Source organism: Capricornis sumatraensis, chromosome 1 (genome assembly GCF_032405125.1).
Source record: "Capricornis sumatraensis isolate serow.1 chromosome 1, serow.2, whole genome shotgun sequence".
Taxonomy (NCBI): Eukaryota; Metazoa; Chordata; class Mammalia; order Artiodactyla; family Bovidae; genus Capricornis; species Capricornis sumatraensis.
The window spans coordinates 92,983,084-93,108,092 of record NC_091069.1 but is presented as its reverse complement, the minus strand read 5'-3'; the positions used below and the strand labels follow the sequence as shown (position 1 = coordinate 93,108,092).

At 37.7% G+C, this 125,009-nt stretch overlaps 1 protein-coding gene and 1 pseudogene across 2 annotated transcripts; both read right to left on the bottom strand.

Annotated features, from left to right (window-relative positions):
- Positions 1 to 4,821: 4,821 nt before the first annotated feature.
- On the bottom strand, positions 4,822 to 5,299 carry LOC138097178 (large ribosomal subunit protein eL21-like; annotated as a pseudogene).
- A 6,062-nt stretch (positions 5,300 to 11,361) lies between these two features.
- ZNF638 (zinc finger protein 638) lies at positions 11,362 to 83,653 on the bottom strand. 2 transcript variants are annotated; one of them, XM_068968487.1, is made up of 27 exons: positions 82,340 to 83,653; positions 77,841 to 77,902; positions 71,008 to 71,046; positions 69,989 to 70,281; positions 68,618 to 68,895; positions 67,230 to 67,376; positions 66,194 to 66,316; positions 47,738 to 47,796; positions 47,467 to 47,519; positions 42,934 to 42,984; positions 41,190 to 41,261; positions 40,316 to 40,402; positions 39,819 to 39,887; positions 39,239 to 39,276; positions 37,291 to 37,422; positions 35,309 to 35,437; positions 34,089 to 34,130; positions 33,448 to 33,582; positions 30,784 to 30,909; positions 28,244 to 28,281; positions 21,623 to 22,835; positions 20,973 to 21,038; positions 18,158 to 19,112; positions 17,249 to 17,351; positions 13,933 to 14,033; positions 13,086 to 13,204; positions 11,362 to 11,651 (listed from the first exon to the last, which is right to left on the bottom strand). In XM_068968487.1, the coding sequence occupies exons 1-27, from the start codon at positions 83,651 to 83,653 to the stop codon at positions 11,586 to 11,588; spliced, it is 5,910 nt and encodes a 1,969-aa protein (XP_068824588.1). In that variant the 3' UTR covers positions 11,362 to 11,585. The 2 variants fall into 2 exon arrangements, with proteins under 2 accessions (XP_068824588.1, XP_068824652.1); XM_068968551.1 differs by having other exon boundaries at positions 13,086 to 13,141.
- Positions 83,654 to 125,009: the final 41,356 nt, after the last annotated feature.

The window sequence follows — 125,009 nt, the reverse complement described above, 5'->3', positions numbered from 1 at the left end:
CACTGTTGGGGGGAATGTAAATTGGTACAGCCACTATAGAGAACAGCATGGAGGTCCCTTAAAAAACGAAAACTAGAGATAACATACAACCCTGCAATCCTACTCCTGGGCATAGCACTGGAGGAAAAAAAATGATATGAAAGGATACAGGCACCCCAATGTTCACTGCAGCGCTGTTTACAACAGACAAGACATGAAAACACCCTCAATGTACATCAACAGAGGAAGGGATAAAGACGTGGTACATATACACCGTGGAATATTCATCATTAAAAAGAATGGAATAATGCCATTTGCAGCCACATGGATTGACACATGGATGTCAACTGAGTGAAGTCAGGCAGAGAAGGAAAAATATATGACATCCCTTATATGTGAAGTCTAAAAACAAACGATACAGATGAACTCACTTACAAAACAGAAAAAGACTCTCAGACTTAGCAAATTAAATTATGGTTGCTGGTAGGGAAGGGATAGTTACGGAGTTTGAGAAGGTCAAGTACACACTGCTATATTCAAAATGAATAACCAACAAGGACCTACTGTATAGCACATGGAAGTCTACTCAACATTATGTGCCAGCCTGGATGGTAGAGGGGGTTGGGGGAGAATGGGTACATGTCTATGTATGGCTGAGTCCCTTTGCTGTTCACTTGAAACTACCATGTTGTTAATTGGCTATACCCCAATACAACTAAGTTTAAAGTTTGAAAAGAAAAAAAGAAATAGCATACTGATATTAGGGTAACTTGAGGAAGATTTAATAAAGGTGTGGAGGCTCTGGGGGAACAATGGGTAGTTCAGCACCTTAGGATGAGTATCAGCAGTTACTAGCTACTGGAACCTAAATGGAGATTCCTATAAAGAACACACAGCCTTGATAAAAAAAATATTGATCTATGGTTGAAGTACAAAGCCAGTCTAAGGTGATCCTGCAGGGAGGGAGGGAGCCAGAAGAAATACTCCTCATTCTATTCAATCTCTTGCCCTGGCTCCTCGTTATTCAAAGCCTCTAAGAAGTGGACAAGCAAGGGGTGCAGTTCACATAGGTTAGCCTCCTAGGCAGACAGCAGGGTGAGAAAGGGTAGAGTGGACCTGGAAGGCCAAAAAAAATATCTTAACAGTTCCTAACCTGAAGGACTTCTCTCTTGGATTATGTCAAGGTTTATAACACCTGAATTCTAAAGAGAGGATTATAATAACTGTATCTAAAACTGGAACTGTCCACAGTGGGAGCACCCAGGCCCTAGAAAATACTCCTTCAATGGACAGATACTCTGCCAGAAATGCCATGGAGAATTTCAAGCTTCTGAGGAATGCTCTTGGTGACCTATGACAGCCCTCCCAGAACTGAGATTCCACTGTCAAGACAACTACAACAAACAGCCTGAAAAGTATGGAAACTAGTCAGTGTGGAGGTCCTAACCACTGGCATGAGGACTCAGGTGGGAGTCGGAGGAAGCGGACTGGGGTTATCCACAGGACATGACAGTTACTGTGTGTGTGGATGCTTGAAGCAAGGCTCAGAAGATGAAAGAGATAAGAGACTAGTGGACATCAGCCAGATGAGCAAGGAAAGCAGTAATATTACATTACAGAAAATATGGGGAAAAAAAGCCTTTCCCTTACATCAGTGTCAGAGCAGGTAGCATGTAAAAATCACTGTGTAAATGTAATTTTCCTAAATATGGGATTTCCTCTCAAAACTCTGAAAATTTTCCCTTGACGACGGGATGAAGTTCAAATTCCTTACCTTTACATCTAAAGCTATGAGTCTGAGAGAATGCTGACAAAACCTAAGAAAATGTGTTAGTTCTCAGAACTGAAAACCCAGAGGTAGGGTGGCTTCCACATTGGTCCCCAGTGGCAGGACTACCTAGAAGGGAAGAAATGAGTGCTTCACAAGGAAGCGTCAGTAACCACATATATACAAGCCCTCCTAAGTACCTTTCATTCCCACCTCTAAACCTCACTTCCCCACCACATCAACCCTTCTCTCTCAGGTCACAGAGCTACCGTATATGTTCCTTTAATTGACATGCTGGACAGATAAGATTGGAAGTCTGAAACACTTAGGTGCTAAGCTCTTCTACTGGAGAAGGCAATGGCACCCCTCTAGTACTCTTGCCTAGAAAATCCCATGGGCGGAGGAACCTGGTAGGCTGCAGTCCATGGGGTCGCGAAGAGTCGGACATGACTAAGCGACTTCACTTTCACTTTTCACTTTCATGCATTGGAGAAGGAAATGGCAACCCACTCCAGTGTTCTTGCCTGGAGAATCCCAGGGACAGGGAGCCTGGTGGGCTGCCATTTATGGGGTCGCACAGAGTCGGACACGACTGAAGCGACTTAGCAGCAGTAGCAGCAAGCTCTTCTACTCAAGGAGAAAGGCACCCTGGGTGAACACAAGGCGGCATGATTTTTGCCTTCCTTCAAACTGTAGGTCACAGGTATGATTCCAAGTTTAATGACACAATGTATTTAAGTAAGAAAGTCCTGAAGTACAAGCTAATTACTTAATCAAGGGCTCAAAGAAAGAAAAGAACAGAGATTCAACATTGTTCTGTTGAATTCCATTTCCTTTTGTCTAAGTGTTCCTCAGTTTTCTAACATAATATAGCTTTAAATATTCTGCATTAGACGAACTTGGTTTGGTCACACTAAACAAGAGCCCCAGCAGCTCACAGTGAAGTATGGCGCCACTTCTATAACCGCAGAGTAGTTGTATTTCAATGCAAAAGTTTGAACCTCACCTTTGCAACATCCCTGAGGTGTCTTGACTCCCTCCTTCCCTGGCTGTGACAGCTGACCACAGGGGTTTGCCACGGGAAGGTGGTGGCAACAGGTCTGTTGGAGTCGCTGCTGTTGCTGCTGCTAAGTCACTTCAGTCGTGTCCGACTCTGTGTGACCCCATAGACGGCAGCCCACCAGGCTCCCCTGTCCCTGAGATTCTCCAGGCAAGAACACTGGAGTGGGTTGCCATCTCCTTCTCCAATGCATGAAAGTGAAAATTGTAAGTGAAGTCGCTCCGTCATGTCTGACTCTTAGCGACCCCATGGACTGCAGCCTACCAGGCTCCTCTGTCCATGGGATTTTCCAGGCAGGAGTACTGCAGTGGGGTGCCATTGCCTTCTCCGCTGTTGGGAGCTAGAGGACTGAAAATTAGAAACTGTTTCAGACAACAGGGCCATAACAGGATAGATAACACTTGAGTGCAGGTCCCAGTCAGTCCCTGCAGTGTCTGTTACAAGCCAGGCATCTTTTCTCTGGTCCTTAAATCATGACTAGCACCACCTCTGGGGCCTACGCACACCTGGAGTCAAGAGGCTGTCCTCGCTGCAACCAAGCCTAGTAAGAGGTGGTACATGAATTACACTTCCACTCAAACCTATGGCTAATCTTTTCAAAAAGTCACCAACAAACTCCAGGTGCCCCTCCTGCCCAAAAGGAAGCTTTTCTTGGCAAGTGAGGAGAGGCTCAGAGGCTGCAGCTGTTCTACAGGCTGCAGGAGTCCCCCTAGATGCAGCAGGGCCGCCCCTGCTAGGGGGATGCAGCCCACTAGCAGGAGTGTACAAAGGCAGAGCAATGGGCACAGTCTATTCCATAAGGGCCCAGCTGGGAAAGGGGCAGTCTGCAAAATACTTAAAAATAATAAAACCTGAGTATGACTGCTTTTTATCATCATCATTTACTTCAGGCAACTCTATACAATATTAGTGATAAAATACCCTACCCTACCAGAGACCACTCCTACCAGTGAGCTACCAAGATTTTCCACCTTATTCACTAATGCTTTTGCAAGTAAACAAAATACTCCATCCCTATGCAAGGAAGGCCATCCTCTTTCCTTATCTTGACTCCATCACTATGTTTATCTATCAATTTCTCTTCCTCATGACCCCAAGGAGTTTAATCAGCTGACCAGAACTCTGAAGGGTAAAAAAAGCATGGGGCTCTAGGATAATGGTTTTCAATCCCAGTGCTATCACTTGCTAGATGTAGTCACCATCTCTTTAAGCTTGCTTCTTCATTAAGTAGAATGGGAATTATTATAGCATCTATTTCCTAGGATTATTTCGAAGATTAACTGAGAATGCTGCAAAACATTTAGAATTCTGGTATATAGATAAGATTCATATTCCACATACTCCCAGATTATGAGAATTAAATACTACAAGTCCACACTCTACCAGACAATTTTTTTTTTTCACTCACTCTTGACTCTAGTTCCAACGTCTAGTTTGATAAATTAGCTCATCTTACATAAGAAAGAATTTTCATACGAATTATACGTCTAGTCACTGGAGTTGTTTCCTCACAGGTTTTACTTTCTCTGTATGAAAACTTAAAATTTAAGAAAAGTAAAATCTTCATCTACAAGTTTAGTGCCCACTACAAGAAGCTGGTCAAGTGAGGATGTGCCAATCACTTAGTTTCAGTTCATGTCAGTTCAACTGAAATGCACAGTTGACATTTCATATAATTACTGATATACATAGGGTCCAAATCTATCATCTTTCTGTAAGTTTTCAAATAGAAAACTTAACCCTTTATTTGCCCTTTCCCTTTTTTTTTGGGGGGGGGGTTAGATTATTTTTTAGTAATCATTTATCTTCTCTGTTGACTTTTTATTTTTTTTTACTTTATAAATAATATCTGGCAGTTTATTAATAAATGGAGCATACCAAACAACAAACTATCTTACACCTTTCAGGAAGAAAAAACACTAAATTTGAAAAGACATTACCCACTGAATGTGGACACACCTCTACTCAACTAAGAGAAATATATTTACAGTCCAGGTCTTTATTTTTACACCCATCAGGCCATGAATTCATACGGGATGGGCTCCAACAGTTCGAGTTCCCTTCCACTGGTCCTCACAAAGTATGCTTCTCTGAGTGGAGCAGGGTGGCGCTTCAGCTGAACCCAAGTCCCTTTCTCTTTGGCTTCCTTCTTTTTCTGATCATTTTCCTTCACACGTTTCAGGAAGCTATCTCGGCTCTTAGAGTGCTTAATATGCTCGATACGCACATTAATTCTCTTGGCAAGAATCTTGCCCTTGTTTGTTTACAATGATGCCAACAGCATGCTGGGTAACACTGTAGACTCTCCCAGTTTTGCCATGGTAACATTTGTGGGGTATTCCTTTTTGAACAGTACCCATTCCCTTGATATCTACGATATCACCCTTCCTGTAGATTCGCATGTATGTGGCCAAAGGAACAACTCCATCTTTTCTGAAAGGCCTGGAGAACATGTAGCGGGTGCCCTGCCTCTTCCCCTTTGTGTTGGTCATCTTGGCGAATCACTGGAAGATGGCGGTTCCGGCCGAAAAAAAGCTCTGTTGACTTTCTAAACCTATCAGTTTTGTTTTTTTTTTTTGGTTTGGTGGTAGATGGTTAATTTATCACCACCTATCTGGAGTTATTATACCACTTCACAAGTAACATAAAAATTTACAACAGTATAATTCCATTTTACTAACCTTCCTCCTCTTTGTTGTAGTTTTTCTTTTCCATGTTACTTCCATATTTTACTTTTCCATATGTTCCAACTCTCAACACCTATACCTCTCAGCATTTAGCATAGGTGAAGCTGTCAACTATCTTTTTATGCTTTTGTTACCATATAACCCTTTGAAAAAGACAGGAACATGATTTATATACAATATATACACATACACCCTTTTTTTTTTAAAGTTCAGCAAATACCTCAGAAGCCTGTAATGTTTTGCTGAAGATTCATAGATGTCAGGGCAGAACAAAATGGTAGAGAGTCAATCACAGAACCCTATCTCCCTTTTTTTCATGGATTCTGTAGCATAGAATACATTTTCCATTTCCCACTCTCTCCTTTCAATTTTCTAAAGATCTTATTATAAAAACCACTCCTTTAAGAAAAAAATACTAAAGTTTTATTAAAAGATGTACTTCAGCTCATGGAACATGTAATTTTAACTTCAGCACTTTTATAATATATGAAAGATTCAGCATCTGGCAAATCCCCTCCTCTTATGTTTATAAAGGGTTCAGATATTCCCAGCTTCTCCTCCACCTTCAACCTCTGTTTTTATTGTCACTGGATCCCCATCAAGGTTGGGCTTCCCAGGTGGCACAGTGGTAAAGAATCCACCTGCCAAGGCCAAAGACCCAAGAGACATGGGTTTGATCCCTGGGTCAGCAAGATACTTTGGTGCAGGAAATGGCAATTCACTCCAGCATTTTTGCCTGAAAATCCTACAGAGAGAAGAGCCTAGTGGGCTACAGTCCACAGGGTCACAAGAGTCAGACATGACTGAGCACACAGGCATGCACAAGATCTCCTTTTAGGTTAGCAATCAACGGCACAAGGCTACTGGATTACCCCATGGGTACGAGTCTGCATATATACATAAAAACATATTACGAAATTAACAAAGAAAGGTTACTTGTATCAGAAAGAAAACCAAGAGAACAGAGATAGAAGCTAGGCTTCTTTTTAAGTGTGACTTTAAGTGAAGTGAAGTCGCTTTAGAACGATGTAAAATGTTTTATGTAACACAAAATTAAATTGAAAAGGTAACCCTTAGAAATAAAAAATGAAATTAAACAACCCTCAATGTTAATCTAGATGGCAGCATAACTGTTAACTATTGGAGGTGACCTGAAAGCCCTATACTTTGAAGACAAAGTGAAAGGAAAGTAGAAAAAAATTTTAACTTTTATTGGAGTACAGTTAATTTACAATGTTGCGTTAGTTTCAGGTATACAGCAAAGTGAATCAGTTATACAAATACATATTTCTGTTTTGTGGATACGTTCATTTGTAACATTTTTTAGATTCCACTTATAAGCAATACCATGTATTTGTCTTTCTGTGTCTTACTTCACTTTTGAAACAATCTCTAGGTCCATTCATGTTGCTGCAAATCAGGTCATTTCATTCTTTTTTTTACGGCTAATTAATATTCCACTGTAGATAGGTACCACATCTTTTATCCATTCCTCTGTCGAACAACATTTAGATTGTGTCTATGTCCTGGCTATTGTAGATAATGCTGCAATGAACACTGGGCTGCATGTATTTTTTTGAATTATGATTTTCTCTAGATACATGCCCAGGATTGGGATTGCTGAATGATATGGTAGCTCTATTTTTAGGTTTTTGAGGAACCGCCATACAGTTCTCCAAAGTGGCTATACCAATTTACCTTCCCAACAGTGTAGGTTTCCCTTTTCTTCACACCCTCCTCAGCATTTACTGTTAGTATTAATAGATTTTTGGATGGTGGCCATTCTGACTGGTGTGAGGTGATACCTCACTGTAGTTTTGATTTGCATTTTTCTAATAATTAATGGTGCTGAGGATCTTTTCATGTCCTTTTTTGGCCATGTGTATGTCTCTCTGGAAATATGTCTATTTAAATTTTTCACCCATTTTTTTGTTGGGTTGTTTCTTTTGATATTGAATCGCATGAGCTGTTTGTGTATTGGTTTGGCCCAGAAGTTCGTTCTGGTTGGAAAAACCTGAAAGAAACTTTTGGCCAGCCCAATTATTTTGGAGATTAATCTTGTTGGTTGCTTTGTTTGCAAATATTTTCTCCCATTCTGAAGATCATCTTTTCATTCTGTTTATGGTTTCTATTGATATGGAAAAGCTTTTTTTAAGTTTAAAATTTTGTTTTCAATAATCACATTGTTGGTTGTGCTCTTCGTATTGTTAATTCTAACTGATGTCCTTAAGAATCAGAATTTCTAACATAGGAGAAAGAAAGATTTAGATTTATGACAGAAGAGATTAAATACATCTGGTGTTAGTTGTGGCATGTGGGATATAGTTCCCTGACCAGGGACTGAAGTTGGGTCACCTGCATTGGGAGCGCAGAGTCTTAGCCACTGGACCACCAGGGAAGTCTCCATGATGCATTTTACTTAAAAACCAAAACATATAATTCCAAGTTCCATCTACTAAAGAGCAATAACCAAATACAAGCAATGAACACCCTAAATAGCCACTGGTCTTTAAGAAATGGCTGACTTCAGATCTAGGGCAGAGGTATACAAAGCAAGTCTGCAAAACCTTCACATACGAATAGCAAGGGACCTATGAAAATTACTTGTGTCCTGTTAAAAAGAATTAAAAGTCAAATAAAAAAGGCCAAAAATTAAACAATTTGAATATCAGCAGGCTAATATTGCAAAGGTTTTGCAACAAATATACTAAGATTTATGAATTCAAATACTTAAAATTTGCTTCTCAAACTATGTGATGGATCAGTTTAGTTTTTACCCCTATTTTTCAATCTATCACAGACTAATATTTCTACAATTTTTCTAATCAAATAAAAAACACAAAAAATACAAGCCCAATTTTAAAGATTATTAGATCCAAGAGACAGAGTCTCTGTCAAACTGTGATAAATTTTCTCAACACTTTCTGTACTAATACCAGTTTGTGGACTGGCCCTAGATCCAAAGACCAAATTCTGAGTAGCATGGCTTTACAGAATTGAATATCTCATTTCTTCATTAAATAAAATACCAGAAGAGAGTCTATATATTAAAAATAATTTAAAAGGCCTATGAACACCAACAATATATGGATCTAACTTTGATCTTGATTCAAACAGTGAAAGAAAAATCATTTATGAAAGAGTAGAAAATCTGAACTTGATTTTTATTTAAGAAATATTTTTAATCTTATTGGTTATGTTAAGAATCCTTATCTTTTAGAAATACATAACGAAACATTTATGGGTAAAATGACATGGTGAAATTTATTTTACAATAATATGAGAAGTGAAACTAGGTAATTAGGTAATGTATAAGAAACTAGGTAACTAGGTAATGTATAGATAAATTACTGCATTCTTTTTAAAATGCTTGGTATTTTCTACAATCATATAATAAAACATTAAAATAAAAATTTTAAGTTTTAAAACCTGACTCATACATTTTTTAAAAAAAGCACTCAAAAGGAGCCATTTTGGAGAGGCAAACTTCCACCACATTCTGTGCAAGAAAGGGTAAAAAAATCTAAAAGCTTTTATAGAGGTGTTGAACACAACCTTTTCTTGCTCTGGTGTCTAGATAAATGATACAAACTATGATGAAATGATAAAAGTTGCAATCCAATTATATCCCTTAACTAACTAGTAAGCAGAAACTACTATGCAAATAACAGTCCATGTGTGTAGTGTGAATAAAGGGAGGGAGATATTTCCAAGCTTTTCTGGAAAAGTATAGAATACTTCTAAGATTATATGCAAAGAATATATGCTTATTGGCGGGGGTGGGGGGTGGGGGGAAGGGAATATAAATAAATAAAAATCTTTCGTATTTGGAGCCCTAAAACTTCCCAGTCTTAAATACAGAGAGCAGCAGAGAGGACACTGGTTACTACATATAGTGAAAACATCAACATCTGTTACTAGGATGAAACAAACACATAAATCCTCTCTACTATACTTTCACACCTTAACAGCTCCTTTTAATTTAGAATCTCAATGTCCCGATAACTAATTTAAAGGAAATAAATGTTTCACATTTAAACTCTTATGATTAGGGAATTCCCAGGTGATCTAGTGGTTAGGACTATGCTTTCACTGCCATGCCCTGGGTTCAGTCCCTGGTTGGGTAACTGACATCCTGAAAGCCACAGTTCAGTTAAGTTCAATTGCTCAGTTGTGTCCAACTCTTTGTGACCCTATGGACTCCAGCACACCAGGATTCCCTGTCCATTACTATCTCCCAGAGTTCACTCAAACTCATGTTCATCGAGTCGGTGATGCCATCCAACCATCTCATCCTCTGTCATCCCCTTCTCCTACCTTCAATCTTTGCCAGCATCGGGGTCTTTTCAAATGAGTCAGTTCTTTGCATTAGGTGGCCAAAGTATTGGAGTTTCAGCTTCCAATGAATATTCAGGACTATTTTCATTAGGATTGACTGATTTGATCTCTTTGCAGTCCAAGGGACTCTCAAGAGTCTTCTCCAGCACCACAGTTCAAAAGCATCAATTCTTCGGTGCTCAGCTTTCTTTACAGTCTAACTCTCACATCCATACATGACTACTGGAAAAACTATAGCTTTGACTAGATGGACCTTTGCTGGCAAAGGCACAGCCAAAAATAGAAGTTCCAGACCAGGGAGTGAATGAATGCAAGCCTTGGCAGTAAAAGTGCCTGCCAGTACCTTATACTCCAATCTTTTAACAGTTCTTCTCTCTCTTGTCACCTCATTCATCTATATGGTTTTAATAATTATAATAGACTCTTGGCATTCACAAGCCATCCCTCTCCACACACCATTCCTTATTTTGTGACATGTGGTAAAATATGCCATTTTGCTCAGGCTATGGTTAAGTGTGAACTGAGTGTGCACTTAGTGTGATGAGCAACAACAGAAAAATGCTGTCTTGTGTTCTTCATTTCTCTCTTGCTGACTGTGAGGTAATGCGCGCTGTTATGGGAGTAACAAATCTAAACAAATAGTTGTTTCTTGTTTCCTTCCATTCACCCTCTTTGTTAACTGGTGCATTCTAATAAAAAGAGGGGCTTCCCTGCTGGCTCACTGGGAAAGAAACTGCTTGCCAATGCAGGAGACACAGGTTTGATCCCTGGGTTGGGAGAAGGAAATGGGTACCCATTCCAATATGCTTGCCTGAAAAATTTCACGGATGGAGGGCCCTGGCAGGCTACAGTTAACAGGGTCACAAAAGAGGTGGATATGACTTAGCAACTCAAACAACAGCAATATTAAGAGATAGAAGGATCAGATATTAAAAATTCAAAGTCAGTAGGCTTATGTCTGAAACACGGTTTCATCTACAACTTCACAGTACAGGACTCTGTCCAGCACCTAACAATTTCAGTGAGTTCCTTTTTTGCGCCTTTACAACTCCCTACGAACATATTCAATAGTAATTCAAATGGTTTACAAAGCAATTCCTGTGGTCTACAGGAAGTAAAAGCTGTTCTGTCTTCACAGTTTCAAGGTACTATTAAATGACTCGCTAGGAATCACCCTAAATGGGTCCTGGCAAAAACAGCTGTTACCAGAAGCAGAAAAAGTATCTTTCTAATCCATTAAAAGAGTCAAGCAAAGTTTTACTCAAACCTACCTGGGCTAAGCATGCCATAATTAAATTTTATCCAGAAAAACTGAAAATTTTAAGAATTCTTTGACCTGTACAAGGAGAGCTGAAGCAAAGCCAAACACTGTCATGCCTTGATTCCTAGTAATGGTAGAAGAATCCCCAAGCACCCCAAGTCACAGTGGTTGTAGTGAAGTCTGTCTGCAACCAGAGGCAAGCAAGTCTTTAATAAATCAGCCACAAACACAACATGATTATTTTAAATATACAGTAGGAACATTTATTTTAACACTTCTAAAAGATATTTCTCCATGCCTGATGATTTGATATAAAAATCAAACCCATCATACTTTCCCCATCAGTCTCTCTACATCAAGGGCAATCAGAAATTTGTACAACATGAATATTTGCTTCTGAAACAAAAATTACAAATTAGGTGATAACAAAAATACACAAATCAACTGGACCCTAAACAAATTTCTAATGAATTCTTCCCCCCACCCCCTCAATCACCTAGAGCTTCTTTCTTCAGCCTCATTCTGCTCCTTTTCCTTTCTTTGCTTGGCCATGAACTTCTGTTAAAAGCAATTAATAATATGTTTATTAGATGCTGCTTTGCTGTGTTACAATTATACCTAACACATTTCATTGTATTTACAAGTTAATAAGCTTGATTCTACAAAATAAAGATTAAAGAAACATAGTGCCTTAGATTAACATTCCTTCTTTTCATCAATCATCTGGTATTTATGATATACTATGCATTATATTGATGCTTGGGGACTCAGTGGCCAACAAGATAGGTAAGACCCTTCACCTCATGGAGCTCACATTCTAGTGGGGAAAGAGAAATAATAAACAATTAAGATAATTTCGGGGGTGGCAGTAAGTATTATAAGGGAAAGAAAGACAGTATAGTAAGTGAGACTGATTCTTTTTTAGGTGGGAGGAGTTCTCTATTTTAGCTAGGTCTTTTTTCTGTCAAAGGCCTTTCAGGGACACTGTTGTTTGAGCTAGGATTTAAAAGATGATGAAGAACCAGTTAGACAAAAGGGGTCACGAAAGGGTAAAAGAAGAGCAATATAAAAGTGCAAAGGGACCTTTAATATAGGAAAAATAAAACAGAGACAAAAAAAGCTGGAACACAGTGAGCAATAATAGGAGGTCAGAGAAGCAGAAAAGAATCAGATCATATAGGGCCTTAAAGACCCACAATAAGAAGTTTGGATATTATTCTAAGGGTAATATGAAGCCAGTGGAAGATTTCGAGTGGAAAAGTGACATGTTAACTTAAGAGCACAGGTAGCACAGCACAATGTTTAAGGGCACAAGCCTAGAGTAAAACAAAAGTAGGTTCAAATCCTAAATCTGCCCCTAACTAGCTATGTGATCTTGGGGATTAGATCCTTGGGTTTACGTACTTGTTAAGTTGACTGGGGGATTGAATAAGCTTCCAGCAAATAAATAACAGCTCAAATAATGTTAGGTGAGTGTCTGTGGCACAAATTAAATATAGAGGATACATAAAGCAACTCTCAAACATTCAGGAGGAAATGAGGACCACTGTTTCAACTATGGCTAATGATGATCCTCTGGGGTTGTAATCTAAATGCTTCCCAAAGATATATACGACTTTAAAAGGGGGTAGTGGTAGTAAGGAAATGGTTTAAATAAAGTTAAGTGGATTCTTTGGCTAGACAAGTCCAAAACAACTATGTGTCCATGACTCTGCAAGAGGGCATCAGATTATATAGTTTCCCACATTTTAATGGAGTGTCACATGGGACTAGTAATACACAAAATCTATTCTGGCAAATGTTACAAGAAAATAAGGAATAAAAACTAGAAGTTAGTGGCAAGATACAGTGAAGGACACAAATAAACTGGCACAAACCTTAAAAAGTTGTTTTAAAGGGGAAAGAATGTACATTTTATAAGGACACTTCAGTACTTTGACTGTAGTAACAACACCTGAAGATTCTATGAAGAGTAAAGAATAAAAAACTTACCTCTGTATTTTGCTTATGACGTGTACTCTTGCAGTGATTTGTCATTGCTTTTTCATCTGAGTAGAAGAGGGAACAAATTGGACAGAAGAATCCAGCCTTCGGTACAAGGAAGTCTAAATCTTGAAAATTCAGAAAGAGAGAAGGGGAAGAGGAAAGAAAAAAAAATCAATGATATTTTTTTCTATAGCTGTGTTAATAAATTTATCTAAACATGACAAACATACTAAGCACAGCATATACTTATATATATATACACAAACATAGCGATCAAGAGCAATTAAATCTCTATTCATGAAACTGAGGTCTTTATTTTTAAATGAATTCTACAGTATTCCAGAGCTTCCAGGATGCCAGGGCACTGGGAAAGAATCTGGCAGTCTTTGAAATAAATCTCTTAAGCATCCACTGTGTGTTTTGTTTTGTTTTTTTAAAAAAAGAAACGGTATAACGGTACGAAGAGGAAAAATGACAGGCAACCGAATGCTTGAGGAATATATTAGGTAAACAAAGAAGGTGCCCCCCACCTCATCTGAGCTGGCCATGAACAAAGTTTGCTAGCTAAGCTTTTCCAGCATGTCCTAATACTCAACTGTAATTTCTGTCTGGGAAAGTATAACTCAATTTTTATCAGAGCAACAAAGAGAGTACATATCCCAAACTTCAAGAGTGCAATAAAACTATTTTTGCCAGGTAAAAACACAGAAATGCTAGTGTGCAAAACTTGTTAATTTCCTCTCTAATCATCTATGCAAGTCTGCCACATTTCTTACCTAAACAACAGAATACTTATTATGATACTGAATTTTTATTTCATGTGGATAAGGAAAAAATGTCATTTTTACTTTACCTTCAGGGACATCAGGTGCCACTGGTTTCCCTGAAGAGTCCTCAGTCTTCTTGCGTTTCTGTTCTGGTTCTGAATCCTCTAATCCAGATTCTTCACCAACCAAAGTCATTAAATTTTTCAAAGAAAAAAAGTTACTCAAAATAGATTTACAGATCTGTCTTTTAATTTTTACGAAGTTGTGTTGGTTTCTGCTACACAATAATGCTAATCAGTCATAACATGCCCTCCCTCCTGAGCTTCCCCCCTCCCCTCCCCCTATTCCACCCCTCTAGGTCATCACATAGCACCAGACTGGGGCCCTGTGTTATACAGCAATTTCTTACCAACTATCCACTTCACACACAATAGTGTATATATGTTGATACTACTTTCTCCATTCATCCCACTCACTCCCTCAACTGTGTGTACAAAGTCCATTCTTTACATCTGCATCTCCATTCCTTCACTGCAAATGGGTCCATTTCTAGAGTTTGTGAGGCTAACGTCAGATAATCTCTGCCTACAAAGATTAATTTATGGATCATCTCTCTAAGTAAACCTTTTTCACCCAACTATTTTTCCAAGAGTCTTTATATAAGGAATAAGTGGGTAAATCGATTCAACCTTATTAAATGGACTTAAGGATATGGGACTGAAGTTTAACAGCATATTTATGCATGATTCCAGAAAAAATTCAAAGGTTAATGGGGAAGTTCAAGTTCCACATTGCAGGTAACAGTTAGCATGTGTATGCGAAGGTGCTGGACTGGGAGAAGAGTGCAGAGCAAAGGGAAAAGCACACGAGCAGAGAGTGACTCTGACGGCCTCTACAGAAGGCATTCCAACCAAGAGAAACAGAGTCTACACTGATGGACTAAGAGCCTTGTTAGACTGAATCACAAGTAAAATTACAAACGTTCAAATCCAGCAAAGTGAACTAACATCTAAGAAAGCACTCAATGTTATCAGCAGACTGCATAATATGATCTTGGGGGAGGACAAAACCAAAAACTGGTTCCAGGCAATTCTAGTTACCCTTAGTAGGTGAAATACCTAACTGTAATATAGCACTTGACAAATCTTTTATATATATATATCCCATTTGGCTTTTAACACATGTGAGATAGGAAGGTCAAATCATTATTATGCGTATTTCTTCACAATGGAGAAAGCAAAACCAAGAGGTAAGAAACTGATTTTGTTCAAGGTTGCATAGCCAGCAAGTGATGGGAGATTTGTGACTTCAAGTTCAGTGCTCTCCCCGTGTAACTGGGCCACTGTTTACCACATCTGACGGGATGGCTAGAAACTATTTAATTCATTATACTCTTCTTTTATTCCTTTAACAGTCATCAAGTCCCAAAGAGCTGATTGAAAAGACTGTCTCCCTTTTCTTGACTTGATGGTTAAAACAGCCTGCAGTCTTTTGCTGTAAGAAATTATTCCCTTACCAGAGTAACAAGCTTTCTCAAACACACTTGCTCCTACCATTCCAAAGGCACCTTTATCTAATAATAAAAACAACAATACCACGTATTATTAATATATATAGTTAGATAATAATTAAAAGATTAAAACAAATATTTTAAATTGAAAATTGTTTTAAGAAATGACTTTCTTAAGCTATGTTCTTCATCAAACATACTGTCCAATAATGAAAATAAATGGTTACAGAAGCAGTGAAGAAGTGCTCCTTTATTTTTCTGTGGACATGAGGCAGTACTAAGCAAGCTAATAGCTGAAGCTGCCACGTCACAAGAGAAATCCTGAGGGGGGAAAGCTCTGATGAAGTCATGCTAGAAGCATTTTTCAGTTAGTAAAACCACTGATGGGCTTCCGGGGTGGCTCAGTGGTAAAGAACCTGCCTGCAGTGCAGGAGACACAGTTTAACCCCTGGGTTGGGAAGAAGGAAATGGCAACTCACTCCAGTAACCTGGCCTGAGAAATCCTGTGGACAGAGGCGCCTGGCAGACTACAGTCTGAGGGGTCACAAGAGTTGGACACAACTGAACAACTAAACAACAACAAAACCACTGACTATGGCTTGGTATCAAGGAGAGGTTAACGGAGAAGAACAGACAAAGGAGGAGTACCCACTTAGCTGAGAGAGAGCATCAAGAAAGAGCACATGATCAACAGTAACAAATGATACACAGAAGTCAAGTAAGACTAAAAAGAAAAAAATTTTATCCAGCTTGACAAAAAGCAGAAGGGTTTCAAGTTTTTATTACACCTGGTTAGGAAATGGGAAAGGAAGGAGGCCTAAATAAACTGTGGAACAGCACTAAGGACCCAGTTGAGAGCTAGGTCAATGAGCTTGGACTGCATCACAGTTGGTCATTTTTCCTTAAAGAACATGGAATACAAAAGCAAGAGGGCAATGAGGATGCTGCAAAGAGAATGGTACAAGGAATTTAGCATTTTGCTATGACTATAACAGACATTGGAGAAGCGCATGGCAACCCACTCTAGTGTTCTTGCCTGGAGAATCCATGGACAGAGAAGCCTGGCAGGCTTCTCTGGGGTCCATGGGGTCACAGAGTCAGACAGACTGAAGTGCCTAACACACATAACATAAATAGTAACAACTACTTGTTAAGTAACTGGAGTATTCTAGATACGGTTTCTTATTTGTTTCAACATAAATTATGTTAATGTTATTAAGACATCTTATTTAATTCACTGGCTGGCTACTTGCCAGCATCCACAAAGCAAGGAACCTGGCCCACAAGTAAGAGTTAGCTAGTAAACAATCCCTACTTGATGCTGCAGCATGGTCAGAATACCTTTCATGATCATTTCCATGAAAATTAGTAACAAATTACAACAGGATCACCTATTAGTCTATTGTCCCACTCCAATAATCTCTATAATGGCAATAATAAAAACCTTTCAGTTCGGTTCAGTTCAGTCGCTCAGTAGTGTCCGACTCTTTGTGACCCCATGAATCACAGCACGCCAGGCCTCCCTGTCCATCACCAACTCCCAGAGTTCACTCAGACTCATGTCCATCGAGTCAGTGATGCCATCCAGCCATCTCATCCTCTGTCATCCCCTTCTCCTCCTGCCCCCAATCCCTCCCAGCATCAGAGTCTTTTCCAATGAGTCAACTCTTCGCATTAGGTGGCCAAAGTACTGGAGTTTCAGCTTTAGCATCATTCCTTCCAAAGAAATCTTTACCCAGATCTAATTATTAATAGGCTGCCTCCCCTCACTCCCATCCCTTGCCCTGTTCAATCTTTTTTGACACTTTTCTTAGTAGATCTCTGGAACTTTAACCACCACCACCTCATGTGGTGTTACTCTCTCTCCCACTTCAATTAATCTTACTTTACCTTCACTAATTTGGAAGGCCTCTTCATCTTTCACTGGTTCCACTGTAACAACTTTTTCTGATGGTGGCATTTTTCCAATTCTAACTCTCTTGGTTGGCACTGTAGCTTTAAAGAGAAAGTCTAATTTATTACAACAGTAACAGTGTTTAAGTTAGTTTTAATTCTGAATAACAACTTTAATACTTCTTTACAAAAAATACAGTATTATACAAATTTGGAAAGGAAACCTATTTCTAATAAAAAAAAACAGGAGAATCCTATTTTAAAACATTCAGCATTAGTCTAAGCATTCTTCTTTCATTTTCCCATTTATCTTGACCAAAACTATACCTCCCTACCTGCTTTTCTTAAAAGAATCTACACACATTTTTTTCTATTTTGTTCCACAAGTCTGTGAGATCTTTCTAGTATTTTTTACTCTCAGTATGGCTAAATCACTCAAGATTTCTGTATTGGAAATTATCTTGCTCTCTCTAAAGTACTAAAAGTGAACTGTCCTATCATTGTATACCATCAAAATATTACTTAGAAGTGAAATGGAACCTTCACAAACTTTCCTAAATTCTATGTCTAAGCAAAAACTAGGAGGCAGTCTGATATAAATAGCCTTCTACTTATCAAAAGCTGTATTATTCTCAGTAATACAAATATAACATTGTCATTCCAATTCTAATCTGGGTACCCTAGTTTGCCTTCTGTTTTTGTTATTTTTTTCTTGATACAGTAACTTAGGCCTAAGATCTGAACTAAGACAACTTTGAGAATCTTGAACATATTTCTTTGGAAAATATCACTTGGCCACAACTATCTGTTGGCTACAATGACATTATCAGTAATACTATAAAATATATTTTAAAAAATTTAAATGTAGTCCTCTCATAAAACAAAAATTAACACTTCTAAGTATCTACCTGCTGAACGTCTTTCAATCATGGTTTTCGGATTTACTTCCATAACATTCTCATTTACTGGGCCCACTTGAGACAAAGCTTCAAGTTTTGTCTTCTTTTTGTCCACAGTTCTCTTTTTTCTATCACCTCTCTTATCAGTGGGATGGTGATTTTTCCTCTGTGTTAACTCAATTTTTAAATCATTGTCTCCATCTTCTTCCTCTCCAACTTCATCAACAGTAACAAAATTAAGCTCTTCTTTAAGGTTGTTAAAATCTGCCAGAGAGTCTTCATCCTCTTCAGTTACTTCATCTAAAGTCACTAAATGCAGATCACTGCTGTCATCCTGTATTTCGTCTACAGTAACTAAAATAGAGGGGTCTTCAGGCATCTGAGAAGAAATGAATCCAATAGAATCCCTTCCAGTATTTCCCTCATCTCCTTTAGTATTTAAAGCAGCAAAACTGATATCTGTTGACTCATTTAAAGGTAGCTCTTCTACTTCCCCAATTTCATCCACAGTTACCAAGCGTTCTTGTTTGAGAAGATCTTGCTCTTCAGCCACAGACAGCACAGTAACATCTTTAGTTTCACTGTGAGAAATGCAGTCATCTTGATCAATTAACTCATCTAATGTAAGAAGTGAGTTTGAATTTTTAACCATGTCTTCCACATTTATGTCATCTTCATCAATCACTTCATCCACAGTGACTAGAGCCTGTGCTAGCTGTGCAGCTGCGTCTTCCTCTTCCCCAATCTCATCCAATGTTACAAAAGACAACTCTCCCTCAACCACACGAGGAGCAGACATCTTTCCCTTCTTCTTCTTCAAGGTCAGTTCAGAGGAAGGGGTATTTTTGAGAGCTTCTTTCCTTTTTCCCTTCAGTGGATTCTGCTTGACTTGAAAAGGATTTACTTCTTCTATAACCTCATCCACAGTAACAAATTCATCCAAATTAAATGGAAATAAAGGTTCCTGTTTGGAACAACAACAACAAAAAAATCACAACTGTGAACAACTACTGATAACTGGCTAGGTCCCAAATAGTTTCAATAAATGTGCATGATGTATCTATCATTTGTGAAAATTTCAAGAGACAGTATGAGAATTTCAGCAGAGATGTTTCCTAAAGCTGAAATTATTTTTCAAAGCCCCAAAAAGCCAAAGAGTAAACAATGCCAAAGGTAAATCCTAACAATATCAATCCAATTTCAGTAAGATTACAATTATTTCCTAAATGATATATGAGTTTTAAAATATGACGCACAAAAATACTGCATTTAAAGCACTTATCAAACAATACAATGTAAAAGCTTATAGCTTCCATATGTTAAATGATATCTACCGAGAGTTTTGAAAAATTCACAGACTACTAAAAGCACTTCAAATGAAACTAGAAAGTTAACAGTTAACTAGATTGTTCCAGTGATGAATTTACACATATAATACATATTTTAAGATATGCAATATTAAGATACAGGCATACTTTGCTTTACTGTACTTTGCAGATACATTTTTTACAAATTGAAGATTTGTGAAAACCCTGTGATAAGCAAGTCTACTGGCTCCACTTTTTCAACAGCATCTGCTAACTGCATGTCTCTGTCACATTTCACTAATTCTCACATTATTCAAACTTTTTCATCATTATTATATTTGTTATGATGATCCCTAGTTAGTGATCTTTGATGCTTCTATTTACAGAAGTTACTAAGTTACTTAAGGCTCAGATGATAGCATTTTTTGGCAATAAGGAATTTTAAAATTAAGGTATGTACATTTCCTGAAGACACAATGCAACTGCACATTTAACAGAGTACAGTATAGTACAAACATAACTTACATGCACTGGGAAACCAAAAAACTCATGTGACTCACTTTTCTTGTGATATTCACTTTACTATGGCAGTCTGGAAGCAAACTTGTAATATCTCTAAGGTATGCCTATGTAAGGTTTATGTTTTGAGGAAGTTACATGGAAAACTTATTACTAAGACTTAATGACAAATATAACTACAATAAAAAAAAATTTAAAAGAAACAGTTATCTGTGATTTGAAAAATGGTGCTAATACTAAAGAAAATAAATTCCTGGCAGGCCTCCTACACATTTAGTATGCTATCAATGGTCAATTACTAGCAAACATAATAATGGCATTAGAATACATACCCCACTAATTTGGGGGCAGGAGGGGGAATCTGTACACAACTGTACGATCAATTTATTAAGCCATGAAACCAACCATAATCCTTACTTCTGGGTTTTTAAGCTAGTAACATTTCTCCTTGCTCTAATAAAATAGGCTCAAATTTATCCCCTACCAGAAGAAAAAAGTAAAATAACTGAAAAAATAATCTATGAGTAACAGAAACCTAAAATACTAAACAGCCAAATAAAAATTATAGTATGTTTATTTGGCAGTAGATGTCAGTAACCAGAAAGTAAATCTTAGAACCCATCTAGTTAGGGTAAATTGAACCATACCAAAAGGACCACAAATTGGAGAGGACTCCAGTCAAAAGTCAATCTCCTTTACACACAAGACTTTATTCTGTATTACAACCTATTCTTACTGAGAAGAGACTGGAGGTGTCTCCCTTTCTAATTCCCTTTCCATCCCTGTATAACTTTTTGCCCCACACTAAGAACACAAACTATTTAGCTTAGCTCAAGGTCAGAAAACAAACTGGTAGTAAGGTCAAAAATAAAATATTTCATTCCTGTCCCTTGCTCTATATCAAGCTAATTATTATAAGAGAGACACAAGTTACAAGGTAGACGAACTCTTACGGAATGAAGGAACAGATGGGTCCATATTGGTGGACTGTTTCTTACCTCTTTGGATTTTGAACTTCTACCAGTGGTGTTTTTAGGATTCTTAGTGTTTTGTGCTGTCAAAGTCTGAAATATTAAATAAGAAACACAGAAAAACAGAATTTACAACTAGATTATTAATGTCCTTTGAAACAAACAAAAAACAGTGCAGAAAGCAAATATTACCCAAACACATTCAATGACACAAATATTTAATAGATATTCCAAGTGAAGTCAACAATCATCTCCATAAACTGTAGTTAAACTTAGTTTTACTCATCTTTTCTTCTCAATAGCTACAATGTCTTATCAGTAAGTTGATAAATCAAGTTTTAATTTAAAAGAGAAAACAGTTTCCCATTTCAGAAGCAGGATGTTAAATCACTGCAGGAGATTCACTGCAGAATTTTGTTTTAAATGCAAAGTTTTATTACTGACCATATTTTATCCAAATAATGCTTTCACATGTTAATAAATTACAAATTTGAGCTTATTATTCCAAGCGTCTACTGGCTTAAATCAATGGAGTCATTTAAGAAAGGGAAAAGAGAGCTTGGGTGCAAAAGGAGTGAGGAGATGAAAGTATAAAGCAGAATTACATCTCCTACTCCTTAGCTACAATAGAGAGACTAATCACTTCAAAGATACTTGGCTCTTCCTGCCCTCCTCACCTTATTGTTGCTGTCATCCCGTTTCATGGTGGAAGGTTTGGCCTCTGTTTCCTGAGGCTGTTTTGTAACATCCCTGTAATCCAGTTTAGAATCTTTGCCTTGCAGGGCCGAGATCCTTCCACTGCTTCCTCTGGTAACACCGCTCTGAATGGGTTTTAATTTACTGCTGTTTTCAGCCAAGCCTGACCTGGCACTTGTAGGTTTAAGCAGACCTGATTCCTTGGCTGAAAGCCTCTTTTCAGCATTTATTTGATCTCTGAGTACAGATTTTAGAAAACTTTTCTGGTTTTCAGATTTTGCAGCTGTAGTTTTTGCCTTTGTAGAAGAGACCACATCAGTCTTGAGGCCTGACTTACTGCTAGATGCATTCGATGCAACCAGCATACTAATTTTACTAGTTTCATCAGGCTTATCGGCCTGAACCACTGTTTTATTTGGACATGCCTTGGTCACTGAGTTTTCTGCAGGTTTTTCTTTCACTGCAGCTACAACCTTATCCAGCTTCTCTGTAACCAGCCTATCATTCTTCTCAGCCTTCTCTCTTCCTATTTTCAGATCCATTCTGGCTTCCTTAGTATTTAATTCATTCTCCTCCTCCATGTTAGTTTTTTCAGAAATTCCCTTTATGCTCACTGCCTGCTCATCCCCAGTGGAAATTCCAGGTACTAAGGCCACAACACAAGTAGATGGTACTATTTCTGAAACAGTTTCTTGTTTGTCTACTTCAGCTACAGCTTCTATCACAGACTGTGTAATTCCAGAAAAGAAATCTGCTTCAGATGGAGAGTCTTCTAGAATTCCTTTGATGTTCTTTTCTTCTATAAATGTATTATCAGATGTTGATAACTCTGTTTCCGGGTTAATAATATCTGTTTCTTCCTTCTCAAAGTCACTGGTATACACCTGCTGATTTAAAACAGAGTCCCCTACATTTTCAGTGAATAAGTCAATACTGGCTGACGTGGATGCTACAAGAGGAATTTCCACTTTGACCTCCTCTCCTTGAGTTTCAACTTCAAATGCTTCAAGAGCAAAATCAGAGACACATAGTGTTTTTTCTGGTTCTTCCTCAAAAGGCTCTTTCTGCTGTATAAAAGTTCCTGTTTGAACGTTGGGAAGAGATTCTTCTTCAACCTCACTAGGTTTAATAGAGGGACTATCAGCTGCTGTTTGCACCTCACTTTCATCAACTGGACTGTTTTTCAAGTCAGGGCTAAAAGTATTTAAAAACAAAAGAATACAAACAAAAACACAAACAAAAATCAAACTATGATGAGAATTCAACCATTATAAATAACCCTGCCTATGGTAACTGTTAAGACTTCCTAATGCAATAGCGGTAAGCATTGGGAAATCCAGTCAATCAACATTAAAATGGTTAAGAAGTTTTGATGTAAATATATAGATAATATAAAATTTTAAAAAGAGCCTCCACTGCAGTAATAATTTCTTTTTAGCTCAATGAAATAATGGCAATATTATAACCACCGGTAAGAACCTTTTACCCATGTAAGTTATAACCATTTTTCCCCTTCTGTGTCATCCCCCCATCCCCCGATATTAAAAGGCTAAATGTGAGTTCAAGACATTGCAAATTATTATTAGATCCTAGCTTCCCAACAGTAAAATATGTTCATGGTTCATAAAACTAACGACTCATGCTTTAAAATTTACAATTCTCTAAGTGAGCCTTACCAAACAGGAACATAAACAGAAAGTGCAAGTTCACACTCTTAACATGTCACCTCTTCCTTTAGGATGTGAAACAGATTTGTTTTTAATTTCCCAAGAACTGTATTTATTAGTAATACTTACAAGAAAACTTTCTTGGGAAATATCTTTTAAATACTCTTGTCAGAAATTTAAAGTTAGTGGCAAAGCTGGTAAGATCACCTTTATAACATGTAGTCTTATTATAAAGTATGTAGGTGCCATTGCTATATCACAAGAAGAAAGACATTAAATCTTTCCAGTTATAGAGAATAATTAAAGATATACTACTCTTCAGTTACTGCAAGATGATGTATTATCTGTGTAATACAGATAATATTGCAAAATATACTGAGATATTATTAATAATATTTCAAAAGTTTGGAAAAACTGCTATACATTAGGGTCTAATCATATGAGCCAATAAATAATTTCTCTCTTCCTCAAAGATGGTAAACTTAAAATTCCAAAGGAGAAAACTTTCCTAAGAGATGAGAGAAACACCTCTTGAACAGGAAAGCTGTTAAGGCAAAGAGTTCCAAGAAATATTTAAATTAAAAAGTCAGTAACCATAGACTTTAATCAAATAATATTCTATTCACATGTATAAGCTATCCTTTGTATACTGAAAAGATTTAAAGACTTTTATTTGAAATAATTCATATCCCTTACACTAAAATATAAAATGGCTGATTTTTGATGTCCCAAATTCTAACACAAGTCAAGAAAAAACTTGTTGGCAAGCACAAATATGACAAAGATAAGAAAAAGCTGTGATATTCAATTAAAGCAGTCATGTAATTATTACTTCTCAAAAAGTGAGTTTTCATTTTTAAATTATAAATTTATGACTTCATTTATAAGTTTCATTTTTAAGAGACTGATTTCCAATAATGATTTAATTCAAATTCCTGCCTCATTACAGAACTGCACATTAACCCTAAAGGCTTTACAAGTTAGGGCTATATGAAACTACCAATTTATTGGGCTTTAGAAAGAGAAAAATGGTGATTTTGATTCCTGGCTCTAGGATATAGCAAGTCCTTCCTGTCCACCATATTTCAATTTTGTCAATAAATTTAAAAAGCAATTTTGTCAATAAATTTAAAAAGCATATAAAATCATTATGCACGTCCACACTTCTGACAGACAGCATAAGCCTACTTGGGAAAATAGCTTAATTCTGTATTTATTCTTGTGTGTCAGTCTTTTAAAATTATACTGCTTTCTTCACAGGATTCAAATATTATCTAGTTTTCTGGCTAATATGGAAAAAGCTTCAGTGTTCACCAAGTTAGCTTGGAGAGTCAGTCTGAGAAGTCAAATAAGTGAAATTATTAACACCAGAGTCAAAAAATCAGTCTCTTAAAAGATCAAAGAAAACAAAATCATATTCTGGAAACTAGACCAAAAACGGACTTCAGGAAGGCAGGATTCAGTACAGAGGTATCTAATTTCCCATCGCCGTCCTATCCCCACCCCACCATAACACCAGGGTTTCAAAACCTTCTGAGAAGGTATACAATAAAAGCTGGCCATGAGATCAAAGATTAACCCCATACACACACTTTCCATGTTTGCACAATAAAGGACAGAAACTGTAAGGACCTAACAGAAGCAGAAGAGATTAAGATGTGGCAAGAATACACAGAAGAACTATACAAAAAAGGTCTTAATGATCCAGATAACAATAATGGTATGGTCACTCATCTAGAGTCAAGATGTCCTGGGGTGTGAAAGTCAAGTGGGTCTTAGGAAGCATCACTACGAACAAAGCTAGGGGAGGTGATGGAATTTCAGCGCATCTATTTCAAATCCTAAAACATGGTACTGATGAAGTACTACACTCAATATGCCAGCACATTTGGAAAACTCAGCAGTGGCCACAGGACTGGAAAGGTCAGTTTTCATTCCAATCCCAAAGAAAGGCAATGCCAAAGAATGTTCAAACTACCGCACAATTGCACTCATCTCACACAATAGAAAGTAATGCCCCAAATTCTCCAAGTGAGTTTTCAACAATACATGAACCAAGGACTTGCGAATGTTCAAGCTGGATTTGGAAAAGGCAGAGGAACCAGAGATCAAATTGCCAACATCCGTTAGATCATCAAAAAAGCAAGAGAGAGTTCCAGAAAAACATTTACTTCATTCACCTTACCTGCCTTGTGAGAAACCTGTATGCAGGTCAAGAAGTAACAGAACCAGAAACAGAACAGACTGGTTCAAAATTGGGAAAGGAGTAAGTCAAGGCTATATATTATTACCCTGTCTCTTTAACTTATATGCAGAGTATGTCATATGAAATGCTGGGCTGGATGAGTCACAAGCTTGAACCAAGACTGCCAGAAGTATCAACCACCTCAGATATGCAGATAATACCACTCTAATGGCACAAAGTGAAGAGAAACTAAGAGCTTCTTGGTAAGGGTGAAAGAGTGAAAAAGATGCCTTGAAACTGAACATTCAAAAAATGAAGACCATGGCACTGGGTCCCATTACTTCATGGCAAATAGATGGGGGAAAATGTGGAAACAGTGATAGATTTTATTTTCCCGGGCTCCAAAATCACTGTGGATAGTGATTGCATCCATGTAATTAACTGGATTGCTTGCTCCTTGCAAGAAAAGCTTTGACAAACCTAGACAGCATATTAAAAAGTGGAGACATAAGTTTGCTGACAAAGATACAAAGCGATGGTTTTTCCAGTAGCCATGTATGGTGTAAGAGTTTGACCATAAAGAAGGCTGAGTGCAGCGGAACTGATGCTTGCAAATTGTGGTGCTGGAGAAGACTTTTGAGAGTCCCTTGGATAGCAAGGAGATCAAATCAGTCAATCCTAAAGGCAATCAATCCTGAATATTCATTGGAAGGACTGATGCTGAAATCTCCAATACTTGAGCCACCTAATGGGAGGAGCAGACTTATTTGAAAAGACCCTGATGCTGGGAAAGACTGAGGGCAGGAGAAGGGGTCGATAGTGGATGAGATGGTTGGACAGCATCACTGATTCAATGGACATGAGTTTGAGCCAACTCCAGGAGGAATAGTAGAGGACAGGGAAGCCTGGCGTGCTACAGTCCACTGGGTCGCAAAGTCAGACACGACTTAGCGACTGAACAACAACATACTTCCGAGAAACTTTAGAATGAGACATAACACTGAAGATTAGTTACAGCCACTGAGTTTTTCCCCAACATTATTAATGAACTTGCAAACACTTCATTTTGCGCCCTTATTTGCAGTCTTAATCACATGATAAATAATGCTGACATGGAGGGCAGTTAGAACAGGTAAAATGCAGAACTTTATTAAATTATTAATATATCCATTTGAGATTTCTTTTAAAAAGCAAACACTTTACATTAATTATAAACAAGAGGATCACATTAATGAATTAGTATCCATTTAAGTGCTTTAACAAAAAAAATATAACAAGCATCAGTATTTTCTCAGGATCACTCCAATAAAGAAATGTGAATAAAAAAGAGAGAAAAAAGAAACGTGAAGTATTCAGCAATATCCCATGTCTCTTTTCTCTAATGTCATACATATCAGAAAAAATTATTGCAAAATGGAAATTTAAAAATTATTAGTGCTAGAACTTTAAAAATTCTTTTTCTAAGCTCAGACAACTATCTGTAAATTAAGACACACCTGATTTTAAAAGTCAAAACAATGAAAGAGAAAATGACCAAAACACACACAATAACTATTCTTTCACACATGAAAGAATCTGTCAAGTGAAATATATAAAGTGGATTTTTGGAAGAGCCTACTTACTTACCAGCCAGTTACTGTGCCCAAACTCCAGGTCTATTTATACTACCACATGTGGCACTGTGTGGTTATTCAGCCCTTTGTAGGCTTTTATAGCAAACACTGCTATTGGTTTCTACTTCTTAGGCATGTAAATATAACTGGCACAATGATGTGCAACTTAAAAAAGTCTGTGTGAACCTATACAGCAAATCTATTGCTTATAAATATACTTATAATCAGCTTTACCATTTCAAAGTCTCATTTAATAAAAATTGAGACAAAAACTTGTAAGATATTCTGTTTTTCAGGCATCTTATAATTAGGCAGTGTATCAAGTAAGATAAACTTCCCATATTTAAACATTTAAACTCCTCCTTCAAATTGATAAGCTCTTACTACAACTGACTAAGAAATAAGGGTAAACTCCTTACTATAAAAGGGAAAGAATTCTCAATGAGTGATTCTCAATGATGAGGAGTAAAACGGGGGGTTATTCAGCGGTGGGACAAAGGTGGTAATGAGTATGATATTTATCAGGATGAGAAAGTCACTAATCGCAGGATATACCATATATGGTCCAAAAAAGTGGTTGAGTTACTAGTTTGTATAGACTCTGAAGAACAAACTTTCAACCTCTGAAAATATAAAGCAGTGTACTTATTATTTTGTTTTATACCAAAATACACACTAAAGGTATCTTTTTTCATTTTAAAAATTCAATGAGCTTTCAAAGGGTTCTACAAGAAAACTGAAAATTTACTACTGTGCCTAACTATTTTGGAATAGAAAAGTCTAGCAAATAATGATAACACAGTTGAATTGTTCAAGTCTTAGTAAAACATTTTATAAAGAAGTCACATTTATACATTTAATACAAACTGTTGTGTATACATTCTCTTTTCTTAAAAAAAAAAAAAATTCAGTAAATATCTGAAAGAGAGCAAAAACAACAGTAACAAAAAGCCCCAAAGTCAAACATAGGCCCCTAAAACCCTCAAACAAAACAAAACACACCCTGACAACACTCATATACACACAAAATTATCATGAAAGATAAACTTTTTATAAGTAAACAATTACCATAAAATATAGAAATAAAATTCAGTAATTCAACTTATAAAAAGTGTTAGCAAACGTAAAGAAACATACCTTTCCTTTCCTAGTTCTGAGTCTTTCTCAGCTTTCACCTGTAATATAATTCCGTATTTTATTAGCGTCTATTCTACTGGATTTCAAATATTTAATTCATCACTGCAGTGCTTTCAGTTCTTAAAAATCTAAGCTAAAAAAGACAAAACCATACCTTAAAAATATATCAAAACAGGTACTTCTCAGTGTCCATATAATTATGTTTTAGAACTTTTCCCCCCATTTTTAAAGAGCTCTAAATAAGGTTATACAGAATAAATGATACACAGAAATTAATGAGAAAAATAAGTTTCCATAATGCTGATAGTAAATAGGAAAAATTTTAACTTTAAAAGCCTGGCAATGCCACTTCTGCTGAGAATAAAAACCTGAAATACCAACATCTTTTTTTGTGTGAAATTAATTTTAAAAGACTTCTATTAATAAGGGAGACTAGTTGACTTAAAAAGCTTTCTATACAAAACATATAGAAATGCTGGACAAATTTTAACAACAATCCTTTTAAACATCTATCTGAACCACCAAGAAAGCAATGTCCTGGAGCCCAAAATGAAAGAAGCAGTAATTAAAATTCAGTGCTTATGTACCAAGCATTGATCCAGGCACTTAATACATCACTGAACAAAACAGCAAAAATATCCACGTTTCAGAACTTTACATACTAGCTGGAGGCTTTTTCTGTGGGAATCATGTGTGCTGAATTGAGAATGATCTCTCTTTAGATATTGTCAGATTAAAAGCAGAGTACTATATTATATAAAAATGGAATACTATTTCTAGAGAGGTTCCTGGTGTGAGAGTTGACATCCCAGAGTAAAGGCCTTCTTTACTAGGATATCTGGTAAGGTGCTGCATCTACATTGTAACGATATATAAAGAAAACTAGAGATGGCAGTATAAACCCTATCCACAGTGCTTACGAACAGTTTTCTCTTGTTAAAGAAAACTTCTTAGAAAACAAAACCAACCTATATGATAGTGAAGGAAATCTATACCAGATACCTGTATTAGCTACCTTGCTTCTTTATTCATAAATTAGTGAGAGAGAAAAAAATGCACAAGAGAGAACAAGTTAAGCATACAAAACTGACTGAAGGTATTTCAGAGAACTCCTTTAAAAACAGCTCTAAAGAATACTCTCTTAAGAACTGTTCTGAAAATTTTAAAAATTCAATAGGATATAGCATCCAAAGTATCAATACAAGTGCTACTTTCAAAAAGACAGAACATTAAACTTTGAAGAGAATATTCAAAGACATAAGAGAAAAATTTTCCTCAGGTGAAGGAACATACTAATTTTTAGATCTGCAGAACGTAGGAAATAAAATCCAAACCCAAGTTAAAACCTTGTTCACTGTACTTAATCATACTGATCCTCCCAAATCACCAAACTGTCCTTAAGGCCTTGGTGCTTATTTTCTCCAAAAACCTCTTTTCCTTGCTGTTAGTAGAGCTTGCTCTCTTCTTTCTTTTAGGTTTCTCAAATAATTCTTTCTCAGAGGGGCCTGACCAGTCTAAAATACACATATCCCCCTGGCATACCTGGTCATTCAGCACTCTGTATCCTTTTATCTTGATTTGTCTCCACAGTACTTTACAGCACTTTTTAACCACCTGACACACACACAATATATTACAGCTAGCCTATTTTATAATAGAGAAGGTGTATATGTGTGTGTGTGAATTATCGACAGTCTGTCTGCTCCACTAAAAAAACAAACAATAAAAGAACAGCATGGGCAAAGAATTCTTCACCTAAACACATTACCAATGAAATAGGTAAGAGAAAAATAAAGTCATTTCCAAATATGCAGGGATTCAAAAGGTCTACTGGCCACACATACTTTCTGGGAAAATTAGTTGACAATGTGTTCTAGCAAACAGAAAGTAATCCAAGAGAATAGGAGATACAGAGTCCAAGAAATAACAGAAGTAACTCAGAAGACCAATAAAAAGAAAAGCAGAGGTATACAGGTGCTTTACAAAGCAAATGACCAAAAATTCAGAACAGAGTGTGAGAAAAAACAGCTCTGAGAACAGATTCAACAAACAGTAACTAAGTTCTATGACCTGAGTAACAACGACGACAGTGTTTTTACTGTGGTGCAAGCCAAGAAACTGTAAAATTTTATTTCTTATATAAGAAGAGAGTTTATAAGTAATTTAAAAGAAAACAACAAACTTCTATCAGGAGGAAGTAAAAATGGACTCAGTGTAGACTCTGCATTCTGGAGATAACCATGCTATGGATACTGAATTGCTCTGCATATATGACCATATATGCTACATTTCCTAAGATTACCTCAATTTATTCTCATTTAGACAAATTCACACTGTTCCATAAACTATAAAAACTGGAATAGTGATCGCAAAATAAAATTTTAAAACAAACTATCTAAACTCATAACCAGTTTGACTACTGCCCAAGAATAATTTTCAAAATTACTTTCAGATTACATCCTCTAACTTTGGGAGAATAACCTTTATGTCTCCTTCATTTTCTAAAAGCACAAACAAAAACTGATACAAAATAATCTTACCTCTGATGAGTCCATCTTTGGAGATAATGTGCAGGTCAATACATGGTCACCTATGTTCTGTGGGTTTTGTTTCAGAAATCTGTACATTGACTGAGCAGATTCAGGGCTATCTAACTGAAGAATTGCCTTTAGAGAAGACAAAAAAATATTAAGTTTCTTAAAACATTAAAAGGAAAATTACCATAAGATCTAGCAATTTCATTTTTTAATATATACCTAAAAGAATTGAAAGCCAGAACTGGAAAAAGTATTTGTACATGCATGTTCATACAGTATTATTCACACATTCAAAAGGCAAAAGCACAAGTGTCAACCAACAGATGAGTAGAAATAAAATGTGGTTCATGCATATAATGGGATATTTTATCAGCCTCAGGCTCAAAAAGGAAGGAAATTCTGACATAGGCTACAAAGCATGCTGAAGACATTATGCTAAGTGAAATAAACCAGACACTAAAGGACAAATATTGTACAATTCCACTTATATGAGGTACCTAAAATATCAATAATCAAATTCAGAGAGACAAAAATATGAATGGTGGAGTGGTGATTGCCAGGAGCTAGGAAAAGGAGGGATGGGGAGTTCCTGTTTGATGGACAGAAAGTCTCAGTTTATAAGGAGCCCTGGAGATGGAGAGTGTTGATGGCTGAACAATAATGTAACTATGGTTAACACTACTCAACTTTGACAAACATAATTAAAGAAATTTCTTAAACATGTCAAAGGAATTAGTATCTACTAGTTGGTAGATCGGGCTTCCCTGGTGGCTCAGATGGTAAAGCGTCTGCCTGCAGTGCGGGAGACCTGGGTTCGATCCCTGGGTTGGGAAGATCCCCTAGAAAAGGAAATGGCAACCCACTCCAGTACTCTTGCCTGGAAAATTCCATGGACTGAGGAGGCTGGTACGCTACAGTCCATGGAGTCACAAAGAGTCGGACACAACTGAGCAACTTCACTTCACTTCACTTCTACTTGGCAGATCAGGTGTATTTTATGGAGCAAATACTGTCAAGTTTGCTATAAAACCCTTTCGAACTTTCCAGGTAATATACGGTTGTGTCCATGTCTGCTCAGTCATGTCCGACTCTTTGCTATCCCATGGGCTGTAATCTGCCAGGCTCCTTTGTCCATAGGATTTGGAATGGGTTGTCATTTCCTCCTCCAGGGCTCTTCCCAACTCAGGAATTGAACCCATGTCTCCTGCATCTCCTACATTAGCAAGCGGATTCTTTACACGAAGCCACCTGGGAACCCCCAATACACAGTTAACGAAGCCCTAATTTTCATGGGCACATGGCTGAATTAAGAAAAGGCAAAAGGTATAGCAAATGTAAAAAGGATTTATTCTTTCGGCTTTAGCCAAATTATGAAAATAAGGAATGACTATTTCTACTTCTTTACATATAACTTAACAGTTATCTCTGTGTGTTTTAACACTGGAAAGGACTTTAGAAAATACCTGGTTGACATTCTTTCCTTTTACAAATAAGAATTAAAAGTGTAAACAACTTAGCTAAGGTCACAAAGGTACTTAAGGCTAGATGAACTCAAGTCTAAACTTCCCCATAAGATAATGTTCTTTGCACACATTATCTTTCTACCTTGTGCAAGTTTCTATTTCCCCTTAAAACTAGGAGTTCTTCCTTCTTATTACAGCCCAGGAGAAAATAAGATGGTATATTATAATTCTGTTCTGAGGCTGAATAATGTTTACAGTTCAGAAGTTGAATTAAAAGTTGTGCACCATACTGAATATAGAGTTCAGCTACATATTCTACATCATGAGAAACACTGGGCTGGAGGAAGCACAAGCTGGAATCAAGATTTCCAGGAGAAATATCAATAACCTCTGATATGCAGATGACGTCACCCTTATGGCAGAAAGTGAAGAGAAACTAAAGAGCCTCTTGATGAAAGTGAAACAGGAGAGTGGAAAAGTTGGCTTAAAGCTCAACATTCAGAAAACGAAAATCATGGCATCCGGTCCCATCACTTCATGGCAAATAGATAGGGAAACAGTGGCTGACTTTATTTTTCTGGGCTCCAAAATCACTGCCGATGGTGATGGCAGCCATGAAATTAAAAGACACTTGCTCCTTGGAAGAAAAGTTATGACCAACCTAGATAGCATATTCAAAAGCAGAGACATTACTTTGCCAACAAAGGTCCATCTAGTCAAGGCTGTGGTTTTTCCAGTGGTCATGTATGGATGTGTGAGTTGGACTATAAAGAAAGCTGAGCGCCAAAGAATTGATGCTTCTGAACTGTGGTGCTGGAAAAGACTCTTGAGAGTCCCTTGGTCCGCAAAGAGATCCAACCAGTCCATCCTAAAGGAGATCAGTCCTGGGTGTTTATTCGAAGGACTGATGTTGAACCTGAAATTCCAATACTTTGGCCACCTGATGTGAAGAGCTGACTCATCTGAAAAGACCCTGATGCTGGGAAAGATGGAGGGCAGGAGGAGTAGGGAACAGAGGATGAGATGGCTGGATGGCATCACCGACTCGATGGACATGAGTTTGGGTAAACTCTGGGAGTTGGTGATGGACAGGGAGGCCTGGCATGCTGCGGTTCACGGGGTCACAGAGTCGGACACGACTGAGTGACTGAACTGAACATATTCTCTACAAGATACACAGGTAAAATAGAAGGGACCTTGTTACCTTGTTTTTATTACTCATGTATATATGGTGATCCACTTTCCCAAACTGAAGTCCGACACAAAGTACACACTGAAGTCCATCTTCTGGTAAGTTATCAAGATGTACAAATCGATCGTAAATTTTATCTGTATTTACCTGTAGTTTTTTTTTTTTTTTTAAAGAGACAGCATTAGAAACACACACACAGCTGAAGTATCAAACTATAAAACACAGATTAACGATAATTTTTCAGAGGTCAGGTGACATCCTCTCACAAGGGTAAGAAAATGACTATATAGGTAAAGATAATGTGGTATTAATTTTATATCTGAATGATCAGTGAAATAATATACTTAAAAAGGAAGTATAATCTTTTTTCTATCAACATAACATTTACTCAAAATACCTAATATACCCAATATTTATCCAGGTCAGTTAATATGGTTCCAGAATCTAAAAAATATTTCAAATTAGGGACTCCTTTATCCTCTATTTCTTATTTTTTTTTCACCAAGAGAAGACTCATATGACATATCCATCACTTCAATATTTTAAAACTAGTGCTAAGATTTTCTTTAATTCTTGACAGATGAAAACAATGAAACAAACAATGTTTTTATCAATTAAACAAGCGTACAAGAGCGTTTAAATGCAAAATTTACCTCTGGGTCATTTTCTCTTATCAGGGTTGTAAATATAGCTTCCTAGAAAGGCAAAATAAAGAAGATTGAAGGTGCACATTCTTTCTTATTTATATATTTAATTAGTCAAGATTTATAATAAAATATGAACAAGCATTAAGAACTACCTCATAAAATGAGAGTCAAGCAAAATTTCTGTTCCTTCCAAAAATCTTTCCCTCTTCCTACAAAAGTTATTTAAGTCACACCCAACCATAGACTTTAATTCTTCTTACTCCCCTAAGAACACTAAAGACTAGTAACGGGGTACCATTTAGGGAAAGACACTCAAATTCACATACAAGGAATAAGAGATCTAATTTAGCAGACAGTAACAGAACTCAAATTACAAAGCAAACTCGAAGATGAGAACAGAGATATAAGCTAGTGAAAAAAACATCACAAGGTTAAGTGTACAGCAATCTGATGCTACTGAATTATATAAAGAGGCCAGGAGTGGCATGACACAAAGACATCAAAGCTGGAAGAAGCTAGCTGATGAAAGGCTTAAATGTACAGAAAACAAACTTTACCTTATGAGACAAGAGTTCTTAAATTTTTTTTCTCTTCAATGTTGACATATATAAAACTACCCCAGCAATTATATCACATTAGAATGATTCTCTATGGAAGGCTTTTTCAAAAGACATGCATTCCCACCTTTCTCTAGAGATTCCTAGTATCTCTGCTTCATGCCTCTTAGCAGTAAATGTTTGCAGGCCACACAGAAACAATGAAGGATTTCTGAATCAGTTAAATTCAAATAAATTTGAATTTTATGCCAGTGTCATGACTTTGTGAAAAAGGTTTTGAGGGAGACAAAATTGAAGGCAGAGCATATAACAAACAACTATTTTTAGTAAGAGTCTTAAAGGTGACGCACAGGTGAATGGGATGAAGAGAGAACAAATTCCAGAAATTTCAGGAGTTAAAACAGATCAGACCTAGCACCAGCTGGTTATGAGAAATGAAAGGAAATAATCCCTTCCACCATACATGAGGGATTGGATTCCCCCAGTAGGGAAGTAACTCTCAAACAATGAGATGGGAGACTATGGAGAAACAGGGAGATGCTTTCTTAGTGTCTGAGAAAAAAACACATGACCTGAAGAAGAAAACTAGAAAACAAAACAGATTATAATAAATCTGATTAAAAATTTTAATAATATTTTAGTAAATATGATGGTAAATCTATTATTTACCTCGTCTTTTAAATTCATGTTTTCAGGAGCCATACTTATTGAGAGTTGATTTCCATCCATTGATATTGGGAAGCAGGTATAAAATTTTACCATAGAATCTGCAGATTTTCTATTTATTTCTATAAATGCCTTTTAAAATAGAAATTACAAGAACAAAAAAAAGTCTTATTAAGTTACTTCTCCTTAAAAAATTAATACTTAACTCAGATGAACTTTATAACTTACTAAATATTTTTAAAATAAAAAATGCATTCCTTAGAAAGTAAGACCTACACACTAAGAACACTACAACTAAAACCAAGAAATAATGACTGAACTCATAAGGCAAGACTAAAGAGGAATAACAAGGGACACTGTAGTAAATGACACTAAGGAAATCTTATTTACCTTGTTCATCACTATATCCTTACTACCTAGAGCAGTATTTAGCATGTAGCAGACATTAAATGAACATGAATCAAGTAAACAAACTCAATGATTGACAAAATATGAGAAATATGAGGAATGAAAGAACCAAAGAAATGTGTAATAGTTATCAAATTATGTTCTGTTATTTTCTTAAGTATAAAATTGGAATACCATACAATTTGGTTTTAATTTTCATACCTGGCTAAGTAAAATGATTGAACCTTGTTCCATACGTTTGATAGTTAATGAGGTGAAAACAGTCCATATTTTTACTTATAGTTTTTTTTAATAAATTATCTCTTTATGTCATTAGCCAGCATATTTATCAAACTTTTAGTATGTTATAGCATGTTCATACAAATCTTTTGTTTCCCATTTACACAAATATTTTAAAAATCATTTATTTCAATTTTGCTTTATGTTAATTTTAATTTCAAAAATGTTTAAAATTTTATATGAGTGAATCTGATATTTTTCCACGTAACATCTAGAAAAATATTAAATCTCAAAAAACTTACTTGTCTATAAACTCTAATCAAAACCGGGCATAAATAATCTAGATTGGTATTTGGATTTTATGTTTGTGCCCATTCACTTCGGTATATGATGCAAACTACGAATCTGCATTATTCATTCCCAGAGTTTCACAATTTCCCCCATTTCAATGTATTATCACATAAAATTCTTATATTAAAAATTTATTCTTTTTCAGTTTTTATCCATCTCGAAACATTATAAATAATGTGCTTTTTAGAAAATAGCTTTAATGAAATATAGTTTACATATCATAAAGTTCACCTGTTTAAGTATACAATTCAATGACTTTTAATGTAGAACTGTGCAACCATTCAAGTAATCTACTTCTGATATAAGGTAAAACTGAATATAATTACTTACACTTACTATCCCTTCCTTCTTTGTTTTCGTAAGTACACTGGTTCGACTCTCAAAAATTTCTAATGATCACCAACTCCTTTCTATAAGAATGCTACTTCCCACCACTCTGAGGGTGCTGTTTCCATTATTTAAACTTCTCTGAACTTTCATGTCCTATAAATATCTTCTACAAGTTGTTCATCATTAACACATTTTGTTTTAAAATTACAAAAGCAATAAACAATTATAGAAAACTGAAGACATACAGACAAAACTAGGCTGGTTCTATGTACTGATGACTCCATCAGTCTGAGTCTGAAAATGGTTATTTCCCATTTGCATATAAATGGTAAAAAAATAAAAAGCAGAAATACTAGTAAAGACAGCTAAACAAAACTTTGTAAGTTGTTAAAAAACTATTATTATATAAAGTATTTTCTGTTACATGTTCAAGCAAATTTTTAATGGGGAAATCCACCCTTCCCACCATAAAACTACACCTGATTATAGAGTAAAACTTTAAAATTAAGTGATTAACTGTATTTGGTATTTTAAAAATACAAAATTTTAAAAATGCCTTAGCTTGAGACAGCTTATTTTGAGGTGTTGCTCTTAAAACCCTTCAAGTTTTGTAAAGTTACTATTTTTCAAAATACGCTTGCAGACAACATGAATTCACAACTATTTTCAACTCTTACCTTTTTATGAGATGATAAAATCAAAATATCCTTTAAACCACCAAATGGTTTTACAAGGTTGGAAACTTCTTCAACAGAATATCCTTTACTAGGCAAATCAGAAATAAGTACCATACACATTTCTTCTGTTTCCTTCAAAACAAATTTCAGAATTGACATTAAAACTTAACTGTTATTTACTTTAGTTATATTTAAGTTTTACACTGCAGATCACTGTTAGTATTTAAATTGCATTTAATATTCTGATTAATTCAGAAAGTTGGTCTAAACCACAAATTAAAAACAAAACAAAAATGCATTTTCCCACTCTTTAAGTATACAGAATAATTCTGTCATCTAGTCAAGGTCTTTAGTTCTCTTCTGTAACCACTACTTAAAAAACAAGTTTAAAAACATAACGCTGCCTGTCTTTGACTGTAACTCTTTCATGTACAGTTCCCATTCCTGTGCCTTGTGATGCTAATATTTGAAGCGCCAAATCAGCTTAGTTCAGTTCAGTTGCTCAGTCGTGTCCAACTCTTTGCAATCCCATGGACTGCAGCACGCCAGGCTTCCCTGTCCATCACCAACTCCCAGAGTTTGCTCAAACTCATGTCCATTGAGTCGGTGATGCCATCCAGCCATCTCATCCTCTGTTGTCCCCTTCTCCTCCTGCCTTCAATCTTTCCCAGCATCAGGGTCTTTTCAAATTAGTTAGTTCTTTGCATCAGGTGGCCAATGTAATGGGAGTTTCATCTTCAGCATCAGTCCTTCCAATGACTATACAGGACTGATTTCCTTTAGGATGGACTGGCTGGATCTCCTTACAGTCCAAGGGACTCTAAAGAGTCTTCTCCAACACCACAGTTCAAAAGCATCAATTCTTCTGCGCTTAGCTTTCTTTAGAGTCCAACTCTCACATCTATAGATGACTACTGGAAATCAGGGCATATTCTTTTATCATACTGAGTAAAATAATCCCTTTTAAGCAATATAAAAAAGCTTACCTAGTCTCTTAGTATCCTTACCCCATAACCCAATCATCACTACAAAATACTTTCATTTCTGCCTTCTCTTCTCTTAGATCTATTTCATTTTTCAAGATGACTCCCCCCAAAACGCCAACTTTTCCTTTAGTGGATGTTGGGTGAAATCCACAAAAGTGCATTATAGTAAATTGGCAACTTGTAACTTTTCTTTCTGGAGGGTGAGAGGGTAGGAAATCATAATTTTCATAAGCTAGTTGAGAATGATTTTTAAATAGCATGCAAATTGTATTCGCAAATGATTCCTTCTAGAATGCAATAAGTAAATCTATATATTCTACTGCTGCTTTAAACAGCAGTAGAATATTTTGATATTCTTCTCAAACCAAAATAGTAAGTTAACACATACTACTTCACTACTACTTGACGAATAGGGCAACCATTCTAATATGAACTTATCTTCAGCATCTGAAGGGTCTCAAGATCTCAACCACTAATTTCTAAATTAATGAAATTTTAACATATTCAAAATGACACATATAAGCACAGAAAACAAAGTGAACTTAATGCCCTTGAAATAGAACTGCAAATGCCACCTGCTCCTCTAACATACAAAAAATTAACTGGTATTCTAAGTATTAACATATCTCCCATTTGCTTCCATTAGAAAAAAGAAAAAAAGAAATTTCACAAAATTCTGTTGTTTTTCTATTCAAAAACCCAGCTGGCCTAATACTTTCTTCTCAGTGAAAAGAAATGCTCAATAACATATACATCTACTTATGATAATCTGCACCTAAATTTCTGTGACTTACTCTGCAACTCAAGATTTTTGAACTCAAAACATATTTACAAGGTCACAAAAGACCAGGATTTTCACCATACCTTATATGTACATTTTTTACCTAGGTTTATAGTAAGAAAACTACACTGTGTCACAATCTCTTACATTTAAAAAAAAAAAAGTGAAATTAAAACCTGACCTTGTTGACTGGTTCATTTTCTATGGCCTCCACAGCAGCTGAAGATACAAAATAAAATAAGAATTCATACAAATGTATTTTATTTATCAAGATCTAACTTTATTCCACAATGGATTAAATAGTAGCTTCACAAAAATGTATGTAACAGGCAAAAGACCAGAGAAATTTAAGTAGGATACAGTTACAAAAATCGCTGGCTTTTAAATAATACATTCAGTTTTATTTCTTCTGAGAGCAAAATCAAGAGATAAGGTGAAGATCTGAATCACAATATTCTTAAATTCACCTAGGTATAACCCAATAGTTGCTGCTGTTGAATCACTCAGCTGTTTCCAACTCTTTGCGACCCCATAGACTGTAGCCCACCAGGCTCCTCTGTCCGTGGGATTTCCCAGGCAAGAATACTGCAGTGGGTTGTCATTTCCAACATATTATATATGTTATATTATATATATTATATATGTAATATATATATCTTCTACATATATATATATCTATGATACAAAAACCTTAGTAAAATTTATTTTTAATCTTTCATCTTTAAACATAAGACAATAAACTAAAATTTCTATTTACCTACCTGAAATAGTTTCTTTAGCTCCATTTTCAGTGGTTTTGACTTCCACATTTGTCTTCATTTCAGAGCTTTCTGCAAGATTAAAGTGAAAGTGAAAGTTGCTCAGTCGCGTCCGACTCTGTGACCCCATGGATGGAATTCTCCAGGTCAGAATACTGGTGTGGGTAGCCTTTCCCTTCTCCAAAGGATTTTCCCAACCAAGGGATCGAACCTAAGTCTCCCGCATTGCAGGTAGATTCTTTACCAGCTGAGCTCTTATTAGTCTAGAAAAACACACTAATACAATTAAACTAATGAATATAAACAGGAACTTAAGCTAGGTTATTTTATTTCAAGTCTCCATAAGCTGACCTGATTAAAGACAAAGCTAATACAAATTTTCCTTTGAAACACAAAACAATCCTTTTGATTTTTAAGCAACTACTCCAAAATATACCTCCAATGTATACAGATAGGATTTAATGAAACAAAAGCACTGAATGATAGCAATTCAAGCTTACCTGGTACATTCACAGATTTACTGGTGTCTTTGTTCTTGACAATTACAGCCTTTTTGACTTCCAGAGACTTCTTTCCACCAGATTTTGCTTTTAAAAGTAAGAGTTGAACCATTATTATAAGGCTGTATTCAGTCATTTAGCATGTTTCATACTACTATGTCAGTAAATAAGTAGTTCAACTTCATTATAAAAGCAGCTCTTTTCCAGGTATTTCTAATTTTTTTCAATATCTGTTTACCAGTAAAAGAAAATATAAACTGAGATATAATTTTTGTTAAGGGTTACTAATGATTCACAAATTTGATCCTCATGTGCCAAAAGCACACCAAAATCACACACAAAAATTCTATTTTATTATTTCCACAAAGATTCTTTACAATTACATTAGTCTACTGGGAAAATATATTAATAAACAGATCATGTTAGTTTCAACATGTTACAATTTAGTGTTTCATTTCTTGATGGAAGATACATTCTTATAACATGGAAAGAAAATCTTTAAAGTAGAAATATTAGCGGAGTTCTATAAGCTGAGAAAGATAATATGAAGTGAGAACTCTGAAAACATGAAGAAAAGAAAGATTAAACAGGGGGGAAGTGGTTATAGCAGTCTAATATTATACAGCTGTCAGAATGTTTCCAAAAATATCTGCAATGGCAAAAACTGTCAAAGACCAAAGCACCTAAAAACAAAAGTTGTATGTGTGTTAAGTTTTAAGTATCAAAGAAGTATCTACTAAACTTTTCAAGATGTTATCAGATACTGCTACTGCTAGATACAAATTCTGTAAATTTAAAACTTGCTTTTGATATATTTATTATATTCTTTAAAACAGAATTAAGAATAAACAATATAACCTTTCAACAGTCTTACCTGTTTTGATTGAAGCTTTATTACCTTTAGCAGCTACTGTTACCACAGATTTGACAGAACCCGCTGACTTCCCTAAATCACAAAAGCTCAGTCAAAACTGGTTTATTTATTAACTAGTATCAACAATACTGAAAGAACCTCACAAAGGATATAAGACAGACTATATTTTATTCAAAACATAAAATGCTATCATCTTTAGGGATACAGATCATTTGCTAAATTAGAAATGATAATTCACCTCCCTTTTGGGGTACTTAAAAAATAGCATTCAGGCAAGTTACTTAAATCAAATCAACTAGAAGCAAAATTACTAACTACAGGATATAAAAACATTTCTATGATAGCTTTAATGGTTCCAAAAGCAGTTATATTTAGGACCTCCCAATTCACACTTCCTTGGCTCCCAATCGATTAAAAAGCCCTTCAAAGTTAAAGTCGCTCAGTCTTGTCTGACTATTTGTAACCCCATGGACTATGCGGTCCATGGAATTCTCTAGGCCAGAATACTGGAGTGGGTAGCCATTCCCTTCTCCAGGGGATCTTCCCAACCCAGGGATCAAACCCAGATCTCCCGCACTGCAGGCGGATTCTTTACCAGCTGAGTCACCAAGGAAGCCCTTAAGAATACCTATATCATGGTCAGGCCACATCAAGATTGTTTTGACTCATTCATAATGGGTCCTATTTTAACAGAACTTTTTGAACTTTAACACTTTGTACATATGCATATATTACTGTTGCCTATATTCCAAAATGATGTTTATATAAAGACTGTGATCATCTAAGTGTCACTAAAAAGACTGCCAGAGAACAAGAAAAACTGAACCTTTTTATTCAGAGAGCAACAAGAGGTTTAGTTCTTAAAATCAGGATTCTCAACAAGTAGCAACACAGTATATGAGGAAAAAGCCCAGGATCAGAAGTCATTAAATCCAAGCTGAATTCCACGTTAAATTGTGAAGTCTGGGGAAATTTACTGATTTCTGTGCACACTACCCTATTTATAAACAATGGTGGTAATCACCCTATTTAACAGGATCTTCTGTAAAAATATGATCATGCTTTTGAAAAGTTATTAAAAGAAATTATAACATCTACAATACTTAATCAAAATAGCTTACAAATCCACTGTTCATATCCAGAGAGAGACCTTAATTTTTGCTCAAAAAGAGAAACACTATTCTTTATATTGTCATTTAACCAGTCATTTCCTAGTCATGCCCAAGTTTTGTCACACTGCAGTAACCTCAGCCCAAATGAACCCTTAAGGTATTTCTTTCACTATTCTATGCTATTACCACAAAGAAATTCACTTTACTACTTCTAGTATAGGAAAAACAGAAAGAGGGATAAATACTAGGGCAAGGAGAAAAAAATTTAATTAGTTACTTTAAAATATAATGTAGCCTACAAAAAAGGCAAATAGAACATAATTTGCCGTAAGTTTGTTATCTGGACTATTTTATAAAAGAAAAGTAAACAGAGAAGACCAAAAAGAGAAAAAGGGAATCTAATATTCACCATGAGAAATATTTTGCCAGTTAAATTATTTTATTTTGATAATAACTGCAGGAAAAGAGCACTGTCTACTAAATATGCCTTCTTAAAACTTCTAGATGACTGTAAATTTCAAAAATTGGTATATACTCAGCAAACACTTTATTACATGAAATCCAAGACTACTGACAAAACCGTCTTAAATAATTTAATTAATATGTCTAACATCCTAATATAGAAAACATACCTGAAGATTTATTTACTTTGGTTGCAGATGTCTTGGTTTGTCCAGTTTTGGCTAAAATAATAAGAAAAATACATCAATTAACACATTACAAAAAATATCATTTACATTTAGGAAAGAGCTAACTTGGCATAACCTTCTTATCCTTATCCATCAGAGGGCAGAGAGAATGCAAACCACAATCACAGAAAACTAACCAACTGATCACATGGATCACACCCTTGTCTAAATGAAACTACGTGCCATGCCATGTAGGGCCACCCAAGACGGACAGGTCATGGTAGAGAGTTCTGACAAAACGTGGTCCACTGGAGAAGGGAATGGCAAACCACTTCAGCATTCTTGCCATGAGAACCCCATGAACAGAATGAAAAGGCAAAAAGGTATGACACTGAAAGATGAACTCCCCAGGATGATAGATGCCCAATATGCTATTGAAGAAGAGCAGAGAAATAGCTCCAGAAGGCATGAAAAGGCTGAGCCAAAGCAGAAACAACGCCAAGTTGTGGATGTGTCTGGTGGTGAAAGTAAAAGTCCTATGATGAAAAGAACAATACTGCATAGGAACCTGGAATGTTAGGTCCATGAATCAAGGTAAATTGGAAGTAGTCAAACTGGAGATCAGAGAAGGCAATGGCACCCCACTCCAGTACTTTTGCCTGTAATGTCCCATGGATGGAGGAATCTGGTAGGTTGCAGTCCACGGGGTTGCTAAGAGTTGGACATGACTGGGCGACTTCACTTTCACTTTTTACTTTTATGCCCTGGAGAAGGAAATGGCAACCCACTCCAGTGTTCTTGCCTGAAGAATTCCAGGGTGGGGAAGCCTGGTGGGCTGCCGTCTATGGGGTGGCACAGAGTCAGACACAACTGAAGTGACTTAGCAGCAGTAGCAAACAAGAGGTGGCAAGAGTAAACATTGACATTTTAGAAATCAGTGAACTAAACTGGACAGGAATGGGCAAATTTAATTCATATGATCACTGTATCTGATTCTTGGTGGCAAGAATCCCTAAGAAATGGAACAGCCCTCAAAGTCAACAAGAGCCCAAAATGCAACACTTGGATGCAGTCTCAAAAATGACAGGATGATCTCAGTTTGTTTCCAAGGAAAACCATTCAAAATGTTAGTAATTCAGTTCATTTCCAAGGCCAATGATTCAATATCATAATAATTCAAGTCTATGCCCCAACCACTAATGCTAAAGAAACTGAAGTTGAATGGTTCTATGATGACCTCATAGTCAACAAGAGTCTGAAATGCAGTCTCAAAAATGACAGAATGATCTCTGTTCCTATCCAAGGCAAACCATTCAGTATCATAGCAATCCAAGTCTATATTCCAACCACTAATGCCAAAGAAGCTGAAGTTAAACGGTTCTATGATGACCTGAAAGACGTTATAGAACTAACACCTTTTCATCATAGAGGACTGGAATGCAAAAATAGGAAGCTAAGAGATACCTGGAGTAACAGGCAAGCTTGATCTTAGAGTACAAAATTAAGCATGGCAAAGGCTAACAGAGTTTTGCCAAGACAACACACTGGTCATAGCAAACACCCTCTTTCAACAACATAAGAGTCGACTCTATACATGGACATCACAAGATGGTCAATGCTGAAATCAGACTGATTATATTCTTTGCAGCCAAAGATGGAGAAGTTCTACACAGTCAGGAAAAACAAGACCGGGAGCTAACTGTGGCTCAGATCATAAACTCCAATTGCAAAATTCAGACTTAAACTGAAGAAAGTAGAGAAAACCACTAGACCATTCAGGTATGACCTAAATCAAATCCCTTGCAATTATACAACGGAAGTGACAAGTCGATTCAAGGGATTAGATCTGCTTGAGTGTCTCAAGAACTATGGATGGAGGTTTGTAACATTGTTCACGAGGCAATGATAAAACCATCCCTAGGAAAAAGAAATGCAAAAAGGCAAAATGGTTGTCTGAGGAGGCCTTACAAATAACTGAGAAAAGAAGAGAAGCTAAAGGCAAAGTAGAAGAGGAAAGATAAGTATCTGAATGCAGAATTCCAAAGAATAGCAAGGATAGACAAGAAAGCCTTCCTAAGTCAATGACGTAAGGAAATAGAGGAAAACAATACAATGCGAAAGGACTAGAAAATTAGAGATACCAAGGGAACATTTCACGCAAAGATGGGAACAATAAAGGACAGAAACGGCATGGACCTAATAGAAGTAGAAGAGATTAATAAGAGGGGACAAGAATATACAGAAGAACTATACAAAAAGGATCTTACTGATCTAGATAACCAGACATCCTGCGATGTGGAGTCAAGTGGACTTAGGAAGCATCACTAGATAGTGGAGGTGATGGAATTCCAGTTGAGCTATTTCAAATCCTAAAAGATAATGCTGTGAAAGTGCTGCACTCAATATGCCAACAAATCTGGAAAACTCAGCAGTGGCCACAGGACTGGAAAAGGTCAGTATCATTCCAATCTCCAATCCCAAAGAAGGGCAATGCCAAAGAATGTTCACACTACCACACAATTGCACTTATTTCACATGCTAGCAAGGTCAAGCTCAAAATCCTTCAAGCTAGGCTTCAACAGTACATGAATCAGGAACTTTCAGATGTTCAAGCTGGATTTAGAAAAGGCAAAGGGACCAGAGATCAAATTGCCAACATCCGCTGGACCATAGAAAAAACAAGAGAGTTCCAGAAAAACATCTACTTCTGCTTCACTGACTACGTTAAAGCCTTTGACTGTGGATCACAACAAACCGTGGAAAAGTCTTCAAGAAATGGGAACACCAGACCACCTTGGTATTCTGCCTGCCTCCTGTGAAACCTGCATGTAGGTCAAGAAGCTACAGTTAGAACCAGGCATGAACAACAGACTAGTTCAAAACTGGGAAAGGAGTATGTCAAGGCTGTATACTGTCACCTGCTTATATAACTTATATGCAGAGTACATCATGCGAAATGCTGGGCTGGACAAAGCACAAGCTGGAATCAAGATTGTGGGGAGAAATATCAATAACCTCAGATATGCAGATGATACCACCCTCATGGCAGAAAGCAAAAAGGAACTAACAAGTCTCTTGATGAAGGTGAAAGAGGAGAGTGAAAAAGCTGGCTTAAAACTCAAACAGTCAAAAAATGAAGATCATGGCACCTGGTCCCACCACTTCATGGTGAATAGGTGGGGGAAAAGTGCAAAGTGCTAGGTTTTATTTTCTTGGGCTTCAAAATCACTGCAGATGGTGACCACAGCTGTGAAATTAAAAGATGCTTACAAATTACAAGAAAAGCTATGACAAAAGACGCTTGCCCCTTGGAAGAAAAGCTATGACAAAAGCTAGACAGCATGTTAAAAAGCAGAGACGTTACTTTGCCAACAAAGGTCTGTATAGTCAAAGCTATGGTTTTTCCAGTAGTTATGTATGGAGGTGTGAATTGGACCATAAAAATGACTGAGTGCCAAAGAATCGACGCTTTTGAACTGTGGTGTTGGAGAAAACTCTTGAGAGTCCCTTAGACTGCAAGCAGATCAAAGATATGATGTGAAGAACTGACTCATTAGAAAAGACCCTGATGCTGGGAAAGACTGAAGGCAGGACGAGAAGGGGGCAACAGAGGATAAGATGGTTGGATCCCATCACCGACTCAATGGACATGAGTTTGAGCAGGGTCCAGGAGTTGATAATGGACAGGGAAGCCTGTCCTAGTGCAGCCCATGGGGTCACAAAGAGTAAGACACGACTGAGTGACTGAACTGAACTGAACTGCCTAAGGGTCATGAAAGGTATCAAAAAGAAGCATTTTCTGAGATAGCCCTTAAAGAATAAATTGGAATTTGCTCCACCTTGATCCTCCAAAAGGAGTTTTAATTGGCTTTGTATGTTCATTATCTTGCACAAGGCCTGGTACCTACTAAGTGGGTACTTTAGAAGTGCTTACTGCTGCTGCTAAGTCGCTTTAGTCGTGTCCAACTCTGTGCAATCCCATAGACGGCAGCCACCAGGGTCCTCTATTCTGGGATTTTCCAGGCAAGATCTGGAGTGGGTTGCCATTTCCTTCTCCAATGCATGCACGCATGTTAAGTTGCTTCAGTCGTGAGCGACTCTGTGCAACCCCATGGACAGCAGCCCACCAGGCTCCTTTGTCCACGGGATCTAGAGGTAAGAATACTGGAGCAGGTTGTTAGCAAGTACAGTTAACTGGAACTTAGACAATGACTCCACATGAATGGACAGTATAAAGAGCTGTGAAATGAAATACGACAGAACAGCTGGAAAATAAACTGCTCTGAGTAACTGAAACATAATGTACACCTGTGTGACAAGAGACTGAAAAAGTAATCTGGGGGAAAGGGTAAGGGGTCATTTATGCAAGGCTGAAGAATATGGGCATTCTCCAATGGATCACTAGCTTAAAACAGGGGCCAATGTGGATCCCTTCTACTAAAGCACAATGAATACTATTTTCCTAGCATCACCTTGCAAGAAGTTTCCAGTAAACTGACAAAATATATTAGAGGAGTATTAAAAGTAACAACTTACTAGTAGAAGCTGCAGTCACAGTTTCAATACCTGTGGAAGCATCTGTATCTTTTCTATTAAAAGAAGAAAAAAAATTAGCAAAGAAATTCTAAGACCAAAATCTTCTAAAGATACAAAGCTTAAATCTAAAAAAGTTTAAAATAATTAATTAGAATCGTGTCCCATTTGAGTCAGGGAGATTAAAATATATTAAAAATGTAGTTGTCAAAACTTTTAAATTTTAATTCATATGCCTATTTGTTCTCACACAGAAAATCAGAGAATTACTTACTTTAAAGTAGATGCAGATGTTTTCTTGGAATCTGACATCTTTTTCTTCACTTCTTTGTTCTATGAAGGAAAAATATTTTGAAAACCTTAAGCCTCTTCTCAAATTATAAAAGGGAATATACAAAAAACACAAAAGCATATGAAATTTATACACATGTACAACCACAAATAAAAATCTTACTCTAAAGTAAAAATGCTAATTACCTTTTCTATTTATAAACAGAAATAAAATATTTTCAACTTGTAATTATACAGTGTAATTCTACATCTTGTCTTTTATCACTTACTGACATTTTCTTATCACTATCTTTCAAAGACATTTCTAATAGTGCCATACCATTTCTGGTATCTAATTACAATCACTCTGGTCAGATCTATCACAATCTTTTGCTTTAATTACTATAATAGACTCATAATGGTCTCTGCTTCTGTCTTTGCTTTTCAACCACCCTCACTTCATTTTTAACATAGAACCAGATTGATAACTGGCAGTCCTAAACTCAAAACCTTTCATCACACTCAGAAAAAAAGCTAATACTTAAAAGTTTACTCTACTCATTTCACCCATTCTTTACCCCAAATCACCACATATCTCTTTACAGCCATCTCTACTTTTTTGGGCTCCAAAATCACTGCAGATGGTGACTGCAGCCATGAAATTAAAAGACGCTTACTCCTTGGAAGAAAAGTTATGACCAACCTAGATAGTATATTCAAAAGCAGAGACATTACTTTGCCGACTAAGGTCTGTCTAGTCAAGGCTATGGTTTTTCCTGTGGTCATGTATGAATGTGAGAGTTGGACTGTGAAGAAAGCTGAGCGCAGAAGAATTGATGCTTTTGAACTGTGGTGTTGGAGAAGACTCTTGAGAGTCCCTTGGACTGCAAGGAGATCCAACCAGTCCATTCTGAAGGACATCAGCCCTGGGATTTCTTTGGAAGGAATGATGCTGAAGCTGAAACTCCATTACTTTGGCCACCTCATGCGAAGAGCTGACTCTTTGGAGAAGACTCTGATGCTGGGAGGGACTGGGGGCAGGAGGAGAGGGGACGACCGAGGATGAGATGGTTGGATGGCATCACTGACTCAATGGGCGTGAGTCTGAGTGAACTCCGGGAGATGGTGATGGACAAGGAGGCCTGGCGTGCTGCAATTCAGGGGGCTGCAAACAGTTGGACACAACTGAGCGACTGAACTGATGAACTGAACTACTTTCAATCCCAAGCACCCTTTAAACTCCTAAAACAAAACATAGGCATGGACTTGAGAAGTCTTCTGCAGTTGCTGTTTGGAATGCTCCCAATTCAAGGAATAATTTACACCTTCACCTACTTTTCACATTTTTAATGAGACCTTCCATTAACTACCTTACTGAAAGGTGCATTGGTCTTTAAGCTTGGCAATTAGTGAACATCCAATAAATATGTGTTAAAATGATGTGAACTTACAATTGCTGTCATTTTATGTTTTCTGTTTTTTGCAGGCATCTTTGCCATTTCCTTTTGTGCCATATGGGATTTTATCCAAACATCTCCCTTACCCCCAGTAGTTTAAAGATACTCATCCTCCTGCTTATATTCTACTAATGCTGCTAAGTCGCTTTAGTTGTGTCCGACTCTGCGCGACCCCGTGGACTGCAGCCTACTAGGTTCCTCCATCCATGGGATTTTCCAGGCAAGAGTACTGGAGTGGGTTGTCATTGCCTTCTCCTTGCCATTTTAGTAATGGGTATCTCCAATTTCAAAAGAAATACGAAACTATTGATTTCTTCTTATAAATTTAAAAGCCCTTACACCTTGGTGTACGTGCTAATTTTTGATGACATTATTTTAGGACAAAGTTTTTTTTTTTATTCTTTTTTAACAATTTATACTATTTTATAAAGATACAACTATTTGTGTTTTACCCTGTTTAAATGGGCTTCCCAGGTGGCTCAGTGATAAAAAAAAAAATCTGGCTACCAATTTAGGAGATCCAAAAGACTCAGGTTTGATCCCTGGACTGGAAAGATCCCCTGGAAGAAGAAATGGCAACCCACTTCAGTATTCGTGCCTGGGAAATACCACAGACAGAGGAGCCTGGTGGGCTACAGTCCATGGGGTGGCAAAGAGTCAGAAATAACTGAGCATACATGCACTCTATGTTTAAATGGTTTTATTACTCTCTGTTGTTTAGTCACTAAACCATGTCCAACTCTTGCGATCCCAGGGACAATCTTCTTTTCACTCAACCTTGAGAATGAGTTGCTTGGCTATCTAAGGCTGGTCTACCTCTTTTTACATTTTTATAGCTTCTGCCTGGATCACTAGGGCTTTCACCTTTATAACTATGAAACTTAACATCTTCACCAGTTTTTAAGTGGTATTTTCTTTCTGGAATCCTAGTTATATGCAGATTGGGTCTCTTAGATGTATCCACCATGACTTTCTCTTCATTAAAATTGGACGTTTTAACCTTTACTAATAGACTCTTAAGTCCTAAGAAGGATGGAAGCACATCTGCCTTGTTCATTAACGCATCTTCTGCATGTACCACAATGATGTTTAAGAAATAGTTCTTTCCTTAAATATTTATTTATTGGATTGTGCTGGTTCTTAGTTGCAACACACAAACTTTTAGTTGTCACATGTGGGATCTAGTTCCCTGATTAGGGATCAAACCTACACCCCTTGCATTGGAAGCATAGAGTCTTAGTCATGGACCACCAGGAAAGTCCCAAGAAATAATTTTTGAATTAAAATGAAACTAAACTCTCTTCTGAACTGACTGTATATCCTCAGTTTTATCTGTTATTAATTAGATTTTCCATAATGCTCAAACCACTATGCACTGCTTCCCGGCACTGTTTTTGTTCTCCATGCAGTCTTCTTAAATCTAAGCTAACTGCTTGCTCTAGGTTTTAGATGTAATGTCACCATGAATCTTGCTGAAACCAGTAAATCTGTTTTTTAAGTCTTGTTTTTTCTGTTTTCTTGAAGAGCCGTAGCACTATTTTATAACTGCAAAGGTCCTTCTGTCTGTTGAAAACTCTGATTATATTTTTTTCTGTATCAAGAGCTCCTGCTTTTTTAAGGAAAATTTTGAGTACCAACATGTGCCCATTTTTCTGGAAAAGAAGAATGCTTGCTTTCAGCAGACTGGTTAAGAATCATTGTTAAAGACTCATGTCTATGCTGGCTTGTAATTAAACACAAGGTTATTTCTCAGACAAAGTTTGTCATCAGAACTATGCAGAACCATACTTTAATCCTTCAGGTGTAATACAGGGATGTAGAAATTTTTTACCTTTTCTCTAACATTTTATTACTGATTCCAAGAAGTAGCAAAATGAAGAGAATATTTTCTGAATCACGGAGTTCAAGACAGTCCTAACATGAAATAACATGAAACATCAAACATGGGCAGAAAGGTTTTGTCATGGTTTTAACTATTCATGCCAAAATTAAGCCGTAGACCAAGAAAGCTATAGGGTTGACCTTCTTTTTCCTAGTTTGAGTTTCCAGTCTATTTTGTGCTTGCTCTGACAGGAAATCTTAATGTCTTCCCCTATGGTAACAGGCCAAAACATTGTCCCATAAACTTCTAACCTTGAAGAAGCCATAACCAGAGTTCTGTTGCGGGTTCCCTCTGGTCAATCACAAGAGCGAAGTCATGAGTAAACCTCTGAAGGCTTTAATTCAGCACCATTCAAACCATATTTAACTGAAGAACATCAGTGTTTGTGACAGGTAGATGGCATGTTTTCTAGTTTTCAGTGCTGATACTTAGGCCATTCATTATTAAGAAAATCAAAATAGTAAATGTCTGAACTATTCAACTTACACTGCTGCCTTACCAACCTTATAAAAAAGTCATCTAAGAGAATTATTTTAATCTGTTTGAAATACTCTAACACCCTAAATGTATCATTACTCGGTCATTTTCCCAGATTAAACATTTTAGAATTAAAGAATATTGATCTCACATTTAAAACTTTAATAATCAGCTAGTCCTGCTTGAGAGTCAATGGTATAAAAGCTATTTCTTTCTATTGTCAAGGTTACTAATCTACCCCAAACTTTTACTACTCTTAAGAGTAATCTGCTTGTCTAGATGAGTGCCCTAACCGGATTTCAGTGATCTTTTCTCTTCTTTCCTTTAATCAACATGCTTTCTTTGCCTTCAGAGTTATTTGCCCAACTAATTCATTCTGCAGATCACTTCCTGATGAATTTTTCAAATCCATCGATTTCACTGTCATAGCCCTGCTGAAAACTTTGAATAACATTTAACTGTCTCAAAATAAAGTTTAAATTATTAAATTATGCATTCAATTCTTGCTTCCCCTTATTCTTCTCTGCCATAGAGGAGGATATGTGTCACAGTTCTGATAAATCAAATGTAGGTGGAAGCTGCTGGGGAACTCCTCCTTCTTGGGGGTGTGTGCGGAGGGGAGGAGGGACACTAAAAATTCATTGTGTTCCTGACACATTCCTTTCTTTCTGTTTGAAAGATTGAAATAATGCCAGAAGGTACAACAACCATCTTACAAAAAGGATGAAAAAGTACACGTTAATGACAGTGAATCAGAAAAATCAAAAGGCTGGGTTCCTGAAGATATTTTAGAGCTGTTCTATCAGCCACAGATCACCCACCAGCCAATTTCCTGTTATAAATAAACCTCTTATTTGTTTAATAAACCACTGGAGAAGTTTTCTGTTAACTGGAAATGAAAAAACTTCTAAAGTGGTAATGACAATGGTCATCATGTAATCATTATTCAAATTAGGACAATGGAACAATGAGATGGGCATGTATGTACCTAGTATTAGTAAACTGGGATGATGGGTTACTCCAATAATAACTAACCAGAAAACATAAAAAATAAAACTCTTTTAATAGCAACTGAAATAATATTTATGACATATACAAATAAATAAAAACATGTCTTCCAAAATGCATGTTATGGAAACATTACAAAAGAATGTTATGGAAAAAAAATGTAAAAACTCGCTGAGGGACACAAAATGAAATCTAAATAAATGAAGAAAAAAAACCTGTTTTTGGACAGAAAGATTTAGTACTGTAAATACATCAATACAAATTCTGTACAGTACCAATTAAATGCCCATTAAGGTTTTTTAGAGAACAAACTGATTCTAAATCTAATATGTAGGAGTAAATGTTTAAGATTAAGCAAAAATACATGGAAGGAGAAAACAAAGAAAAACGATTCTATTAGAAAAATGACAAATATTATAAAGCTATAGTTATAAAAATTTAAACTACATAGTATTCATACGAAAATAAACAGACTGAAACAGATCTATGTGTATAGGGTCATTTATACACAAGACAGCTTTACAAATCAATAAGGAAAGATAAATAAGGCATAAATAGTGTTGGGTTAACTGGTTATCCATTTTGCAAACAGTCGTATCATTCACACATTGTATCACAAATAACAGATTTAAAAAATAATGGAAACATATCTTTCTGGCACTGGTATAAAGGTCTTCTAAAATAAAAGGAAAAAGCCATTAACAGTAAAAAAAGCAATAAAACTTGAGTACACCAAAATTTAAAAAACTGTAAGTATCATATAAGCAACAGACTAAAAGAAAATACTTCTCATGTATGATACAAAATTAGTATCTTAGGATAATGAACACCTTCAGATGAACATTTTTCAAAAGGCAAATAACCCAATAGAAAAATGTGAGAAATAGGATGCAGCGCTCTCCTCCCACAGATTCATCAAAAGTACATCTACATGTAGACCAACTTACAAAGAACATCTACTGAACAATACCAGAAGACAGACTTTCAAAGGAGCATGAAAATCTCCACATAACAGGGAAGGGCAGAAGAAAAGAGAAAATAAAGAAAGGAATCAGGACAAGACCTGTGCCTCTGGGAGGGAGCTGTGAAAGAGGAAAAGGTTTCTGCACACTGGGAATTCCCCTCACTGATGAGATCAGCTGGGAACAGAGATGGAGGAATGGAACCTCAGAGGAGAGCTCAGCAACAGAGGTGCAGAGGACAAAGCCAAGAGAAACCTGAACAGACTGCTGGTGCTGGCCAGCTCCCCAAAGCCTAAGATGCTCATCCATTCAACCACTAGGGCAGGTGGAGCTTGTGTCCTGAGGCTTGGGCTTTGGAGGTCAGGCCCAAAGGGCAGGACTGGAGTTGGCTGTGTGAAGACAGTCTGAAGGGGTTATGAGGTAGTACACCACATCTGATGGAGTCCAAGAAGAAGCCTGGGTCCTTCACAGAGACAAGGGACCACTGTTAGGAGGTGCGAGAGGAGAGGGATGTCACAGAAGCTTCTTTCTCCATATGCTCATAGGCGCCCCACACAAATTCCAGGGGTGGGTGCAAGTCGTGGCTGCTATCTCAGATTCCAGAGGTAGGCACGGACTGGAGCCACTGCCGTTGCCAAATGTTTTACAAACGGATGCAGGTCAATGCCCCCATTTTTCCGGGAACTTGCATGGCTTGCCACTGCTCCGAGTCTGCACTCAGGGTCAACTTCCCTGGGAGCATGTGAGGCCTGCCACTGCTGCCAAGGGTTTCATGACCCGATGCCAACCACCGGCCCCACCTCTCTGGGGCTTTGCAAAATAACACCGTCACTGCAGAGGAACACAACTGCAGCCCCCACCTTCCTGGGAACCTGCATGAGTCTAGCATCTGTGCACCTGCATAACCCTCATCAAGGTGGTAACAACCAGCACATGCTGACAAGAGACAGCAAGCATCCAAATCAAAAACAGCCTTCACACCAAAAAAATATTAAAACCCACACAAGCTATACAGGGATATTTCTGCTTATAAATAGCCCTCGAAGACTACATGAGATAGCTGTTTCTCCTAAACTCTCAGATTAAGACAAATACAAGGAAAATGAGAAGCCGAGAAACCACTCTCAGTTAAAATATCAAAAATATTTCCCTGAAGAAACAATGAAACAAAACTCTTCAGTCTGACACTGAGTTGAAAAAGGAGATAATGAAAATACTGGAAGAATTAAGAAAGGCTATCAAGAGAAATACAGATTATTATAAAAAAAAAAAAAGAGAACTACAAACTGTGAAAAGGAGCTAGGTAAAATCTAAAAATTCATTTGCCAAGATCAAAGCTGAGCTCAAGGCAGTAAACAGCAAAATGAATAATGTAGAAGAAAGAATAAGTGACCTAGAAGACAGACTAATGGAAAGTACCCAATCAAAAGAGCAGACAGAAAGCCAAACGAAAAAAAAAAAGCAATATAAGAGACCTACGGGATAATATAACACAGGCCAGTCTATGCAGAGATTGAAGAAAGAGAAAGAAAAAAGGGTACTGAAAATGTATTTGAAGAAATTATGGCTGAAAATTTCCCAAACCTAAAGAAGGAAACATATCCAGATACAGGAAGCACAGAAGGTCCCAAACATGATGAACCCAAACAGACCTACTCCAAGACATAATAAAAATGGCAAAAGTTAAAGATAAAGAGAGAATTCTAAAGGCAGCAAAACAAAAACAGAGTTCATTACTAGGTAACCTCCAGAAGACTATCAGTTGATTTCCATACATAAATACTGCAGGCCAGAAGGGAGTGGCAGAATAAGAGGAAATGATCAAATCACAAAAAGTAAAAGAAAGGAAGAAGCAAAGAATCAACTAGAAAACAGTTTGGTGTGGCAATACATAAATCAACTACACTTCATTTTTTTTAATGAAAAGTGTAAATAAACTATATTTCAATACATTTTTTAAAGAAAAAAAAAAGAAATAGCGATAAATACATGAATCAATAATTACTTTAAATGTCAATACTCCAATCCAAAGACACAGAGTGGGACTTCCCTAGTGGTGCACTGGGTAAGAATCTGCCTGCCAATGAAGTGGACACGAGTTCGATCGCTGGTGCTGGAAGACTACACGTGCCACAGAGCAAGTAAGCCTGGCCCCACAACTAATGAGTCTGTGTGCCACAACTACTGAACCAGCACCCATAAAGCCTGTGCTCAGCAACAAAAGAAGAAACCAGTGAGAAGCCCACACACAACAGAGACCCAGCACAGCCAAAAATTAATTTTTAAAAATGAAGAAGGGATATACACTATCAGGTGTAAAACTTTAAAAAAAATAAAAGAGTGACAGACTGGATTAAAAAATAAAAGCCTACAATATTCTGCCTACAAGAGGTCCACCTTAGGGCAAAGGACACATACAGATTGAAAGTGAGGGCATAGAATAAGATATCTCATGCAAAAATAAAGTGGGACTTGCAATACTCCTATCAGACAAAACAGACTTTAAAGCAAAGGCTACAAAGATAAAGGACACTATACAATGATAAAAGGATCAATACAAGAGGAAGATTTTACACTCATCAACAAATATGCACATAATTTAAGAGCACCCAAATACATAAAAAACATATGAAGGGAGAAATCAGCAGGAAGGCAACAGTAGTAGGAGACTAACACCCCACTCACATCAATGGAGAGATTTTCCAGACAGAGGTCCCAAATGTTACAACAGAAAAGTAAGAAGTAATATTTTCAGGACACTGCATCCAAAAAACTGCACAGAATATACATGTTTTTCAAGTGCACACACATTTTCTAGGATTGACCACCTGCCCTGGGGCACAAAACTAACCTAAACAAATTTAAGGGTACAGAAATTATTTCAAGCATTTTCTCTGATCACAATGGCATGAAACAAGAAATCAACCAAAGGAAACAAGGAAAAAAAAAAAAAGGATTACATGGAGACTGAATAACATGCTACTTAAAAAAAAAAAAGGGTTCAATAAGGAAAATTAAAAAGTACCTTGAGACAAACAATGACAACACAATCATACAAAATCTATGTGAAGTAAAGCCGCTCTGTGTGTCCGACTCTTTGGGACCCCATGGACTGTAGCCTACCAGGCTCCTCCATCCATGGGATTCTCCAGGCAAGAGTACTGGAGTGGGTTGCCCACTTCCTTCTCCAGGGGATCTTCCTGACCCAGGGATCACACCCGGGTCTCCCACATTGTAGGCAGACGCTTTACCATCTGAGCTACCAGGGAAGCCCTCTGCAATCCAGCAAAAGCAGTTCATAAGAGACCAGTTCATAGTGAATACAGGTCTTCATCAAAAACAAGAAAAAAATATCCCAAGTAAAAAGCCTAATCTACTACACAAAAGAATTTTTTAAAAAATAACCTAAAGTCAGAAGAGGGAAGGAAATAAAGATGGGGGTGGGGGAGAAAAAAAATAGAGATGAAGAAAACAATAGGGGGGGAAAAAAGTCAACAAAATCAAGAGCTGGTTCTTTGAAAGGGCAAACAAAACTGAACTTCCAATACAAAAAGCCCAGGACCAGAGGGCGTCATAGACAAATTCTCTCAAAGAAGAATATAAAAGACTGAAGAGAGAACACTCTCAAAGACATTCTATAAAGCCACCATCACTCTCATACTAAAACCAGAGGAAGAAACCACCAAAAAAGATATTTACAGGTCAGTATCATTGATGCATATTTAACACGACCAAGTGGGATTCATCCCAGGTTCACAAGTATGGTTCAACATACACAAATCAACATAACACATCACAGTAACAAGTCAAAAGGCCTCCCTGGTGGCTCAGACGGTAAAGTGTCTGCCTGCAATGCAGGAGACCGGGGTTCGAACCCTGGTTCGGGAAGATCCTCTGGAGAAGGAAATGGCGATCCATTCCGGCACTCTTGCCTGGAAAATCCCATGGATGGAGGAACCTGATGGGCCCCAGTCCATGGGGTCGCAAAGAGTCGGACACGACTAAGCGACTTCATTTCATTTAACAAGTCAAAAACCACATGATCATCTCAACAGATGCAGAAAAAGCATTCAATATCCATTCAGGATAAAAACTCCTATCACGTAACAAATAAAAAGGATCCAAATTGGAAGCGAGGAGGTACAACTGTTACTATATGCAGGTGACATGATACATATATAGAAAGTCCTAAGAACTATACATAAAAACGAATAGATCTAATAAATGAATTCAGCAAAGTAGCAGGATACAAGATTAACATTCAGAAATTGGTTGTATTACCTTCACAGTAAAAATGAAATATCAGAAAGAGAATGTCCTTTAAAGTCTCACCAAAAGATACATGGCAGAAACAAACACAATACTGTAAACCAATTATACTCCAATTAAAAATAAATAAACTGGGAAAAAAAATAAACCTTCCATGAGGAAAAAAAGCTTCACCAAAAAATTTAAAAACCTAGGAATAAACTTGACCAAGGAGGTGAAAAACTGACACGCTGAGAGTTATAAAATATTAATAAATAAAAGAAGAGTCAAAGAAATTGAAAAATAGCCCATGCTCTTGAATTGAAAGAACATTGTTGAAATGGAAATACTATCCAGAGAAAACTACAGATTAAATGTGATCCCTATCAAATTACCCCCTCATGACATTTTTTCACAGAAGTAAAATAACTCAAAAATTTATGTGGAACCATAGACCCACAATTGCCAAAGCAATTTTCAGAGGTGGGGGGAAGCAGGCAGCATAACTTTCCCAGACTTCAGACAATACTACAAAGCAACAGCAAACAAAACAGTTTGCACCTGGTATAAAAACAGACATGCAAATGATTGGAACAGTATAGAGAGCCCAGAAATAAACCTATACATCTATGGTCAATTAATCTTCAACGAAGAAAGCAAGAATAAACAATGGGAAAAAGAGAGTCTCTTCAGCAAATGGTGCTGGGAAAGTTGGACAGCTGCATGTAAATAAATGAAGTAAGAACATACCCTTTCACAACACACAGAAATGAACTCAAAATGGCTTAAAGACTTAAAACATATTCTGGCGTTTTTGTAAGGTGAGTTCATATCCTTGTGCTCTGCCACCTTCAGTGTCTAGTTTTATTTAACACCATAAAACTCCTAAAAGAAAGCATAGCAAAAACATTCTGATATAAATGGTACCAACGTCTTTCTTAGCTTAGTCGCCCAAGGCAATAGATATAAAAAGAAAAAATAAAACAGTCATTTGCAAAGCAAACTGTAAGAAAGACCCAACAACAACAAAAAAATGAAGACAAGATAGGGAGTGGGAGAAAATTTCTATAAATGATCAGACCAACAAGTGCTTATCTCCAAAATATACAGTTTATATAACTCAAGAACAAAAAAACAAACTACCCAATCAAAAAATGGGCAAAAGATCTCAACAGTTAATTTTCCACCTCAACAGCTATTTTTCCAAAGATATACAGATAGTCAGTAAGCACATGAAAAGAAGCTCAACCTCACTAATTATTACAGAAATGCAAATCAAAACTACAATGAGGTACAATCTCACAGCAGCCAGAATGATCATCATTAAAAAGTCTATAAATAAGAAATGCTGGAGAGGATGTGGAGAAGAGAAACCTCCTGCACTGCTAATGAGAATGTAAGCTGGTACAGCTGCAACGGAAAACAAAAAGGTTCCTCAGAAAACTAAAAATAGAATTACCACATAACCCAGCAATCTTGGGAATATATCCAGGCAAAACTGTAGTTCAAAAAGACACATGAACACCTATGTTCATAGCAGCACTATTCACAAGAACTAAGACACCAAAACAACCTAAATTTCCATCAACAAATAAATGGACAAAGATATGATATATATACAATGGAATACTACTCAGTCATAAAAAATGAAATAATGCCAAGTGTAGCATCATGGATACAACTATAGACATTATCACACTAAGGGAAGTCAGAAAGAGAAAAACAATTATCATATGATATCACATGGGTGGAATCTAAAATATGGCACAAATGAACCTATCTGTAAAATGGAAAGACTTTTAGACATAGAGAACAGAATTGGGGTTGACAAGGTGGAGGGGGGAGGAAGAGGGATGGCCTGGGAGTATGGGATTGGTAGATGCAAATGATCACATTTAGAATGGATAAACAATAAGGTCCTAATGTACATCACAGAGAACTATATACAATATCTTGTGATAAACCATAACGGAAAAGAATATAAAAGAGAATAACTGAGTCACTCTTCCAACAACACAAGAGAAGACTACACATGGACATCACCAGATGGTCAACACTGAAATCAGACTGATTACATTCTTTGCAGCCAATGATGGAGAAGCTCTATACAGTCAGCAAAACAAGACCGAGAGCTGACTGTGGCTCAGATCATAAATTCCTTATTGCCAAATGCAGATTTAAATTGAAGAAAGTAAGGAAAATCACTAGACCATTCAGTTGTGACCAAAATCAAACTCCTTACAATTATACAGTGGAAGTGAGAAACAGATTCAAGGGATTAGATCTGATAGAATGCCTGAAGAACTATGGATGGAAGTTCGGGACATTGTACAGGAGGCAGGGATCAAGACCACCCCCAAGAAAAAGAAATGCAAAAAGGCAAAATGGTTGTCTGAGGAGGCCTTACAAATAGCTGAGAAAAGAAGAGACGCAAAAGGCAAAGGAGAAAAGGAAAGATATACCCATTTGAATGCAGAGTTCCAAAGAACAACAAGGAGAGATAAAAAAGCCTTCCTCAGTGATCAATGTAAATAAACAGAGGAAAACAACAGAATGGGAAAGATCACAGATCTCTTCAAGAAAATCAAAGATACCAAGGGAACATTTCATGCAAAGATAGGCACAATAAAGGACAGAAATGGTATGGACCTAACAGAAGCAGAAGATATTAAGAAGAGGTGACAAGAATACACAGAAGAACTGTACAAAAAAGATCTTTACTACCAAGATAATCATGATGGTATGGTCACTCACCTAGAGCTAGACATCCTGGAATGTGAAGTCAAATGAGACTTAGGAAGCATCACTACAAACAAAGCTAGTGGAGGTGATAAAATTCCAGTTGAGCTATTTTAAATCTAGAAAGATGATGCTGTTAAGTACTGCCTTTCAATATGCCAGCAAATTTGGAAAACTCAGCAGTGGCCATGGGACTGGAAGAGGTCTGTTTTCATTCCAATCCCAAAGAAAGGCAATGCAAAAGAATGCTCAAACTACTGCACAATTGCACTCATTTCACCCGCTAGTAATGATCAAAATTCTCCAAGCCAGGCTTCAGCAATACATGAACCATGAACTTCCAGATGTTCAAGCTGGATTTAGAAAAGGCAGAGGAACCAGAGATCAAATTGCCAACATCTGTTGGATCATCAAAAAAGCAACAGAGTTCCAGAAAAACATCTACTTTTGCTTTATTGACAAAGCCTTTGACTGTGTGGATCACAACAAATTGTGGAAAATTCTTCAGGAGATGGGAATACCAGACCACCTGACCTGCCTCTTGAGAAATCTGTATGCAGGTCACGAAGCAACAGTGAGAACTGGACATGGAACAACAGACTGGTTCCAAATAGGAAAAGGAGTACGTCAAGGCTGTATATTGTCACCCTGCTTATTTAACTTCTATGCAGAGTACATCATGAGAAACGCTGGACTGGAAGAAGCACAAGCTGGAATCAAGATTGCTGGGAGACATATCAATAACCTCAGATATGCAGATGACACCACTCTTATGGCAGAAAGTAAAGAAGAACTAAAGAGACTCTTGATGAAAGTGAAAGAGGAGAGCGAAAAAGTTGGCTTACAACTCAACATTCAGAAAACTAAGATCATGGCATCTGGTCCCATCACTTCATGGCAAACAGATGGGGAAACAATGGAAACAGTGACAGACTTTATTTTTTTGGGCTTCAAAATCACTGCAGATGGTGACTGCAGCCGTGAAATTAAAAGATGCTTGTTCTTGGAAGAAAAGTTATGACCAACCTAGAGAGCATATTAAAAAGCAGAGCCATTACTTTGCCAAAAAAGGTCCGTCTAGTCAAGGCTATGGATTTTCCAGTAGTCATGTATGGATGTGAGAGTTGGACTATAAAGAAAGCTGAGCACTGAAGAATTGATGTTTTTGAACTGTGGTGTTAGAGAAGGCTCTTGAGAGTCCCTTGGACTACAAGGAGATCTAACCAGTCCCTCCCTAAAGGAAATTAGTCCTGAATATTCATTGGAAGGACTGATGCTGAAACTAATACTTTGGCCACCTGATGCAAAGAACTGACTCATTTGAAAAGACCCTGACGCTGGGAAAGATTGAAGGCAGGAGGAGAAGGGGATGACAGAGGATGAGATGGTTGGACGGCATCACTAACTCAATGGACATGAGTGTGAATAAACTCTGGAAGTTGGTGATGGACAGGGAGGCCTGGCGTGCTGCAGTCCATGGGGTCGGACGCGACTGAACTGAGTCACCTTGTGTACAGTAGAGACTAGCATAACACTGTAAATACATTACACCTCAATTTTAAAAAACTGAAAAAACAAATAGATTAAAGTCAATACTGAAGTTGGTGGAGCAGAAGGATATGAACTCACCTCCTTAGGAAAACACCAAAATCACAACTAACCGCTGAAGAAGCAGTGACAAAAAAAAAAGCTGGAACCTACCAGAAAAAAATGCCCTACATCCAAAGACAGAGACGCCACAATGAGTTGGCAGGAGGGGTGCAATCATGTTAAAATCAAATCCCATACTCACCAGGTGGGCAACTCACAAAACAGGAAAACAATTAAACCACAGAAGTTATCCCACAAGATTGCAAGTTCTGGGCCCCATGTCAGGCTTCCAGTCTGGAGTCTGGTAACAGGAGAAGGAGTCCCTAGAGAATTGGGTTTTTAAGGCCAGCAAGATTTGACTGCGGGAATTCCACAAGGCTGGAGGAAGCAGAAACTCCACTCTTGGAAGGGAGCAGACGAAGTCTTGTGTGCACCAGGACTCAGGGGAAAAAAGCAGGACCCCATAGAGACTCAGACAGACCTACCTGCCCACTACAGGAAGATCTCCTTGCAGAGGCAGGGATGGTTGTGGCTCACTGCAGAAACAAAGATTCTGGAAGCAGCCATTCTGTAAAGTACTCATTGGTATGAGTCCTTCTAGAGGCCCGCATTAGTCCCCCCAAACAGCCTATAAGCTTCAGGGGTGGGTCACCTCAAAGCCAAACAGCCAACAGGACAGGAACACACCCCACCTCCCTGAGCATGGCCCTGCCCAAGAGAGGGACAAAACGCAGCTCAGTCTACAACAGGGGAGGAACCAGCCCCTCTCATCAGAAAGCCTGCACAAATCGCTTAAGACAGCCTCATACACCAGAGAGCAACAGCGGAAGCAAGAACTACAATCCTGTAGCCTACAAAATAGCTACAGAAAATAAGACAAAATGAAAAAAGAGTCGTATGTCATAGAAGAAGGAAACGTGAAACCCCAGAAGAATAATTAAGTGAAGTAGAGATGGCCAACCTGCTACTGGAAAAAGAATTCACAATAATGATAGTGAAGATGAAGATGAAACACAATATCAGAAAAAGAATGGAGGCACAGATCAAGAAGATGCAAGAAGAGACAGAAGAACTAAAGAACAGACAGAGATGAAAACTACAACAATTGCAGAGAAAAATACACTGGAAGGAATCAATAGTGGAGTAAATGAGGCAGATAATGGATAAGGGACCCGGAAGGCAAAATGGTCACAATCACTGCCATGGAAAAGAATAAAAAAGAACGAAAAGAAATGAAGACAGTCTAAGAGAACTCTGGGACAACGTTAAACACACCAACATTCACATTATAGGGGTACCAAAAGGAGAAGAGAGAAAGGACTTGAGAAAATACTTAAGAGTAATAGCTGAAAAATTCCCTAACACGGGGAAGGAAAAAGTCATCCAAGTCCACATAGAGTCCCAGGAAGTAGAGTCCCAGGCAGGATAAACCCAAGGAGGAACATGGTGAAACACACAGTAATCAAACTGAGAAAAACGAAAGACAAAGAAAAAAAAATATTCAAAGAAGCAAGGGAAAAGCAAATAACAAACAAGGGACCATAAGATTATCAGCTGATTTCTCAGCATAAACTCTGTAGGCCACAAGGGAATGGCACAGTTATATTTAGAGTGATGAAAGGGAGGCATCTGCAACTAAGAATACTCTACCCAGCAAAGCTCTCCTTCAGATTCGATGGCGAAATCAAAAGCTTTATAGACAAGCAAAAGCTAAAACATTCATTTCTCAGCTAGCAAGGTTATGCTCAAAATTCTTCGAGGTAGGCTTCAGCAGTACCTAAACTGCAAACTTCCAAATGTACAAGCTGGGATTAGAAAAGGCAGAGGATCCAGAGATCAAATCGCCAACATTCACTGGATCATGGAAAAAACAAGGGAGTTCCAGAAAAAGTTCTAATTCTGCTTCACTGACTACGCTAAAGCCTTTGACTAAGTGGATCACAACAAACTGTGGAAAATTCTTAATGAGATGGGAGTACCAGACCACCTCACCTGTCTCCTCAGAAACCTGTATCCAAGTCAAGAAGCAACAGTTAGAACTGGACATGGAACAACAGATCAGTTCCAAGTTGGGAAAGGAGTATGACAAGGCTGTATATTGCCATTCTGCTTACTTAACTTATATGTAGGGTACCTCATATGAAATGCTGGGCTGGATGAATTACAAGCTGGAACCAAGACTGCTGGCAGAAATATCAACAAACTCAGAAATATAGATGATATACCACTCTAATGGCAGAAAGTAAAGTGGAACTAAAGAACCTCTTGATGAGGGTGAAAGAGGAAAGTGAAAAAGCTGGCTTGAAACTCAACATTCAAAAAACTAAGATGCAAGCATTTGGTCCCATCACTTCATGGCAAATAGATGGGGAAACAATGGAAATAGTGATAGATCTTATTTTCTTGGGCTGCAAAATCACTGCAGTGACTGTAGCCATGAAATTAAAAGACTCTTGCTCCTTGGGAGGAAAGCTATGACAAACCTAAAGCAGAGACATCACTTTGCCAACAAAGGTATGTATAGTTATGGTTTTTCCAGTAGTCGTGTATGGATGTGAAAGATGGATCACAAAGAAAGCTGAGCACTGAAGAACTGATGCTTTTGAATTGTGCTGGAGAAGATTCTTCAGAGTCCCTTGGACAGCAAGATCAAATCAGTCAATTCTAAAGGAAATCAATCCTGAATATTCAATGGAAGGATAGGTGCTGAAGCTGAAGCTCCAATACTTTCACTACCTGATACAAAGAGCCAACTCAATTGGAAAAGACCCTGATGCTGGGAAATACTCAAGGGGAAAGGAAAAGAGGGCAGCAGAGGATGAGATGATTAGATATCATCACCAACTCAATGGACATGAATTTGAGCAAACTCCAGGAGACAGTGAAAGACAGGGAAGCCTGGCATGCTTCTGAACTTAGCAACTGAACAACAACAGTAACAAAAGCTAAGATAATTTAGCACAGGAAAGAGATCAGCAACTTATAAGACCTTATACATATATAGAAAACCTTGCGGGAATAGCAAATCCAAAAACTACAACAGATAACACATTAAAAAAAAAAGCAACTGAAACACAACATTAAAGATGATCATCAAAACTAGATACCATTTTTTACATACTGGATTTTAAAACTGCAAATAATAAAATGTCACTTATAATGGAGAGACACCTGTACTCACATTAATTATTAGACTGTGAATTATTACAGCTATTTAACAGGTAATCCAACATTTCTTATTACAGTATATCCTAATACCCAGCAAGTCCACTATCGCTATCACCTCAAAATGCATAAGAAAGGCCTATGAAAGCCATATACAAGAAAGTTAACTAAAGTCCTATTTATAGTAATGAAAAACTAGAAATAACCTAAAAAGCAGTCCACGAGGGAACTGATAAAATAATCATGGTATATTCATACAAAGTAATGCCACATAGAACTTTGAAAGAATGAGGAAAATCTGTAAGTATTAATGTGGTTTGATCTCCAAATAAGTGACTGAAATATGCAAGGGGCTTGCAGGATGTAGTCAAGGTTGTAGTTTGGACCTAGGCAGAGATTTCATAAATGTTTGCTAATTCTGTTACATATTTTCCCCTACTCGACTGCTTACCATTAATTGTTTACAGTGTGGCAAGCAATTTGCCGTTTTGGCAAGCAATCCAATAGGGGAAAATACCAATGTAACAGAATTAGCAAACAACTATGAAACCCATATGGGACTTCCCAGGTGCTGCTAGTGGTAAAGAACCCGCCTGCCAATGCAGGAGACATGAGACGTGGGTTCGATCCCTGGGTGGGCAAGATCCCCTGGAGGAGGGCATGGTTACCCACCCCAGTATTCTTGCCTGGAGAGTTCCATGGGCAGAGGAGCCCACTGGGCTATAGTCCACAAAGAGTCAGACACAAATAAGCAACTAACACACACACATACACACACATACGCATACACGAAGTTAAGTTCAGTGTATGTGAATTTATACATAGTCCATGGAGTTAACATTTTAAGTTTTATGCACTTCTCTGTATATAAGATACTTAAAAAAAATTAAACTAAACAACAGTGAACTGCGTAAGAACTAAATTCAGTCTACCTGTGACTTTTTCTTTCCTGGAACACATATTTTCACACTTTTCCCTTTTATCAGAAGAGGTGTTGTTTCAACGTACTCCATGACTGCAGTAATTGCTTCTTTAAATTCCATTTCCAAGTAAGCCTAAAATGAAACATATTATATCTTAAGTCAAAAATCTACCTTAAAATTCTCTGTGTGACTTAATACTTTCTTGTGGAATATAAAACTGAAATTACCTCAAGTCCTGGTTGATTTTACCTCTTTTCACTTTTACCTCTTGCTAAAGTGTAATCTGATCTTTAGGATGTTTTCACACACAAAACGGACTTTTAACCTAACAGAATTTCTATACCATTACCAAGATAAGGAAGCAGTCCATGGCAAGATCATAAAAGAGTTTAAGAAACAGGAAGGCAGAGCTCACTGAACTATAGGAAAGAAGACAGGATCTAGTCTAGCTGCTGTTAAATTTGACCTTTTTAAGGTTTCTTGCAGCAAGGAAAATTATACCAACTATGTTCCCTTGTTTTACCTCCTAATTTCATGTTCTGTTTACTCCAGGGTTTGTAGACTTCATAGAACTTTACTATGTAAGTTACAGAACTACAATTCAAACGTAAAAAATACTATACAAACAAAATCATTTTTTTTTAACATCACCTTACTGAAGTGCTAAAGCAATGAATGGCAAACTATGGCCTGCCATCTGTTTTTTTGTAAATAAGTTTTTTTTAACACAGCCATGCGTATTCATTTATATATCATCTATGACTGTAAAGCACTACAACAGAGTTGTATAGCAGAGCGAGTAGTTGAAATCCTATGACATGCAACACCTAAAATATTATCTGGCCCTTCAAAGAAAAAGTGTGCTCATCTGAAAAAACAGTGTGCTGTTCTAAAGGATATAAAGCAGTATTTAGGAACCCTGTTCATTCAATTCCAAACATTTACGTAACTCAAGTAACAGTTGTATATGAAGTAAAAGCTGAAAGATCTGACAAGTCTTTAGAAAACAAAATTATGACTTTTTAGAATAGACTAAATAACTCACTTCCTTTCTGTATGGAACAATCAGGACATCATTAACTTTTCCAAACGGTTGAAATATTTTTCTAATTTCTTCTTCAGTACAGCCATCTTCTGGTAATTCAGATATCAGAAGAACAGGACCATAATGTGAAGACTGGTCCTTCCGAAGCTATTTTTTGAGATGAATGAAAATTAAACCAAATTAAGTGACAAAGTATAGTTACAATAATTCCCAATATAATCTTTCTACCATTAATCCTAGTACTTTAAGTAATCTTTTTATTAAAATATTATATTTTCCACTTATAAATATAAATAATTCTTATACTTTCTGCTTATACAAATATTTTAGAACATTTAAAAACGTTTTGAAATACTAAGAAAAGCAGAGGAAGAAATGTTTTATATTTTATCACTCAAACCCAACAGCGGGCAATTTACAGGCAACCAATCACAGATGCTCTTTTCTGTACAAAAGCATTTCATAACAAACAAGACCTATGAAGTGGTCCAAAACTAGTAAAGAGTACTTTTCTATATGCAACTGGAAGGCACATCATCAGTAAAACTGAAGTTACAGTTTTATTTAGTCTGTTGTAAGAATTTTAAAAATATATCTAGATAGGCATAATATTTTAATAGATTCATATATACAATCTGAATATACTTTATTATTTACCACCTATGATAAAAAATTAACTCAAAAAAAAACTTTTAAAGTTCCACTACTGCCATCTAGAAATACAGAAACAAAATGAATGTTACAGAACAATTTAGCCTTTTCAAAATTAATTCCCTATACTCAATATTTCTTCAAAATTCTGTAGTATCAGGTTGATTATTGTAAGTTCATCCTGTTAAATATAAGCTCTATGGGGGCAAGGAACTGTAATTGTTTAAAGACAATGTTAAGAGAAATGTATACCCAAACACTTGAAGATCTGTTAATATTACAAAATACACCTATTAGTACCCAGAAAACAGACTAGTATTCTACACTGGGCAACAAAGTAGCTTCTGAACTATACTATAAAAAAACATAAAACAGAGTAAAAATGATTCTCAGCAGATAGTTACTCATAGATTACTAACAAAGACTACAAAAACTCATTAATACTACTGATTACGTCCATTTCCCCAATCAGAGTGCAAAACTTGTAACACAGATCAGTGTGGTCAGCCAAAAACACCAAACCATCAAAATGTTCTCACTTTTGATATCTGTAATCTATAAGACTTTAATTATTGGACCTTTCCTGTATTCAAAACAGAAATCAATAAATATTTCATATCAAAATAAATCACAATTTCCTCAGAAATATGAAAATTAAAAATTCTGAACAACTTTGTTTTCTCTTTGTCATATTAACAAGTGTACGTACACACTTCCACTAACAAAGAACTACTGACCTTACGTGGCAGAGAAACAGTTTTATCAGCCATCTGTTTACTTTCTGATGGGGTATCATCTTCAAGATTCTTTGATTTGTAACGAGTACAATGTCCTCCTACATTTGAATCATTCTTTGCAGAACTTGTAGATTTAACTGATGTCTTTGCTCCACTGCCAGTTTTAAGTTTTTGTGCTGGTGAGTGTCCTTTATCAGCTGCTTCAAGATGCTTCTGTTTACTGAATTCTGACTCATGCCCAGACCGTTGTATTACATCTTCTAATGCTTTTTTTCTATCTATTAATAGTATACAAATACTACTTCAATTGAAAAGAACTTTATAAAAAAATAATATAACCCCTCAACTGCCCAAATATTTAACACACTGAGCTACTGTTAGGCCAAACAGGTGGCAAATACATACAAAAAAATTATTAGTCTTTAATTCTTCACTCAAAAGGTATTCACATGAAGACCCTTTATTCAGTGAGCTTCTCTTACACCAGAGATCCTCAAACTTTTGATTTCAGTATCCCTTTACATTATTAAAAACTGAAGACTCCAAAGAGCATTTGTATCAATATTTAGCACAAAAGAAACTAATATAGAATTTTAAAAATATTATTTAATAATAAAACTCCTATGCTAACATAAACAATATATTTTTATAAAAAACTTTTTCAAAATAAAAATTATTTAGATGAGTACTGTTTTCCTGAACACTTAAATGTTGGGCTTAAAAGACGACATCTGAATTCTCTAATCAGAAAATTCTGCATCCAGTGTGCTGGATACACTATTTTGGCTACCATATTTTAAGAAAAATCCAATTTCAGGGATATGTAGTTGAAAAAGGAAAAAAATCTCACAGACCTCTGAAAAGATTTTAAAAAAAAACTGTAAAAATATTTCTGGAAAGGTCACTAAACCAACATTAAGACACACGTTGAAAATTTGAACAATTTTTAAATGTTTTAAATTAATTCATGGAAGACAAGTCTATAATCAATTACTAAGGCAAACTAAGATATCTGTATATCCCTGGTTTTTTTAAGTTTGATGTTGGGTGTGTAGATACACTCTCCCACATTTCTTGTGATACATAATAAAGGGAAGAAGAATGAAACAGGTGGTAATGTGAGTCAAATTTCATACAGAAATTCTAAAATTTAATAAATTATGACATTTAATTTCTTAAAAACCTTAGAAGTTTCAAAAAGAGCTGAGCCAAATATCTCAAAATGTCAACATTTAAAAAAAAATCATGAGAAGAGTAAGTCACATTTCAAGCTTAATGCAAATACAGAAATTAAAAAAAATCAAATGAACAAAAAAAAACTGGAATGGTTTAGTCAAAATAAGTACTTATTATTCACAAACATAAACGTACCTGATGATCTCTCTGATTTCCTTGATGTCCTTTCAGGGCTAACTGATCGAAAGCATTTTGGACTACCTCTAAATGGATTTCTCATTCGATACGGTGAACGGGATCTGGATCTGTATCTAGGAATAAAACGATGGCAAATTCTTGGACTTCGGCTTCTTGGTCTATACATACAACGTACAGGGCTTCGAGATCGACGAAATCTGTGACTTGAGCTTGATCTCCTAGAATGCCTTGGACTAGGGGAATGAGATCGTCTTCTTGGAGTTTCATTTTCTTTTCTATTGCCTTCATTTCTACAAAGTGCAAGAAAAAAACACAAGATTCAACAATTTTATATAAATTACAATTTGTATCAATGACAGATTTACCTTCTTAAAATCAAGCTATTAACAATACCAAACTCTAATACCACGTATTTATGTAAAGCAAAAACCTCCTTGTTATGATGCAGTTTGGTTTTGTAAATGAATAAAGATCAGTCAAAGCAGACGTCACCTCTCTAATTGCTTACATTCCTGTTTTGTTTACTCACAAATAAGTATCACCAATTTCTTTCATTTTTCCTATATCATTACTATATCCAATTGTGTTTTGAAAGTATTAAGTTCTATAAAGAATTTAGGAAATTACAAATGTTTCTCAACAGTTTTCCCACAGAGATTACGCCTTCCACAAATATTTGACTCCTATACTTGTATTTATACACTGAATAGGGAAACTCCATTCTCAGCCTTCAAGCCACTTATAATCTAAGATACCACAAACATAAAATAAGAATAAAAGTATAAAGTATTTTCAGAAAAGACTAAAAAAGAAAAGTTCACAGATGGGAGCTATTACAGGTAAACTAGGGTAACTAAAGATTTCTAGAGATGGTTGCATTTCCCTACTGTTTAAAAATAAAAATGGTAAAAACGAGATTCTATTCAAAACAGTGCCTTAAAAAAAAAAAAAGTACGTGTTTACTTTTAAAGGAAAATCAAATTTCAATAATACCACTATTAAAAAAAAATAACTACCTTCTTGATGGGAGGATCTCAGGATTCCAATCAGGATACCTATTTTGAGAATAAACAATATTAATGAACAGTTAAGATTATAAGGCTCAATCGTTCTCGGCAATATATAGAGAATACTGTTCAAAACAAAAGTTAAGGGAATTCCCTGGCAGTCCAGTGGTTAGGACTCCATGCTTTCACTGCTAAGGGCACAGGTTCAATCTCTAGGTGGGGAACTAAAATCCCACAAGCCGTGTGGTGCAGCAAAAAAAATAAATAAATAAATAAATTGAAAAAAATTGAAAAAAAGAATTTTTAATTAAAAAATTTTTTTTAATTTTAAAAAAATTTAAAAGATTTTTAAAAGTTAAGTGATTTATTAGTATATTAAAGTATAAATATTTTCTTCAAAGTAAAATATTTTGAGTGTCTAGTTCAATAAATAATAAGTTTCAGGCAACTAGGAAAAAGAAACACATTCCCCATACTTTAAATCCTTGACATTTATTTAGGTAAAACAGGAAGTACATATAAAACTGTTAAAAGGTATAGAAGAGCTATAAAACACCAGCTTAGGTAAGCATTAAAAGACAGTTCACTCACTCTGAAGAACTCTAGAGGACACCATTCTATAGAATGAGACATGAATGCTGCCCCTTATATTGTACCAAGTGTTCCTCAGAGAGGATCTCAGGGGACAGTTCAAAGAAAAGGTTGCTTTTCAGGTAGCCCTTTAAAAAGAGTTATCAAGAGGTATGGATCAGGTTAGGTTTCACACAGTGGCAATACGTAAAAGGAAGATTAGAGGCAAACGTGTTCTATTCAGGAACCACTGTCGCCACAGCATGGACATGACAAAAAGTAATTATGAGGCAGAAAACCTGGCCAAGACAGCTCAGAGACAAACTATGAAGGTCCTTCAAGTCATGTTAAGGAGGTTGAACCTAAGTAAAAGGCAATGGAGAACAATAAACATTTCTGAAGTGAAGGGAACATAGGAATGTTTGCAAAACAACTGGAAATAAATGTCTAGATTAGAGAAAAAGATGAGTGTTGAGATATTTAGAAATTAGGCATCAACTATAGCACTAAGAGTCAATGAGATAAACAGAGAATGGAGTTACCGGGGAAAAAAGAGGGTTGAGGACAGAATCTTATGCACACTAACACTTAAGAGTAAAGCAAAGATACACCAATGAAAGAAATTGAGGGGTAATCACAGAAAGAAAAAGTAGGAGGAAAAGTAACACCATAGAAGTCCAAGAAAAAGACATCTTCACCTTCAACTATTCCAGAGAATCCAGACTCTATATGTTAATGGAAATGATGATTAAATTATTAAATCGCAGATGTACAAAAATACAATTTCAGTAGCCAAGAGGAGAGTTACATAAGGAAATGCAGGCAGCAAGCCACCTGACAAGAAAATAAAGTGAGGTCAAAAACTAACTACAGGTAAGCAGTTTTTATTTGTTGACATTTGTCTCAGATATTGTTGGCAGGCTAACTCAAAAGCAATTCTCATCGTGTGTCAAATAGAGAGTCTATGTACCATAACCAGAGAGGCCTGGGAGCCACAACAAAGACCTAGTACAGTCAAAAACAAACAAAAACGCAGTTCTCAACTGCCTTTTCCCAGGTCTGCCTCCATAACAAAGGTCAAAAAAAGCTAAATTTGCTTTCCCAGTCTCTTTAGAAGACAGCCAGTGATAGGTTCAAACCAATGACATATAGGTACAAAACCACTGGCAGACTTCTGAGAAAATTTCTGCACCATCCTTCTTGCTTTGAGAGCAGACATGAAAGCTGGAGCATCTTATAACTATCAGTGTGACAAATTGAGAGGGCAAAAAACTTCAATCCAGTGTATCTATCACTCAGCATCAACAACTGTCAAACATGAACAATTTTTTTCATCTACTACTACAATTTTTCTCTGAGATGGTTTTGGTTGGTGTCTCCTGTACAGTGTTACAAACCTCCATCCATAGATCTTCAGGCACTCTGTCTATCAGATCTAATCTCTTTAACCTACTTGTTACCTCCACTGTGTGTGTATATATATGTATGTTATATATATATGTATGTGTGTATAAATAAGGGATTATGACTTTAACATCATCTTCTTTTAGGATTTTATATAGCTCAGCTGGAATTCCATCACCTCCACTAGCTTTACTGGTAGTAATGCTACCTACGGCCCACTTAACTTCACACTGCAGGATGTCTGGGTATAGGTGAGTGACCACACCATCATGGTTATTCAGGTCATCAAGATCTTTTTTGTATAGTTTTTCTGTGTATTCTTGCCATCTCATCTTCTTCTCTTCTGCTTCTGTTAGGTCCTTACCATTTCTGTCCTTTATCATGCCCATCCTTCCATGAACATGAAATGTTCCCTTGATATCTCCAATTTTCTTGAAGAGATCGCTCATCTTTCCCCTTCTAGTTATTTCCTCTATTTCTTTGCATTGTTCATTTAAGAAGGCCTTATCTTTCCTTGCTATTCTCTGGAACTGTGCATTTATTTGGGTATATCTTTCCCTTTTTCCCTTGCCTTTCACTTTTCTTTCCTCAGCTATTTGTAAAACTTCCACAGACAACCACTATGCCTCCTTGAATTTCTTTTTCTTTGGGATGGTTTTGGTCACTGCCACTTGAATGGTGTTACGAACTTCTGTCCATAGTTCTTCAGGCACTCTACCAGAACTAATCCCTTGAATCTATTTGTCACCTCTACTGTATAATCATATGACATCTGATTTAGGTCATACCTGAATGGCCTAGTGGTTTTCCCTACTTTCTTCAATTTCAGGCTGAATTTTGCAATAAAGAGCTTATGACCTGAGCCACAGTCACCTCCAGGTCTTGTTTTTGCTGACTGTATAGAACCTCTCCATCTTTGGGTGCAAAGAACATAATCAATCTGATTTTGGTCACCATCACCACCTGGCGATGTCCACATGTAGAGTCACTTCTTGGGTTGCTGGAAAGGGTATTTGCTATGATAAGTGCTCCACTTGACAAAACTCTGTTAGCCTTTGCCCTACTTCATTTTGTACTCCAAGGCCAAATTTGCCTCTTATTTTGCTATCTCCTGACTTCCTACTCTTGCATTCCAATTCCCTATGATGAAAAGGATATCCTTTTTTTGGTATTAGTTCTGGAAGATATTGTAAGTCTTCAAAGAAAAAGTCAACTTCAGCTTCTTCAGCATCAGTGTTTGGGACAAGACTTGGATTACCCTGATGTTGATGATATGCCCTGGAAACAAACTAAGATCATTCTGTTGTTTTTGAGATTATACCCAAGTACTGCATTTTGCTGGAGGAGGAAACTGCAACCCACTCCAGTACTCTTGCCAGGATAATCCCATGGACAAGGAGCCTGGTAGGCTACAGTTCATGGGGCCACAAAGAGTCAGACATGATTGAGTACAACAATCTGAAAGTCAGTTACTTAATACAAGTAAGCCTTAGCTTTCTCTTACGTGCGATCCTGGAAATACAGCTCGTTGCCAACAAAGAGAAGTTATTAAATTTCCAGAACTTTCCAATTCAAGAGGGGGTAATAATATTTCAGATGTGAAATGATGTTTCAGATCTAAGTTAACCACTAGAATTATGTTCTTATATTTGCTGCCTGTGTGTTACCTAACCAGTTTTAAAAAATGTTTCAGAAGCATAATACATGACAATATAATATAATGGCTAAGAACAAGGACCCAAGTAAACGACATCATCTATATTCCAATGTGATACATAGGTATATATATTACCTATAAAGTTTTTGTGACAAAAATGTTCAACCTGAATTTAATGAAGAGGAAAAAACCAGAAAGGTGCAGAATGTGGAATAGTCTACGAGACATTTCAAAAGTCAACTGTTGTGAAAATAGCCTCAAAAAGTGTGGGGAGTGGGATAGCCAAGGATAGTTATAAAGGGCATTTTGGAAAAAATGGGGAAATTTGAATTTGGTCTGTGTATTAGAAGGTATTATGAAATCATTGTTAATCATGTGTTACACTGTAGTTAGATAACCACTGTAGAAAAATTTCCTTATTCTTATGGAGGGGGGACTTGGAGGAGAATGGCATGTATACATATGGCTGAGTTCCTTCCCTGTTCACCTGAAACTATCACAACATTGTTCATTAATCAGCTACATCTCAATATAAAATAAAAGCTTTAAAATTTTTTTCCTTTTTCTTAAGAGGTAGATGTTGAATTAAGGAGTGAAGTGTTACAATGTCTGCAATGTATTTTCAACTAGTTTTTAAAAACTGTATATAAAGTATACAATAGACACATCAAATGTTAACAATTGGTTAAATAAAGAGGAAGACTATGTTTATTATCCCTTCAAATTTGTTGCACCTTAGAAACTTTTCAGAATAAAGTGCTGAGGGGAAAAAAGTTTTAACAAAGAGCCATGAGTTAGACAGATATATTGTTATGCCAATTATTTGCTGTGTGACAGCTGGGAAGCTGCCTCTTACTGGTAAAATCACAATCATTACATGTATCTCTCACATAATATTTCAGTTAATATTATGAAATATTATTTCTTCACAGGGTTCAAATATGATCTCACAGAGTTACTTTGAAGATTACAGACACTGTGTAAAGCACCGAGAAGAAAGTCCAACACAGAAGCATATAGCTCTTTATTATGTTAATTATGATTTATAATACTAAAGCTAACGTACTATCTTTTCTCAAGTTAATCAATTTTACTTCTGGTCATAATCCAGAAAGATTCAATAAGATGAAGAGAGAGAAGAGATAATAAACCTTAAGAAAAGAAATTGGAACCTAAATATATATCAGTACGGGTTTCCTAGGTGGTTCGGTAGTTAAAAAAAAAAAAAAAAATCCACCTGCCAATGCAGGAGTTGCAGGAGACACAGGTTGGATCCCTGGGTTGCAAAGATCCCCTGGAGGAGGAAATGGCAACCCACTCCAGTATTCTTCCCTGGAGAACCCCATGGCCAGAGAAGCCTGGCAGGCTACAGTTCCTGAGGTCACAAAGAGTCAGACACAACTGAGCACTCACACGTTAATCAGTAAAGGAATGACTAAATAGATTTAAGTACAGAAGTACAATGCAGCTTATAAAAAAAAAGAATGAAATAGCATATGTTTTGTCTTGCAAAGATCCAAAGCACCTAATCAAATCTAATGCATTTGTTAATTTTTGAGCAGTAGACAGAAAGCCATGAAGAAATTATTCAAGAGTACCTGAAAAAGGTAAAAACGTAAAACAGAGCAACAAAGTAGCAGGCACTGAAACTACATGCTTTAAAATCAGGGTCCTATGTACATGGAAAAAAGGCTTATCTACACAAAAAGCTTTCAGTAGGCATAAATGCCATTTGGCGTAGAAAACTGATGGCAGTGCATGTAGCTAGACTCCTGTAACTAGCATTTAATGCCTACCTACAGCAACTAATTCTCTCACATCTAAATCCCCTAGCTTCACAAAAATGAGACATCCCACTGGGTTTCTGTGGGAAAATTTGTGACTTTAGGAGAGATTTTCCAGTTACAGTGGCAGTATGGCCCAATTCAAGTAACAAATTATCTTTATAATAAAAACCAATGTCTGTGCACAGATCTATACAGGTAAGCAACTCTATCTCTATTCTCAGTCTATATGATTCAAGTAGGGCTTATATCACACTCTACATCAGGAGTAGGCACATGACACCAACCAAGTTATAGTACCCTATTCCTACAACCACTGTTAACTGGTTTAGAGATGGACAACTAACCCACAGTGGTCCAAAAGACTCAAACCAAAAACTTCCACAGAATTTATGAGAAAAGAAGTGCTTTTATTTATTTTTAACTCCAGGAATGCTAGATATTCAGATCACTTAAGTGTGGAACTAGGGGGTCACTTTGCTTTGTGGAGAAGTGTCCTCATGAGGACAAAGCAGAAAGGAACAGACAAGAAATGCAAGTATTACTGACACTTTGATTTTGAGCAGCTAATCCAGCTGTTCCTGAAACTAGAAACACTCAAGCTTCCTAGTTAAATGAGCTTATAAATTTTCTTACTTTAAAAAACTAGTCCAAGTAAGGTTTATCATGTATGACTAGGAGAGTCATGAATAATCTCAAAAAAATTGTGGTGACATTTTCATGAAGAACAACGTGAAAAACCAAAACAGCTATCACAAATTCATTTGCTCGAGAACATGTTACTATCATCAGCGTAATGACCAGGAATTTGATACCCAACTGAAGCAGCATGTTTAACAATACTAGGGGAACACATATTTTATATAACTCCAGATGATATAAGAGAAAATCACACTTTTTACCTTCATAGGTGCCTTGTCTTAAGGAAAAGATGAAAGAACTGAAGAACCAATGGTTAGGAAGCACCATATCTAGCTTATTCATCTCCTACTTAAGAGTTTTTTCCTGAAAACAGGTTCTAAACCAAGAGAGATTTAGACCTGAAATTAAACACTAGCGTTTAGTTTGAGTGGTTTTTAGTTAGTTATTCTTTGAGGAAAGGGTGGGAAGAAAGAGAGGGAAGTATAGGAGAAGGGAAGGCTTTGTGTTCTGAAACAGATAAACCATTCCAAGGATGGCAAAGCACCAGGAACGAACCAATTATATTAAATTTACCTACTGGGAAGGAGTCAGAAAAAAGGACTGTATTTAATTCTCTTTTAGAAAAAGTTTAAATATATTTGTATAAAATTAGTATTTCAAATAGGCAATAGCTTCCTAAAATTTTTCTCCAAAGTACCACACTAAAGATATCAAACAATCATACCTGAGACATTTAACTATTCTGTAAATTTGCCACCTATAAGAATGAAGAAAATTGTTCTTACTGTTGACGTAACTGTCGGCAACTCTCAATGTGAGTAGATGTATTTTGATGCTGAATCCAATCCTATTGTAAAAGGAGAAAAGTGCACAAATTAGAACATTCCTCATTTGACTAATGACACTAGGCTTGTTAACATGACACAGCATCTTTTGTTTTTTCAAAAATTAAACAAACCTAGTTATAAATACCATATGGCTACTCAATAAAAATTTCACAAACAAAAATAAAAGGACTCCAAACAAAAGCACTTAATATCAACTCATTGATGCCATTTTAAAACATTTTAGCTATAGAAAACATTTTAAAAATCCTATCCATGGATACTCACTTTGAAGTCAAACATACATTTAAACTTGGAGAAAATAAAAGCATGGATCAGAAATAACTCATCTCAAATATTAACACACACACACACACACACACACACACACACACACTACAGAGTATCAAGAACTCTATAAACAGAACAATATTTGAAATGGCATCTCCAAAATATAGTCTTGATGCCTTACAACTCTAAACTTCAAGGTAACAACATTAACAACAAAAAATCCTACCTCTTAGGCCAATACCATTCCAAACAAGGTACTCACTATATACTGACAAAGGATAAGATTAGTAAAAATATGAAAAAATGCTGCTGATCAAAACATTTATTTTCAGGATATAGTGGAAAGCAGTATCATTTCAAAGACATAATATGCCTTACATATAGAGCTTTACAACGAACAAAATGCTTTCTCATTTAACTTCACTCATAAGCTGCCCTAAAATTATATTTTGCACCCATAAAAAGCTCCTGGAAGATACATGTTTTTTTTTAAAAGGCACTACAATTTTTCAAAGAGAGAGTCCCCCAAGTGAAACAGTTAAAACCAAAGTGTGAGTAACATTTTACTGTGTCTCCAATATTTGGACAGGTAGTAAACTTACTGAACAGTTCCTTCTGTATTTTAAAACTTTCCTTAAGGAAAATGTTATTCATTTCCATTTCAAAAACATTTTAGTTTGTCATTGCCAAAGACAAACTAGAACTATCCAGTTAAAAACCACAGTTGATACTAATTTTGGAATCTGCCTTGTCAAGAACTATCTGAAAACAAGTGCATGCTACTTGCAATACTCAGCAGCAGGTTATGACAAACCCTGAAGTATTTCATTAAGCCATGGAACAGACTGTGGATTACAAAAAAATAAAGTCTGCATATCCTGCTCAGGGAAACAGAAAGCTAGAAGAGACTGGCAGTTAAGAGTCTTTAGTACTGCTAAACCCATGTCTTTGATAGTAACTAGATATTGTTTACATTAGACACACTGACAAGTATCAAATTGGGCATGATTTAATCGGACCACAAAGCGTTTTATGTGAATAAGTTGCCAACATATAAAAATCCAGATTTTCAGTTTTTCTTGAAAAAAAACATGAAGATATAATTAATACTAGATATGTATTTGACATAGCAACTATCAGCTAATGCTGACAGCTAAAAGTTATTTAAGGCATACTCTGTCCAGTTCTATATACACACACACATCCACTTCTCTGACATTACTCACTTTTAGTTTCAGTAAATGTATCTACACCACCTTGATTTCTACTCTCCAATAAGACAAGGGTCCAAAAGCAGGACTCCTCTCCAGAGAAAGACTAATAATTAACTACTAGGCAGAAGATGCTGCAAGGACTGCAGACTTGAGTGGACCCAGAATCCAACTCTGAAAATACCTACCCATATCACTCTCTTATCTACCAACTACTTAAAAAAAAACCTTTATGTCAGTATTTTTTTGAACTGAATTATTTCAGTCAGAAAGACACGGCTTTAAACCAAGGATAGACTTCTAAACCAACTGTGACAGTCAAAAAGACATAACTTCTAAACTAAGCATGACTTCTCTGATGTCTGAAACTCAATTTAGAAAAAAAAAATTCTCATTTTCTTGTCTTTTTCAGACTGTAGTTTTGACTCAGGGGTAGGTAACATCGGTAGTTGTTACTTAGCAAGAAAAAATTTGCAGTTGGTAATTTATATTTATTGGTTACACATTTGTAATGTCAAATACATGCACACTTACAGGGCAGCAAAATACATCACAGAAACAAGAGAGGTAGTTTATACTACCTAAGTCCATGTTCACAAATCCCTATCATTTGTCATCTAGTAGCGAAGAATTCGTTAGGTCCATTGTGCTGTTCCGACTGTTAAAAGGTATCTGTTCATTTAAAAAGGCAATCAATTTCTATGAACTCTAATAATCATTAAATGATTTATTTTAATGTTTAATGTCTTTTTATCGTATTACAGGTTTCCCTGGTGGCTTAGATGGTAAAGAATCTGCCTGCAGAGACTCAGGTTTGATCCCTGGGTCAGGAAGATTTTTATTTTTATTGTACTTTTATCCTATTAATCCATACTGTCAACAACACACACGAATAACTAGGGAAGCCTCAAATTAGGTGTCCTACCCTCTCTCTCTTCATTCCTATTCATCTTGCACACATCAGTCAGATTTATCTTCCTGAAATATATTTTTTAATGTGTCATTTCACGTATCAAGAATCTTAATTAGCTTCTTAATGCCTCTCATTTCACATCTAAACTCCCTGGGCTAGTTTTTCTAGGCCCCTCAAACTTATCATTGTTACTCCCATCTGAAATGTCATCCCCCTTCCCCTGGGTACATCTAAGCCTACTCATCATTCAAGAACCACCTTTAACCTACTCCATGAAGTCTTCCCTCCCAGATCACTTTAGACCAGACAGACTGAGTGCATCTAGTCACTCAACAAGTCTTATCTAACTGGAGTATAGGAGTCTTCTGATGCCAGAAAGTATAATTTTTAATTATACACTGTGAAATACACAAAAGTATTGGTAAATTGATAATGCTGACTTAACCTGATATAAGACTGCAATCAAGATAGAAATATTAAATCTCTCTCTCCCTACAGCCTATCCAAACAAGTCAATTACAATCACCAAACTATTTGTTGCCTTCTAATTCTTAAAAAATTCCTTAGGTGTTTAATTTTTTTCTTCAGTGAGACTGTATAAACTGCTTAAGAACAACATGTAAACTTTATGTAGTTTATTTTCATTCCAGCACCTAATGTAGCATCATGTACAAAATTAGTAACCAGTAAATAGTTACTGAATGTGTATATTTTCTATTCAACAGAATAAAAATTAAAACTTTTAAGATATTATTTTTTCTTAGATTCATCATGATTAACTAAAAGTTCAAAATAAACGGAACATAGAGGGGCTAACACTCAATTCAGTACTTGGGCCAGGACTACTAGATTTTAACTAAGTGCTGAGATTTTTTTAAGACTTTGCTATTCCCTTTGATAGAGCAAGGCAATTATTATTAGCACTCAGAAAATCTGGCTAAAATGAGGTAGAATGCTGATTTCCTTTGCTTTCAATAACGTTTCTGACCGAAGCATCAGTTCCAGGTATCAGATTCTTGTTGGCTGAAACCTGGTGAGTGGGTAACAAAAAGACAATAAAAGGACAATACTGGAAGGAGGAAAAAAACAAGGGAATAAATACCTATAGACTTTTAAGCCTATTAAAGTATACAACCAATGCTACAGCCTTGAATCATAGCTTGTTCCCATTGAAAATACTGCAATACATTCCTTCCTGGTCACATGTAATATAAATCTTCAAATCACATTAGTAAATAGAAGAAACAGTAAGTTTCCAAACATATATAGTAAATAAAACATATTCAGAAAATTCTACTCAAATCCACCAGTGATTACTATCAAACAATATATTCTACGTTATTCTTCAGGACCTCGGTAAAATACTTCATTCTAACTCTCCTAACCATGAAGGCACCTAAGGCTTCTTTGTTTTTTAAAGACTCTTCTCTCTAAAGATCATTTTACACTCTATGCTCTGAGCCCACAGCTGGTCCCACTAATTCATTCTGACTCAATTTTGATATGCTATGGATTTAGTTATCTTAGGAAGCTCCTTCTCATGAAGCACTAAAAATCCAGGTAAGAATCATAGAGTCAGAAAATATTTAAATCAACATTAACTATCTTTAGCTCAAGACAGGTAGATACATGCAAGGCTAAAATATACTGTCTCTTTAAAAGTGTGCAGTACAAATATTTTATTCCAAATTTTTATTTTTATACTAACAGATTCTCTTATTCAGATAAAGGTAATTCATGTGACATTGTCTTATAAATACAGTTTGTGTCATATAAATTTTATGTTGCATTCTCTGGGATAACCTCTCAAAAGTTCAAAATAAATGGAAAAATCCATGTGGTGTGCCCAGTCACAGGAATACAGAAAGCCTAACACTCAATTCAGTATTCAGGCCAGGTTACTTAGATTACAACTAAGCGTTGACATTGCAATCAAAATTTCTGCCATTTCCTTAATGACTAGTTAACACCAGCATACATATGAGAATTTAGATGAAACTTGGGCACTGAGTTATCATGATACAGTGATCTTTAAAAACACTCACCTTCAAATGACTACATTCTACGTTACACAGAGAACACAAATGTGGAAATATTCTTGGAGATGCTGCATAATAATCATTCATCATAGAAGGAGTTGGAAGTCTCTTCATCTTCTGGGCATCAGCATGCGAAAACTTTGGTAGCCACGATGCTTTCACAATCCCAAAGGGAGACCGAATGGGGATGTCAGCCTCTGACTGGTAATTCTTTTTACTTCCTCCCGATCCATGTACATTAGATGAATTAATGACAGGTTCACGTGGGATCCGCTCTTGTTGGCTTACAGTTGAAATTAATTCTGATGAAAAAGGTTGCTGGTTCATAGAAGGAGGAATCAGAGACTGACTCATTGTCTGATTAACTGTCTGGCTAATGGACTGGCTGACAGATTTTACAGGTTCAAGGACTGACTGTCCTCTTGAAATGTGTAAACCTGACATCTTGCTTCCACTCTCAACTGGGAAAAAGGACTGATTACCGGAGGACTCACTGGGGAAGTCCATCTGTCGAAACACATCTTCAACAGGAAACATAGAATTACACATCACATTTGGAGCAGGAACAGATGCAGAAATACTTGGCTGTGACCGAAATTCATCCTCGACCTCATCAGTTGGAATTTCAGGATCATAAATACGTACTTCAAGTGGATCTTCTGTGTAGCCATATTTGCTTGCATGCCCATAATCAATCACGTTACTCGAAACTGCCTCATTACCAAGTGTTTCTTTATTTCTGCTCCGAGAAGGTAAGTTAGGTAATCGGCGCCCCATTTTCCGCATTCTTATATCCCTCAAGATTAATGGCATATTTTCAGGAGTTAGCTGTTCATCAGGATAGCGACTGAGTTCTTCTAAGTCTTCATTAGATAATCCAAAACTTGCTAGGATACTTGAGGCACTCTCTTTTGTATAGCGGCTCTGTACTTTAGGACTCTGCTCTGTAACCTGCGTTACAGAACTCTGCTTCACTCCCACCGATGCAGATATATGAGGCTCATCATCCCATCGGCTACCATGAGGCTTCTCCTTCTTTTGTTGTGCTTCATGAAAATCCAATTTTTCTTTGGTCAATCTTGGATCAGTTTGGTGTTGAGTTACCTGAACATTCATTCTCTGCGGTTCCATATTCTGATAAGATTCATGGCAGGCAAATCTGTGTGGAATTCCACGGGCTCTCCCTGCTGGGTAAAATCTTGGAAGACCCATAGATCCAGGCCTCATAAATGGTCCCGGAGGCCTCATCTCAGAAGGGTTAGGTGCTCGTGGCCTCTGAAGTGGAAAGTTTCCTCGAGGATTAAACCTGGGTCTCGACATGGCTATTTTCAAGAAAGCCTGATTTAATAAAGTATAAGGTGGTGTTGAACTATGTGAGGCAATGGCATTCAGCTGCTGCAGCGCCAACTGAGTCTTAATCTGAGCAAAGTGCAAAGGAGATGGGCCCAACAGAAGTGGGTTTGCAATGCCCAGGTTCAAGGAATTCACAAGTGGTGCGAAATTTTCCAAGAATAACACAAAGCTGAAAGTTAAAACACAAATATTAGATCATTTTAACTCAAACTACTTCATGAAGTGGGTTCTACAGCCAGTGTAAAACATTTTGAAACAAAGCCATGAAACCATTCTGGCATTTCATACATTTTTAGAGTGTTTATGAGGATTTCAAACTTTCCCAAAAACTTGCTCTTCTTTCCCGAATCCAGAATACAAACCCCAAACCTCAAGCCAGAGTTCCTGTACACTATGCTGCGCTGGGTGCTGTCCTAGGTGCAGAGCAGCAATTACAACTTTTAAAACTTCTTAGAAGTGTCCAAATCCTGCATGCCATTGGGGGATGGGGTGAAAATATACATTCAGTTGTTGTGGTCGGTAAGTTCTCAGTTCTTGCTGATCACCAAAGATCTCCCCCCAATCCCCCCACCGGCCCTTTTGATTTTAGTGGAAAGGAATGAGTTCAGAATCATTCATTCACTTTATTAAAAATTTTTGTCTAATATGACAATCATTATGAAGTATTCAAGCCAAGTAAAACATGATTCCTATAGGCAAAGTGCAAGCAATCTAACAAGAAAAACAAAATAAAGAGTGTGTCATTATTACAACAATGCTAAAAAGCATCAGGAATCGATTTATTTCTGGGAGAAGTCAAGAATACCTGAGTTGAGCTTCACAGGATGGGTATCCTCTAGAGTTTTGAGGAAACTGGGAGGAGATTTCAGATAACAAGGTCTCACTCAATATGTGTTTATCAAATTTTAGAAAATGTAGAATAGCCTAGGTTAAGGTTTCTAAATAAAATATTATAATAAGATGAAACAGACTGCTGGGATGATTTAAAAATTTAAAATTAATAAAATTTATCAACTGCATGTTTCTGACAAAGCTATAGTATACTGGCCCAAGACAAAATATAGCTTCAGTTAAGACATGTCAATCTTCAGTAACTCCAGGATTATTTAATAAAATTATCTATGAAGACAGGAAAAAAATACTTGTGAACAACCTCTCTCCTTTATGGCAACTTTTAGCTACTGTTTTTACTGACTTTGGAATTTTCTCCCAAACTACCCATTTTCAATAGCGTTCTCTACACCAATTCCTTCAGTCACAGAGGCTCAAAAGCATCTTAATCTCCATTTTTAACTAACTTTTTTAAACTATAAAATTCTATGTATTCTTGTCAAAATCTCTAATATAGAATTTTATTTTTCCTTTCACCATCATCACAACCCTATTGCAAGCTCTCATCACTCTCACCACAGCTGCCCTTCATCCCAATTCATTCTGTCATTACTAATATCCTTAAAGCATTTCTTTTACTATCACTCCTCTACATAAAAACCTTCACCACTTTATTGCTACCTGCAAGATAGTGTCCAAACTTGTCAACCTGGCATTTAGTATATAATCTAATCTCAATCTACCTTTCACATTTTACTAACCAATAATACTTAACGAAAAATTTCTGCTACAGGGGCTTCACTGGGGGTAAAGACTCCATCTGCCAATGCAGGAGACTCTGGATTGATTCTGTGCTGTGGAGCAACTAAGCCTGTGCGCCGCAACTCCTGAGTCCATCTGCCACACCCACTGAAGCCCGCACACCTAGAGTCCATGCTCCATGAGGCCACCGCAATGAGAAGCCCGCACACCACAATGAAAAATAGCCCCCACTTGCCACAACTACAGAAAAGCCAGCACAGCAACAAAGACCCAACACAGTCAAAACTAAGTAAAATTAAAAATGTATGCTACAGTCAAATGGGTCTAATGCCATCTCCTGATCACTTTCAACATTCTTGCTTTCATACTTTATTCATACTGTACTACCTAGAGTATCCCTAGCTCTCTGAACCAACCTCACTCTTCCAGATTGTTTCAAAGTCACACCCTAAAAGAATCTCTTTGCGCATTTCCTGTGGCACACTTTGGGTTTCTCCGGTGGCTTAGATAGTAAAGAATCCACCTACAATGCAGGAGACCTGGGTTCAATCCCTGAGTCAGGAAGATCCCCCAGAGAAGGGAATGGCTACCCACTCCAGTGGGAAGAGAACGGGATGACAATGAGATGGTTGGATAGCATCATCAACTCCATGGACATGAGTCTGAGCAAACTCCAGGAGACAGTGAAGGACAGGGGAGACTAGCACACTGCAGTCCATAGGGTCACAAAGAGTTGGACATGATTTAGCAACTGAACAATGGCACACTTTCAGCTATTAGTAATTCATGCAATATTCAAATTCATTTCTAAGCTAGTGATGTATGTCACATGAGAAGGGTTTGAATTCTACAAAGTTCACCACTTACTATTAAGGTTTTAGACAAGCTACTTAACCTCTAGACCATAAGCTTTCTCATGAGTAAAATGGGACAGTATCTTCCTCTCTGGATTACTGTTAAGGACTGCTGCTACTGCCAAGTCACTTCAGTCGTGTCCGACTCTGTGCGACACCACAGACGGCAGCCCACCAGGGTTCCCCCGTCCCTGCGATTCTTCAGGCGAGAACACTGGAGTGGGTTGCCATTTTCTTCTCCAATGGATGAAAGTGAAAAGTGAAAGTGAAGTCACTCAATCGTATCCAACCCTCAGCGACCCCATGGACTGCAGCCTTCCAGGCTCCTCCATCCATGGGATTTTCCAAGCAAGAGTACTGGAGTGGGTTGCCATTGCCTTCACCAACTGTTAAGGACTAAGTTAGATGAAATATAAATATGTATAATTTCTAATTTGGCAATAATAAGGAGTTCATGATCTGAGTCAGCTCCTGGTCTTGTTTTTGTTAACTGTATAGAGCTTCTCCATCTTTGGCTGCAAAGAATATAATCAATCTGATTTTGGTGTTGACCATCTGGTGATGTCCATGTGTAGAGTCTTCTCTTGTGTTGTTGGAAAAGGGTGTCATGCAAAGAGTTGACTCATTGGAAAAGACTGATGCTGGGAGGGATTGGGGGCAGGAGAGAAAGGATGAGAGCGGATGAGATGGCTGGATGGCATCACTAACTCAATGGATGGGAGTCTGAATGAACTCTGGGAGTTGGTGATGGACAGGGAGGCCTGGCGTGCTGCGATTCATGGGGTCGCGAAGAGTCAGACACAACTGAGCGACTGAACTGAACTGATGATGTCTAATAAAGGAGCTGCCCAATAAACATTAGTGTCACTCTCCCTCCCCTCACTCCATTAAACAGGGACCTTTCAGGCGGTAAATTACACTCCTAAGCATCAGTATTTTTTAATCCTTGCAACGCAGAGGGGAGTTAAATTTGGGGCGGGGGGGCTAAGAGATAAGCAAAGGCAGATATCATAAAAATAATTTCTCTTTTCACATACAACCTCTATCCTAACAGACTCAGAAGAACAGAGTTAAATCTCCAGAAAACAAGATCCATCCTGGAAGAACTACAATATAACAGGTGCTCTGGAAATCCAAAAATAAAAGCAATCACCAAAATTAACTGTGCTTTATAAAAAATGTTTTGAAGCAATTAATTCATAATAATGGAAATGTCTGAGAAAAAAAAAAACTCAAAAATGCAAAAAGATTAGAAAAAGGCAAGCTCCCCAACCCCCAACTAAACACTTTTTCCTTGACCATTATAAACTGAAAATCTATAGTTATCCACAGAGGTTCACTGATGCACCAGTATTTAAAGAATCAAATGTTACTGTACCTAACAAGTGCAATGAAGAATTTGGGATCTTCATTAAAATAATCTAGAAAACAAAGGATGCATTTTGGCAGGGGTGAATTGTGGTGTTTAGTGGGTGAGGGAAGTTTGATGAAGCACAACCAGCAAAAATATTTGTTGAGGAAGGTGAGTGACGGGTCCAAAAGAATTTATTACCTTTCCTCTCTACTTTTTCACACGTCTGAACATTACTCTCCACCAAAAAAAAAAAAAAAAGTCCTAAATATTAAGTATGAAATGTTTAACAGCAAACAGAAAAGGAGGGTTGGAGAGTATAAAACCAACATAACTTCATACTTCTCTATCAAATCTAACATTATCACACCGAAGTCTAACAAAGCCAAAATCGGCTAATCTATTATGATTATCAGGTAACATATGAATAACATGCAGATTTAAGTCTAAAATCTCATTTAGTTCATTTTCCCCTACATCATTTCTTCCCACCTGACTCAACTGACTTTGTTATTAAACAGTTCATTCATTCAGATAACAAACATATCTCATTCTTCTCTGTTTCAATATTTATTCTGGTGGGGAAAAAACTATTTGTGAGATTGAGTAAAATTAAGCAAAACAAGCCAAGGGCTCTTGATATAAAGCCTCTTATTAGCAATTAGGTTATCCCACACCAAAGAAAATAAACTTTGAAGTCTTTTGAGAATGCAACTGATATAACCTAAAAACAATGTGGTAAGAAACAAGAACTAGTAAGACAAGGGTAAATTTGGCATTAACACCTGGAAAACAACCGAACAAATGAAGACAACAATTGTAAAGCCTTTTTCATTTAACTCCAGGAGTTCTGGCCACAAAGAGGTTCATCCGCCCAACAAATTTACAGAGAATCAACACATCGTTAAACTAACTTAGAAAAATCTGAATTGAGATCTGAGTCCTTAATTATTAATTACTTTGAACACAACTGTGATTAATACTCACCCTTTAAAATGAATTTTTATTCCTGATGATATAAACAACATATGCTTGTTAAAGAAAACAATAAAAAGCAGCAAGTGACATCCTTACCAGTAAAATCATTACTGATAATGAACTAATATTTTGATGGAATTTCTTCTAGTTTTGTATATGTGCATATACACATGGATGGGAAGGGGAAGAAGGTACACAAAACTTCATTGTATGAACTATACTAGTTGCTATTTTAAATCAACATTTTATTTTCCTATGTTCAATATTTTTCAAAAACAGGGTATTTAATGGTCAGAAAACATTCTTAACTCCTGAAGACAAGCAGCAGTTAAAAACTATCTTCCGTGCCCTATCAACTACAACATCCCTCTCTGAAACAAGATATAGCCAATAAAATATCAAAGAGAAAAACTCTGGAAGCATCTAGAAGAAACTGAATTCTTGAGGCAGAAATGAAGAAATAGCCTGATGTATTAAAAAATTCATTATATCCCTTGAGATACTTTCTGACATGTCCACTACCACAATCAAAAACTACCTGCTATTCTGATAGTCTTTCAGATGCAAAGGAATCCTTCATTTTCTTTATACGTATTGATAAAGAAGTCTGGAATCTAAAAATATAAAAGCATCACCAAAAATTAGTCATGCAGATCATAATGGCTCCAATTAGATTCACAATGAAAAGATTTATATCAAACCCCACACTTGAACTTTAAAGCACTTCATGGTTTAAAAAGCATTTTGACCTTCATTATCTCATCTGAGCTTACAATCACCAAGTAAGCAAGGGAATTCAAGTTTATGATTAAGTAAAGCCTTAGAACTAATTGGCAAGGTCACAAACTGAACTCCTCTCAATGTTCTTTCCATCCTGTATTCTAGGTACATAAAATTTAAATTTTATAGCTTTATTTTTCCTAATTATTAAAAAAGCAATACCTGTTCATGATCACCTTCCCCAAAGGAAAGAAAAATCATCTTCATGACATGCATAAAAAAAGTCTTCTAACTTTACCACAAAAAGAAAACTACCATTAACATTACTTTTCTAGTTTTATACCCACATACCTGATTTGATACCCTGTGTCAGAGCAACTGTGTCTCGAATACATAAAATCTACCTTCACACTTACTAACAACGCAAGTATTACACTGGCCAGTTACTTCTGTGCTTTTCTCAATTTAACTGGTTCTCAACCTTCTAATCTCCTCTAGTATATATAGACAGATCAACTCAGCCAACACTGTTCTACCTTTAGTTTTGTCCCACAAAAGGTATGGAAGTCACAGAATTCTGAAGGTGTCACAAGCGTAAATACAGAATATCACACTGGATGTTAAAATGCCAAAATGTGGCACACCTCAATGAAAGTGCCAAAGAAACAGAGAAAAAATAAGCAGAAAACTAGAAACATTGTTTTTATCATGAAGGGCATCACAAACTTCACAAAGGATTGGTAACCATGATTTCAGATCTGAAAGAAAATGGAAGATCAACTTGCTAATGATGCACAATATCAGAAATAGATTACCATGAGAGCCATTAATAACCTTGGATAGCAATGATTTGGTGGTTATTATTTTCAGGAACACAAACTTTTTTATAAACAAGATATGTGAGTATAATTACATGCTTTTTTTCTTTTTTTTAGGAATATACATACTGCACACATAAATGATTCTTTACCGACAACACAGTATTCCCAGTAAATGATGCCCCCCAGAGATGGTGGTTCTGCTTATTACTTCGCTACTCTCAAAAATACAACACATTAGTCCAAAAGAAACCACCAAATCCAGACTGGAATAAAGAAATCTTTTCTGGGATTTTTTCAAAACTAGAAATGAGAAAAATCCTAAGTACTGAAAAAACTGTTGCCAAAATGCAGCTGACAGCATACTCACCACCTTAGTGAGAAAACACAAACACTGAAACAAAATAATGCCAATGTAACACGCCAAGCAGGACCAAGAGGTAAACAGTACTGAAGACATTCACTACCCAGTTGTTCTTGAGGTAAAACTGCATCTTTGCCCTTCCTGCCCTCAAGAAGTCCATGAGCCAAAAAATGTTCCCACCTGCCTAGAATGGGCTTCCACAATCTTAAATTTGTTGGTGTTCAGTCACCCAGCCATGTCCGACTCCTTGCAACCCCATGGACTGCAGCATGCCAGGCCATCCATCTCTCACCATCTCCCGAAGTTTGCCCAAGTTCATCTCCATTGCATCGGTAATGCCATCCAAAATCTTCAATTAAGCATACCTAAATTATCTGGCCAAATATCTTAAAATGCCAAATGCCTTAAAGTCTTAACAGACTACAAAACAGCCGAGGTGTCTTTTTATGTAAAAAACGGAAACAAGACACACACATCCGCTTAACGGTTACAAGTAGGATAACCAGGAAACAAGTAGGTTACATAAGGGTAACAGAAAGGACTGAAAGGAAATAAATGGAAACGATACTTTATGGAGTACATCTTACTATATAATTTTGACTTTCAGAGTCAGGTTAACCATGTAATTTTTTAAAAAAAATTAAAAAAGGATGGGAAGAAGAGGGGAAAGCTTAAACTGAAAGCAAACATTCATTTTTCAAATGAACACCATAGCTCATTAAAAGGGAAAAAGAAACCTACTCAAGTAATTTATAAACCCACTATTTGACTTAGGAGAAAAGTTAACTTTTAAGAATTCTCACTCTTTTTAGTAGTCTGGGTTTTTTTGCATTTTTTTGCAGTGGTATGAATGAATTAATTCTTAAATCACTTCAGCTATACCATGGGACCATTTCTGTCCTTTATCAAGCCCATCTTTGCATGAAATGTTCCCTTGGTATCTCTAATTTTCTTGAAGAGATCTCTAGTCTTTCCCATTCTGTTGTTTCCTTGATTTCTTTGCATTGATCGCTGAAGGCGGCTTTCTTATCTCTTCTTGCTATTCTTTGGAACTCTGCATTCAGATGCTTATATCTTTCCTTTTCTCCTTTGCTTTTCACCTCTCTTCTTTTCACAGCTATTTGTAAGGCCTCCCCAGACAGCCATTTTGCTTTTTTGCATTTCTTTTCCATGGGGATGGTCTTGATCCCTGTCTCCTGTACAATGTCATGAACCTCATTCCATAGTTCATCAGGCACTCTATCTATCAGCTCTAGACCCTTAAATCTATTTCTCACTTCCACTGTATAATCATAAGGCATTTGACTTAGGTCATACCTCAATGGTCTAGCAGTTTTCCCTACTTTCTTTAATTTAAGTCTGAATTTGGCAATAAGGAGTTCATGATCTGAGTCAGTCAGCTCCCGGTCTTGTTTTTATTGACTGTATAGAGCTTCTCCATCTTTGGCTGCAAACAATATAATCAATCTGATTTTAGTGTTGACCATCTGGGGATGTCCATGTGTAGAGTCTTCTCTTGTGTTGTTGGAAGAGGGTGTTTGCTATGACCAGTGCATTTTCTTGGCAAAACTCTATTAGTCTTTGCCCTGCTTCATTCCGCATTCCAAGGCCAAATTTGCCTGTTACTCCAGGTGTTTCTTGACTTCCTACTTTTGCATTCCAGTCCCCTATAATGAAAAGGGCATCTTTTTTGGGTGTTACTTCTAAAAGATCTTGATAAAGGACAGAAATGGTCTGGACCTAACAGAAACAGAAGATATTAAGAAGAGGTGACAAGAATACACGGAAGAACTGTACAAAAAAGATCTTCTCAACCAAGATAATCATGATGATATGATCATTCATCTAGAGCCAGACATCCTGGAATGTGAAGTCAAGTGGGCCTTAGAAAGCATCACTACAAACAAAGCTAGTGGAGGTGATGGAATTCCAGTTGAGCTATTTCAAATCCTGAAAGATGATGCTGTGAAAGTGCTGCACTCAATATGCCAGCAAATTTGGAAAACTCAGCACTGGCCACAGGACTAGAAAAGGTCAGTTTTCATTCCAATCCCAAAGAAAGGCAATGCCAAAGAATGCTCAAACTACCGCACAATTGCACTCATCTAACATGCTAGTAAAGTAATGCTCAAAATTCTCCAAGCCAGGCTTCTGCAATAGGTGAACTGTGAATTCCCTGATGTTCAAGCTGGTTTTAGAAAAGGCAGAGGAACCAGAGATCAAATTGCCAACATCTGCTGGATCATGGAAAAAGCAAGAGAGTTTCAGAAAAACATCTATTTCTGCGTTATTGACTATGCCAAAGCCTTTGACTGTGTGGATCACAATCAACTGTGGAAAATTCTGAAAGAAATGGGAATACCAGACCACCTGACCTGCCTCTTGAGAAATCTGTATGCAGGTCACGAAGCAACAGTGAGAACTGGACGTGGAACAACAGACTGGTTCCAAATAGGAAAGGAGTGCATCAAGGCTGTATATTGTCACCTTGCTTATTTAACTTCTATGCAGAGTACATCATGAGAAACGCTGGGCTGGAAGAAACACAAGCTGGAATCCAGATTGCTGGGAGAAATATCAATAACCTCAGATATGCAGATGACACCACCCTTATGGCAGAAAGTGAAGAGGAGCTAAAAAGCCTCTTGATGAAAGTGAAAGAGGAGAGTGAAAAAGTTGGCCTAAAGTTCAACATTCAGAAAACGAAGATCATGGCATCTGGTCCCATCACTTCATGGGAAATAGATGGGGAAACAGTGGAAACACTGTCAGACTTTATTGTTTTGGGCTCCAAAATCACTGCAGATGGTGACTGCAGCCATGAAATTAAAAGACGCTTACTCCTTGGAAGGAGAGTTATGACCAATCTAGATAGTATATTCAAAAGCAGAGACATTACTTTGCCGACTAAGGTCCATCTAGTCAAGGCTATGGTTTTTCCTGTGGTCATGTATGGATGTGAGAGTTGGACTGTGAAGAAGGCTGAGCGCTGGAGAATTGATGCTTTTGAACTGTGGTGTTGGAGAAGACTCTTGACAGTCCCTTGGACTGCAAAGAGATCCAACCAGTCCATTCTGAAGATCAACCCTGGGATTTCTTTAGAAGGAATGATGCTAAAGCTGAAGCTCCAGTACTTCGGCCACCTCATGCGAAGAGTTGACTCACTGGAAAAGACTCTGATGCTGGGAGGGGTTGGGGGCAGGAGGAGAAGGGGACGACAGAGGATGAAATGGCTGGATGGCATCACTGACTCGATGGACGTGAGTCTGAGTGAACTCCAGGAGATGGTGATGGACAGGGAGGCCTGGCGTGCTGCATGGGGTCGCAAAGAGTCGGACACGACTGAGCGACTGAACTGAACTGAACTGAACTGATACCATGGGATCGAGCAGAGGCTAGGTGAATGTTTTATAGCACAGGGAACCAGGATTCTCACTGTGGAAAACAGGATTATAAATATATATATACAGGCTTTCCTGCTTCTCAGACGGTAAAACAATCCACCTGCAGTGCAGAAGACCTGGGTTCGATCCCTGCATCAGGAAGATCCCCTGGAGAAGGGAATGGCTACCCACTCCAGTAGTCTTGCCTGAAAATTCCACGGATAGAGGAGCCTGGTGGGCTACAGCCCACGGGGTTGCAGGGTTGTGAAGAGTTGGCCGTAACTGAGCGATTAACACACACACACATATATAAACATACACACACACACAAATACACACACTACATATACACATGTAATAAGAGAAAGTAATAAAGAACTGGACAGTAATAAATTACAAACCACTGAAAAAACCAGGTGTCCACATCTCCATAACAATCAATCATTGTAAACACAGAGAAATTACTAAGATGGAAAATCACTGTATAACATCGTAACGTAAAGATTAGTTCAGGCAAAACTCTTGAGTGAAATTTTAATGAGGAATAAGACATTTGTGTGGTGTTAAATAATCTCTCCACAGATCATCAGTTAGTTCAAGGGGGAAGAAAACATTTTGACCAAATGTGTGCTCAGACATCATAATTCACGAAGGGTAGAGGGACTTCATGCATCTCTAGATCTACCACCATGGCGGAACACAGAAACTTGATTTTTCTGGCCAGGGACATATAATTTACTCAAGAGGAAACATCAAAAAAAGAAGTAAAAAAAAATTCCAAAGTGAAAGATATTCTACTAAATAAAAAGAAAGCAAACAGTATACTTCAAAAATGTCAACCTCACAAAAGATAAAAAGACTACAGAAACATTCCAAAGTAAATAAGACTAAAAAAACATGATAACTAAATGCAGTTACCTAATCCTAGACTGATCCTATACTACAGGGGGGGAGAACTGCTACAAGTAATATTATTGGCTCAACTGAAAAAAATCAGAAAATGGTAAAAAAAAAAGAAATTATCAACATTAAATTTACTGAGACTGATAACTGTACTACGACCACAGAAGAAAATATCCTATTCTTACGAAATAAACTACTAAACTAACTTATAAACTAATAAAGGTTAAGAGCACAGTATGTGCAAGTTACTTTCAAAATAGTTCAGGGAAAAAATAAGGGTGTGTATGCACATTCAAGCATGCAAAAGGATAGAGGGAAGGGAAATAGGGTATTCCCCTGTCAGCCAGCATTTTAACTCATTCAAAAATAGTTAATGACCCAACATTGGGCTACCTAACATCGTAGTTACATACTCAGTCAAAAAAGGACTATAAGCAAGTATGGCTACAGGCAGAAAGTTGGCAATGATAAAAAAAAAAAAAAAAAAAAAAAATCAGCCCTAAGCACTTTTTTGGATTTGGCTATTCTTTTTCTACATCATGTTCACTCCCTAACTATTGACTGTTAGTCAGACCATTATGCAATCCATAATAATCTGATCTTTGGGGAAACTTCCACTGATCTGAAGACACCCACCCTGCTACGAAGGGTGCCAGCAAGTGATTTCATGCAAAATTGGGTAACTCCCGTAAACAAACTTTACTAACGTAGCATAGTGTTTTTTTAAGAACTTAGACCCTAGACTCAGTGCTTTAATTCTGATCCTGGAGTGCTAAAAATGTGAGCCTCAGCAAGCTGATTAACCCATGACTCCATGTAATGTTGATGTAAAAAATGATTAAAATTAAACCCCGACATGCAACAGATGGCTCAAAAAATGTTCCATTAATAAACAAAACGCTTTACTTAAGAAGCAGGCAGTTATCTGTTTCTTTCATTAAGACCTAGGTAATTTCCAAAAATTTCAATATGGTGGTGTAGCATGTAAGAAATAAATGGGGAGATCTGAATAATTGACTGAATCTCTGACATTAAAGAATTATTATTACTTTAGGTGTGATATGCATGTCTTTTTCTAAAACTTTAGAGAAAAATTCTGAACTATAAATTAAGGAATATGTTATAGGAATTGCTTAAAAATAACAGGGTGGAGAGTAGAGACAAGATTTACTTATAATTGTTGTAAATTATAATTGTTGCAGCTGGGTGATAAGTATATGGGTGCATCATTATATAATACTCTCTGCGTTTGTATAGGCTTAAAATTTTCCCTAATTAAAAAAATTTTTAACAAGTGAGGAAATTAAAAAGAATAGAATGTTGGCAACAGTCACTCATTAGCAGAGACAACAAAGAAATCACCTCCAAGTTTAATAAAATGGACTGGAAAAGAGACAAGGAAAAAGTATGAAAACTTAAAGACTGTAACAATAAATATATTTTGGTATTTAAAGGGCCCAAGAGTTGAAAAATAATCCAAAACCTAAGTATCCCAAAGTAGCACTAAGAAATATCAAAATATGCACACCTTAAAAACTCCTTCTCCTATACTCTCTGAACTTTTTTTCTCTTTTCAATACAAAACCATTACTCTTGATCTTCACTGATCATTAGAGCTGTGTTTTACTTTATACCTTACCTTTTCCCTACCATGGTTTTTTCCTTTCCATTACTCTCATTTTTCATATACCTATCTTCCTCTCATTTTCATTTCAATCACAAATTTCAGACTACAGTAAATAAATAAGTTGAAGCAGTGAAAGAGTAAGTAAAGTTAAATATAAAGAGGGCTTACTGGCTTTAGCCACAAGTATAATTACTTTCAGTTTGGAGGATCTCTAAACCACTTCATTTCAACATTCAGTGGCTTGTTTACTTGCAAAACAGCACAAAATATGTTACTGGGTACCCAGACTAGAAGCACTATTTCTCAGTATATAAAGCATTTTATTAATCATTTGGACAGATTTTTTTCCAAACCCTGATCAGTATACATTAAGTCATAGGAGACAGAGCATGATTTGGACCCCAAAGCCTGTGTTCTTACCCAGACTCTGGCAACCATCAGCTGAGTTCATTCACCCGACCATCAGCTGAGTTCATTCACCCGACCTGTGAGTGTCTAACACAAACTAGGCATTGAGACAGATACAAAGATGAGCATAACAATCATATAAATAAATGGTTACAATTTTGATACGTCCTTGGAGAGGTATACATAAAGTAAGAGAGGTATACATAAAGTTTACAGATGAACAAAGTATTTTAATGAAAGATTAGATGATCTTTCAGCTCCAAAATTCCATCAATTTAACCTACATTCTTTAAGCCTCTTCTTTTATTAAGAGGGACTATCCGCAGGTTACAATTTTCTATGAAAAGATGCTTCCAAAAGCACTTAAAAATTTGCAGTAGTAACAACTAACATTTATTAAGCACCTACTTATGTGTCAAAGGATAGGGGCTTTTCACACATTTTCTCCCTCACAATAATTCCAGGCAGGAAGCAGTATTATTACCACTTTACAGACAAAGAAATAAAAGTTCAGGAAGACTAAAATAACTTACCCACATCTCACTCAGACAGTAAGAGGAAAACTGGGATTCGAAGCCAAATCTTCTGATTCCAAAGCCTATTCTCTTTCCACTAAACTATTTGTCTCTCATTTTCTTTCGCTACATAAAAACAAAATTTCCAGAGATGACCTTCTTAAGAGCACCCAAGAGAAAACCTTTAAGACAGCCATGAAATACAAAGTGATCACTAATTCTAAGAAGCATTTTTAAAACCTGAGTATCTGCTGTATACACCTTCCATAACAAAATAACATTACAGTTACAAAACTAAAATATAACCAATACTTAAGGTAATAGATATGTGTGACATAAAGCTAGTAATAAAAACGGATGAGATTTTGTGATTTCTTCCAACTGTTATCTTTCCCTCACTTGGTTTCAACAACCAATCAAGGGAATCGTCCAGCATATTTTAGTGTATTAACGTATTAATTTTTAATTATTAAAAAGTGTACATTAAGTGTCTATTACATAAAATATGTATATTACATATTATTTTAAAGTGTATATTACATAATTATTTAAAAGTGTGTATTACAAAGTATGGGAATACAAAATAAAGTGTGTATGAAATGTTGCCAAAAAGAAAAAGAATACAACATAAGCCCACTAAGTCTAGAATACCTCATCAACAACATTTAAAGCTATGTTGAAATAATGTAAATTATGCGTTCATTTTTCTGTATAAATTTCATTAAACTCATTTTTGTAAGTTTTTTTCAGTTTATCAATTTTAATTGTAAATGAGCCGACATCCCTGAAAAATACATTAACCCTTTACAACAGATAAAAAAATTTTTTTTTGTTTGCTCAATTCCAAAGCTGGTTAGAAAAAGAATTTACACCAACATTAAGTCGCCGGATCCCGATAACAAATTTTTTTTCCACAACTCCTCCAGACTAAAATAGTATTTCCCCCCCCAAAATTTCTCCTAGGAGCAAATTTTAAGATTAAGAGGAAATAGCCTGAGGCAGCCTTCACTGTCTAGTTCAATTAAAGATCTTGTAGAAATAGAAGTCTCCCTCATTCAGTTATCTCAACAGAAGATCTGTTTCAGCTGTCCTCAAGGATTCTTGTATGTGGTACACGTTCTCCCCCCAATTTGAACAGAACGGGCCCAAGCTAGGAATCACTAGCGATCCGCATTCTCGATTCCTCTGAGAAATCTGGAAATAAGTATCAGAGCAGTTCATGAGCCCTTCGTATCCCGCACAGAGACGACATTCTCTTTGCTTTCATTCCCGCACAAAGCAGGCAGAGGAAACCCGGACCGGCCAAAGCCGCTACATCGTACGTTCCCCCTTCACCTCAACTCCCCCTTCCCCAGCCCCGAACACAAGCACGTTCTTCTCCTCCACGCTCCTTATACAATGTCGCTGGCTAATGGGCTCAGCTCGAGCTCCGCTGCCTCTCCTCCGGGCCCGACGGGAATGGTTCCTCCCTCCGCGAAGCTCCCTCACCACCGCTTCCTCCTGTCAGGCCTGGCGCGGCCTGGCCGGCCCTGCGCCGATGGGGAAGGGGCAGCCACGGCCTTGCCGAAGGGCTGTTTTCGCTCCTCCGCCCAGTGCAAAGGCGTCAGGCGGCTCTTTCTGAAGCAGGGTCCTAGCCCCGGTGCCCGACCTGACCCTCCGGAGCAGTGCGGTGAACCGACGCTGTGGCCGGGGAGCCAAGCTCCCTTCCCATCCCGGGGGTCCCCCAATCTCCTCCCGCCCCCGCCGTCAGCCCGCCGCCATTTTGTGCGCAGTCGCTGCGACACAAATACAATAGTCGGCCTGGATCGTAGAGGAAAGGCTCAGGACCCCCACGCTTTGGGCTCCCGCCTTCCAGCCCCCTGTTCCCCACAAGGCAGCCGTCCTACCTATGCCTACCCGACTAACCGCCGGATCCCATTTGCGCCCCACAGTTTAGCACTCAGCCTCCAGTCTCGACGCCGAAGAAGCTACCGCCTCCAGAGAGCCGCACGCATGCGCGTGTGGCGAGCCTTGGCGAGCCCTCATCTGCTGCCCGCGCCTGCGTACCGCGGCACGGGGTTCTCCCGTAGACGCGAGAAACCGACCCGAGGAACTTGGTTCCGGAAGGGGGCGCTCTCGCGTGTGGTACTCCAGGCGTCCCTGGCAAAACTCCGGCACGGGTACCAGTGCCTCTGCGGTTCCGTGCCTGTCCAATACTGTCCTGTCTAAATCATGAGCATATGTAAGACCTGCATTGTCTCACCTCCTCCATGAAGTCTTCCCTGATCATTTTTGCCTTCAATAATACATTAAAATAAATAGTACTCATCTGGCATTGCATATGGTAATGCTTTGCCTACCTTTTATCCTCTATATAAAGCTATAGAAATAGATATAGACTTGCAATAATGCGAGGTATATCATAGCCACTGAAAATGTCAGGAAATCTGAATTCAATTAAATCTTATTGCGCTAAAAGCTTAACACGTTAAAGATCCTTTCTTGAGTTGTTAAACAATAAAAATACCTACCTAATGTGGTAAAAGATGCTTTTGAACTGCGGTGTTGGAGAAGACTCTTGAGAGTCCCTTGGACTGCAAGGAGATCCAACCAGTCCATTCTGAAGGAGATCAGCCCTGGGTGTTCTTTGGAAGGAATTACGCTAAAGCTGAAACTCCAGTACTTCGGCCACCTCATGCGAAGAGTTGACTCATTGGAAAAGACTCTGATGCTGGGAGGGATTGGGGGCAGGAGGAGAAGGGGACGACAGAGGATGAGATGGCTGGATGGCATCAATGGACCTGAGTTTGACTGAACTCCAGAAGTTGGTGATGGACGGAAGGCCTGGGCTGCTGCAGTTCATGGGGTTGCAAAGAGTCGGACACGACTGAGCGACTGAACTGAACTGAATTGAACTGAATGTGGTAAATATTTTTAACCTTTCTTTTGCCAATTAAAAACCTTGCGTTGAGAGAACTTCTCAAAGTAACTCTACTATACCACCAAACAAATTCAATCATTGGCAAAATCTGGTCAAATTCACAAATCCTGCCTTTTGGATACCACCAAATTAATATCAACTACCCTGTTTCCAGCATCAGCTTTACCTAGTACCCAAGCAGATGTACTTCTTTTATTCACGTTAAAACTAGAATAGAAAATGCTGAAAGAAAAGTCTTTTATAAAGTATCTTACTGGATATTCATTTCAAACTAAAAATCTTGATAGAGGCAACAAGCCAAAAACAACAAAGAAAACACTAAGCTCTCCCAAAACTCCAAATAATCAAGGTTCAAGTGTGATTATTTCCTTTCATATATTTCTTTATATTCATATAAACAAATACAAACATATTTGTGTGTAATGGGAAATGTTCTTCATTCTTTTTTTCCCAAAGATTTACACCTTAGCCTGCTGTTTGCTTCCCTGATTATTGACATTTCTCCAAGTAAATCATATAAATTCTTTTTTAAATAGTTGTATAACATATTCATAGTATAACTCACCCATCAATTAATTCAACCTGTTGAACACTAAAGTTGATACTACAAACATTGTTTTATACAAACAGCCTAACCAACTGATATTTTTTATTTCCAAAGGCAAGAATCCCAATAGTGAGACAGCCAGATTAAAGGAGATAGATAATTTAATATCACTAGATATTGACACAACAGTTTTCAAAAATCTTATATGAATTCCCATTGTTATTAAATATGTTAACAAATGATCATTCTCTTCAACCTCACTTCTTTCTCTAAACTCTAAAATAGTTTAAAAATCAATGGTCCTGTCCGCTCTTTAACCTTGGTAGAATTCACCTTTGAAATACCTCTTCTGGCACTTTTTCTAGGGGTTGCTCTTAAACAACTTTCTCTAGATATTTTATGACATATAATAATTTGACTAGAATTTCTCTCCTGCCTCCACAATCATTCTTGTAATTTACATTCTCCTAGAAAAAGCATCCATTCCATGTAAGTTTCCTAATTTATTTCCCTAGAGTTGGGTACACTAACCTCCGCTTGTATTCATTTCCTTTATGTTGCTCCCTTACATGGCTTTATTTCTATAGCACTTATCACCTTCTATACCATGTAGTTTATCTCATTATTTCCTACCTATCTCCCTCCACTAGAACATGAGGTCTATGATGTCAGGGACATTTGTCTGATTTTTTTACTGCTTTATCTTTTAATACCTAGAATGATTCTTGCCACACAGTAGAAAATCAGTGTATTTCTGATGAAAGGATGAATGATCCTGATGAGTTTTTTTTTAAAAAGCCCTTTAATATACTTTGTATTTCTAATGAGCTGACTGTCTCTTTTATAAAGAGATGGTGCTTGTATACAAGGAATATAAACCTTTGTCAAATATGTTGCAATTGGTTCCTCATTGACAATTTTTATTTCTTAGTTTCTTTTGCCATTATAAAATTTAAATGTAATCAAATTTGTCACTTATTCTGTTATGACTTCTAAATGGCGTGGGAATTTTGTTTGTTAATTGTTTGCTTTTGGTCTAAGAAGCCTCATCTCACCACCCCACCCAACCCACAGCATATACACACAGAAATTATCCAAAAATTCTTCTAAAATTACTATATTTTTGCTTACAATTTTATAACTTTTTTACATTTAGACATACAATTAATCTAAGATGAATTCTTTGTATGATAAAAAGTAGCAACCTAACTTTGTCTTCTTTCAAATGTATTACATCAACCTTGAAGTTTCCATATATTAAGTAAACAACCATTTTCCCCCTTCTCTGCAATTTCTTCCCTTTAAAAAAAATGACAACAAATTATTAAATTCCTATATATGAAAATGGATTTAAATCTAGCCTCTCTAGTCTATCCTACCCATCTTTTTGCCTACCTATGGGCCAGTGCCATTTGTTCATCCACCAACTGACCCAATAAATATTACTCAAGGGCCTACTCTGTGCCAGGAGCCCTCTGGGTACCAAAGTATCAGTGGCAAACCAGAAAGCAACACTGACTCCTGCTCTCATGGCATCTCCAGCCTTAATGGGAGGGACAGACAATAAAGGAAGCATGTAGTATGTCAGATGGTGAGAAGTGGTATGAGGAAAAACAAACATAGAAATCAGGACATAGGGAACCAGGAGGTGACAGAGGCTAAAATCTAAATAGGATGGCATCATTAAGAAGGCAACATGTGAGCAGAAACCTGACTGAAGTGTGGGAATTAAGCATAAGCTGCAGAGATATGTGGGAGGAAGAGCATTCCAAGCAGAGTAAATGTAAAACACTGAGGTGTTTCATTGAGGCGAAAGCCAGCTTGGCATATTTGAGAAACAGCAAGAAGGCCAACAAGGCTGCAACAGCATGAGTAACTAAGGAGATGAGTGGAGGGAAACAAGGAATACTGGTTTGAGCTGCCATAACAAAATACCACTGGCTGGATGGCTTAAACAACAAGAACTTATTTTCTTACGGTTTTGGAGGCTAAAAGTCCAAGATCAAGATGTGGACAGGTTTGATTTCTCCTGAGGCTTCTCTCTTTGGACAAGAAAGTTGGCCACCTTCTCGCTGGGTCCTCAAGTGTGCTTTTCTCTATGCCTGTGCATTCTGGGTGTTTCTCCCTTTTCTTAAAAGAACATCAGTCATAATGGATAAGGTCCCACCCATCTGATCTCATTTAACTGTAATCACCTCTTTAAAGGAAAATAAGGCAAATAAGGAAAATGATGAAGCAGGGGCTGGGTAATGCTTTCAATAAGGTAATCAGAGAGGTCCTCCCTGGAGAGGAGAGAGCATGTTGGGTGTGTTGGAGGAGTAAGAAAGCCAGCTCAGCTGAGGTGACAGGATATAGGGGAGATTGAAGGCGGAGAGGTATCAAGGAACCAGATAATGCAAAGCCTTAGGAACCACTCAAGACAATATAAAAACACTGAGTAAAACACTAGATAAGGAACTGATCTCTCTAGTCCCTGCTCTGATGCTAAACTCACTGCTTTCAATCTCTTTTAAGGGAGGGACCAGATTAGCTTGCCTATTAAGATGTGAGTCTGGAAATCTCCTATAAAGTGAAGGATGCTCATCAATATTCATGGCAAAATATTTTTTTAATCTTATTGTTGTTTAGTCTCTAAGTCATGTCTGACTCCTTTGTGACCCCATGGACTGTAGCCTGCCAGGCTCTTTAGAGTCTACTTACTATATTCATGCTACTCCAGGATTTCATGTCATCTAGTCTCCTTGGACCACTTACAGATATTCTCATTCCCATCTAAAAATGTCTAATATCAGAAAAAAAGCTATCCTACCCCATATCCTCTTCTCACCTACACTCTATTTTACAATTCTCCATCCTCTTCTTTTACCCACTCTGTTTTCTGACTGGTCAGACAAGTACGGAGCAGCTCTATCCAGAGCTCAGCTTCTGCCTGTTCAGCACAGTCACAGCTCAACGCCTAAACGTATTAGAAAAAGAACAGTCATCACAAACATATCCTGTGATTTGTTAACATAAATGGGGCTTTGTTTCAGTGACAAAGAATCTCATCGCCATTTCATCTCAACTGCAACTATCCTAATAGAATTTGGGGGCAACCATTGTCTTTAGAATCCAAATCTAACTACTGGGATAGACAAGGGGCCATGATGAAAATTTGAGAAATCCCACACCGTTTCAGGTCCTGCAACAGAATATAAACATTGAGAAAACATAGTTCTTACTGATACTTGAATTTTGCAGGATTTATGCCAGACTGTAAGTTGTGTATCCAAGTATAATATATAGAGAACTGTAGAAAGTAACTCAAGAAAACTAGTTATTTTTCTGAGTTTTTATCATAGCTAATGCAATGGTGACTGAAATCTGTTTGCCTCTTCTTAAGGTGGTTTCTAAATCAGTCCACAAATTCTTTGACACATTTCACTTCACAAGTGAAGACACTCAGTCATGTCCAACTCCTTGTGACCCCATGGACTGTAGCCTACCAGGCTCCTCCTTCCCTGGGATTCTCCAGGCAAGAGTACTGGAGTGGGTTGCCATTGCCTTCTCCAGGGGATCTTCCCAACCCAGGGATCAAACCCAGGTCTCCTGCATTCCAGGCAGACGCTTTAACCTCTGAGCCACCAGGGAAGCCTCTCACTTCACAAAGGGGAGCCCAATTCCATTTCCTCTGAAGGAAGGTTAGATTTACCAGATTGTTTCTAATGAACAGAATGTGGTACAAGTGATGCTATGTGACTTGCAAGGCTAGGCCATGAAAAGGGTAAACTCTGACTGACTCTCCCTTCTCTCCTTGGATTACTCACACTAGGGAAAGCCAGAGAAGTCCATAAGGAGAGAAATTAAAGCTTCCAGCCAACAACTTACCACCAAATTGGCAGCCGTTTCAGGGAGCCACTTGGGAGACAGAACCCCCAGCCTCAGTGAAGCATACATGACTACAGCTTAAATCAACATCCTGAAAGCAACTTCATGACAGACTCTAAGGAAGAACTGCCCAGCTATGAATTCCTGACCCATAGAAATGATAAGGATTTAAAAAAAGAGTGTATTTTTGTTTTGAGCCATTAGGTTTTAGGGAAATTTTTTATGTAGCAGTACATAATAAATGCCTTTGTTATCTGAAGATTAGGGTCTCAATTCATTAAAAATACAAATCAAAAGCATATTGGTTAGTGAGCAAGCACCTGGGATTTATTTATTTATTTTGCACCTGGGATTTAGAAATAACAGAATTTTTGACTTGAACTCTAAGCAATACAAAGAAATAGTTTCCTCATGCACAAAATATGAGAATAATCCTTTACCTTCAGGATTTTCATCTTATGAATTACCTACCACTCTACTTCTGCATGTGGGCTTCCCTGTTGGCTCTGCCAGTAAAGAATCTGCCTGCAGTGCGGGAGACCCAGGTTCAGTTCCCTAGTTGGGAAGATCCCCTGATGAAGGGAATGGCAACCCACTCCAGGATTTGCCTGGAGAACTCCATGGATAGAGAAGTCTGGTGGGCTACAGCCCATGGGGTCACAAAGAGTTGGACACAACTGAGCAACACACACACACACATCTCTGTATAGATTCTACATACCAGCTACAAAAGCAACTCAAGAAGAAGATCCATTTCAAGAGTGGAAGCATGAAGAGTTCTATAGACATACTCCCCAGTGAACCAAACATACTAGTGAAAATTATTTTTAAAAACAATAATTTAAATTCTTTCTAAATTGCCCTAAAGGTACATAGCAAATGAAGAAACATTTAAGACAATCTACTAATTCTTGGTAAGAAGTGAAAGTTTGTGGCACTTTACCCATAACCCACTCACTTGTCATTCCCATCAAGCTCATGTGATGGAAACTCTACTCTAGGTTGTACTGACAAGAAGATGGGCCTCCTTCTTCCCCTGACTCCAAAGGGATATGGCTTCCCCCACCCCCAGAAGGATGAGCCACCAACATTTCTTTTCCCTCCTAACTCTGTGTTACAGAGAATAAATTTTAGGCAAGTGCACCATAGAGATTTAGGGCTCCTTCTTAAGCCTAGGCCACACACATAAATTGGAGGCTCAATCCCAGATGAAGCAGGCCAAAGATACTGTGGCCCTAATTGCCCTTGTCCCAAGCTGTTGGTGGGCTTCCCTGGTGGCTCAAACAGTAAAGAATCTGCCTGCAATGTAGGAGACCTGGGTTTGATCCCTGGGTCAGGAAGATCCCCTGGAGAAGGGAATGGCAACCTACTTGGCAATTCCTGCTTGGACAATTCCATGCACAGAGCAACCTGGTGGGCTACAGTCCATGGGGTCCTGAAGAGTCAGACGTGACTGAGTGGCTAACACTTTCACTTTCCTTCAAGCTGTTGGCAGGACAGAGATTCAACTCCAAGAAGACCAAAGGCTACAGCCCCACCCAGTGATCTGCCCTGAAGCAGGGTTGTCATTCCAAAAGAAGTGGGCCACTGTGCCCAATACCTGCTCTGACACAGTGGCTCAGAAATTTTGCCCAGGCAGAAAGGCAGCCATAACAACAGAGAGCTATTAATCTCTGCTAAGAGGAAATGACTTTATTTAAAACAGTATAGACAAGTTCAAGCCTAAGCCAATTTTTCTATTATCTCAAAAATAATGGAAAAATTGAGTTAAGAAATTAAAAGGAAGTCTGATAGCTTCAATAATAACAGCAAGCTAAACTGTTAGGTCAGCAAGTTTAACAGAGAGAACCAGCAAAAGAAAAAGCCAAAATAGCCTTCTAAGGACAGAAAACATGTCAAGAGACTAGTCTCAAAAAAGTACCCTAGTAAAGGAAGCCAAATTTAACTGGACCAAACTACAAAGAAATTTATGTCCCAGGGGACAGACAGAAACAGCAGAAAAATCATCCTAAAATCTGGGTGTGATACCAATAGGGGAAGACAGCTTAACAGAGAGATCAGGGAAAGACACAAAGTGAGCCCTACGGTCATTGCAGAGCAATCTGTGCACATTGAAAGCTATAACCTCTGAGGAGCAAGTACAGAGTCTGAACATTACAGGGACAATAGGTTTCACTAAAATAGTTAAGTCACTAAACAATTAAGTAGACAATTAAGTAGACAAATAGCAACAAACAAGTCCCAGGGGAGAGGGCTAATCAGTATCCAGATTCACTATAATATATTATTTAGAGGCTCTAATTTTCAACAAAAAAAATTACAAGACATACAAAGAAACAGGACAGTGTGCCTCTTACACAGGAAAAAACATAGGCAACAGAAACTGGCTACAAGAGGGCCCAGTATTGGATTTAACAAGATTTCATAATAACCATTATAAACATGTTGAAAGAGCTGAAGAAAACCATGCTAGAAGTAAATAAGGGTATGACAAAGTTGCAACAAGTAGAGAATGTCAATAAACAGACAGAAGTAATTTTTAAAAAGAACTTACATTAACACTGTGGAGGTAAAAAAGTACAATAACTAAAATGGCAAGTTAACTAAAGGGGTTCTTTGCATTGATCGCTGAAGAAGGCTTTCTTATCTCTTCTTGCTGTTCTTCGGAACTCTGCATTCAGATGCTCTAGCTTTCCTTTTCTCCTTTGCTTTTCGCTTCTCTTCTTTTCAAGGCTATTTATAAGGCCTCCCCAGACAGCCATTTTGCTTTTTTGCATCTCTTTTCCATGGGGATGGTCTTGATCCCTGTCTTCTGTACAATGTCACGAACCTCCATCCATACTTCCAGACATCCAAGCTGGTTTTAGAAAAGGCAGAGGAACCAGAGATCAAATTGCCAACATCCACTGGATCATCAAAAAAGCAAGAGAGTTCCAGGAAAACATCTATTTCTGCTTTATTGACTATGCCAAAGCCTTTGACTGTGTGGATCACAATAAACTGTGGAAATTTTTGAAAGAGATGGAATACCAGACCACCTGACCTGACTCTTGAGAAACCTGTAAGCAGGTCACGAAGCAACAGTGAGAACTGGACATGGAACAACAGACTGGTTCCAAATAGGAAAAGGAGTACATCAAGGCTGCATATTGTCACCCTGCTTATTTAACTTCTATGCAGAGTACATCATGAGAAGCACTGGGCTGGAAGAAGCAGAAGCTGGAATCAAGATTGCCAGGAGAAATATCAATAACCTCAGATATGCAGATGACACCACTCTTATGGCAGAAATTGAAGAAGAACTGAAGAGCCTCTTGTTGAAAGTGAAATAGGAGAGTGGAAAAGTTGGCTTAAAGCTCAACATTCAGAAAACGAATATCATGGCATCTGGTCCCATCACTTCATGGAAATAGATGGGGAAACAGTGGAAACAGTGGCTGACTTTACTTTGGGGGGCTCCAAAATCACTGCAGATGGTGACTGCAGCCATGAAATTAAAAGACGCTTACTCCTTGGAAGAAAAGTTATGACTAACCTAGATAGCATATTAAAAAGCAGAGATATTACTTTGCCAACAAAGGTCTGTCTAGTTAAGGCTATGGTTTTTCCAGTGGTCATGTATGGATGTCAGAGTTGGACTGTGAAGAAGGCTGAGCGCCGAAGAATTGATGCTTTTGAAGTGTGGTGTTGGAGAAGACTCTTGAGAGTCCCTTGGACTGCAAGGAGATCCAACCAGTCCATTTTAAAGGAGATCAGTCCTGGGTGTTCTTTGGAAGGAATGATGCTAAAGCTGAAACTCCAGTACTTTGGCCACCTCATGCAAAGAGTTGACTCTTTGGAAAAGACTCTGATGCTAGGAGGGATTGGGGGCAGGAGGAGAAAGGGACAACAGAGGATGAGATGGCTGGATGGCATCTCTGACTCGATGGACATGAGTCTGAGTGAATTCCGGGAGTTGGTGATGGACAGGGAGGCCTGGCATGCTGCGATTCATGGGGTTGCAAAGAGTCAGACATGACTGAGCAACTGAACTGAACTGAGCTAAAGAGGTTCAACAACAGATCTGAACTAATAGAAGAAAGAATCAGCTCTCTTGACAACAGTCATTGTTGCTGTTATTGTTGTTTAGTTGCTAAGTTGTATCTGACTCTTTGTGACACCATGGACTGTAGCCTGCCAGGTTGCTCTGTCCATTGGATTTCCTAGGCTACTGGAGGGGGTTGCCATTTCCTTCTCCAGGGGATCTTCCCAACCCAGGGATCAAACTCACATCTCCTGCATTGGCAGGTGGATTCTTTACCACAAGCCACCAGGGAAGGCCCTTGAAGATAGACCAATGGTAATTATGCAACTCAAAGAACACAGGAAACAAAAGGCTGAAGAAAGATGAACAGAGCCTCAGAAGAATGCTGGATACCAGGAAGTGCACCAATATATGCATAATGGGAGTACCAGAAGAAGAGACAGGAGATAAAGAGCAGCTAAAAAAAAAATTAAGATGTAATGTCCAACGGCTTCACAAATTTGATGAGAAACATTTAATCGACACATCCATGAAGCTCATCCAAGTAATATGAATATAAATATATCCACATGCAAGCATATCACTGTAAATATGTTAAAAGACAGAGACAAAAAAGAATTTTGAAAGCAGCAATACAAAAATGACTCATAGTGTACTGATTTCTCATCAGAAACAATGGGGGCCAAAAGACAGTGGAATGACATACTCAAGTGTTACAGGAAAAAAGTTGTCAACCAAAAACCTTATATCCAGCAAATCTATCTTCCAAAAATGAAAGTAAAATAAAGACATTCCAAATAAACAAAAACTGAGACTCTGGTGCAAGAAGACCTATCTTACAAGAAATGCTAAACAAAGTTATTAAGGTGCAAACAAGAGACTGCAGACAGTAATTGAAATCCTCAGGAAAAGGAAAGATTCCAGTAAAGGTAATTATGAAAAGCAATATAAATGTTTCTTTATTTTCCTTTGTTCTCTTAAGTGATTTAAAAATCAACTTATAAAAGAATAGTTATATAATTGTATGGTTGACCTACAACACATACAAATGTAATCCATCTTGACAATAATAGAAGAAAATGAATGAAAGCAAATCTGTATTTCAGTAAGGGAATGACACCAGGTGGTAACCTGAAAACACAGGAACAAGTGAAGAGAACCAAACGTGGTAAATAAGAAGGTTACTATAGCAAATTCTTTAAGTATAGACTTGCTCTCCTTTCTTCTCTCAGCTTCTCTAAAAGACATAAAATTATATAAAGTAACATTTATAACAGAAAGTAAAGAGGAACTAAAAAGCCTCTTGATGAAAGTGAAAGTGGAGAATGTAAAGTTGGCTTAAAGCTCAACATTCAGAAAACAAAGATCATGGCATCTGGTCCCATCACTTCATGGTAAATGGATGGGGAAACAGTGGAAACAGTGTCAGACTTTATTTTGGGGGGCTCCAAAATCACTGCAGATGGTGATTGCAGCCATGAAATTAAAAGACACTTACTCCTTGGAAGAAAATTTATGACCAACCTAGATAGCATATTGAAAAGCAGAGACATTACTTTGCCTACAAAGGTCCATCTAGTCAAGGCTATGGTTTTTCCAGTGGTCACGTATGGATGTGAGAGTTGGACTGTGAAGAAAGCTGAGCACCGAAGAATTGATGCCTTTGAACTGTGGTGTTGGAGAAGACTCTTGAGAGTCCCTTGGACTGCAAGGAGATCCAACCAGTCCATTTTAAAGGAGATCAGTCCTGGGTGTTCTTTGGAAGGAATGATGCTGAAGCTGAAACTCCAGTACTTTGGCCACCTCATGCGAAGAGTTGACTCATTGGAAAAGACCCTGATGCTGGGAGGCATTGGGGGCAGGAGGAGAAGGGGACGACAGAGGATGAGATGGCTGGATGGCATCACGGACTCGATGGACCTGAGTCTGAGTGAACTCCGGGAGTTGGTGATGGACAGGGAGGCCTGGCGTGCTGAGATTCATGGGGTCGCAAAGAGTCGGACACAACTGAGTGACTGAACTGAATATTTATAACACTGTATTTTGGCATGTGTTACATATATAATGTTATTTTTAAAGCACTGAAAAGGGGAGCAAGGCACTAGTACTCCATAAGAGTGATGCTTTTAAATATCACTACAAACTCAGTACAAACCTGAATGGACTCTGAAAAGTCTAAATGTACATGGTAAACCCTAGAGCAAGAACTAAGAAAATAATTCAAAACAATCTATATAAAGAAAAAGATTATTAAAAGAATTAAGATGTTACATTAGAAAAACAACTACATAATACAAAACAAAGCAATGAAGGAGGAACAGAAGGGAAAGTTACGAGACTAATAGGAACTAAAAGTGAAATAGACACAGACCCATCATATAAATAATATTATATGTGAACGGATTAAAGAATCCAACCAAAAGGCAGAGATAATCAAAACAGATAAAAATGCATCTCCAAGTATATGCTGTCTACAGGACACACAATACAGACTCACTGAAACAATTAGGTTGAAAGTAAAAGAATGGGAAACAAGTATGAAGCAAATACCAGTAATAAAAAGCTGAAGAGGCGATATTAGTATTAGATAAAATAGACTTTCTACCAATTCGATGTTAATTATATTAAAAAATTAGTTCTTTACAGCTCCACCCTCCTTATGTTGTTATTGTCACTACATCTTTATACAATGCATGCCCATTAATATAGATTTATAGTTATTACTTTACACCATAGGTTTACTTTTTAAATCATATAGGAAGAAAAGTTTACAAACCAAACTTGCAATAATATTGACTTTTACATTTACCTTTGTGAATACTTCTAGTATTTTTCCTTATTTCTTCATGTAGTTTTGAGTTACTGTCTAGTGCTCTTTCATTTCATCTTGAAGGACTTTCATTATCATTTCTTATGAAGATGGTCTACTAATAACTAATTCTCTTGGTTATTGTTTATCTGGGAATACCTTCATTTCTCCTTCATTTGTCTTTTGTTTTTACCTTCAATAAAATGACTTTGGAAATAACATACATTTCCACAACACCAACACTATAGTTTTCAGAGTCACAGTAGCATACACAATTACATCTGTAATTCATACAAATGAAAACATTTTAAGCAGTAGTTTCTGTTACAAGGAAAAAAAAAAAATCAAGAAAGCAACCATCAAACAAAAGAGATCCAGTACTTCAGACTAGTCAAATCCAAGAGTAGCATTTGAGAACTGTTTTTCTTTCATGAAGGGTTTCTGTCATATCCAATGATAAGGCCACCAAAGACTGTTTCAATACCAGCACCAGAACCAGATCTCCCTTCTGTTGCAGCACTGTGTCAGTAAGTTTGGCTGTAGTTATCTTTATAACTACATAGCTATGTCTTTGCTTATTGCTCTAGTCTAGCAAAATAAGCAATTTGCTTATTGCTTCTAGTAATCCAGTGGAAACTCCCACTGGATTAGCTGAGACACACACAGTCTGGGCCCCATTAAATACTGCAGAGCTCTCTGTAGTCAAAGAGAATACTGATGATGTGGACACTGTGCTGGATGCAGCCCTGGAGCCACTTTGGATTAGAGTTGGAGCACTAACAAGCTTGGCGTAGGTGAACTATCTTAAACTCTTTGGGGTGACTACTGGAGGACTTGAGTAACAAGTGACACGGGCTCCTCTCCCACCTTCCATCTTCCTGGGGATGGCAGCAATGGCAGCCGAAGGAATATGACTCTCTTTCACTTTTTAAGGATAGTCTTACCAGACACAGAATTCCTGGTTGACATTTTTTTCTTTTAGCACATTAGCAAGTCATCCCACTGTCTTCTAGCCAATATGGTTTCTGAAGAGAAACTGGCTGTCATTGTTATTAAGGTATCCTTGTACAAGACAGGTCCTTTCTCTCTCGCCTCCTTTCTGTGGATGAGAGAAATCTACAAGGAAGTTCTTAAGATTTGTCTTACTCTTCTAACAGTATGACTATACTGTGTCTCCCAGTGATCTCTTTTATACTGCTTGAAATTCATTAAACTTTTTGGATGTGCAATTTTATGTCTTTCACCAAATCTGGAAAAGTTTTTGTATATTATTTCTTCAAAATGTCCTTCTTTTGTATTTTCTCTTTTCTCTCTCTCTGGGATTCCTGTAATATATTGGTATATCTGATGCTGTCCCACATACCTCTTAGGGTTTGTTCTTTTTAAAAAATTTATATATATATTTTTTCTTCCTTCTCCTCTGATGGGAAAATCTCAATTAACTATTTTAAAGTGTGCTGCTTTGCCTACTCAAATCTACTACTGGGCGCTTGTTTTAATTTCCTTCTTAATCGCCCTATTCGTGAAGTTGGGATGCCCATTTTAGGGTTAAGGGCATGACTGAACACATGACAACCAACACTGGAAAAATGAGAGTGAGAGCAGTTTGCTCTCACTTACAACAAATACTTACAGCCTGGGGGAGAAGGACATCACACGGGACCCCATGGGAGTGAACAATCACATGTGGGAGCTAAGCTTTGCAGTTTTGAGAATGTAGGTTGATACCTAGAGAAGGCAATGGCACCCCACTCCAGTACTCTTGCCTGGAAAATCCTATGGACAGAGGAGCCTGGTAGGCTGCAGTCCATGGGGTCACACAGAGTTGGACATGACTGAAGCAACTTAGCAGCAGCAGCAGCAGCAGCAGCAGCAGCAGCTGGTTGATACCTGGTTCCAGCAGTAGGCTGTGACTGTCTTGTTTGAATACATTCACAGGCATCCAAGAAAAGTAAACCTATTACTTAGGGATAAGCAGGAACTATACTTGGTCCCCAGAATTAAGAAAGGCTGTTTTACTGTGGGTATTGAGTTTCTTTTTGAAGTAATGAAAAACAATGAATAGTTTCAATGGATGGATTTTATGGTATATACATTATATCTCAATGAAGCTTTTATATTAAAAGTTCCTTTCATAACTAATGAGAGTTTAAGGCTACACAGAAAGGAAAAAAAATTAAAAGTGTAAGTCTTCAAGTCAGCAGCCAGGCCACTTTTCAAGGAACAATGGGCTATGAGCTTTTCATTGTTCATGATCCAACAGCAGCTCTGCTGATTTATCTCTCCACTCCCTCTGAAACAGGCCCTTATTGTTCCCTACTTAATAAGTCTACCACAGGTGACTCAGTATTTCTAGGTTTGTGCTTCGCTTCTACTTTGGCTTTTGCTTCTCTTCTTTTTGAGAATTGCAGATTCAGTTTTTGAGGTGTTCTTATCCTCTTTGCTGCAGAGTTCTCATGCTAGTCTACTCACGAGTCTAAGGCACTTGCCCCTGCTTTAATTAGCTGTGTCAAAGGCAGTAAGGTAACATGATACACTGAGGTGGGTATGCAAAACGATACAGCCACTCTAGGAAATGGTTTGCTGCTTTCTTGCAAAGTTAAATGCATTTACTGTATGCCCCAATAATCCAACTCCTGAGTATCTACCCTAGAAAAATAAAAACTTATGTTCACACAAAAACTGTATACAAATATCCATAGCAGATTTATTTGTAATGGTCCCAAACTGGAAGGTTCTTCAATGGGTGAATGGATAGACAAACTTTAGTACATCTACACAGTGAACGCTCCTCAGCAACAGAAAGGAACAAATACATGAAACAACTTGAAAGAATTCAAACATCATGCTAGGTGAAAGAATCCATCCATAAGAGGTCACATACTATAAAATTTCAACTCAACATTCAAAAAACTAAGATTATGGGATCCAGTCCCATCACTTCATGGCAAATAGATGAAAAAACAGTGGAAACAGTGACAGACTTTATTTTGGGGGGCTCCAAAATCACTGCAGATGGTGACTGCAGCTGTGAAATTAAAAGACGCTAGCTCTTTGGAAGAAAAGCTATAACCAACCTAGACAGCATATTAAAGAGCAGAGACATTACTTTGCCAACAAAGGTCCGTCTAGTCAAAGCTATGGTTTTTCCAGTAGTCGTGTATGGATGTGAGAGTTGGACTATAAAGAAAGCAGAGTGCCGAAGAATTGACGCTTTTGAACTGTGGTGTTGGAGAAGACTCTTGAGAGTCCCTTGGACTGCAAGGAGATCCAACCAATCCATCCTAAAGGAGATCAGTCCTGGGTGTTCATTGGAAGGACTGATGTTGAAACTGAAACTCCAATACTTTGGCCACCTGATGCGAAGAGCTGACTCATTTGAAAAGACCCTGATACTGGGAAAGATCAAAGGCAGGAGGAGAAGGGGACAACAAAGGATGAGATGGTTGGATGGCATCACCGACTCAATGGACATGAGTTTGAGCAACCTCCAGGGAGTTGGTGATGGACAGGGAAGCCTGGCATGCTGCAGTCCAAGGAGTCCCAAAGAGTCAGACACAACTGAGCAACTGAACTGACTATACAATTTCATTTGTTTGACATCCTCAAAGCCACAAAACTATAGTTACGGAGAGCAGAGCAGTAGTTGTCAGAAGTTGTGGGTGAGGAAAAGTATGACTACAAAGGGCTAGCACAGGGGAGTTTTGGGAATGATGAAACTGTTCTTTTCTTTTTTTGCTTGGCTCCACCTGATTTTATAATAGTTGTGGCATGCGGGATCTAGTTGCTTGACCAGGGATTGAACCCTGGCCTCCTGCACTGGATTGTGGAATCAGCTGCTGGACCACCAGGGAAGTCCAAAAACTGTTCTTTATTCTGATTATGGTGGCAGTTACATAAACCTATATTTGTGTTGCTGCTGCTAAGTCACGTCAGTCATGTCTGACTCTGTGCGACCCCAGAGATGACAGCCCACCAGGCTCTCATCCCTGGGATTCTCCAGGCAAGAATACTGGAGTGAGTTGCCATTTCCTTCTCCAGTGCATGAAAGTGAAAAGTGAAAGTGAAGTCGCTCAGTCATGTCTGACTCTTAGTGACCCCATGGACCGCAGCCTACCAGGCTCCTCCGTCCATGGGATTTTTCAGGCAAGAGTACTGGAATGGGTTAAAATGCAAAAAAAAAAAAAAGAAAAAAAAAGAACACCAAAAGAAAAAGATCACTTTTTCTGTTATTACTTTATCATTTTCATAATACAAGTATTACAACTTACCATTATCATAATTTAAAAAAAACTAATGGCCTTAGACTATTTTATGTCCTGAGTATTTGTGTTCCTCCCCACTCATCCCCTACCCCGTAGCCCCCCAAACTCATAAATCTACATCCTAATCCCAAATGTGATGGTTTTAGGAGGTGGGGCTTTTGAGATGTAATTAGGTCATGAGGGTGGAACTCTCATGAATAGGATTAGTATCCTTAAAGAGACCCCAGAGAGCCCTATGCTCTTTTTCTGCCATGTGAAGATACAAGAAGATAGGAGCCGCAACCTAGAAGAGAGTTCTCACTAGATCTGACTATGCTGGCAAGCAGGTCTTGGCTTCCAGACTGTGAGAAATAAATTTTTGTTGTTTATAAGTCACTCATTCTAGGATACTCTGACAAAGCACAAACTGACACAGGTATTATATTAACAGGAAAAATACGGAAGAAATGCAAATAGCCAACAAAGAAAAGATGTTCAGATATAATAAAAGTCAAAGGAATGCAAATTAAAACAGCAACAAGATACAGTTCATTTTTCAGACTGGCAAAAATTAGAGAGACTGAAGGGGAATGTAGGGAACTAAGGATCCTCATAAGGTGGTGAATATGTAAACTGGTAGAGCCTTTATTTTAGAGAGCATTCTAATAGCGTCTTTAAAAATATGCATGCTGCTGCTGCTGCTAAGTCACTTCAGTCGTGTCCAACTCTCTGCGACCCCATAGGTGGCAGTCCACCAGGCTCCTCCTTCCCTGGGATTCTCCAGGCAAGAACACTGGAGTGGGTTGCCATTTCCTTCTCCAATGCATGAAAGTGAAAAGTGAAAGTCTCTCAGTCGTGTCTTGACTCTTTGAGACCCCATGGACTGTAGTCTACCAGGCTCTTCCGTTCACGGGATTTTCCAGGCAAGAGTACTAGAGTGGGTTGCCATTGCCTTCTCCAAAAATATGCATATATATCCTTTAAACCAAATAGTGTAACTCATTTAGACAATGTTAGTACTTACCATGGTGCTACCTGGTATACAAGGAATCATTAAATGTACGAAAATTGAGATTACCAGGTAAGATTTCCTGGAAAAGAGAAAAGTTTAAACTGAACCTTCAAGGATGGCTAGGGTGTGGCACTAGCAGTAAAGAATCCACCTGCTAGTGTAGGAGATGTGGGTTCAATGTCCGGGTTGGGAAGATACCCTGGAGGAGGGCATGGCAACTCATTTCAGTATTCTTGCCTGGAGAATCTGATGGACAGAGGAGTCTGGTGGGCTACAGTTCATAGGATCGCAAAGAGTCAGACATGACTGAAGTGATTTAGCACAGAGCATACACACAGGGTTTAAATCAGTGACGACAAAAAAACAAAAAAAAGGATATTCTAGGAGAAAGAAAAGATGAGTCACAGTGGCTGAAAGAGGCAGGATAAACATGGTAAACTGACAGTGAAAGGCTTTCACAGGCTTCAGTGAAAAAGCAAAATCGGAAGTTAGAGAGTACGAAATGGAAATTTCCTCACAGTGAGGTCTGCCTCCTACTTTAGGACCCAACAATATTGGGCTTCCCATAAGAAATGCCCCTATACCCAGAATTAACTGAGAGTCCACTGCACTTCCACAGCCCCTGAGGGAAACCTCTTTATCACTGGATCTCAAACTTCATCCTGTATCAGAATCACCTGGTGAACCTATTAAAACACAGACTGACGGCCCCATCCTCAGAGATTCTGATTCAGTAGGTCTAGGGACCACAACCTGAAGGCCACTGCTCCACTCCTCTGAACTGCCATTAATAAAATTCCACCATAGTGAGCAACTGTTGTTTTTGCGTTCCCAGCATTTTCCTCCCTTCTTCCAGTAACCAAACCCTTTTCCAGAAGGGAACCACTTCTAAGTAGTTTATGTGTGGCTGATCTGCAACCCCCCACACACACACCTCATAGTAGACACATGACCAATCAGAATATTCCATTCTCGTGGTCACAGTAGTTGATTCAAGGACTTCTCCACTGGTGGTCCAGTAGCAGAGGGCCTGGGGGCAACTAAGAGTTCACGTGCCATAGCTAAAGACCCCGCATGCCGCACTGAAGACTGGAGAGCCCAGCTGCCACAGCTAAGACCGGGTGCAGCCAAATCAATAAAAATAAAATTTTTTTAAAAGTGAGGGGACCTCCCTGGTATTCCAGTGGTTACGACTTCGCCTCCCGACACAGGCGATACGGGAGCTAAAATCCCACATGCCTTCAGTCCAAGAAGCCAAAACATAAAACAGAAGCAATACTATAACAAATTCAAAGATTTATTTCATTGTAGTAGAATAAGATCCTCCCTGCCTCTATTCCAAGAAATCACCAAGGAAGTCTGTGGTATTCTCCAGAGTTACTGGCAGCTCCCCTGCCACCATGAGAAGGCAGCCTTAGGATGAAGCCTCTGCAGATAATAGCAGATGAAGAGAGGAATAAACCTGGGTTCTATAATGACACAGGGCTTCCTTGTGGCTCAGCAGTAAAGAAACCCCTGAGTCAGGAAGATCCTCTGGAGAAGGAAATGGCAACCCACTCCAGTATTCTTGCTTGGGAAATCCCATGGACAGAGGAGCCTGATGGGGTTCATGGGATCAGAAAAGAGTCAGACATGACTTAGGAACTAAACAACAGCAGCAATAACAACATAAATGAGCCACTGCTGAGTTTTACCAGTTTGAAGCCCACTCTACTACTGTTAGGTAAAGCAATGAATTTGTTTGAATTGGTTTTTCTGTATCTCGAAGTCAGAAACTATTCTAAGTCATATAATTGACTATTTATGGCAGGAAAGAACAAGCTTCAGTCAAACTGGTCTATATGAAAACATACAGTAAACACCATAAATAGCCTTGCAAAGAGGTGCCTTTATTGCCTAGACAGAAATCCCAAAATAGTGTGAGTCAGATATACTAACCTTACTACATTGCAAAAGCTTCTGCTGCAGCTAAGTAAAGGAGGGACTTCCCTGGGGGTCCAGTAGTGAAGAGTCTGCCTTCCAATACAAGGTTCAATCCTTGGTCTGGGAGCTAGGAGCCCACAAGTTGCATAGCAACTAAGCCTGCAAGCACAATGAAGTCCCAGCACAGCCAAAAAAAAAAAAAATCTCAAGTGCAGAAGGAGACATGATGGGAGATTTGATAAGGATCCAAAAAGAGCCACAGAAACAGGACAAGTGATGTGTCAAGGTCATTCCGGGCCTCCTCCAGCCCACCCCAAATGACTCTAGGTGGGACAAAGGTATATACCGCAAGGTAGTAAGCCAGTCTCTGGGATGCAGACTGTGGACAAAAGGAAGATAAGCTGTGCCTCCCCACCTTGAAGATGCCTAAAGACAGAGGCCAGGACTGAAACAGTCAAACTGACTGAAGGAGCTTAACAGAGAAAGGCCTATTCCTAAGGAACAGAAATGAGCTTTCCCATTCAATATCAATGGGGATGCTATCTTTCCAGAAGGCAATTTACCTTAACAAAACCTTTTTTAAAAAATGTCTCCATCCTAAATATAGCAATTTTATATCTAGAAATTGATCCTAAAGAAATTAAGACTCACAAATAACAAATGCTGGTGAGAGATGGAGAAAAGGGAATCTTCCTACCCTGTTGGTGGCAATGTAAACTGCTGCAGCCACTATGAAGAACAGTAAGGAAGTTCCTCAAAAAACTAAAAACAGAGTCTCCATATGATCCAGCAATCATACTCCTGGCCATACATCTGGAGAAAACCATAATTCAAAAAAATACATGCACCCCAGTGTTCACTGCAGCACTATTTGCAACAGCCAGGACATGGAAGCAATCTAAGTGTCCATTGACAGAGGAATGGATAAAGATGTGGTTATTGTCATTGCTCAGTTGCTAAGTCATGTCTGACTCTGTGACACCATGGACTGTAGCACATCAAAAACAGGTTCCTCTGTCCTCCACTATTTTCCAGAGTTTGCTCAAATTTATGTCCAATGAGTGAGTGATGCCATCTAACGAACTCTGCTCGCCCCCACCCAGTCCCTGGAAACTACTTTCTACTCTGTTTCTATGAGTTTGAGTTGTTTTTTAGATTCACATGTAAGTGACACCACAATACCGTCTTTTAACATGTATGAAATTCTTTACCTAAACAATAAACAACCACAAATTTACTCTGCAAAAATTTACTGAGCAAGTATTTTGATTATTCTGTAAGTTTTAAAATAAGCATTCTTAAACTCTTTTTCTTGTTTTCATCGAGGAACATCTGGTCTGTTACTTGCCTCTTCCAAATCTACTTAAAAAAAAAAAAAAGTGGCATTTTAGAGTCCTTTTGTTGCCATCTTGTGGTCTTTTGTAGTATCGCTACTGAGAAATTCAAACCTTGGAGCAGGGTTCTGGAAAAATGTTGACACCCTTCTATGGACTCCTGAATTTATACCTTTTTAAAAGTGTGGAGACCAAAACTGAGCATAATCCAGTCTATTACTGAAGTTCTAGACCAAGGCTGGCCATGCCCAAAACCAGAAAGGAAAGCTTTCCCTGAAGGGAAACCTATGCGACTTTCCAGTTATAACAGTCAAAACAGTTCTTTATGCGGAATTCATTCTGCGCTTCCTTAGTTACTCCAATAACACTTTATATCAAATCAGAATTCTTAAATTAGTCACTAACCTATTTCTTCACCTCAAAGATGGTCTCCCCCTCAAGGGTGTTTCCCCTTTCCTTCCTCTGAGAGCAAGAAGGAACAGGGTGGCCCCGGCAAGACAAGACCAGTGCAGGTCCAGGGGAACACTCCTGCGTGAGGGTCAGGCGGGAAGACTGTAGAGTCCCTTAGACACATGTCCATTTCCTGCCAGCTCCCTGGTGCTGGCAACTGAGAGCCCAACTGAAACCCCAGAGAGAACCTGAGCCCACCCACCTTACCTGCTTGTCCGCTTTATGGTCAAGATAATCTGAAAATTCCTTATTCAAATACAGCATTCACAGTTTTGTGCAACCAATCCTAAAGACCAGGTGGTCAGTTCCTCTAATCCTTCTTCACTCAACTTTCTTTCTTCATGACCTTCTTATGTCCTTCCTCTTTTGGTCTTCTAGTGTTCACAACCCGAGATGGAATGCTCCTGACCCCTGCCCCACCCACTCATGTTTGAAGATCTACAGGAGTGGTTCTTTGATAGATCCGATAACTCAGGAACTACTAGCATTTAACAGCCAAGGGTCAGATGTACTAAAAATCCTGCAGTGAAAGAATGTGTGTGTGTTGCTGAGGGGCTTCCCCGGTGGCTCAATGGTAATGAATCTGCTAGGAGATCCCTGGGTGGGGAAGAAAAGGGCAGCCCACTCCAGTATTCTCACCTGGAAATCCCATGGACAGAGGAGCCTGGCGGGCTACAGTCTATGGGTCGCAAAAGAGACACAACTTAGTGACCAAAAACAACACATAGACAACTGAAGCACTTTGCTATATAGCAGAAATCAACACATTATAAATCAGTGATGTGTCTGTGTGTTCAGTCACCTAGCTGTGTCCAACTACTTGCGACCCCAGGGACTGTAGCATGCCAGGCCTCCCTGTCCCTCACCATCTCCTGAAGTCTGCCCAAGTTCACGTCCATCACATCAGTGATGCCATTCAGCCATCTCATCCTCAACAATACTTCAACAAAAATAAATAAATAAAAATCCTGCGATGGGTGAGACATTCCCTTAAAACTAAGATTCCTGCCCAAAAGTTTAAAAATACCACTACTGTTCATTTGTCTCACCTCCTGAATCATGCATAACTCTTCTTTATAAATGGTCAGTTCAGTTCAGTTCAGTCGCTCAGTCGTATCTGACTCTGCGACCCTTAAAACTATTTACACAGTTTCCACAGATTGTTACAGCATGGACTGCATATTCACAAAGTAAGAAAAAGGCAACAGCAGTCCCTCTGGCCCTCTTCAATAATACATATTTCTCTTTCTTTACCTCCATGAATCAGCTGATTTTGAGTAACTCACATGACTCTTTGCAACCCCAAGAACTGAACTCACCAGAGTGGGTTGCCATTCCCTTTTACAGGGTATCTTCCCTACCCAGGGATCAAAACTGGGTCTCATGCATTGTAGGCAGATTCTTTACTATCTGAGCCACCAGGGAAGCCCAGAGAATTACCATATGATCTAGGAATTCCACTTCTAAGTATATACTCAAAAGACCTGAAAGCAGGGACTTGAGCAGATATTTGTATACCAATTTACAAGAGCCAAAAGGTAGAAACAACCCAAATTTCACCCCCAGGCAAATGGATAAACAGAATGTGGTATATACACATAATGGAATTTGGCTCTTAAAACGTATGAAATTCTGATACCTTCTACAACCTAGATGAACCTTGGAGACATTATGCTAAGTGAAATAAGTCAGACACAAAGGTACAAAAATTGTATGATTCCCCTTACATGAGGAACCTAGAATAGTCAAATGCACAGAGGAAGAAAGTAGAATAGTGGTCATCTGGGGCTCCATGGAGGGAGGAATGGGTAATTACTGCTTAATAGGTGCTGAATTTCAGTTTGGGACGCTGGAGAAGTCCAGGAGCTGATCAGTGATGATAGGTGTGCAACAGTGTGAACGTGCTTAACATCACTGAAGTGTATACTTTAAAATGGTAGATTTCATGTTATGCATATTTTACCACAATAAAAAGAAACTGAACACACGATTTCACATGCAAAGTCATATACTCAGACTTTTTTTCCTCTCCAGTGAATTGCATACACTAACTAATGAAGACAAGGAAATGGAAACCCACTCCAGTATTCTTGCCTGCGAAATCCCATGGACAGAGGAAGTTGGCAGGCTACAGTCCATGGGGTCGCAACAGAGTTGGAGGCAACTTAGTGACTAAACTACCGCTACTAATCAAGATGAGAATAACTGCTCTTGGCCTTGTCTCAGAACTAGGTCACTAGTTCCTGGGATGCCAGATCTGATTTCTTCTGAAAGTACCCATGGCATCTCTATCTCACCCGTTACCTCAACAATTAGTAATTGTCATTCAAGGCAGTTCACTGACTGCAACAACCAAAAAAGTCCCAGCCAGCTAGGGTAAAGGTCCCCAGTTCACTACAATATATACTTTATCCTAGACTCCGGAAGCGATGAAAGGAAAGCATGAAGACACTAAAGGAGTTTTAAAACTTGTATAGGTTTCCATGTACAAAGCTAACAGAGATATAATTCAAGTCATACAGAGTAGCGGTTCTCAAATTTTAGCATATACCACAATCATCACACGTTGCTACCAACATATGCCCCAAGTGTTTCTCATTCTGTAGGCTTGGGATGGGGCCCAAGATTTTGCATTTTTAGTACATTTCCAGGCGGTACAGGAAACTATTGGCACAGAGACCACATCTGAGAACTACTGAAGAACAGATTCAGAAACATATTCTTGTCATACCTATCTGACCCCAAAGAAGGTCAAAAGGGAGTAAGGAGAAAGGTGAAGAGCTGCCATTTCACCCTTTGAAATTGCTGTTTCTTAAATAAATAGATTTTTTTCTAAACATTCAGCAAAATTAAAATGTAAACACCCAAAGAGGGAAATACTAACAGTGACAATTCAGTACCTACAAATTACTTAAGATTTAGAAGAACTTTTTCCATCATCCTCTTTTTCTCTGTTTTCCTTGGGCCAGTTTAGAAACTAGAAAAAAACTTTTTTTCTGTGGTCAAAAGCTCTACTACACTTTTTCAAGCCTGTAATTCTATGAAAAGGCAATACACAGCAAGCAATTGAGAAGGCAGAGCTGTAGCAGCATCAGAGCCAAGGGGAAGATAGCGCTGCCAGGGAGAGGGGAGTACCAGGCAGCTTCTCACAGACTACACGCATCTGATCCCAAACCAAAGAATTTCAATGAGGCAATGACAGTATCTCAGGAGTTAGTACAAAACGTAAGTAGCACAGCCTCTGGTTCCTCACTTGAACAGAATTACCTGTCTAAACTGAGACTGGGTGGATTCTCTGATCCTATCAAAGCTTATGGGTGCTATTTTTTAATGCTTTGCCTAGAAGTTTTCACAGGAACTCTCAATGAAGATTCTACAGGGGGTGAGAGAGGGGTGAAGGGAAAAGCTCTGGTACCGTGATACTGAGCTGTCTAATATATACTTACAATGTTGAAATGCTCAATTTTCATTCCCTAAAATTGCCACCATGAAACAAACCATCATGCAAATAGATTTAATGCCTAAGTTAAAGAAACGTGATAACAGTGTAAAATTAATTAGAATGATGTGATCACTGTATTTTCGTTGCCGTCTTCCCCAAGGACGTAGCTAACATTTTACCTTTCAACTATGACAAGAGTCACAAAGTCCAACCCCTACTGGGGACACACACACACACACACAGGGGACAAGCTAGAACATAAATAATTGAAGAGATCAAGATAACAGAAAATTCAATGCCAGAAATAGAATTAAACATTATTTTTAATGAACCATGATTTACGCATGTAACATAAATGCAAGCAATTATGATATTAGATATTATAAATTTGAAACTGAAATAAAAAACAAATTAAAAGAGAAACTATTAAAATTTTCTTGCAGCTCATATATTTTCGATCTAGAACCAAAACCTTGACACCCTTTCGCCTGTACCAAGATGTCAATGTAGTTAGCATGCAGCCTATAATACAGAACTCAGCCCTTGAATCCAGTATATTTTTTAAAATTGATTTTCATAAAAGAAGACAACACTTCTTAAACATGGGTACTTTCAAAAAAACATGAAGCTCTGCATAGTGAGTTTTGAATTTAGGATTTCAGAATTCTAATGCTCTGATGTTATAAAATTTAGCTTTTAGTACTTTCATTTGGGGAATATAACTGGTGGCTAAGTTATAGTAGCTGAGCTAACCAGTGGCTAAGACTCCACGTTCTCAATGGAGGGGGGCCCAGGTTCGACTCTTGGTCAGGGAACTAGAATCCACATGCCTCAACTAAAGACCGCGTATGCCGTAACTAAGACCCAGCACAGTCAAATAAATAAATAAATTCTTTCATTTGTAGCCATCCATTCACCTTACTGTTAACTGAAAAATTAATTTTTCATTTTCATAAAGTATAACATCAAAAAATCTCTTAGAATTCAGTCTTAAATTCCATAATTGGGGGAATGACAGTAAGGCCACAATTTTCACTTTTGGAAACCAACTTCAGTATGTGAAAGTGATCCAGACTATTTCTTAAAAAATATTTGCCAGACTTCCCTGGCAGTCCACTGGTTAAGACTCTGTGTTTCTACTGCAGGGGGCGCATGTGGATCCCTGGTCCAGGAACGGCTGCAGAGCCAAAAAAAAAAAAAACAAAAAAACCCACAAAACTGTTTGCCATATATATAT

Coding starts and splice junctions, on each gene's coding strand:
- ZNF638 (XM_068968487.1), bottom strand. CDS start 83,653: ATGTCGAGACCCAGGTTTAATCCTCGAGGAAACTTTCCACTTCAGAGG. Junction 70,282..71,007: donor GAGATCCTCCCATCAAGAAG/GTAGTTATTTTT, acceptor TGCACTTTGTAG/AAATGAAGGCAATAGAAAAG. Junction 67,377..68,617: donor CTGTTTCTCTGCCACGTAAG/GTCAGTAGTTCT, acceptor CTCAAAAAATAG/CTTCGGAAGGACCAGTCTTC.